Raw genomic sequence first — 144,179 nt, 5'->3', positions numbered from 1 at the left:
AAGGACCATTGGCCACAAAAGAACAGAGGTCTAAATGCATAATTACATATCATCAGCTTATCCCATATATCAGTGGGAATAACGTCACAGCCACTATAATATACAGAAGAATGAGTAAAGCCTATTCTAAGATGTACATCATCTAATGTCTCCATTACAAAAGTCAGCCTCCATCAGCAGTTAGTCTAACTACTGCTAGCCCTCAAAAAGCTGTCTCAAAATGATAGTTGCCTACTTTGAAAAAGTTTGTAAATTAATGGAATGAGACAGTGCCCAGTAAGTAGCATAATTAATAGGGGTGAGGGAAATGCTAGTTTCATGATAATAACAATTCAGAAATCATGTTTTAATTTAGGAATTTCCAAATAATTTCTACAAAACCATTTCCAAAAATAATATAACAAGAATGAATAAAATGACATGGCACAAAGCTTCTCAAAATGCTCTCATGAAACTACATACTATAATTTGTGAGCAATAACAATACAATTCCAAACCCAAGGCCGCATGACAATGCCGTCACAAAGACGAAACTAATCTGCCGTCACAAAGATGGAACTCATCGCCGTCACAAAGACAGAACTCAATAACCATCACAAAGATGGGTGCTAAGATACCAATGCCACACAAACTATAGTATCTAGTTAGGTAATCATAGGGTAATCACATGTCACGGCACATGGGTAGAACATAAGGAGCTCAAAAATTACCTTTAATTCAAAATCCATAATTCACTTCCAAGTAGTTTCATAAAATTTTTGAATGCCCAAGATATTCACAAGGTTCTCAAAGCCTTCAACTCATTTCTTGTCAAAAAGATTTTGTATTAACTTTCCAAATAACATAGGTCAAGATAGAGCATCTTTATATTTTTGCAAATAATGCAATAAATCCATAAAACGCATTCTCAAGAATTTAATCAAAGATGCTAGTCTTTTTCATGCTAACAAATCATGCAATTTCCCATATGCAATAAGAATATGCACTTTCATATATAATCATATATAGTAGGGTCACAACACAACACTTTTCAAAAAAACATAGTTCCACCATTAATTTTCCAAAATGTGTTTGACCCAAAAACAATGTTTATGCAACATGGTTATTTTCCAAAAAATATCCCATTAAAAAGGTACTTACCTCGCAACCCACAAAAGCCTAATTTTCCAACCTCCAAATGAAATTAGCTAAAACCTAAACAATACGAAGCAAACCTATCAAAATAAGCATAAAGCTTGAAATTGTATCTAGATGCCTATTAGAAATTGCTAACTAAGAAATTAATTAGGCAAGCCTAGCATTTAACCTCACAAATAATGTATTCCACTTCCAAAGTTTCTCTACAATTTCATTACAAGGCATAGACTCCAACTTATCATCATGTCATTCCAAGCTTCACCTTTACCATAAGAGATCTTAACACTTTATGAATTTCTTCCTCAATATACATGTCATTTTCAAGAGACCCACAAAACAACAACATATATAACAATACCCACCATTACAATCCCTAAATGTAAATCCTCCACTCACTCCAAATACACAATAAAAATTAGATTCATCAACTATTTCACGTTAGAAAGCCAAAACTCCCAAATCTTCACCACTTAGCTAATCAACATTGCAAAAATCATAAACCCACTAATCAAATACATCCACCAAGACCAAAACTCATACATAAGAACACATAAATATCACTTCTAATTCTCATAAATCATATGGGTATTATTGTTAAAGCTTAGATAAACATAACCTCAAGTAAAAGCATATAAACCCACCAAAAGATTGGGAGTCTTACCTTAAATCAAAAGAGATGAAGGTGCCTTAGATGTTACTCGAGAGTTTTCTAATGGTCTTGCAGGAAAAATGATGGTGGATGTGGTGGTGTGGAGTGGGTACCGTGGGAGTGTGAGGGAGTGAAGAGAGGAGTGTGTGTTTGTGAGAAAAAGAAACAAAACAAATGAGGAAGGAAGGTGGCTGGCTGAGAGAAGAGATATTTGTGTCAGTGTGTGGTGTGTGGTGGGGAAATTAGGGGTTGGTGGGTCACGTGTGGCTCCTTAAAATCTGACCCCTTTATATATATATATATATATATATATATATATATAAGTGGGTTGGGGCATTACACATGGAACTCAAGTACCTAAAAAGTGGTAAATCTCAAAATATTTCTAAAACAGTGGTAGATTGATATATATTTTGGTAAACAATGCTATTGTGCCATTTTGACCTACTTTTAACATCTTCCAAAAATTTAGCTTGTGCATGTGCATGAGCTAGTATCTATTTTTCCCTCCAAAATTCTAACAACCTAGCCCATGTGAATTATCCTACAACATTATGACATATGTGAAACGAGCCCTTAGGCTTGGCTGGCCTTGTGCCATGTCACCATGCGTTGTCAACATAGTCATTATAATGCATTAGACTCCTATATTAATTAGTTGCCTATGTTTAATTCATTTTATTTTCTAACTAGCTAAATGATTCTCAAGATTCCAATTCTTAAGAATTTGATTTATTTTAAAATTTTGTACAATAATCCTTTTTTTTTTTTTTTTTCCTGCCCTAAGTACATATCTTTCATTTCCAATTTATACAAATATGTTACATTGTTTTGATAATTGTCAATTCATTGTTAGGCCATGCCTTGTATTAGTTGTTTTTGTTTTTAGTTAGATAGATGCCCCACTATAAATGGCGCGTAACCTATAAAAGGTTGTAAAAGAGAGAGAGAGAGGGGAAAAAAAAAAAAAAGAAGCTCAAAATGGATTTTTTTTTTCTTTTCAAATTTGAATTGAATCCTAAATATACAAAATGTTAGAGCATCCACATTGGTGGAGCTATTTTTTTAGCTATTTGGCACCATAAAAAAAGTTATTTTATCTATTTTACCTACTCACTTTACAAAACATCTAGCATCAGTGGATCTATTTTAGCATTCAACACAATAAAATAATATAAATATCACGATAAAATAATATATCCGCTACAATAAACAACAATTACAACCACCACAACTACTACCACTACCGCCACCACCACCATTTGATAGCAAATAATCGTCTAGTGTAACAAGTAATTTTTTTAAACCCAAATTATACTTATACAATTTTTTTTTTTTAACTTGTTAGGACATATGTGTTTCATATGTTAAGAACATATGTCATGATTTTATGTAATTGGTTTATCCTTTGACAAAATGCACTTTACTTGTATCTGGTTAGATTTAGGATGTCTTTAAATACTTCAAGAAACCTTGTTTCAAGATCAAGTATTGAAGCCTTCAACTCTGTTCAAGAAAACAAGTTCAGAGTGCAAAATCATTAAAGCTCGACAACTAGCTCGACAGCTACATCTATCGAGTTTAAGGAAGCTGTTCTACATTCGATGTTCTCAACACCTGCTCGACACCTTCTATCTATCGAGGTTTAAGATTTTTAGAATTTCAATCTAATTTTCTTGGGATCCGTGAATGTGTCTTTGGGCTTTCTTTTCTCCTAACCCTAGACATATAAAAGGATCAGTTTAAGGGCTGTCAAAATGTTCACAAGTTGCACAAGTTTTGAGCAAACTCTGTTCAAGCAAATTATAACCGAAGACGAAGTTCTTGCCCTAGTTCATCTCTTTCTCTTGAAGAAGTTGCTGTATATGTGCACCGTAAGGTTTTGTTACCAAGCATCTTCTTGATCTTCATCGTGTGGATGAACTAAAGAACTTTGCAACCAACAACCTTCTTAGTTGGTGATTGAAGTCGCGTACTTGGATCCGCGCAATTGGTTAGTCACGTACTTGGGATTCCTGTATCAAAAGGGGAACTGTCACTACAGAATAAGTCTAATTGGGTATTGGGATAAGAGTTCAACTGTAAGTTGGTAAGGTAATTGGATTCCTTTACTTGTAACCGTTTGTTGTGATAATAGTGGAATTTCAGGAGTAGTGACCTGAAAATCACCCGGTGGGGTTTTTGCCGTTAGGTTTTCCCTATTCGTAAACAAATTTTCGTGTTATTTATTTTCTGCTGCATATTTAGTTTATTGGTGATTTGTTTGTGCTACCATGCGTTTGCATGATAAATTGATTAATTAATAACTTGGCTAATTAATTAATTAATTTCTATCACAATGGGCCATTCAGTTTGTGGCCTATCATTACTAAAACAATTTCTCAATCATCATGATAGCAAATAATCATCTAATGTAACAATAATATTTTGTTTTAACATAAAACCCAATAAAATAATATATCAAACCCAATAAAAATTAATTTCCTTATAACCCACAGCACAATGATGATCATCCACAACCCATAGCAACCATCAAAACCACCATGATCACCCACTAGTTCACATCACCCACAGCACCATCAAAACCCAGAACCACCATGATCCACCACCGACAACCAATCAAAAATAAAAAATCCACTATGATCAACCCAACCAAAGCCCACTAGATCATCCACTGTTGACAAAATCCACAGTGATCAACCCAACTAAAAACCCAGATCAGACTCAGACAACTACTACCAATCCATTATGATTAACCCAACAAAAAACCCAAACCAAACTTAGTCAAGCACCATGACCAAAAACCCAAACCATATCAACACTGCAACCCATGAACTCAAAAATCAGATTAAGGGCAAGATGGGTCTACGACGTGGGTTGGCAGAGTGGGCCAACGGCGTGGGTCGGGGGAGTGGGCTAGTGACATTAAGCTTCGGGGTAGGCCGATGGTGGTGAGACTCTCGACAGAGGCGAGAGTTGAGAGAGAGAGGTGAGAGTTGAGAGAGAGAGTTGAGAGTTGAGAGTTGAGAGTGAGTTGATAGATCTGACGGGATGAGTAAAAGAAATAGAAAAAAATAATAAAAAAATTTTAATAGGAGGTAGAATAAATTATTATTATTATTATTATTTTTTTGCTTTCAGCTATAGTGCACAACCATATATAGCTGTGAACTGTAGCAATGTAGGTAAAAAATTTACCTATACCACCACCATTGCAGCACCCTTTTTGTATATGGTGGTGCCAAAAGTAGTTTTTTAGCTTTTTAGCACCACCATTTTGGATGCTTTAATAGAACAATTTGTTGGACTTTATTGGAGGAGAAAGTACTTTTCAAATTCTACTACTTAAAAAAGTGAAAGGTATATATATTTTTGTTTTTGTTTTTTTCCTTTTATTTTGTTTTTCAGTGGAAAATGACATCAATGGGGGAAAGGTAGCTTTTGCAAGAGCGTGGCGATCTATTGTCCCCACAACTTGACTCTTCTGCTCTACCCATGCTTATTCAAGTTTAGATTTGATCCAAGGGTGAATTTGCATTTTTCATCCAAGCAAGAAATCACATCATCAAGATAGTACACCCTTGTGTCAAGTGCTAATTCAATAAGAATGCATCTCTTCATGCTGAGATTTCAACAATTTGATATTAAGTAATGCTACAAATACAAAAAATTTCATTATAATTGAGTTTTCAAATTTTTATCACTTCTTATTTAAGCCCATTACTAATATCACTTTTTAATCAATCAATAACAACTTGTGTCGCTAGTAATTATGAAATTTGTTGTAACCCTATTCTCTAGAGCTATTGTTTGATATTATATCTCAAATAACCATATTATGGATTGAACATGAGTGTTGGGCTGTAGAATTTGACTAATTGGGCTTACTAAACAGGGCCTCGTAAGGCTGGTAGTTATCCTAACTAGCACAAGTTTATACATTTATGTGTAAGGGTTTTTTTTTTTTTTTTTTTTTTTTTTCTCAACAGTTAAAATAGTAGAAAATACCATTTTGGTCCCTATAGCTTGATGTTACAGTTAATTTAGTTTTTTTATTTATTTTTAATTTGATATCTTATTCAATCATTAGAGACTTTACCAGTTGAGCTAACTAGAACTCATAATATTTTTTTTTGATATTTTAAAAATGTCATGTCAGCATCTAAATGAAAAAAAAAAAAAAAAAATAAAAAAAAAAATTAACAATTTTTATTCTAAATTAAAAAGAGTTTTTTTTTCTTTTTATTCCAAATTAAAAAGAGTTAATACTAAAGAAGTGGGTGAGTACTGTTTGGTGAGAATTGAAATAATAACGCCAAATAAAACGTATCACATTACACTAGAAAAGGAGACATCAATTATTAGAAAATTTGCAAGTGGAAAAGAATTTATATAGCATATGACTGATTTCTTTATAGCAAAAAATTAAAAAAAAAAAAAAAGAATCGACTTTCGATATAATATATATATATATATATATATATATCCTTAGTTATTTCATATAAGGAAGTCAATACCGTACCAGAGATTGTATCGGTTTGGCCAACGGCACGATGTATTTTAGGTATCGGTCAATACCGGTGTTTTGTTTCAGGTTTACCATTATTTTATATATTTAATATATACACATACACATTCACACTCACACTCATACAAAATCTCTATTTACCATAAAACATTACCTCAAAAATCCCTATTTACCATAAAAAATTACTTTAATTGTTCATTGCATACCAAAAAAAAAAAAAAAAAAAAAAATATAAAAAACAGAAAACTTAATTGTTCATTGCATACAAAGAAAACAAATAATACAAATAATTAAGTTAACACAAATTACATAGTGTCATCTATTATATTTAAAAAATAATATATATATATATATATATATGTATATTAATAAATTTAAAAGTATATATATTATTGGTATATTTATAAATTTAATTATTTGGTAAATGTTAATCTGTTAAGCAGTTAAACTATTTAAGCTTATAGGTTTATTAAAAAATATAAGACCAAAAAAAGGAAAATCAACAAAAAGGTTTAGATGAGATAATTAAAAAGATAATAATTGGGATGGATTTGGTAGAATCAAATAAAATAATTAGAAAATTTTGTTGGTGATAAAGCCAAAGAACTCAAAAGCTAACGTGAGTTTTTATACTTTTCAGTTATCACATTTTCCAAGTATCTTTTTTCAGTTTTTTACTCCATCACACACGTTAACTTCTGATCACTTCACTTCAGCTTCTTATTTCACTTCACACAATTTAAACCTCCTGGCCTCTCTCCAGTCTCACATATTTTTTCACTTTTTACTCCACCACATGTATCTCTTCCCATCAGTCAACACACATTTTCAGATTTAATCTCTCTTTCCCTCTCTTGCAGATCAAGCATTCAACTATGTTTTGCAGCCTCAATGAATGCTAGTGGTGTCGTTCACCGCCAACTAGCTTCGTTGTCACCACTGTGAGGCCAAGCTAAAGAGAATGTTGTCATTGCTAGCGAGCTTCTAGACCTCTCTCTCTAGTCTCACACACAAGAACGTTGATCGATAGCGTTTTTGAGTCACTGTGTGCGTTAAGATCAATAGCTTTTTGTTTTGGCCCGGTATCTAATTTCCGGCCGAAATTCGATACATTTCTCGGTATGGCCGAAACGGCTCCGGCATGGCCTATATTTTAACCGGCACGAAACACCCACATTTCTGCACCAATGTGTACAGTTCTCCATTGGTTTTCAATCCAAAAGGCACTAACCTGATATTATATTAATATTAACCTATGGTTATATACCAGGAGAGCATTTATTTTAATTTAATGTCATGGAAAAAAAATTTCATCACTTTTCTAAAAAATACTTTAAAATGTTATATTTAGAAAAATATTATTTTCACGTGAACTTAACTTTTATTAAAGCCTAATTCAGGGGATTTACATGTACTTCTGACTTGAAAAAAAAATTATATATAAAATGATTTTTTTACTTATTTAATTTACACTTAAAATAATTTTACACTCTAGCTTAAATCTTGCACCCCCACCACCAAATCACATACTAATCATAGATCAACCTAACTCAAAATCAAAAAACAACACTGATTGACCTATTTCAAAGACAAACAACAATACAAATCACATCTCTCTCTCTCTCTCTCTCTAACTATTTATGTATCTCTAACTCTAAGAGTAAAGTGTGAGCGTTTGTAAGTTGTGAGTGTCTCTCTCTTTATTATAAATTTATATTATATATTGTATGTGAGTGTGTGTTCGATACTAATTGTGTGTTATTTATTTATTATTTTCGTTATAATGTTATGTGTGAATGAGTGCATATATAGTATAAATATAATATGACTTTATATAATTTAATAATTAAGAAATATATAAGATTTATTATATATGTGCATATTGTTATCATGTTATAATAATTAACTTTTCGTTATAAAGTTAGTGATTCAAGAAAAGAATAGTAAAGTTGGTGATTGTTCAAACATTTTATTGATTAAGTAGACACTTAGGGTGTGTTTGTTTGGAGGTGAAATAGGGTAGATGGAAAACTTTGAAGAGAAAATAGAAAGGAAAACTTTTTTGAGTATGTTTGGTTGGCTAGGGAGGAAGGAAAATAAATGGTGGGCCCGAATGTTTTCTCCCCAGGCCCATCAAAAGTTTTCTTCACAAAATGGAGAGAAGACAAAAGGAAGAAAATAAGACTGCTTAATGAACAAAAATGCCCATGTCCAGTTCTTTTCTCTCTCTTTTTTCCCCTTTTTTTGTTTTTTCATTTTTGTTTTTTTTTTTTCATTTTTTATTTCTTGTGGGTGGGCACATTGCCTTTTTTTTTTTTTTTTTAATAACTTGACATAATTTTTTTGGGACATGATTTTATTTTTTAATAAATTGGGTGATTGTTTTTTTTTTTTTTTTTTTTTGGTTGTTTGTCACTTTTTTGTTTTAATTGGCTATCATTTTTTAACAATGGTGTATGGGTAAATTTATACAAACTCACTTTTTCCATCCCTCCACTTTTCCACTCCCAACTAAACAAAAAGGAGAGAAATTAAAATCTTTTCTATCCTTCCACTTTTCCATCCTCTTACCATTTTCTATCCTCCCACTTTTCCACCCCTCCAACCAAACAGACCCTTAATGTATTATTTATATATAAATGAGTATGGTTGGGTTGGTTAATACTGTAATTAATAAAGTGCAAGTCGTCATCATTGAAGTATCCAATAAGAGAAACAAGTGGCCATGGTGAAGTTAAGAAAGCATCTCGATCTCAGTCTTGAACTCCGGAGCACCTTATCGAGACTTAGGTTTCAAGCGGTTGATCGCCACAATCATACTCTCATTGATGAAACCTTTATACATACCCAAAACCACCTTGGCTGATATGTTGAAAAATTACCTCAAATTCCAATTGTGACTTGGAAAGTCAATTAAGTTTCCTTGTTGGGTTTCCTTGTTATAGAAGGAAAGACTATTCTTTGGTGTGGAAGGAAGTTTATTCCTTCTTAAAGAGGTAATGTATTCCTAGTTCAAAAGGGAGTAGACTTCTTGTTAAAGAAGTAATGTATTCCTAGTCCAAGAGGGAATAGCAAAAGAGTTTTATAAATAGACAATACTACAATGAATTTGATGGCTTTGATCCAAGGGTCCTTCCTATGGGGAGAGGGAAAATAGAGAGTGAAACCAAGAGAGAGAAAATGGATTTTCGCTTGAGAGGAACACAAGAAGGAGAGAGTAAGGTACTACCACCTTCAAGAAGATAGAAAGAGAGTATGTGCAAGACCAAAGAAAGAGGAAGCCACACAAAAAAGAAAAAGAAGAGAGAACAACCAAGAGGGAGCCGCTTAGAGAAAAAGAAGACAACCAAGAAAGGGTTGTGCGTGGAGTAGAAAATAAAAATGAGAGAGAAAAAGGATTGCTGCCTTTGAAAGAGATAATTAATGTGTGTGAGAGAGGAAAGAAAAATAAGAGAGATTTTTCCTTAGTCATGAGATATACACAAAAATTATTGTAATTGATTTGATAATAGTGAAATTATTAGGAGTTTGTCCCGTGATTTTTTCCCTTCAAGAAGAAAGGGTTTTCCACATAAATATTTGTATTCTTGTGTGTAATTGTTATTTTGGATTGCTAATATTGTTAATAATATTATTTGGGTCCCAACACGATAATCAGTTCTTGGTGGAAGTTATCAGTCGCTATTTTGATTTGGTCTATTGAGAACTGGCGGCATAGCTCTTCGGGTAATGATGAAGCCTTCTTCCTGGTTGACTTTCCTTTGTATGTATCATGCCAGCAGCAGCACTATGATAGTTGATAATAATAAACGTAGTGCCCGGACTTCCTTAATTTCAAGAGAACCATGCAACACACTAAAATGAGTACCACTAAGACCCCCACACCACTTCCAATTGCAATGAATACTGTTTTCTTTGTTTTGGACTCCTTGGTTGAAGAGGCAGCAGGTAGAGAGGGCAGCATTTGATTAGGTCCTGCGAGGTTACCATCTGGGTTGCTCAGTTTGAACACTTCCACTGGTAGATGAGGATACCATTTGTCATGTATTCGTAGATGAGGATCATCTCTCCGTCATCATTGCAGTATCCAATAAGAGAGACAAGGTGGCCATGGCGAAGTTGAGAAAGCATCTTGATCTCAGTCCTGAACTCCCGAGCACCTTGTCGAGGCTCAGGGTTCAAGCACTTGATTGCCACAATCATACTCTCGTCAATGAAACCCTTATATACATACCCAAAACCACCTCGGCTGATAATCAGTTCTTGGTGGAAGTTATCAGTTGCTATTTTGAATTGGTCTGTTGAGAACCGGTGGCATAGTTCTTCAGGTAATGATCAAGCCTTCTTCCTTGTTGACTTTCCTTTTTATGGATCATGCCAGCAACAACAATTCCACATTTGACTAGGTCTTGCGAGGTTACTGTCTGAGTTGCTCAGTTTGAACAATTCCACACCATTTAAAAATGCATCGTCAGAAGTAGCCCTTGTATCAGGGTGTAGATCAATGGAGAGAACATGGTTGTTGTCCTCAACTCCCTTCTTTTGGATTTTTACTACATGGTCCTTGTAAAAAGGCATAACGCATTCATCAGTCCACAATAATACATCTGCACCTTACTCGGCTAACAGATTGTCTATATATATGACGAACCGTCTTTGGCCAACGAAGTATATAAGTTTGTCTATTTCACAGAAATGGAGCCTCACCAGGTAATGAAATCCCGAATCAACTGGTAATTCCCACGTCAAATTAGACATTTTGTTCTTGTTTCTATCCAAGCCCATTGTCCTTGCAGACCGATAGACATCATCTGGTGCTGTGTAATTTGCTATTTTAGAGTAGTTGGGTATGAAAGATGCATTATGAATAGTTAAGCCTAAATTTTTGAAGTACTTTATATCAGGGGGCCATTTTCTAAATAAGCCAGTGTCTTCCGTTGGTGATATCAAGTTTGCACCCACGTTTAATCGATAAACCATCTCAAGTGCCATGTTATTGCTTATGTAGAACGTACGTAGGACTTTGGCCTACATAAAGTGGGTTTATGGCTGCACCTTTTGGACTATAATACAGGTTTTCAGGCATGGACATAATCTCAATTCCATTAATGAAAGCATAGAAATTAATCAAAGTAGTTGAAAAAGGGATGAAGGTTAGATTCAATTTTTGATTTGCTGCACGTTGATGCAGAACTCTTTTACAATCTGGTTTTGCAAAGAATCAGCAAGAATGACAGCAGTAGTGAAGTTTCTAAGTAAGGTGAACGAACCTACTTTGACAATGAAAAAGGCCTTAGACCCCTCAAAACCATAGTAAGAAACCGGTTAAACTGCAACCGAACAAATTTTGGGCCAGCGGGGAGTGGAAATACGTAGGTGAATTGAGAATAAGATATACGTGCAGTCTTGTGGGGAGCTTTTGTTGTGGTGCCTTCTTTTGGAGCTTGAGAGGTATTAGATTTGAGATTATGTTCATCTTTGGGAAAGAACTTGGACGGAAAGTCTCCACTCCAGTCTCGCCCATCCATATCCTTTGAAATGTTTAAAGTGGCTAGAGGTGTCCACGGGTCAGTTCAGATCGGATCTGTGCCTAACTCAGACCCGACCCAAATTATTCGTGTGAAGGAAAATGTGGCCTGAAACCGACCTGAAGAGGTGGTCGGATTTTTCAATTCGGGTCTCATTGGGTTTATCATTGGGGACAAAATTTGGCCGAATTCGGGTAGATCTGGTCAAAATTTGGCCGGATTTGTCGAGATCTAGATGAAATCTGGTCAAAATCTGGCCAGATCCGTTGAGATCTAGCCTAGATTTTGTTGGATAACAACGAGATCTCGCTGGATTTGGTCGGAAAATCGTAATACTTCACCGGAAAGATAAAGGATTCGGTTCGGGTCAAGTGTTACGGATTTGGAAACTAAAAACCGACAACCGACCCGCATGGGGTTGGGTTAGCTTCATTGGAACCCGCGTCCGACCGTCGGAGTCGTTGGATCGAGTGGCAGCGTGTCGGACGCAGGCAGGTTGGCGAGGTTGAGTGGGTCTCCGGGTCTATAGACAGTCCTAGAAGTGGTACTGCCACAATCGAGGGTAATATCATCAACTGGGACATAACAAGGAGTTGTGAAAGAAGCTAGTGTTATATGATAAAAAAGGAAGACAAGGCACTAAGCAGAAGATGGAAAGGATAGGTGTGAGTGTGAGCATCGAGAGGTTCCTCATGGTAGCAGGAAACAAATTGAGGTGGAAAAAGAAATGAGAGGAGGAAAATCTCCTTTTATTCCTACTCTATAAAGGTAAATTAACTCATTATTGAGCTAGGGCAATGATTAAGGGGGTGTTTGATTTAGCAATTTCCATAACTCATATCTCAGTTTCCATAACTCATAACTCAAAAATGGTAGGACCCTTAGCATAAAGGTTGTTTAGGAAGTCTATAACTTTGTTTCCATAACTCTGTTTCCATCATTCAATTCTCTGATTTTTGAGTTATGAGTTATGGAAACTGAAAACAACGTTATGAGTTATGGAAACTGAAAACACATTTTGGTTGTTTTCAGTTTCCATAACTCATAACTTAATGAAAATATTATAATTAAACACACATAGGGGACCCACAAACAGTACTCAACTGCAACTTTTGACATTTGACTTCTTCTTTTTTTCCTTTCTTCTTTGGGTTGGCTGTTCGGTTCTTTTTTTTTTTTTGTTTTTTTGTTTTTTGTTTTTTCTCCTGGGTTGGCTGTTCGGCTTGTTCCAGGTTTCTTCTTTTCTTTTATTTTTTTCATTGGTTCAGTCTGTTCTGGGTTTTTTTTTTTTTTTTTTTCACTAGGTTCGGAGAGTTTGGGTAGTAAAGGAAAAAAAAAAAAAGGCTACACAGATTATAGGTATGGGACCCACAAATAGTGTGAAAATATTGAGTGATGGGAAGTGAGTGATGGTGCCAAACAAACATTGTATTTTAGAGTGATGAGTGACGGAAATTGAGTGACAAAAAAAATAAACCAAACAAGGCCCAAGCTATCTACCCCCATTTTCTTTTCTTTTTCTTTCAGTGAGTGGCACTTAAGAAAATGATCTTAGTGGGAGACATCTTTCTTGTTTTAAGGGATTTCACCGAATAAGGATCTTTTATTAGTTGAATGCAGGCATTATTATCGATATTTTAGAGAGAATATAAAAATTTTAAAAGAGAGGCCCACCAATTATTAAGATTGTTCTTGTCGTTCAGTTGCTTTGGTTGAGTGTTGGTTGCTGTCCAAGCATTGGTGTCTGTAGACACGGTAAAATGGGTGGGGCCGGGTGGGTCAGGTCGGGTCAAACGGGTTACGAGTCAAAATGGGTCATTATAAGTGGGTTAAAAACGGGTTTAGGTTAGTTGAGTTGTGGGTGAATTTTTTTTTTTTTTTTTTAAGAAAACAACATGTATTTGTCATTTAGAAAATCATGTAACAAATTACTTGATGTAAAATGAATTACTTTGAATTCATCACTTATATCAAAAATGAATTACACTTATCAATACTTATTCAATAATTTTAAAATTATACAAATTTTAACATTGCTATCTAAAACAAAATAACACAAAGATAAGTAAAATAAATACACAAGTTTTATTTCTACACAATATCAACATCCCAAAATATAAAACAAAATTAAAAATGACTTATTGGATAATTCATTAGACAAAGAATAAAAACATATAAAAAATTTACAATTTTGAAAATTAATTTTATAATCTATTGTCAATTGTGGTTGGCACTCTATTTCAATTTGAGATATATATTAAAGTTTGATTGTTTACTTATTTATATATCATTTCTTTTATGAATATTATATCATTGTTAAGCAACATACACTCTAGGAAATATCATAATTTATTTTGAAAAGCCGTTTATTTTGGACATAAATTGTTAAAAAATAGTTCTAAGCATTCATAATTTATGTTAATTTGATACTCACCATTTTCACACTTGTGAATGTTTCTCACCAGATTATCTTGGCATGTACTTTGTTATTTGATATCTAAAAATCTTTACTCATTACAGAATGCTCAATTATTCATCTTTTAATTTATTTGCATACAATTATGTAAATGTTTAAATTGTTTCATTAAAACTCATAACAAACAAGTAAACCAATATTGTCTTTATTTTATTTTATTTTATTTTTTTACCAAAAAAAAAAAGGTTTTAAAAAATGGTTCAGGTTCGGGCTCGGGTCGCAGGTCGGGTTGACCCCAAGGAAAACACAGGTCAGGTCACGGGTCAACCCGTTTTTGCTTTGGGTCAAAAATCGAGTTTCGGGTCAGCTATTTTTCGAGTCAGGTCAAAAAATTCTGACACGTTTTGCCATGTCTAAGTGTTTGCCCATGAAATTGGTCTTTTGGCCCTCTTGTAACTGATGCAATAGTAAATTCCTCCCATACACATTAGGAAATTCTATACCTCACAATCTAGTTAGGTTAATATTTTTTTAATAACTAGGTTAATTAATATTTTATTGGTGTGAATGGAGAATATTCATCCATACCTCAATGATATACTTTTAATCAACTATAGTCAGCTTTTTAAATAATTTTATTAGCCTTCTTCTCCAAAAAAAAAAAAAAAAAAAAAAAAAAGAAGAAGAAGCTAAAAGTAGCTTAAAACGTTAAAATTATAAGCTTTTTATACAAAAACTATTGCAATTATATAGTTAGATAATTAAATATATATTTTTTAATATTTTTTGGGAAAATAAATTTTAACATAATATTAAGGCATGAAGTTTTACCATTTAAAATCTCATCTATTCTATCTACCATTTAAAATCTCATGTTTTAGTTTCTAGAAAAATTGATAATTTAACAAAAACCTTTCATATTTAACAATTTAACATCTATTTGAGGTGGTAATTTGTTATTAATTTCCCTTGAGCCCATTGTTGATAGCAATTTATTGTTTACCATATATTGAGAACTTGTCACCTTAGTAGGAAAATTATGAGAGAGTTTGCCTATGCGGTCTTATTGTTTTTTTAACCATCATGCTAAAGAATTACCTAAACTCTACCTCCAACTTGTTATTGACTCAATCAATAGCCTATAATGACTTATCTGGTTTGTGAAATTTCTTATTTAAATATTATATATTATATATTATATAATAAAAGTTGGGTCATAGAAATGGTGATTTCACGCTAAGTAAATATTCTAATTAATTGCCATGTTCTTCTACTATATATTATTATAGTCCTATAACTAAAAGACTTCTAAAAAGAAAAAATAGTACTCAATGAAAATCTTATTAATGTTAAAGTACTATTTTTTAGTAAATAATTTTGTTAATAAAAAATCATATATCATTTTAAAAAACATTTTAAATAAATCATCACAATTTATTAAATTATCAATGACGGGGTCACTAATGTCACCAAATTTCATGCAATTTCGTCATTGTCAACCTGTTGACTCCTACTTTTTGGATTTCTTGCTATTTGACTTACAATGATCTAGGAATTAGTTGTCTGTTTTACATCACATAAATATTAATAGAGCAAAAAGTAAGATTTTTTTATCATGAGTTTCAATTAGTTCAATTGATAAAATCTTTGTTCGTCTAACAAAATATCGTTTATCTAACAAAAATAAAACACAACAATATTGGCTAAGAAAACAAAGAGTAAGAATAGGACAAGAGAGGAGGAAGAGGGAAAGGTTACTAGCTAGGGTACGAAATTCATTACATAATAGTTAATACCATCGTTTTAGTTGGATGATGACCATGAATCACAAATGTTAAATACTAGCAAAGTTGTTGTCTACTCATAAGAAGTGGGGCAGGGGAGACTCGAAAAGTCTTGAGGAACAATTTTTTATAATTTTTTTCTTAATTATGACATGGTATATTATGATTTTTCTTAATCAAAGATATATTATGTTTGATGTATAATAATGAAAAAAAACACACACACACACACATAATCACCTAGCAAGCATATTTGATCTTGCACATAGGAATGGCAACATGATAGGTACACGGTTGGTTTTTTATTTTTCACTTCCACCACTTTTCCCCACATCCGTTCCCTTTCCCCCAACCCCGCTTTAGGATGGTTTTTTTCCATTTTTTTCCTCTACCATCCTAGGTGGCACTCAAGGGTAATCGTCCCACTCAATTGTTTTATTAATTTATTAATATTTGATTTAAAATATATAATACATTAAATTAAAACTCATAAATATTATATAAAATGTAAGGTTGAATTTATTCAACCATCAAATTGGCTTTATTCTGTGCCAAATTTGCTTGTATTTCAGTATTTAGTAACACTGTATTTAGGTGGGTTTGTTGTAAGGGTAGTGAGTGAGATAGAGTGAAGTTTGCTCAAGAGTGTGCAAGAGAACAGAGACTCACGGCTGGGCCTCGCGGGTGACTCGCGGCTGCAAGCCGCCAAACGCAGCACACGTGCCAAGCATGCCAGAAGGTGAACAGTCATGCTAGCTGGAGCACTACAGGACAAAACAAGACAACTAGCCATACGGTTATCTCGCGACTGGATCTCGCGACTCAGTCAAGTCGCGAGGTCAAGCCGCGAGCCACCCCTGTTTTGTAAATCCTGACGTTTCACATTCCTCTCCCACTCCAGTATAAATACCCCTATTACCCACAAAAGAAAGAGAGCTTCCAGAGAGAATTTTGAGAGAGAAACCCTAAAGAAAAACAAGATTGTTTCACCCACAATCTATACATTAGAGTCTCTTCAAATTCCTCAACTCTCTTCCTCTCCATTGTCAAATCCTTGAGAGGCATTTTACCAAACCTTGTTCTCACTATATTCATCTCTATGAAAGGGCTATTTGGATTTCTGGGAAGCAGTTAGGAAGGAACCAATCTACATTGGTTGATGCTACGGTCTAGTAGCGGAATCCGGGAAGCTAGAAAAGAAAAAGATTCGACGCGACCTTGTTGGAGCAAGAAGCTTTGAGGGCTTAGGTGCATTGGGTAGATTAGGCTTGGAGGGTCTATTGCTGTTCTTGTATCCCAATTACATTTTCTAGTGGATTGTTTACCGCTTGAAAGGTGATGGAGAGGTTTTACGCCGGGGGCTTCAGTTTCCTCTTCGATAACACATCGCATGTTGTCTTTGTGTTTGCATCTTCCTTCCCTTTTATCTTTGCCTTTTATTATCTGCTGTGGGTTGTGATTTTATTTTGGCTTAGATAGTTTATCCAATTCTATATTATAGCATTTGTTCATTTTCCGCACACTAGTTGTTTGACATAATGCTTGAATTGGTTAATTTGTAAATTGGGGGTCTAAACGTTCAAGGGTGTTTTTACACATATTTGAACTTTCAATTGGTATCAGAGCGGGTACACTTTTATTGGTTTCAATACCATTGTGTGATCCTTGACTCCCTATTGAGATGGATCGGTCTCAATCCCTAAATGCACCTCCATATTTTGATGGTAGTAATTATGCTTTTTGGAAGGTTCGCATGAGAGCATTTCTTTGCTCAATTGATGAATCTGTTTGGGATGCTGTTGAGATTGGTTGGACCAGACCTGAGGCAGCCAAATCCATATGGGATAAGGCAGCACTTGCTGCATCTAATACTAACAGTAAAGCACTCAATGCTATTTTCTGTGGTGTGTCTCTAGATGAATTTCACAGGATCTCCCACATTATCATTGCCAAAGAAGCATGGGAGATATTGGAAACCACCTACGAAGGCACGAAGAAAGTGAAAGACACTAAGTTGCAAATGCTGACCACTCGGTTTGAGGAGCTCAAAATGAGTGAGGATGAGTCCTTTGACTCTTTCTATGGGAAGCTAAATGAGGTGGTTGTCAGCAAGTTCAATTTGGGGGAGAAAACGGAGGATTCTAAGATTGTAAGGAAGATCCTCTGATCATTGCCGGAAAGTTTTCGTGCTAAAGTGACAGCGATTGAAGAGAGCAAGGACCTTGATAACATCAAAGTCCAAGAGCTGGTTAGTTCTCTTCAGACTTATGAAATGTCGCTACCAAATCAACAGAAGAGTAAATCTCTTGCTCTTAAGACCATTAATGAGAAGGTGGAAGATCAAGACTCATCGGGAGAAAATGTGGTTGACAAAGATGTTGCATACCTTGTTAAAAATTTCAGAAAGTTCTTGAAACTCAAAAATAATGGCAAGTTTGGTGATAAAAGAAAATTCCAAATCTCAGGAAGGGAGAAAATGGAATTCAAAAAGAAATATGGAAAAAAATCCCAACCTACACAAGGTGTCACTTGTTTCGAATGTAACGGGTATGGACACTTTAAGAAAGAATATCCGAATTATTTGAAATCGAAAGGCAAAGTGTATGCCACAACATTGAGTGACTCGGATTCATTCGACTCAGAATCTGAAGAAAGCTGTGATGGAGAGGGGAACTACTCAGCTTTTATGACTATTGCTCATGTTGAGTCTTCAGACGAGTTGAATTTGCTTGTACGAGACCTTGGAGAACATAGTGATGAAGAATCACTGGGAATTGTTGAAGAATCAGATGCTGAAGAAGATGTAAGCACAGCCAATCTTCAAGAGAATTATAACTCACTCCTAGAGAAGTCAGGTGAGTACACAAGGGTGGCCAAAGCTGCGGTGAGAAAAATGAAGAAGGCAGATGAGGATTACAAAAGTCTCCTAATCCGATATAGGGAGGCCAAATGTGAGATAGAAACACTGAATGGTGAACTGTCCGAAACTTACACAAAAGTGAGATTTCTTGAGCAAGAGGTTGTACAAGTAAATGCTAAAATAGAGAGGGTCACCACCAAGAAGCTAGATGATGTTATTTCATCTCAAAAGAGTTTCTCAGACAAATCCGGATTGGGATATACCGGAGGAAGTAGCTCATCTGGAACTGTCACTAAAGAAGTGAAGTTTGTAAAGGCTAAAGATCTAGTTGAAGTTGACCTTACTACTGAGAAGCTCAAGATGGAGGAGAAGAAAAATGTGGAGAACCAACAGTTGTTGAATCCCCGCAATCAGTATGTGGGCAGGTCTGAATCTCGTGCCAAGTCACGTCCACGACCACAAAGAGGTCCTAGAGCAACCTATGTGTGCCATCATTGCGGACTTCAAGGGCATACTCGACCAAATTGCCAAAAGTTAAGAGCAAAGAATAGAGCAACTCCTCAAAGGTCACGAGGACCTAGAAATGATAAAAGAAACTCGACAGGTGAACAATCTAGAGATCAAAATGGTTATCCCGGAATGATGAACGTGATGAAGATGATTGGTGCATTCACCAGCTGCTTGGAAAGCTTCTCATGAAGGTTTGAAAGCCCTAAATCCCGTACCCAATCCTATAAGGAAATCACCCCAAACGCAAGTGACATGTGGGTGAAAAAGGGTACTCATGCATAAGCATTACAACATGTCCATGCATTAATACTTCTTATGCTTTGCGACGATGTTTGTTTGTTTGCTTGTTGTTTTTGCTGATGGTGGTATGCTTGTCTACTTGTGCATACTTTTGATTTGTTTTCATTTTTTTTGTGTCAAAAATCCAAAAATCACATAAAAATTAGAAAATCAAAAAGTTTGATTGTCATTATTGAGCTTTTGTCTCAAAACTTGTTTTGTCTTATACCTTCGTACTAATGGCTTTGTGCATTTTCGAGCATTGCTTGTTTCTTTGCACTCATATCACTGTGGGAGAAATCTTGAAATCTATATGATTGTTGTAAATAGATCTTCAAACTTGTCATGAATGATTAGTGAATGGTTATGATGATCTTGAGACATGCATAGCCTTATGTCTATATATCTTCCCACTCTTTATTTTTTTGCTAAAAAGAGCTCACCAAATATAAATCTCCAAATGAAAAGAGATATTGAGTTGCAAAAGCTTGTCGCACATTCTAGTATTCGACTAGGAAAAAGGGTAAGCGACCTAAAATTAAAGTGATTGTTTATTCAAAAAACCAAATGCTAGTTCATCAAAGTGAAATATCAAATATGACTCTCATAATGAGAGGTGATTGTCTCAAAAGATCAAAATGATCAAATGTTTTGATTAAAAGTGGAGTCAAATGTAAAGCTCCAAGATATGTTATCAAGTTTTGTGGGAGGTCATATATACATATTTCTATAATTGAGATAGATCACATGATCTAGTGCTAATTGTGTATGCCTTGGTTGAATTGATCATTAAAGCTTCACATTAGACTAAGGACTATCTCATTGTCAATATCCACACACAACACACAAGTTTATGTTCAATAAATGCCATAATCATTTGTGTGATTGTACTTGATGAAATGTGTTTTCACGTGCTCAATCTTTGATAATTCAAACACAAAAAGATTTTTGAGTGGATTAAGTGTTTTTGGAAAGTATTTTGTTTAAAAATTCTGAAAATTTCAAAAATCCAATTTTGCCCTGTTTTGGCGACTCAGTCGCGGGTAAATCAAGTTGCGAGCCTCAGTCGCGTCTTCGCGGGTCATTTTTGGCTACTTGCTCACGAGTGGAAGGTCCAGTCGTGAGGGTTACTCAGAGATTTTCGTGGCTCAACTCGCGACTTCCTCGCGGGTAGACCTTTCAGTCGCGAAAAACACTTAGAAAAATTGTTCAAACTTTTTTCTTTGAGTGTTTTGGCGGCTTAAACTGGCGACTGTGTGGCGACTCACTTCAGTCGTGAAAAACGCGTGTTTGGCAAAAATTGGGGGAGTTTTTAAATCTTTTTCAATTTTTCCCTCGAACTTTTTGTGACTGTTCATTGTCTCTCTCAACTGCTCTTACCCATTCTCACCGTGCCTCCATTTTCGAACCTCTTTGTCGCTTCATTTCTGTTCAAAATCTTCAAGAAAAGGTATGGGTCTCATTTTCCTTATCTCATTTTCCCTGCTTAATGAATGTTTCTTGTCATTTGGATAGATACTTTGTTTGAAACTTTCCTCTCTTTGTGTGATGGGTATGGCTTGTTATGATTTTTGGTGTTTTCATCTGTTTTCATGTTGAGTGGTCACAATGTGCTCTTTCATTTTTCTGATATTTGCCTGTTGTTGACTCTGAAAATCGTTTGTTAAATGGGTTTGGTATTTATGTGACTTGCTTCTTTCACTTGTTTGTGTGTTGATGTTGGCTTGTGATTTTGGGCTTACTGTATTTTATGCTAACATATCGTGTGTGATGGTATTTTCAAAATATTCCTTTAAAACAACTTCGTTTTCTAAATGTTGTGTCTCACTGCCATGTGTTCTATTTTGAATGTTCTGATTCTTCAGTTTGAAATTTTTATCCATGATCATATCTTATGTGGTATGTTTTATGATATCCATTCCTAATGTTCAAATGATGTCTTTGTTTGCATGTCATGGTCATGGTAAATTGTCTCATTGACAGTTCTGTTTGAAGTTGTCTCTCTCTATGTTCTTTTGCATTATCACCATTTTGTTGCACCTGTCATATTGTGCACCTTAGTATTGTTGGAAGTTTTTTTTTTTTTTTTTTTTTGGGTCTGAACTGTCTTAAGTTTGTATTAAAATCTCTGTTTTTCACTTCTATTTGCATCGAATCATGTTGATATTTATCTTATGTGGTACTGTTGTTGGTTCTTTGTTGTGGGCCTATTTTCTTGCAGATGTCTCGTCGATCTTCCAAGGCTAAAGACATTGTTGCTGACGATCCAGCAACACCAGTTGCTAAAAGGACTTGACTCACATCACAGGCATCTCAAGACTCCAATGAGGAGAGGTTTAGAACTTCGCTTACCTCACACATCTACTCAAACATCTTTGACAAGTCAACTTCTATAGTGGAACATGTGGTGGAGTTTAACACCTTAGGGACCACTTTTATCCCTCGAATATTTGAGCCACGAGATTGGGCAAACTTGTTTGGGAACTTTGTCGATCCAATGGATGAACTGGTTAAGGAATACTTCTCCAATGCAAGTGATCTTGGAGTTGAACTTATTTTCTGGGTCAGAGGAAAGGAATTTGGCATTTCCCCAAACTCCATTGCCAAGGTTCTAGGCATCACTAGACCTCAGAATGTGGATCTAACTCCGTACGATGATCGAACTCCAGAGATTCAAGACATTCTACAAATCCTACGATCAGATCATGAAGTATCCACAGCAGGTACATCCATCAGCTTCGTAAAGTTTGCACCAGAGCTGACCACACTGAAATTGATCATGTTCACTAATCTCTACCCACTGTCCAACACTACATTTATAAATCTTAGGAGAGCTCTATTCCTTTGTGATCTTATTATAGGAGCCCCCATTGATATCTGTGCTCACATCTTTTACACCATGAGGAAGATCGCGGTTCGAACTGCAGCTCGAGGAATTATTCCATTTTGCAGTCTCATCTTGAAGCTCATTCTTCGTGAAGGCATTGTTCCTCCCACAGATGGAAAAATTTTGACCTATCAGCATCCTATTTCCATGTACACTCTTCAAGCTAGCAGAAGTCACTCATCTAAATTACCAAAGAGTGCACACATCTCTCCGATTGCTCCATCTGCCCCTGAGTCAGAGACACCTGCACATACCACATCTACTACGCATGCTATTCCTGAAGTTCCACAAGCTAGTATTCCGCAAGCACAGACTGATCCTCATACTGATAGAGTGGGCAGTGTACTTGAACATATTCAGAAACGTGTTGATGAGATTGTGACACTTCTCTACTCCACAAACAACCATGTTCAAATGCATCTCAAGACTATGGAGAATCAGCTAGACTCTATTCAATGAAAGTTGGACGACAGCCTTTAGCTATTCATGCCAAAAAGGGGGAGAGCATTCAGTAAGGGAGAGAAAGTTCAAAGGGAAGTGTGCATAGTAATAGGGGGGTACATACATACTCTTGTTTTAAGTATTAACCTTTAAATTTATAGGTTTATATTTTTTGTGTTTATATGAGTTGATACACTATGGCTTTGGTGTATTTTTGTTTCTAACTCATAACTTACAATCTTGGTTTAATATTTTATATATATTGTTGATGTTTTTCAGGATATATTGTGGTTTGTACCCATGTGCTTATGTAAGCTTTTAGGGTTAATGTTTTTATGCATATTCTGTAGGCTTTATGGTTTGTACCTTGCTTTATGCAGCCTTTTATGCTATGTTGAAATCAGTTACTCTATCTAAATGTCTTGCATTTTGATTTATGTACTGTCACTCTTGTGTCCTTGTAGGATTGTTCCTAGATGCATATACTTAGTGTATTATGCATTGGTTGAGTGTTGAGCATACAAGCATCTTGCTTTGTTCTTGTTAACTTCTATGTTCATGTGTTCATTCCAAGTGTGAATGAGCACTGTGATCACTACCTTATGGTGTTCACTTGGTTGATCAAGCCATGATTTGATTCTTCACTTCATCTTTGCTTGATCACCTTAAGCTTGTTTCATATGCATTTCATGTTTTTCTGCATACAATGATCATGGTGTATTGTTGTGTTTCAGGAGTTTCATGTTCTTATGATTCAAGTGCTTCACAGCTTCTAGAATTAGGTGTAAGTGAGTTTCGTTCAACTGTTCCCAACTCACATGTTAAATCTAGAGTCTATTTTAGGGTTTTGTCACGAAATAGCCAAAGGGGGAGATTGTAAGGTTGAATTTATTCAACCATCTAATTGGCTTTATTCCGTGCCAAATTTGCTTGTATTTCAGCATTTAGTAACCCTGTATTTAGGTGGGTTTGTTGTAAGGGTAGTGAGTGAGATAGAGTGAAGTTTGCTCAAGAGTGTGCAAGAAACCAGAGACTCGTGGCTGGGCCTTGCGGGTGACTCGTGTCTGCAAGCCGCCAAATGCAGCACACGTGCCAAGCATGCCAGAAGGTGAACAGTCATGCTAGCTGGAGCACTACAGGACAAAACAGAACAACTGGCCATACGGTTATCTCGCGACTGGATCTCGCGACTCAGTCAAGTCGCGAGCCACCCCTGTTTTGTAAATCCTGACGTTTCACATTCCTCTCCCACTCTAGTATAAATACCCCTATTACCCACAAAAGAAAGAGAGCTTCTAGAGAGAATTTTGAGAGAGAAACCTTAAAGAAAAACAAGATTGTTTCACCCACAATCTATACATTAGAGTCTCTTCAAATTCCTCAACTCTCTTCCTCTCCATTGTCAAATCCTTGAGAGGCATTTTACTAAACCTTGTTCTCACCATATTCATCTCTGTGAGAGGGCTGTTTGGATTTATGGGAAGCAGTTAGGAAGGAACCAATCTACATTGGTTGATGCTACGGTCTAGTAGCGGAATCCAGGAAGCTATAAAAGAAAAAGGTTCGGCGCAACCTTGTTGGAGCAAGAAGCTTAGAGGGCTTAGGTGCATTGGGTAGATTAGGCTTGGATGGTCTATTGCTGTCCTTGTATCCCAACTACATTTTCTAGTAGATTGTTTACCGCTTGGAGGGCGGCGGAGAGGTTTTACGCCGAGGGCTTCGGTTTCCTCTTCGATAACACATCGCATGTTGTCTTTGTGTTTGCATCTTCCTTCCCTTTTATCTTTGCCTTTTATTATCTGCTGTGGGTTGTGATTTTATTTTGGCTTAGATAGTTTATCCAATTCTATATTATAGCATATGTTCATTTTCCGCACACTAGTTGTTTGACATAATGCTTGAATTGGTTAATTTGTAAATTGGGGGTCTAAATGTTCAAGGGTGTTTTTACACATATTTGAACTTTCATTAAAAAATGTCTAACATTACAAATGTTTCTAAAAGCATAGCAATATAGCAATTCAACTATTGAAGAATTAAAAATCATAAAAACAATTAAAATAATAATAATACGACAATAAGTAGAAATTTATAAACAATTTAAATATTTATCATAAAAATATCAAATCAATAATATAGCACCAAAAGACATCGTCTATTAAAATTTGAAAGTTAAAAGAACATATATTTGCAGAAAAAAAAAACCAATAAAAAATATAATTTTAAACTTTTAAATATAAACGGGGTAGGTCCTTGATAGGCAATCCCACCCAGGTCCCTGATAGGCAATCCCACCCCAAAGCCACTTTGGGGGGAAGGATTATTTAACCCCAATCCCCCCCCCCCCCCCCAAAAAAAGAAGAAAATGTCAAAAGATCTCATAAAACACACAAAAAAAAAAATGTATAAAAATATTTTAAAAAATAATTCTTAATTTTAAATATAAACTAGGTTCCAGTATGCTCTTGTCACAAACCCAAACCCATTTAAGGGGAAGGATTTAACCCCATTTCCAATTTTATTTGCCATAAGGGACCAATAAAATCTACCCCATTCAAGGTGGGATTGGGGAGAGACATGTATTTAAAATGCTATCCCCACTTGTAGATAGAATTAAAAAGAAATTTTATGAATGCAATAGAATTTTAACATATGACATCCATTTTCTGATGATTACTCTTTATTTTAGGTTTAAACACTAGTCGTTATATGGTGTGCTAGGTTTGAATCTCCCTAGATCTCTTATTTGACGACAAAAGATTTTACCAGTTTATCTAACTGAAACTTGCTAATAAACTATTAGGCCAACATTTGAAATTAATCACACTTGAGTTCATACATGTCACACCCCAAACCCAAAAAGGTCCAAAGCATGAGAAATACATCCTAAAGATACCTGTAGATTTTTCCTTTTTGACAATTCAATCCAAACTATACGTTTTTAGACCCCTTACCAGAATATGTTTAACCTAATATTGTACTAGAATGATTAACAAGATTGTTATCAAGATTAGGTTAAACACAAATAATCATAAACAATAAAGCTATGGAAAATAAATAACACAAAGATCTGATGACCCAGGAAAACCAAACCAGTAAAAAACTTGGGGAGGATTTAACCTAGCTATCCTCAAGGTAAAACAGATTCACTGTGAAAGAATTGAAGTTTGTACTATAAGACTTAGACAACTAACATCCTATTGCTACCTCGAATAGAAAACTTACTACCACAACCACATGATAGCTCCAAGTCCACGAACTACTTCTTTCTTTGATCCACAGCAACCACAAGTTCTCCTACTTGTGATTTTGAGACTCCACTCAAAGGTTTTAGATCTTCTTTAAGTTCTTTATGCAGCAACTAAAATGATCACCAAGCTCTTGATATGAATCTTGATCTTGATAACTCTAAGTGTGTATGAAGGTAAAAACCTCTAGATCTCACAAGAGATTCAACACACAGCACATCAAAGACTTCTAGAACATAGCTAGGGTTTTTCCTTTTATACTTAGAGTAAAACATAAAACCCTACATGTCACACTGGGCTTGTACTGAGTTGGAAATTCTGCTGAAAAAATAATACACACAAGGTTCGATCGATCGAGCCTTGCAGATTTAAAATAATAAATCCTAATATCACTAAATTCCAACTTTACAAATAAACACATTTTGAGCAGCCTAAATCTAGACTCTAAGTTTTGATTATGGTTTGCCAACACATTAGAAATTGAAGTTCTAATACAATTAGTTTCTAAAATCTTAGAACCTAACACAAACAATTCATACCAAATACCAACATCAAGAATTTTCATAATAATTTCATTAAAAATACTCCCAAAGTAAGTCAATGCTCTATGCAATAATTACAAGGTTCATTGGCCACAAAAGAATGGATGTTTGAATAAATATAATTACGCATCAATATCTTGTCTCATTAGTGGAAATAAAAGTCATAACCATTATTAGATACAAAAGAATGAGTCAAGCCTACTCTAGGATGTACATCATCTAGAGATCAACATCATAAAAATCCAACCTCCATCGGTAGTTAGTCTAACTACTGCTAGCCATAAAAACCTGTCTCAAAATAATTGTTGCCTATTCTGAAAAAGTTTCTGAACGAATGAGATAAGACAGTGCCTAGTGAGTAGCCTACTCTACATTACACTTTGCACCCTAAACTTTGGATTTCCATCCAAGTTAACAGCAAACTTAACATTAGGGTGCAAAGTATAACAAGAATCATAGTTTAGAGTGCAAAACTTGCATACAAAAAGTTTATAGTACAAAGTCTAATTTAGGGTATAGTTTAAGGTAGTATAGTGTAATTTCCCCTATCATAATTAATGGGGTGGGGGGAAATACAAGTTTCATGATGATAAATAGTTTACAAAGCATGTTATAGTTTGGGAATTTTTAATTGAATACTACAAGATCATTTTCTAGAATAACATGATAAAATAATGCCACCCAAAGTTTCAAAAAAAAAAAAATGATCACCATGAAACCACATAATATATATAGTGTGAGCATAACAACATTGTTCCAAAAACCTAAAAACCCAACCCAAGCCACATGACAAGCCAACACAAAGACAAAAATGTCACAAAGACATAATACCGCCATAGAGACAAGTCAGAACTCACAAACCACTAGCATGATATCTACCTCTTTTGGCATATGTTTTATTGGCCCCATGGGTAGCAGTCTCATCCACATCCTCAAGGATTTACCTTTCCCTCCCATAGGCAGTGGGGGAGAACGCATTATATAGTATCCCTTTTGCTTGTGGTCTTTTGGCCATATGGGCAATCGCCTCACCCACACATTTAAAGATTTACTTGCGTCATGCAAAGTGAGAGGCTCTAACTTGACTCGTCGTCACAAAGATGGGGTAATCACACATCACACAGATGTTGTCACAATGACGAGGTAATCACCAATATTGTGGTACAATACAAAATCACATCAGAAGCTTACAAATTAAATGTATTCAAAATACACAGTTTACTTTCCAAGTAGTTTCATAAAATTGTCCAATAACCATGATATCCATAAAATTGTCAAGGTCCTTAAAATCATTCCTTGCAATAAGGTTTTCTATCAATTTCCCAAATAAGGTTTTCTATTAATTTCCTAAGTAATACAAGTTAAGACAAAACATCTTTAGTATTTCCAAATAATACCACAAATTTTGAAATCCATTATCAAAGGAGTTCAAAGATGCTTTTCTTTTCCATGCCAAATATTCATGTATTTCCCCATATGCAATATTATACATGATGCACTTTTCATATATAATCATATATAATAGGGTCACAACACAACACTTTTTAGAAAAAAATAATTTCCCAAATAATTTTCCAAAATGTGTTTAACCCAAAAACAACATTTCATGTCATGTGATTATTTTCCAAAAATCTCATTAAAAAGCTACTTACCTAAACTCGTAAAAGCCGAATTCTCCAAGCTCCAAAGGAAATTAACTAAAACCTAAACAATACCAAGCAAACCTATCACGATAAGCATAAAGCTTGACATTGCATCTAACTACAAATTAGAGATCACTAAATAAGATATTAATTAGGCAAACCTAAGTATTTAACCTCACAAGTAATGTATTACACTTCCAAAGCTTCTCAACAATTTTATTTACAAGGCAGACTCCAATTTATAAAATTAACCAATTCAAGATCATCTCCCTAATACTAAAATCTTAAAAATTTATTAGTAACTTGCATAAGATTTACACATCATCATCAAGAGAGACCCATGAAACAAAATCATAATATCTACCAAGACAAGAATTTTAAATCTTCAACTAGCTCCAAATAAACTCAATAGTAATGGAAAATTAGATTTACCGACTATCACATGATAGAACCCAAACCCCTAAATTTCCGCCATAAGTAAACCTTAGATAGCCACCATTTGTAAAACTATAAACCCATTTATCAAATAAGTACACCAAATCAAAACCTATATACATCATAAACACAAGATTATCACTCCAAACGCTTAGATAAAGAGAATCTCTAGCAAGAGTATAAAAACCCACACAAAAAATTAGAAGTTTTTACCTTAAATAAAAGAAAAAGATTCCTTAGAGATTCCTAAGGAGTTTTCCGGTAAACCTCGCTAGAAAAGATGGTGGAGGTGATGGTAAGGAGTGGGGACTGGTAGGAGAGTGTGAGGGAGAAAGAGAGAAGTGTGTTGTGTTTGTGTGAAATGGAAGTTGATCAGCCAAAGAGGGAGATAAAGGGGTGTAATGTATGGTGGTAGTGAATGGGGTAGGTGGGGCATGTGGGGTCTAAAAAATTTGAGCCTTTTTTTTTTTTAAGCTTGGGGTGTTACAATGCATTACAACCTCTAAAAATATGAAGGCCCTTTTGAATATACATTACTACCAATTTTTTTAAGACCTTCTTGCCTCTCTCCGTGTGTGTGTTAAAATACTTATTATTCTAAAAAACAAAAAAATTTCTGAAAACACAGAATTACAATTATGAGCTAAAAACTGGGTTGTTATTAATGTTATGTGTAGTGAATCATATGGGCTTTTTGTAGTTGTCAAGTCGCGTAAAAACAGGTCAAAAAGATAGAAGAAACTATTCTATGTGTAATTGTGTTGCTTCAAATGACAAATAGCAGTTTTTTTGGGTTACACCAGGTTTTCTTATGCATCTAACAACCCCATGTTGTGAACTTCCTACATAAACTAGTAGAAACACTTATAATTTTAATTAATTAACATTGGTTATTATTATTTTTTGCTAAATAATTAAATTGGTAATTATTATTTTTTTTGATAGAGTTTCAACCTATGGCATCGGCTTCTGATGATAGCTCTTTATCATCAGACCAAGACATTAATCATTGTTTGGTGTAGGCAGAAATTGAACTCCAGATCTCTAATTCAATCAATAGAGACTTTACCAATTGAGCTAACTATAACTCACATGAAAATTACTTTTTAGTTGTAATGCGCGAACTCATAAAGCAAGTTTGATTTATTGTAATATGTTTACTTGGTAATTGTAACATTATAGAGGAATTTTTTAAGAGAACACTCATAACTACTAAGATATTTAAAGTGATTGTGTTAAACTTAGTTTGATAATTTTTTTTTTAGTAGTCTACAACTTTGAATTAACCATTGGATTTTTTTTTATTAAAAAATAAAAAACCATATAAAGCCTTAATAAAAAAAAAAAAAATGGTTTCCATCAACAAAATAAAAAATTAAATAGATTTGACTGTAAAAAAATTTAAATAACTTTCAAATTTTTGTGTTTTTTTTTTCTCCCTTTAAAAAAATAGATGGATTTGTCCCTCATAAAAAATTGATTCTTTACTTGTAAAAAATAATAAAATAAGATGCTAACACAAGCCCATAGGTAGTTGTGCGCGCCAAAAATGAGGTTGATGGGCCGGTCCTCAGTTGGGTCACGATCTATTTGTGATGTGGGCTTTGGATTTCCTACCTTGGTTGGTTCCTAGCATAGAGACCCAACAATACAACCTTACCCCATGAATTCCTCTCCTTCCTCTCTTACTGCTCTCCTGATGTTCTCTCTCTCTCTCTCTCTCTCTCTCTCTCTCTGCTCCCCCCTTTCTTTTCCTCCTCCTCCTTCCAAAAACCCCTTATTCCTCATTCTCATTTCTTATTTATAGCTCGAGAGTAGTGGAGGGGTTATGATTACTCTAGGTTATTAGAAGGTATGGAGGTCCAATTCCATTGTTTTTAAGTGGGTGTTTAGTTGGGAGTGGGAGTAGTGGCTTTGGAACTGATTCCCAACTTAAGAGGGACATTCAGTAGCGATATTCTCCATGGCAATACTGGGCAATGAAGATATTGTATCCCCAAGCAATCACATTCCCAACTAAGAAGTGTTAGCTGGGTAGGTCTCTAGCTATGAACCATGAGGTGTACAGTTGAAGATTGCATGCCTAATGGGCCTTGGGTCATGCATAGTGGTGTGGATCCCAGGCCCATGGCCTCAGCAAGCCTAGGGCCCAACCTCGGACAAAGGGGTTGGAACCATGGGCCACGCTGTAGGGTTGAAGTTCATGGCCCAAGTGGGCTTGGGGACCCTTGTGCCATACATTAGCCCCCCCCCCCCTCCCTTGATTTGTGCCCGGCCCCTGTGAACGAAGCAAGGACATTAAGAGACCGAAACTATCTGAGAAATCTAATGGGTAGATTCTAGACAGTTGAAGACTCAATAATGCACCCTTAAAAGGTGCATTGTATCTAACTGTTTGGTTTAGCCGTCATTATTGTCTGACAATTCTTGAACCAAGGTGAAGCGCGTGGTGGTTACAATGGGGATTCGTCGAGTTTCTCGCCCCTCACTTATTAAATGTTATTTATTCCTCAATAGGCTCCTATAAATAGTTCCTTTTGAGTCTCTTCCTCACTTTTTACATTCTCCATTCCTCAAACTCCCTCTTTGTCGAGCATACTTCTTTTGTGCCCTAATCCTCCAGCCCAAAACACCATTTCTTCCTAGGGCCCATAGTAAGTTCTCTTTGCCTTTCCATTCATTCTCTCTTATTCTTTCAATTTTCCTTTAATCTTAGTTTAGGAATGGATTATTCTCACCTCCTATCTTTAGAAGCATCCCTAGCTAGCTTTAAAGCAACCTACAATGTCCTTAGAGATGTTGATATCGCCTATTGTCACGAGGGCGATATTGACCTCCATAGGTGTACCAGCTCAAACACTGTCTTTTTCCCTCTTATGGCTACTTTGAACGGTAGGGTTAGGTTCCCCATGGACCCTTTCATTATAGGCACCCTTAGATTTTATGGCTTGTATCCCGACCAACTCTCCCCTAATTTTTACTGAGTGGTGAGTTGCATAAGTAGGTTAAACCAAATATTTGGTCTACAATTAAACCATCATGATATTAACTTCATGTATAGTCTATGCGGAAACATTAGGTCCGATTATTACTTAAAAACTAGGGATATGTGTGTACGGCTGATATCATGCCTTCTTGATTCTAACAGAAATTCGATGAGAGAATTTGTCCGGGTAAGCAGCAATTGGTTTTCTGATGAACTCCATTGCCCATTTTCACCGTGTGATGATGGTCGGTATCAAGAACCTTCATTTGCTTTAAGTTTGAATCTTCTATGTAGTTGCTTACATGTAAACTAACTGGTTTTTTTGTTGATTTGTTGCAGAAGGAAGAAGGTTTCAAACCAGATCTCCGAGTTGTACACGTGAGAGAACTTAACTTCGTACTTAGGTCAAAAAGTTTTATGCACATGGACGGACAACTCCAAGCATCCCATTTGATACTTGGCGTTGACTCGGTATATTCTACCTGGCAAGCATTCAGCCAGGCGTTGTTAGTAGACAGCCCCTTCTTTTTTTATATTGACGTCCGGCATACCAATTTTCTCCCACCTTCCCTGACCATTGGTAAAGCTTGAGACCTAGGCCTCCGGTATATTACAATAGAGGACCTTGCACCGATGCGAGACGAATTGGCTAAGCGTGTATCTCAAAGCCATAAAGTCCACAAGCCCGTTGAAGTGCTTGACACCCCCACCGAAGTAGCCAAGCTAGAAGCAACTGAGGCCAACCAAGATGCAACCATGGTGAACATGTGAAAAATGACCGTTGATCGGTTCTTGCCCAGTACTCAACCCACGACCCAACCTCAAGGTAGGGACCGTACCCGCCCCTCCCGGGAGCCAGTCGTCTAAAAAGAAGCAGTGCGTTGGCGACCAACCCCCCAAAGTCCCTAGTAATGCTCCTTCAAAGACTCCTCCCTGGGGTGAGGAAATGATCCGAGAACCGATGGGTGGCCCCCGGCCACCTGCCAAGGCTGGTATGGATGTGGCGTCTTCATCTAGGCCTGAGGCTAGCTGGCAACCCACTTTCAAGTTCAGCAACAAGCCTCTACCAGCGTCTGCCAGCATTAAGGCTTGGGCCTAACGCCAAGGGGGGAGTGTGGCCCAAAACTTGGTGCACTGTCTCCTATTACCCGAGGACAAGCATTTCTTCTCAAACAGAACCAAGGAGTTGTTAGGAAGGCGATTACAATGGCATACCATAGGGGTAATTTTCTATCTTACTTTCATTTATTTGAAAGCATATGCATTTCTTTCTCTTTCATACTAACCACCATTGCAATATCAGGTCGTGCAACTAACCTACATCCTTGAAAAGAGGATGAAGGAGCTTGCTGAGGATGCCGAGTGGGAGAAGCCCTTGAAGGATGTTGCTGCCGCAGCAAAAGAGAAGGTTAAAGCTACCGAGGCTACTGAGAAGAAGGCCCAATCTTTAGAGAAGGCTCGGTTGGTGGCAAAGAGAAATTTGGCCGAGGTGAAGGATAAGTTGGGGGCTGTAAAGCTTAAATTGGCATAGGCAGCCAGCCTAAATCTAGCACAGGCTGACGAGATAGCTGAATTGAAGGCAGCCCTCGAAGCCAGTGAGACTAAGTGGTATGACGAGGGCTTCGCGGATGCCGAGAACTCCGTGGAGCCTATCGTCCATCAAGCCCGATCTCATGGGTTCGGGGATGGTTGGTTGGCAGCCCTCCAAGCTATAGGAGTGCCCGATGATTCCCCATTAAGGAATCCAGAGCAAATCCCATACTCGGCTCCTCCTCCCCCCATGCAAAGTCAGGCTAACACTGCCAATGAAGAGGATACCCTAAGTATGAGGGAGCTGGTGAGAGCGATTGACACTCATGTTGATTTGGAGGCCACTAACAACCTCAATACTACCAAAGATGTGCAAGTTCAGCAGCCACCAACCGAGAATGTCCTCGGCCAGCAAGCCGATGAAGTAGCCTGACTCCCGCCCACTGATCCTATTGTTTAATACTTATGTTTTTAACTAGTTTTTTTTTTTTTTTTTTTTTAATCCATGCTTACTTTGCTTTTATTTGTTTGGTTTTCCTAGAGTCATCGGGTTGTGGTGACGGAACAATGGTTTAATTCTTAACTTCCTAAGTTTTATTTGCCTAAAGTCACTGGGTTGTGGTGACAAAACATTGGTTTAATCTTCATTTGCTTGTTTTAATTGTGTTTACGAATGTTTGCTTCTAAGTTATTCTTTCGGTCATGTTCTTTGATTGTCTTTCTCTTTTATATATATAAATATATATATATATATATATATATATTTCAGATGACCGGATAGTTTACTCCCGAGATCGGCCTGGAAGAGATCACCTATATCCAGTGGCTCCTTGGCGATAATTACTAAATTTGACAAACGCTGACTCTTTAGGAAAATGTAGGGTAATTACCTTCCCCGAGATTTGGGTTGTATCCAAGATACTGGTTTCAACCCCCTAAATAATTTGACGTACTCCCTTTGTGCCCGGAAACTAAAATATAGCGAGGGAGCTTGTTTCTATTCTTGAAATAGCTCAATGTAAGGTTCCCGTCTGTCCGGTGATAAAGGTCTGTTCGGGATCGGTTTCTACCTTTGGATAAAATTTAAAATTAGGTTTTCACCTATTTAGTGATGAAAATTGAACCAGGAACAGGTTTTTGTCCTTAGAAAAATCCAACATAAGGTTTCCACTTGCTCGGTGATGAAAATTGAACCGAAAACATGTTTCTATCCTTAGAAAATTAGGATTAGATTTTCCTCATGTTTGTTAGCTGGGGCTAGCAAGTTAACAGTAATAAACAGTAATAAAACCATGTGTGAGCATAACAATATGAATAAACATCACCCTTATATTATTTAACATACATGTGCGCCAACAGTTCATTGTTAAAACTTCTTTAGATTATGGACGTTCCATGGCCGGGGAAGCGATCTCTCATCTAGATCCTCCAAGTAGTATGCTCCGGTGCTTGTGATGGCCGTAACTCTATAAGGCCTTTCCTAGGTCGGGGCTAACTTCCCAACATTAGTGTCTCACATATTTCCAACTGCTTTTTGCAACACTAGGTCCCCAACGCCACACTCCCTTGTCTTCACATCTCGGTTGTAACACCGGGCAAGCTTTTGTTGGTACTCGGCTAGTCGTATAGTCGCCGCTTCTCAATACTCACTACAATAAAATGTATTTTTAGTGACGAAAATTAGTGAGGAAATATTTTTCGTCGCTAAAAATACGGCTTTAGTGACGAAATATGGATTTCGTCACTAATAATGAAAAAAATTATAATATTTAGTGACGAAAAATAAATTTCGTCGCTATTGTGATTTGAAAAATAGGCGCTAGTGGAGGGAAACTTTGGCACGAGTTTAATTAATTTATAGTAACGAAATATTTGTTGCTAAAAGTTGAAATTTTTAGTGACGAAATATTTTGTCACTGTAGATATTACTATGGATGATATTAGTAACGAAAATCTTTTTGTCACTATAAGGAAGAATTAGTGACGAAAAATATTCGTTACTAAAAATAATAATAGGTTTGCACTTATATGTTTTTAGAGATGAAATTCATATTTCGTCACTAAAAGTATTTAGTGACGAAATCTTTTAGTGACGAAATATGAATTTCGTCTCTAAAAATCTTAACAAAGCCCGGTCTTTAGTGAAGAAACTGGAATTCATCACTAAAGACGCCTAATTTCAATTCGCAGCACACCCAAAAAAAGCAAAGACCCACAAAACAAACCGTCACTTTTTTGGTAAAAAAAAAAAAAAAAACTCAGTTCTTCAGCTCCTTTAGGCAACGACAACACCAACCACCTTCGCCGTTGAGTTGAGCCGTCGCCGATTAAACTCAATGGCGACGCTTCAACTCGCGACGGTTGCAAATAAACCATCGTCAGTAAACATACACCGATACCCACTCCAAATCGCACTGGTGACCCTTCGCATTCCTTCGAACTCGCGACCATTTGACTTCTGGTGACCCTTCGCATTCCGTACCGTCACCAAATCCCAGCCTCACTGTTGCAACGGTTCGCTCGCTTCAGATCGTGACACTTAAGCATCGCCATTGTCACCAATCACAACGCTTAAGAGTCACCGTTGGCGATCAACGCCGATCACAACGCTTAAGCGTTGCCATTGGCACCGATCGCAACGCTTAGTCGTCGCCATTGGTGTTGATGGCAATGCTTTAGCTTGCCAAACCTTCGTGACAGTTCCATTTCCGTGACTCTCATTGATCCCGAAGTCCTTGATTGCTCTATTTGCCTGGAGCACTTGAACGTTCCTATCTTTCAGATCTTTTCTTTACCTTTTCTTTCACTTTTTTCAACTTGTTGGAAATTTATGGGTTTGTTTCTGTTTTGGGTTCGTATGCACGTAAAGATTGAATTTTTTGTTTGAATTTCTATATGGGTTTTGAGAGTATTTTTGGTGATCACATGATGTGAGAAGTTTTAGAATTCGATTTGGTCACTTGTGTTTGAATTTTTTGCTTTGGCTGTTTTTGTACTTCTCTAGGTGTATTGTAAGAAGAGAATCATTGTCTACCCCAAGGGAATTTTAGTAGTTAGCATTATTCAGTTACTTGCAACTGATTATGATGCTCTCCTAGGACCTTTGGTGAAAAATTTAGTAATACTTATGTGTAAGAGGTTATACAGAGAGTATAAATTGACAGTAGCTACAACATAAATTGGATAAATTGTTCAAATTGTGGAGTTAGGAATTGAACTTATTGAGGATCGGGGAGTTTTTTTTGTTTCCATATTGAGTCTACCTCAATTGCTAAAGTACTTTCCTTTTGGAAATTATTATTTTTGGGTATATGAAGGCCGGTTTTGACATTGTAAGGACTTTTTAGTATGAGGTGTAAGTGTCCTCTGTCAAGTACCGAAATACTTTCTTTAGAAAGCGAGGCTAATTAGCATCCATTTATGCTGCACTTCTAATGGACCAGTGTATTGTATGATTCACTTTTGTCTCTTTTGGGATGCCTCCATTATCATATAAGCAGTCCATTGTATGTTTCACTTTTTTATTTTTTATTGAAATTCTGAGAATTGATAATTTTTTTTTTGTTGTTGTGGTTTTAGGTATCAATTTATGTAGGGGTTGGCACGTGTTATGTGAAAGTGGAGGATGATGGTAAGTGCTAAACTCCTTCAATGGGTTAAATCTGTGTAGCATGTTCAGTTTCAATATTATTTGATGTACTTGTAGGATCTGGGATTACTCGGGACGGATTGGTTTTGTTGGGAGAAAGATATGGTAACTAAGTTATTAGATATTTTCTTTTGCCTGGATTCTTTCTAGTTGATGCTTGTAATGGTTTTCAATTGCTTATGTGAGTAGTCATTTGTTTTAAATTTGATGGAATTAGGAATGTATTATTGAATCACATAGAGAAACTATGCATGGGGCCTGTATATGAAAGGGAAGTTAGCCTAGCAATACAACAATGTAGTACCTGACAGTGTTACAATAGTATGGAAGCAAATATACAATAGTTAGTTTTTGAAACAGCATTGGGTGATTACTTATGTGTTTGCTCCAAAGTAAGGGAAAGATTACTTGTTTGTTGTATTGTGTCTTGATTGATTTAATTGAAAATGTTAAACAATTGCTTGCTTTTTAGTAGAAACTTAAGGCAGTGTTTTATAGGGTTTGGATTCATTCTGGACTCTATGATATAATAATAATAATGTGTGTTACTCTTTTGCAAATTTTAGTAATATAAATGTGGGATTTTTGGTGAATGTTTTTGTATTAATGGTTGTTGAACATGGGGAAATCTCTAGTTAAACAATGTTAGTTGCACCATCTTTATGTTGGTGTTGAATTGGGTGAATCTTCACAATTAGGTGAATGGTTGGTGTTGTTTCTCTAAAGAGTTGTTTAGTTGAATGGTTGATTTTTGAATTTGATTTTTCCATTATAGTACAAGTAGTCTAGATTGTGGCTTTTGTTTGCTAGTTTTCATGTGGGGTAGTGATTTTGAAGAATTAGATATTTGTGCTGACATTTGGTTGTTTACAAGCTTTTCATTCCCCTGTAAATATCTTTCTTCATTGGCGGTTCTAATTATTGTCTTATCTGCTTGTTTAACATTTCTTTAACTTTTGTACTTATAAATTTAACTTTTCTTTTGCAGACTAAATACACATTGTTTGCAGTAACTTTGGATTTTTTCTGAAAGTTGTAAACTTAGCCTGAGCAAAGTAAGTATATTCTAGTTAAAAACTTATAAAACTCTATACTTGTGATGTTAGAAATTGGATTTATGGTGGTATGTTGTGCTGGAGCAAGCAGGTGGCTTGCATGATGTTATAAGGTGGTTTAAATTTATATTAGGAGTGTTTTTAATTTCTTGCAAATGTGAATGGACCTTGTTGATTAGATATGATGAATATTACTTTAATTGATTTCAATATTTGTAAACACTCTATATTTGTGATGTTTGTGATTGGTTTTGTGGTGGGTTATTATGTTGGAGCAAGCGGGTGGCTTGCATGGTGTTATAAGGTGGGTTGTGTTGGATTTTTGAGCTTGGTGAAAATTGTATGAACCTTTTGAGGAGGGTTAAAGTGTGATGAGTAGATTAGGTACTACTTCCATTCATTTCAATTAGTTTGTATATATATGATATGGGAAGTGGATTTTTGAGATTGGTGAAAATTGTATGAACTTTTTGAGGAGGGTTAAAGTGTGATGAGTAGATTTTCACAAATAGGGTATTGGGTTTTACTTAGACTTTGATGTTTTTGCATTTGGGTGTTTGTTTCAAAGTGTGGTTCAATATTTACTTATAATTGTTTGGTTGTTGCTTTCAAGAATTAAGGTTCAAAGATTAATTAGTTGTTTATGGGGGATTCTTTGGTTTCACATTATTTCAAGGTGATCTAATGTAAGGGCTATATACATAAAACTTGGATAGAGAAGGGTAAAATGAGTAGGTAAAGAGGCGTGTTCTTGTTAAGTAATTTTTTGTTTCTAGGAAAAGGGTCCTCTTCTTTTGTCTTTGAAATGTAAAATGTCCATTTAATGGTGTGCATGGTGTCTTGTCCTCTAAAATAAGTATTCATTCCTTGGTGTAGTAAGAATAGAATATTAAATGATGTGCCACCATGTACACCTTTACATCCGAACACTGAAATGGAAAGTATAAGGGAGTCCTATAATTTGAATGTATATGTCACCAAGAGCCTTGTACTTAGCGGCATCGGCACATTGTCCAGTTCTCTATAGAGGTAGGAGAACTTGAGTTTGAATCTCCCTCCCCCACTTAATGTTAGCAAAAAAAAAAAAAAAAAAAACTTGAACGTGTATGTCAGAAATGTTGAACAATGTTAGTTTTGAGAATCTAGTTTCATATTTGATGGTAGATGCTAAGATTTTGTTTGTGGTAATATGTAGGTTTTTGGTCCCTCAGCTCAACAAAGAGATCTTTATGATCAAGCAATGATTCCAATAGTACATGAAGTTTTAGAAGGCTCCAATTGTACCAAGAGGAGTGAGCTAGGGACCAAGAGGCACGAGCTAAGCAAGAGGCATGAGGACATCTTCCATTAGTTCTAATTATATTTTGCTATACTTTTTGTATTTTTATAAAAAATCTTGAGTTATTGTATGTGTTGCAAACAATTATTGTATACTTGTATGGAAGGAGTTTGAATTGGATACTTGTTTTATTTTTTATTTATGGAATGTATGAATCTTTTTCTATAAATGTGTTGTTGAAATAAATGTGTTATTCAAATGTGAGGTTTTAATAATGTAATGACAGGTTACAGGTTAATATCAAAGCCATGAAAAAAATAAAAACAGAAAATAAGTTTTAGTAACGAATTTTTTAGTCACAAATATAGCAACAAAAAATTGTTTTAGTGACGAAAATTTCGTCACTAAATATAGTAAATTTTTGTAAGAAATGTTTTTAGTGACAAAAATTTTCGTCACTATATGTGCCTGGATTTTCTTAAAAATAATTTTAGTGACGAATTTTTTCGTCACTATATGTATCCAAACATAGTTTTAATGATGAAATTATTCGTCACTAAATATGATTTAGTAAACTAAAGTGTTTTTAGTGACGAAATATTTTGGTTACTGAATAGTGTTTTTAGTGAGGAAAATATTTAGTGACGAAACGTTTTCGTCACTAAAAGTTTAAAAAAAAAAAAAATCAAATCGGACTTTTAGTGACGAAATTTTGTCATCACCAGGACTTTTAGTGACAAGGCTATAGTGACGAAATGAGTTTCGTCACTAAAAGTCCAATTTTGTCACTAAAGGTACGGATTTTTTCGTCACTGAAAATACATTTTGTTATAGTGACTCTTCTAGCAAATCTAAACCCTCCACCATTAATCCGTCATTTAGGGTAGGGGCGAATCCCACAACTCGGGCACTACATAGGTTTATCTTGACTGGTATGATAGATTCTGCCCCGTATGTTAGGGAGAATCGAGTTTCTCCTGTAGACCTCCTTGGTGTTGTTCGATATGCCCACAGAACGTTGGGTAGCTCCTTAGCCCACCTACCTTTTGCACCATCCATCTTTTTCTTCAATCCATTCATAATTGCCTTATTCATGGCTTCAACTTGGCCATTGTTCAAAGGATATGCCAGGGTGGAGTACCTGTTGTTGATGTCAAGATCACTGCAAAACTCACGAAAGGCTCTTCTATCGATTTGCAACCCATTATCAGATATGAGAGAGTCTGGCACCCTAAATCTCGTGACTATGTTTCTCCACACAAACTTTTTAATGTCTATGTCCCGAATATTAGCTAACGCCTACGCCTCTACCTCTACCCATTTGGTGAAGTAATCCACAGCTACCAAAACAAACCTTCGATTGCCTGTGGCACGGGGAAACGGGCCTAGAATATCCAACCCCCATTGTACAAAAGGCCAAGGGCTGTTGATCGGGTTTAGATAAGCTACTATTTGGTGGATCAAGGGGGCGTGCTTCTGGCACTATTCGTATTTCCGCATATACTTAGTGGCATCCTTCTGCATCTGTAGCCACCAAACCTCTAGGTCATCGCTCGGCGTGCCAGTGAGCATCCCCCCTACATGACTGCCGCACACCTCATCGTGTAGCTCAACCAACAGTTCATAAACCTTCTCGCGGTGAAAACATAAAAGATACCGCCCTTCAAAAGATCTTCGGTATAGCTTGCAATCCGCTAACAACCAATACCGAGTGGCTACTTGGCTTACCCTGTTAGCTTCCTCCTCATCACCTGTACTTGATCCTCGGCCAAAAATTTGATGATCAGGTCCATCCAACATAGCTCAAATGTTGAAACCACTGCAACACCTATCGCGGCATCAATACTCGGTTATGCTATGAGCTTCACTTTGATTATCCGAGGTACATCCTCTGTCATTGATGACGCTAGTGTAACTAAAGAGTTTGCATGTTTGTTCTGTCTTTGAGCCACATGGACCACCTTGGCCTTAATAAACTGACTCATAACCTGCTTTACTATGAGCAAGTATTCCTTCATTTGGGAGTCTCGAGCCTCAAAACTGCCCTGTACCTAACTAAATTTCAACTTCCCGTGCACTCATATCCAGTACGGCTCTCAATCCAGAGAGCAAGGCTTCATACTCAGCCTCGTTATTAGAGGCCCTGAAGCCCAACTTGAAAGAATGTTCCAACTGTATTCCTTCTAGAGTGATGATGACTATCCCTGCACCAACCCTCATTGCACTAGAAGCGTCGTCCATGAACACCCTCCATGGGCAACAATCCATATGATAAATTATTTCCATCTCATTTCTAGGGGAAAACTTTGCAACAAAATCAGCAAGAACTTGTCCTTTCACCGAACTTCTTGGCTTGTACCTTATATCAAAGGATCCTAGACTAGTTCCCTATTTAGCTAGTCGGCTCGTGAAGTCAAATCTCTTCAGCAATGACTATAAAGGGTATTCGGTTAAGATATAAACGGTATGAGCTTGAAAATAGTGAGGCAGCTTCCTCGTAACGTGCACTGGTTCTAACACCAATTTCTCGAGGGGCAAGTATCGTGTCTCTACGTCAACCAGGGTCTTGCTGATGTAATACACGAGTTACTGTACCTCTTGATCCCTTAAAAGCACAACACTCACATCATGAACTGACATAGAGAGATACAGGAATAAGTCCTCCTTAGGCTCTGGGGTTGTCAAGATAGCCTACATCAAATACTCCTTCAAGTCTTGGAAAGCCTTTTCATACTTTTATTCCATTGGAATCCCCTACACTTCTTCAAAAGCTAGTAGAATGGACGATAGTGATCGGCAAACCTGGAAATGAATTGGTTAAAGGTAGCTAACATGCTGATCAGTACTTGTACTTCCTTCAAATTACTCGGCGGCTTGAAGTGCTTCACGGCTTCAATTTGATCAGGGTTGACTTCTATCCCTCGTTTGGTTATCAGATATCCTAGAAACTTACTGGCCCCCACCCCGAAAGCACACTTATCCGCATTAAAGCGCAACTTATGTTGTCAAAGTACTTCAAACACCCCCTGGAGATCCTCTATATGTCGTGCCTCTCATTTCAATTTCACCACCATATCGTCAATGTACACCTCCACAGTCTGTCCGATCTTATCTTGAAACATTCTTGTCATCATCCGTTGGTAGGTGGCCCCGGCATTCTTTAACCTAAAGGGCATTACGGTATAATGGTAGTTGGCATCAAGGGAGATAAATGTTGTCTTTTCCTGATCCTCAATGGCCAGGGTAATCTGGTGATAACCTTGAAAGGCATCCAAAAAACTCATCATCGGGTGCCCATATGTGGCATCCACCAATTGATCGATCTTCGACACAGGAAACAGGTCCTTTAGGCATGCTTAGTTCAAGTCCTTGAAATCTACGCAAACTCTCCATTTTCCATTCTTCTTCTTCACCACCATGGTATTCGCCAACCATTCCGGAAAGAAGATCTCCCTTATTGCCCCAGCCTCCTTTGACTTCCTGACCTCCTGCCTAACTGCCTCAACGTGTTCTTTAGCCAACCTCCTCGGCTTCTGCTTCTTGGGGGGAAATGATGGATCTACATTAAGCTTATAAACTATGAATTCAGGATCCACCCTGGGCACCTCATACGGGCTCTAAGCAAACACATCTACATTCTGCATAAGGAATAACAATATTTCCGCCTTGTCCTCATCCCTTATACTTGCCCCTACTTGAAAATACCTATCAACATCCGGTAGCATTCTTATTTTGATAAATTTCTCGAGACAACTAGTCCTCATTCCCTTTTGGGGCTCTTATAATTGCTATAAAGGGATATTCTCGGATGTTTCCTTCTATTTGGCCTGCTTGTGCTTCCAATCAACCACGGCCACTAAACATTATCTAGCCATTTACTGGTTTCCCTTTACTACAACAATGCCCTGCTCAGTGCGGAACTTAGCCTTCACGTGCAGGGTGGATGGGACTGCCCCCATCGCATGGATCCATGGCCTTCTTAGAATCGCTATATAAGGAGAAAACAAGGCAACCACAATAAATACTACTGTTATTTCCTTTCCTTCCATGTTTAAGGGAAGGGAAATTTGCCCCTTGGGAATCACCACCTGGCCATCAAACCCAATCAGGGGCGTATCGTACTTTGAGAGGTCTTTGTTCTTCAATCCAAACCCTTTGAATAGGTCCGGATATATCACATCGACCCCACTCCCTTGGTCTACCATCACCTTCTTCCCTATGAAACCATTTATTTGGGCTGTTACCACTAACACATCATCGTGCTGCTGAATTGTTCCCTCTAAGTCATCGTCGTTGAAAGCAATAGGCTTTCGTGTGAACTTCATCTTCTTCTCGAACGTTGCTTGCTCAAGCAATCTTCTACTAGCACTACAGCCAACACCCCTTTCCTCCTAGTCATAGCAGTTCCTGTTGGGGTAGCGTGGATGACCTCGATCACTCTTAATGGAGGTAGGAAAGGATTCCCCCTTTACTGTGCACATTCCTTGGTACCTCGGTTCCCTGAATCCACCACAAACTCCTTCAAATACCACACTTTCACTAACTGCCCTAGATGATCTTTCAATACCCAACACAGCTCGGTGGTATGCCCCTTATCTCTGTGGTAAGTACAGTACAAGTTCTGGTTCCTCCTAGACGGGTCACCCCCCATCTTGTTCGGCCACCAGAAGTATGTCTCGTTCTTGATTTGGTCTACGATCCTGTGCACCAGTTGCTTGAATATTACATTTACTTCCCCCATTTGTGCTTCTAGTTCTTGAATCCTTAAGTCCCTTTGGGGCTTTGACTAAAAGCCACCCAGTCAAGGACGGCTCATTACCAGGGCTTTACCTTTGTTTTGCAGCTGGTCATCCTCTAAGCATTTGTACTTCTCCATGTGCCTCATAAGCTGCCTCATATCCTTGGGAGGCTTTCTCATCAGTGATTCATGCAGTTTGGAGTCCTCAGGTAGTCCCATTCTAAAGGTGCTTACCATAATCTTCTCGTTTCCCCCACCGATCTCATTGTAGAGTTCCCAATATCAACTGGCATAGCTGCAAAGGGTCTCCCCTACCCTCATTTTCATGGATAGTAATGTATCTACTAGTTGCGGGGCCTGGCTACAGGTTACAAACGGGACACTGAATTCTTGGATTAACTAGGCGAAACTTAGAATGGAGCCCTTCTATAATCCATTAAACCATCTCAAAGTAGTGGGTCTAAGGCTTGAGGGAAATGCCTTATACATTAGCACGTCATTGTGAGTATGCAAAGACATCATTTGGATATAATGGCTGACGTGCTCTACTAGGTTTGTTTTCCCATTGTAAGAGTTGAACGACGGGCGCATAAATTTGCTTAGCATTGGGGCCCGTTCAATGTTGTCTGAAAATGGCGACCAAGTAGCTTTGCATAATGCACGGCTTATAGCATCCATGGTGGCATTCTAGGGCTGTTGCTCTTATAGGGAATTTAAGTCTTGGTCTGTATACTTTCGTGAACGTGAATGATCCCCATGTCGATGGGAACCAGACTGATTGGACCAGACCTGTAGCGACCTCCCTCACTAGTAGACCCTTCTTCTCGGTCATCTCAATCTCTTCTCCGGCACCTACCTCTTGCTTCCAACTCCAAATCTCTCACTAGCCTGTGCAACCGCTCAAGTTCCTCATCTCTCTTGTCAAATTATCTGTGCCCTGAAGCTCCTGACATTGTTCAATTTATTTAATACGACCCTTCTCCGAGGCTGGATCATTTTTCCTCTCGTTCACGATCCCTATCTTCATGCCTTTTGTGCCTACTCTCTTGCCAGGTAGATCCCTGAGAAGACCCCCTAGAGCCACTTTCAGCATAACTCCTTGAACGTCTTTTAGACATTTCCCGAGCGAGAGCCTCGATTGAACCACAGCTTTGTAGGAGATTCCCACAGATGGGGCCAATTGTGCGCGCCAAAAATGAGGTTGATGGATCAGTCCTCACTTGGGCTCACAATTTATTTGTGATGTGGGTTTTAGATTTCCTACCTTGGATAGTTCCTAGCACAGAGACCCAACAATACAACCTTACCTTATGAATTTCTCTCCTTTCTCTCTTACTGCTCTCCTAATGTTCTCTCTCTTTCTATTTGCTCCCCCCTTTCTTTTCCTCCTCCTTCCATAGACCCCTCATTCTTCATGCTCATCTCCTATTTATTGCTCGAGATTAGTTGAGAGGTTATGATTACTCTAGGTTATTAGTGGGCATGGAGGTCCAATTCCATTACTTTTAAATGGATGTTTAGTTGGAAATGGGAATAGTGGCTTTGGAACTGGTTCCCACCTTAAGAGGGACGTTTAACAGCGATATTCTCCAGGGCAATACCAGGCAGCTAAGATATAGTATCCCCAAGCAATCATGTTCCCGACTAAGAAGTGTTGGCCGGGCAGGTCTCTGGCTATGAACCATGAGGTGTACAGTTCAAGATTGCATGCCCAATGGGCCTTGGGTCAAGGATAGTGGCATGGATCCCGAGCCCATGGCCTCAGCAAGTCTAGGGCCCAACCTTGAACAAAGGGGTTAGAACCATGGGCCACACTATAGGGTTGAAGTTCATGGCCCAAGTGGGCCTGGGGACCCTTGTGCCGTACAGTAGTCCATTAGGCCCAACCCGGTACCCCTGCCTGCTAAAGACAAAATAAGCATTTCCCACAAGCAATATCATGGGTTGGGGTTTTCTCTTTTGGCCTAGCCTGACTCAACCCTTTAACTAGCTAGTTAACAACCTGCTATGCCTAACCCGTTGTGCCCATGGGCTAAGTAAAAATGGGGGACCGGCCCATTAACAACCCTTATCCCACTCATCTACTTTTTCTACTATCAAATTCAAAATTTAAAATAATACAACTTTTGTCAAATAAACTTAAACAATTATCACTATTAAAAAAAAATCATCAATACAAATTATGAAATAAGCTTATCTTTTGGTTACATTTTTTTTTTTTTTTTTAAAAAAACATAGAAAAAAAGAAAGAGTAAGGTTTTTGTTTTTTTAGTTAACAACTTTTTAAAGTGGAGAGTTTAGTTAAAAACTTAAAAGAGCAATTTATCATTATTACACTTACCGATTTGTTTTTATTAACTTGTCAAAAAAAAAAAAAAAAATTTACACTAATTAAATTAGAATCTTTCACTATGTGATTCAAGCAATCCCATCCTATGTGATAAGCTCTTTTAAATTGCCACAGAATTTATGTCACGAGATTGCAAAGATGGTGAATTCATACTAATGGGGACAAAGTGGAATAAGCTGTGTATCTCGAAAAATAAGGGTGGATCGGGTTTACAAAGAACTTAAATCTTTTAACTTGACTATTTTGGCTAAGTAAGGTCGGATAGTGTTACCTTCTAAAAGAAAAGAGCCACCTTTTTATATTTTTTGTATTTTTTTTAAAAGCGTTGGAGAGTAAAATGTTCCTGACTTGATTTTGGAAAGAATTTGGAAGGCGAAGTATTATCGTAAATGCTCTGTTTATGCATGCTACATTGGGTCATTCTCCATCTTATACTTGGCATAGTGTTCTGGCAGGTGAGGAAGGAAGTTAATTGTTAAAGCAGAGTCTGTGCTGAAAATTTGGAAATGGAGAATATGTTCGAGACTATCAAGAATTCAAGATCCTTGGTTCCAATGTGCTTCTTATCAGTTGTCACAAGATTATTTTGCCTGTTAAATGATTAATCTAGATATGAAGGTGGCTGCGATCTAATTGATAGGGATACCCATTGGTGGAATTTGGAGCTTTTATTGCTTTTATGCCTGATTATGTTGCTAAAATATTGCAGATTCCATTATCACAGTTTGATGTTCCAGATATATATATATATATTTTCACATAACAGGGGAATTTTATTAATGAAAAGAAATGTACAGACACAGAAAAACGGCGTTCAAACAAACTAAACCAGAATAGCAAGACCTTGAAGACAACACTTGACTAAACAAAAACTATTACAACACCACCAAAACAGAACAATCTTCCACTACACCCAAAACATAAATAGCAACAAAACATTACAAAAGATCGGGAAAAACTTATTTGCAGATCACTTCACCGGATGATGCAAAACCCATGGAATCCCCGTGGAGGCATTGCCACAAAAAGGTGGAGCATGTGTCATATTTGGATTGCCACAAAAAATCGGGTGAGTATTTTGTTCAGAGTGCTTATCATTTGAACTTAAAAGACTAAGGCTCAATAGCAAATTAGGGAATGTTCCACAGATTCAGAGTTTCCTAATTCAAGGAGGAAATTAAGGACTTTGGCATTTACGATCAGCCATATTAAAAATTCAACTAGCAACTTTTTTTTTCCTTTGTTTGTCGACCTTTAGGATCCATAATCTCAGACAAAACTACCCTGGGGGACATCAATCCATTTGAATCCTTACTAGCAAAACTTCCTTGGCTTACTACGGTCACTTGACTATAGCTATTAGTACTTGATAGTTTTCCACTGCTACTAAAAATCATGTCATCACTTTCATTGACATCTGACATAGGGATCAAAGCATGGCATCATCATCATTCATGTCAATTTCTTCTGCCAAATCAAGCTTGACATCTTTTTCTGCACTCTCTTGCAACTCCAATGCCAACTCAAGCCCCCCAACCACATCATTCATTGATGGTCGTTTGGTTCCATTGTCAAGCAAACAATTCTCTACAATCTCGCCAAATTTCTTCAAACATTCTGGTTCAATTTTCCCCTTCAAAGATGGATCAACAATTTGATCAAGCTTTCCATTGCGATAGCACTGCAGGACCCATACTACTCGACCCATTGGCTCATCCTCATCGGTACGTATGATTGGTGGCATTCTACACAACAGTTCACACAACACCACACCATAGGAGTACACATCAGACTTCTCAGTAAGTCGTTGATAGCGATAATATTCCGGGTCCAAATATCCAAATGTACCCTTAACCACTGTACTAACATGAGACTTGGACAAAATGGGACCAAATTTTGACAACCCGAAATCAGAGACCTTGGCCAACCATTGCTCATCTAATAAGATATTTGCACTCTTCATATCACGATGAATGATTGTATGTGTCGCACCTGTATGAAGGTAGTTCAACCCATGTGCTGCACCAATACAGATTTGGAGTCGTTGCTTCCAAGAAAGTGGCTGACACTTGTGTGTGATACTTGTGTGTTATAGAGATGGTCACGAAGGGTCCCATAAGCCATGTAATCATACACGAGTATCATCTCGTTTCCATCCTCACAATATCCAATCAAAGAAACAAGATGGTGGTGGCGGAGTTGAGACAACATCGCAATCTCTGTTTTGAACTCCTGAGCTCCTTGTTGAGAACCGGATTTTAATCGTTTGATCGCAACTGGGGTAGCCGCACTACCATTAATGTATCCTTTGTACACGTCACCGAACCCTCCAGCACCAATAATGAGTACTTTGTCAAAATTATAGCTGCTATAATATCAGCGAGTGAGAAGTAGCGACACAAACTACAAGGTAGAGTTGACCTGCTTGCCTTTGTTGAGTTGTCGGAATCCTTGACTCTTTCGGCTAGTCGGAAAATCAAGACTACGAGAATCAGGAGTATAGTAAAGCCAGAAACTCCACCACCAACGGCAATTACTATTGTTCTATTATTCTTCTTCGACTCTATTGACTGTATCAGTTGCACAGACTTTAGAGGGGTCAATGGAACTGGTTCGGGGTTGGGTCCAGCAAGATTGCCACTGACGTCGCTTACTTTGAAGATTTCAATACCGTTCAAGATTGCATCATTGAAATAAGTGACATAGTCATTGGGGTTCGCTTGTAGGGCGATAGAAAGGTTCATTTTCTTCTGGTTTTCTTTGCCAAATATTGACACAGCGTAGTCTCTGTATATGGGAACACCTTTGCTACCTCCTGCCCATTTCCACACATTGGCTGCAGTCTCTGCAGTTTGATTTGCTATGAAAATAAGAAACACTCGGTTGTGAGTAAAAGTAATTTCTGGTTGAAACTCGCAGCAATGCAGCCTAACAAGATATTCAAACTCAGAATCTACTGGAAATTCCCAAGTGAGATTGTAAATCTTATTGATTGCTTCGTACATCCCCATAGTCCGGGCAGTCTAGTATACATTTTCTGGTGCAGTGTAGGCTGGTATTTTGGTAAATAGCAGTTCAATAGTTGTGTTAACAGGTAGAACAGAAGTTAAATCTTCTGTCAAGTACTTTTCGTCCTGACTCCAGCTCCGGAACATTCCATTGTCTTCAGTGGGTGAGATGTAGTTCCCTCCAACATATATTCTGTATACCGTCTCCAGAGCAGTTCCGTTATCAATGCCGAACATGTACTCCTCGCCGATTAAAGGGAACCTCTTATCATCAGACGGAGTGTAATAGAGATAGGAAGGCATGGACAAAATTTCAATTCCGTTGATAAAAGCAAATGAATTAGAATCCCTTGGAGTGAAGGTTATGTTCAGCCTCAAATCTTCCACGATGTCAATACAGAACTCTCTAAATATTGTATCATCTGGATCACCATCGGCATCTGCTGTAAGTGAAGCATTGAAGTCTCGAAGAAGGGTAAAAGTTCCAGCTTTGACAGAGAAGAGGGCATTAGAGCGGTCAAAATTGCTGTACGTAGCTGGGTAGAAGTATAGTCGAAACGAATTTTTGGCCGGTAGTGAGTGGGAATATGTGAGTGAATGGGGAGACAGACAAGCGGGCAGTGGTATAGGGTACTTGCGAAGCAGATGAGGATTGCTTAAGTGAGTTTGTGGCTAGAGAGGCCTGGTTTTGTGATAGTTCTTGAGGGAAGAATTTTGAATTGTCATCTCCAGTCCAGGTCCGACCATCTAATCAGGGACGGACCCAGGAAGGGGCCAAAGGGGGCCCGGGCCCCCCCTGGTCCAAAAAAAAAAAAAATTAGTAGGTAAAATTTTCAAAAAAAAGGCTTGGGCCCCTTGGTTTTTAGCTTGGGCCCCCCTTGGTTTTTAGCCCGGGCCCCCCCAGTCGGCCAGCCCAGTAGTTTTCAAAAGCCATGAAAACCTTAAAAAAATAAAATGTAAAAAAGAAAAGAAAAGAAAACCCAGCACAGCAAGACTCCAAAACCGTTGAAGCAGTTCACTTTGACCGACTAGAAAGCTTCTAGACTGAGTAATGAAGTGTTGTACAGCTGTACAGCATTTCACATATAATACTTTTGTCTTTCTTTATTTTTTTATTTATAATAAGGTATATTACTTTTGTTTCGGTGATTTAATGTTCTTTACACAGTACACTACAATTAATAATAATAATAATAATATAATATATAATATATAATAATGTGGTTTATATTAGAATATTAGATTATCTATTTATATATGATAATAGTAGGACAAATAATTGTTTAATTGTTTGATTTGATCTAATTGCACTTAAATAGTAATTTGCACTTCATTGTTCACACTTTTTTTAACAAAAATTATTGTATAAATCTTCAAAATTTCATACCTATTAATCAATTTTTTATCCTAAATGCTGAAACATTAGATGTAACTCCTTAGAAAAGCTCTAAAATGTAAAAAGGTAAGTTCAAACTTATTAACCTAAGTACAAAAAATTTAGTACAATGAAAAAAATGTAGGCACAAGTTTACTTAAAGTTAGTTTATGAAATAAAGTAATTTAATTTTGGCCACAATTTGGGCCAAATTAACTTGAGTGTTTTGCATTTTGAGCCAACATAGGCTTAACCTATTAACATAATGTAGGCATAACTAACTTGCTCCTCCTAAGAAAATTTCTTGGCTCCGCCAGTGACTATATGGATGTGCATTTGAATTTTTTTTTTTTTCGTTTATCTCCGGCCCCCCCCAGCTTGAAATCCTGGGTTCGTCCCTGCATCTAATGCAGTCGAATTGTCAGAGGAGCCACAGTTAAGGATAATATTATCGACTGGTTTGTAAGGAGACGGAGAGTTAGTGGCCAATGTGTTGGACAAGTGGAGCAGCAAGAAGATGAGGTAAAGAGTTGTGAAAGTTAAACATGGTAGGACTGTGGTGCAAAGATTCGTGGTTGATAAATGCCCCTAGGCCATTTGTGTATAAACTATTTTAGAAAAAAATTTATACCACTTTCATGGAAAATATAAAAATTATTAAAAAGAATTAGTTTTTATTTTTTATTTTTTGCTTATAAAAATTTTTTATAAATTTTTTATATGCGTAAATGCACTTTTGATCCTTACATTTTAAGCCATTTCTCGATTTGATCCTTAAACTGATTTTGCTCCTAGGTCAGTTTATGAAATCAGAAAATCAATTCTATTTTGGTCCCTGTCGTTAACCCACTAACAGAAAATATATATGTGGCAGACGGAATACACTGTTTGCTGATGTGGCTAATAAAATAATAATAAGAAAATATAATTAGCATTTTCTAAATGCCACATAACATTTAAATTAAAAAAAAAAAATGTCAGCTCAAAAAATTTAAACAAAAAATAATTAATCTAATTTAAAGTAAAATCATTTCTTAAAAAAAAATGAAAATCATTATTGTGGGGCCCAAATGATTTACGGGCCGGGCCCATCTACCTGGGGAAAATCCGAAGGCCCAAGCCGAGGAGGGCTATGGCCCAAACTCGACCAAATAGCCTATGGACATCGCCGAGGACGGCTCAGTCCTCGGCAGACCCAAAGTTCCCCCCTGAAAGGAGGGCAGAAACGGTATAGGACCGAAACCAGGACAAAAGATCTAAAATATCCCGGGAAAGCTGCTCTTACTGCCATTCAATGCTCTGAACCTGACAGAGCTGCAGTTTTTGACTTTTACAACCACCCCCAACGATTTTGAATATGGACTGATGGGACAAGTATCAATTTTGGAAAGATTGACCCTATACGTGGACGAAGGACAATGAACGCAGGCGAATATAAAAGGAAAAAGAAGTAACCTAAGGAGGGGGTTGGGAAAAATGGCCAGAAACCAGAGCCTCCCAACCCACCTCCAGAAGAAAGACTCCAGGGGTGAAGGAAAACCGAAACTTGTATGTACACCACGAAAAGCCCACCGCCTGTCAACCAAGGCCTAGCCTTCCAAACCCACGCTCTACAAATGATATTGTTAGGGGCCTTTTCTCGCGCGAACCCGACACTGTTACGGTCCGCCACGAAACGCGTCCTTACAATTGGCGCCGTCTGTGGGAAAGGCTTGTGTGTTGGTATAGGAAGTGGGTCGGTAGAGTTTCTTCGTTATATCTAACCGTTAGTTATAAAATTCTAGTATAAAGTTCCGTTAGGAACTACGTTTCTTGATTAGGGGCTTGGTTGAGAAGCTAACTCCCTTAAGGCCAAGGTCCCCCATAAAGAGCAAACTAGGCACTTTGTAATGTTAACTGTATGGATAAACTCTAGGGGCTTGGCTGAGGAGCTAACTCCCCTAAGGCCAAGATCCCGCACAAAGAGAAAACTAGGTTTTGGACAGAACCAAGGCATTGCATGGTCCTCAGACCCAAGCCTCAGGGGAAACCAACTACCTGGATGTGGAAAACTAGGTTTTGGACAGAACCAAGGCATTGTATGGTCCTCGGACCCAAGCCTCAGGGGAAACCAACTACCTGGATGTAATGAAAACTAGGTTTTGGACAGAACCAAGGCATTGCATGGTCCTCAGACCCAAGCCTCAGGGGAAACCAACTACCTGGATGTGGAAAACTAGGTTTTGGACAGAACCAAGGCATTGTATGGTCCTCGGACCCAAGCCTCAGGGGAAACCAACTACCTGGATGTGGAAAACTAGGTTTTGGACAGAACCAAGGCATTGTATGGTCCTCGGACCCAAGCCTCAGGGGAAACCAACTACCTGGATGTAATGAAAACTAGGTTTTGGACAGAACCAAGGCATTGCATGGTCCTCAGACCCAAGCCTCAGGGGAAACCAACTACCTGGATGTGGAAAACTAGGTTTTGGACAGAACCAAGGCATTGTATGGTTCTCGGACCCAAGCCTCAGGGGAAACCAACTACCTGGATGTGGAAAACTAGGTTTTGGACAGAACCAAGGCATTGTATGGTCCTCGGACCCAAGCCTCAGGGGAAACCAACTACCTGGATGTAATGAAAACTAGGTTTTGGACAGAACCAAGGCATTGTATGGTCCTCGGACCCAAGCCTCAGGGGAAACCAACTACCTGGATGTAAGGAAAACTAGGTTTTGGACAGAACCAAGGCATTGTATGGTCTTCGGACCCAAGCCTCAGGGGAAACCAACTACCTGGATGTAAGGAAAACTAGGTTTTGGACAGAACCAAGGCATTGTATGGTCCTCGGACCCAAGCCTCAGGGGAAACCAACTACTTGGATGAGGAATCAACTATTTAAAGAAAAAACTATGGCCTGTAAACCTCGAAATCCCTCCGAAGAGAACTCCGCGTTAGCAGATGGGTTAATACCTTGATTGCGCGGATTCCTCGGCCTACCCTCGGACCCCCAGTATCAAAGGGGTTGGTGCGATACGGTGCAACATATTACCCCAAAAAGCACAACCAAAGTCCCTCGCTACCTAATTACCCTTTCAGACGAATTATTTAGAGGTTATCGTTCTCGGACATTGGTCTAGCATGCATCACGTAGTACTCAGCGCTTATCCCGGTTAGTTCCAAGAGTTTAACTTATTGGAAATTACCATTGCTGTACTTGATAATATTTGTGAGTTTAAATTAGTAGGAACCTGTGTTAAAGCATTTTTTCTGCCTGGAATATCCTTAAGGGTAGGCTTGCATTTAATGTTCATGCATAAAGTAGATGTTATGGAGAAGAAAGATATGTATGGAGAAGTAGACACATATTTTATTAAGACAAAGGAACAGTACAGTGTACAATGAAAAGCTGAAACAAGCTTACACTAAAGCTGACTGCATAAGTAAAGGAAAATACAAGCGAGTGGAGAGAAGGCCGTGGGGACAGCTCAGAGGAGAGGTTGGCTACTGCGCCGAGTTATTGTCTAAAGTAACCATTCCTCCATGCCTTTGCACGCCCGTAACTCAGGCAGCAAAAGAACCTGACCTCAGGCTAACACCATCTACAGAAAAGGTGCAGGGAGCCGGAAGTTGGGAAGCCCCTGCAAAAATCTGCCTGCCACAAAGTAGACAGTGCTGATGGTGGAAATCCCTTTTTCTGACATACCAAAAATCGGGCATGACCAGAACCTGCTTCGGATTTTGACTAGAAGAGGGAAAAAGACCCTCTCCCCTATGACGAAATGGAATGCTCCCATGAACTTGCACCTCCTTGGCCCGTACCTCCCTACTCTGAGTCTCGGAGAGACATGGCGCCTTTGTGGCGGAGGGAGCTCCTTTTTCCCAAGCCCTGCCTCAAGCATGATGAACTAGGGGAGGAATCTGAAAGAGTTGTGTGTGGATAGAGCAACTTTCTCTCCTATTTATGTTAAAAGATAAGGTGGTGGCATTTAATTCGCGCAGCGTCCCAAGGAACGCTACAGACAAAACGTCTCTGGCTCAACTCCCAACGTCGTCTGCAACCCTGAGGTTAAAGGAGTCTCGAGAAGGTGCACCTCGAACACTGGGACGCCAAAAGGTACCGCATGATTAAAAGTTATGGAAACACCTCTTAATTTGTGGGCCCAGCAAATTTGCGGCCCAGGCCCGTTCGGCATATGGGCCCGAGGACAGAACAAAGGCCTTGTATGGTCCTCGGACTCAAGCCTATGGGGAAACCAAGTACGAAAAATTATAAAAAATTACAAGTTTTTGGGCAGAACCAAGGCCTTGTATGGTCCTCGGACTCAAGCCTATGGGGAAGCCAAGCACGAAAAATTACAAAAATTACAAGTTTTTGGGCAGAACCAAGGCCTTGTATGGTCCTCGGACTCAAGCCTATGGGGAAGCCAAGCACGAAAAATTACAAAAATTACAAGTTATTGGACAGAACCAAGGCCTTGCATGGTCCTCGGACTCAAGCCTATGGGAAAACCAAATACTTGGATAAGAAAAGGTTTGACTCTCATAAGAAAGGTTACTTGGTAAAAATGTCAGGTCACTTCATCCACGGCTTAAACGCCATAAAATGTTAAGGCCAATAAAGGTGTAAGGAAGGGGGTGGAACGCCCCAGCATTTAGTCGTATAAGAGGGCTATTCATTTGGCAGGGGATATGTCCTCGGACGGCTATTTCTCACACGGCATCAAGCTTCGGTTCTTTCCTCGGCTAGTTCCGGGTGAGTACTATTTTTTACGGGTCGGCCTTATTGTGCCAGGCATTCCTATTAAAGCTATGGCGACATCATTCTATTATCAAATATTTTGGTCTTAGTCGTCATTGGTTTAGATGCTATATTATTGTGCCGAGCAGTGCTTGCAAATTTATGAAAACATAGAGACATAACATGCGAAATAAGGTAGACAACAATTTTTATTAATATAAAAAAAAAAATCATTACAACATACAAAAAGGGGCTCAGACGAGCCTATACAAAATGTAAACTGCCTAAGCAACCATTACATCTGTAGTACAGAAAAGTAAACTGTCAAGCGTCTTTTAATCTCGTCTTCAAAGTTTCTCCAATCTCTGCCTCATTGATGCTCATACCGAGAGAGGGACTCACTTTAAAAAAAGAAAATGAATAAAGAAGATGGAGGACATGAGTAAAGAAGGAGGAGAAGAGGAGAGAGAAATGAAGAGACAAAGGGAGGAACAAAAGATAGAAAAGAAACAGCACCAGGGCGGAACTGGTGCTGGGAAGACTATAAGAAGAAGGCGGAGGAGGGCACCAAGGAGCAAAAGAGGGAGAAACAGAAGCACTTAGCCCCTGTCTCAGCCCTGACTCCTAACACGCCGGCGCCATATTAGGTACGCTCGTGAGGAGCCGGATGGTAACGATCTTGGGTGTTCTCGACTCAGTCACGTCGAAAGTTTGACGTGACGAGTCCCTGCTTCGGATTTTGACTGAAAGAAGGATGAGGTTGATTTTGAGTCTTCGCCATCCTTGTCCCGATCGAGTCATGATAAGTTTTATCGGAACGTGGCGTTTTTGGGAGGGGTGGGGCTTTTGCATCCCTTGTTGTTATGGTAAAGTATTTTACGATTAGGTGTATAAACCAGCGAGTAAACCGAATCCTAGGGGAGACTAAGTATTTCAGGGTCACAGGGGGATGAAAAGGGATTTTTGGTAAAAACAATAACCTCCTCCTGTCCTATTTATACAGAGGGCGGAGAGAAGGGCATTTAATAGGTTCAGATTTCCGAAGGAATCAGCGAACCCAAACACGCCGGTTCCACTTCTCCACCCCATCAAAATAAACCGTCGAATCAAAGTAATCTCGTGAATAATGATTATTAAAAGCACGTTTTGGGATACCCAAGCGGTAAGAGCGCATCAAGCGCGAAATCAAAAGGCTACCTCATAGACCGGCGCGTTTCTTGGACAGATGAGAAGCCGCCAGCATCATTAAAAGGCCAAACTGATTGGGCCGTAGGAAGAGGTTTGGCATCACCAAAACCCCCCTTTCCAACCAAGAGGTTGGACAGCCGGGTTTTGAGGGGCTATTATGGGGCCCAAATGATTTACGGGCCGGGCCCATCTACCTGGGGAAAATCCGAAGGCCCAAGCCGAGGAGGGCTATGGCCCAAACTCGACCAAATAGCCTATGGACATCGCCGAGGACGGCTCAGTCCTCGGCAGACCCAAAGTTCCCCCCTGAAAGGAGGGCAGAAACGGTATAGGACCGAAACCAGGACAAAAGATCTAAAATATCCCGGGAAAGCTGCTCTTACTGCCATTCAATGCTCTGAACCTGACAGAGCTGCAGTTTTTGACTTTTACAACCACCCTCAACGACTTTGAATATGGACTGATGGGACAAGTATCAATTTTGGAAAGATTGACCCTATACGTGGACGAAGGACAATGAACGCAGGCGAATATAAAAGGAAAAAGAAGTAACCTAAGGAGGGGGTTGGGAAAAATGGCCAGAAACCAGAGCCTCCCAACCCACCTCCAGGAGAAAGACTCCAGGGGTGAAGGAAAACCGAAACTTGTATGTACACCACGAAAAGCCCACCGCCTGTCAACCAAGGCCTAGCCTTCCAAACCCACGCTCTACAAATGATATTGTTAGGGGCCTTTTCTCGCGCGAACCCGACACTGTTACGGTCCGCCACGAAACGCGTCCTTACAATTATCTTAGTCTTTTTCTTTTTCTTCTTATTTCTTTAAACTCATTAGCATTTACTAATGTCAAATTCTCTCTTTTTAAAATTCTTTTTATTTTTCTTCTCATTTCTTTAATCTTATCTTTTTAAGTCTATTTCTTTTTCTAATCTCAAATATTCTCTCTTCACTGTCTATGGACGGAATCTCTCTCCATTGTAACTCCATGACTGGAGCTCACAAGCTTGATGTGGTCTTGGGTCTTGGTTCGGCGGAGTTTCCCTTGAGGGTTTTCACGTGGGAGGCTTGTTGGTGGTCTGATTTTCCTCTCCTTTTTTGTTGGGTAAAAGCAACTTTAGCTTAGCTAGAAAGAGAAGGAAGTACCTGGGAGTAAGATTTGGGAGTTAAGGTCGATGATTTGGTGAATGAGAGCAGAGAAATCATGAAGAATATTTGATTACTGACCAATGGCTTTGATTGAATCGTGCTCGATGACGATCCCACCATTGCGAAAGACTCGACTTTGAGGATCCATAGTGATGATCACAGCGTTGTGGAGTATAATCCATGAATTGCCCTTTGCTTCCTCCATTATCAATCTCTCCTTTTTCAATTGCAAAACTTTGTTCCTCTTGTTCTGGGTTTGTTTTTGTTTTGTTTTTTGGAGAGAATGTGGAGTTGTTTGATTTTATGGGTTTTGTGTGTGTTTGTTTCTCAAGAAAATTTACGGGTTTATGAGTTGCTAGAGATTAGGTTGGTTACTGTGTTTATGGGTTTGTTTCTCGAGTTTATTTTTGGTTTGGTTTCTTGGATTTATTTGTTATTTTTCTAGATTTGATGGAAATTGGATTTGGTTGTTGGATTTGGATTTGGATTTGGGGTTTGCTAGAGATTGGTTTGGTTGCTTCTTGGACTTGGGAAGAACATGAAGAATATTTCCTGTTAGTATTTAATTTAATTTTTTCTTCTTTTCATTTGTGTTCTTCTGATATGGGTTTGAGTTCTTGGTAGCTGGGTTTGTGTTATTGTGATTTGAGTTCTTGGTTGTTGGGTTCGTGTTCTTGTGATGGGTGAGTTCTTGGTTTGTGTTCTTGTGATTTGAGTTCTTGGTTGCTAGGTTTTTGTTCTTCCGATGGGTTTGAGTTCTTGGTTGCTAGGTTTTTGTTCTTCCGATGGGTTTGAGTTCTTGGTTGCTGGGTTTGGTTTTTGAAGAACATGAAGAACAAGTTGAAGAACATGAACAACATTATGGAAAAAAAATAAATAAATAAATTTTTTAATTAAATTAAATTTAAGGTTTTTCTTTAAATTTTTTTAAAATTTTTGAGGTGGCTTTTAAAAAAAATTAAAATGCTGATGTGGCATTTAAAAAAGGCCAAATAGAATATTTTATTATTATTTTAATAGTCACATCATCATTTAATGTGACAACAAGGCACTTCGTTTGCCACGTCAGATTTTTCTATTAGTAGGTTGACGGCAAGGACCAAAATAGAATCGATATTCTGATTTCAGGGACTGACCTAAGAGTAAAATCAATTTAGGGACCAAATCGAAAAATGACCCAAAATATAGGGATCAAAAGTGCATTTATGCTTTTTTTTTTTTTTTTTTTTTTTACATTGACCTTTAGGATATTTATTAACTTTTTCCTATATATAAATAAAAGAAAGAAAGGGGCAACCGTGGTAGAGAAAACAAAGATTAATAAAAAGAACAAGAAAAGTAAGAGAAGTGGGGCAGGGAAGACTTGCGAAGTCTTGAGGAAGAAACCAAAATGATTGGAAAAGTGATAATGCACTTCATATGTTTATGTTTTTGGTTTCTTTTATGGTCAATACAAAAAAGCTACAAAGATAAGATCTTAAACGAACAAAAGAATACGCGGACACAAGGAAGAAATGTGGTCTTCGGCAGAAAAGGCTCACTGCTTAACATGTGTTCCATACCCTCAAGGAAATTGCACTGGATAATGAAGCCCTTAGAGTTAAGCAAATTGTCTTGTGGAAGATTTTTGATATGATGGATATTTTATGCAACAATAATTCTATCTAGTCATAACAACTTTTTTATAAATTTTTCATAATTATGACATGGCATATTAAGTTTTTTTTTTTTTAATTGAAGAATGAAGATATATTATGCTTGGTGTATAATGAAAAAAAAAAAAAAATCATATACCAACAAGGACGGACCTAGGATTTTAAGCTAGCAAGAGGTAGAGTATAAATAAAAAAGAAAACTCCAAATAGATATTCATATAGTATTAAAAATTTATAAATACATAAAATTGTTATTTTTAAATACATTAAGATGCAATCATTTAAAAAAACAAAAACAAAATAATGATTTTTTAATATTAGGCTGGTTAGGATTTTTATTTTTTAAAGTTAGAGCATTCACTGTTGTGGTGCTATTTTAGTACCTCAAATAGCTACTTTATCAATTTTACCACCTCACTTTACAATACACCTAATATTAAATGTTCTATTTTATTTATGACTTCATTTAAAATAATATAAATAACACATTAAAACAATAAGGAAGAGGAAGAATTTGAGTTTTTTAATTGAATGAAGAGATATAATCTTAATAAAATATTGTGTTTTATTTTTAACAACTTGCTACAGCCAACTCTCATTTATACTAGTTTACTGTAGTTGCAAAAAATTTAGCTTTAACTTCTCCAATAACACATGATTTTTTTTGTTCTTTGGTAGTAAAATTGTTTTTTTGCTAAAATACAATTACCATTGTGAATATTTTTTTTATTATTTTTTTTTAAAATTTTTGGATTGGATAGTTGCTATTTGAGTTAGAATAGCTAGACATATTGGAGAGAAGGGAGGCTCAACTACAAAAATGAAATATAGAATAACTAAAAACAAAAAAATTGGACCTAGGGGGCCCGGGCCCCCAGCTAGGTCCCTCCTTGCATACCAACCTAGCTTGCATATTTGACCTTCCACATAGGAATGGCAATAGAATAGGTATAGACTGATTTTTTTTTTTGCTCACCCCCACCCTTTTTCCCCCACACCTATTCCCTATGCTCTCAAATTTCTACTTCTATCTACTAACTATATAAAATAACTATATAAAAAGAGCCAATGGCTCTTACTACAGTACTTTTGGTTTATTCAACTTTTGTTTTTTGTAATAAGCCAAAAAGGTGAGTTTGATGAGAAAGAAAAATGTTTTACATTAAAAAAATATTATACCCACAATATTCTCACAATAAATTTTAAGTAACAAGTTATTATTGACTCATTCTCAAAAAAAAAAAAAGGGGTTATTATTAACTATTATTGGTGGGGAAAAATAATTTTAGTGGTAGGTTCAAATTAGAATCATTAATAACTTACAGTTGAAGATTTGTTGTAAAAGTATTGTAGAAATATTGTAAACGTAACACTTAGTATTTTATACTATTACCACAACTAAAAATAAATGTATTGTGAAAAAAAGGTACTATATCCACAACATTTTTTACAATATTTTCATAACAAATCTTCAGTTGTAAATTGTTATTTTAATTTAAACTTACCAATGAAATTACTTTTTTGACCACCAATAATAACTTGTAACAACCTACTACTTATAATTTTTAACGAAAATATTGTGGACATAGCATTTCTCTTGTGAAAAATGTTAAGACATTTTGTTGTCATCACAATATTTTCACAACTGCTCAGATGTCAATTCTTTACAAGTCAAAGTAAAATATAACAAAGTTATAAAAACATTATGAAAATGTTGAGCCATTCTTTATGTTTCTAGAAATTATTTTTATTAGTCAATTTTTGTTGAGCCAAAATTGACTATTTCATTTACAGTTTCTTAGGTTGATTTTTTATATTTTTTTTTCTTTATGCACCATTTTACATAAAACCACATACACACACACACACACACACACACACACACACACACACACACACACACACACACACAAAAACATAAACTTAGGATTAAAACATTTTTCATCCTTTATGTCTTGGGTAATTCACAATTCCTCCTTAAACTTTAAAATAAAGCAATTTTCCCCTTGATATTTTGGAAAAGAGCAATATGTCATATTGTCGTTCTCTCAATTAAACCCTAATGAAAGCTTATGATTCTTAAAATATTTCATTGTGTAATGTCTAAAATACTCCCACTAAATTTTAACTTGCCTAAAATTTTATTCATGTATTTTGAGTTTTAGATGATAGTAATGCTTAGAAAGTTAGAATGATAATATAAGTGTAAGGTTGAATTTAATCAATCATTTTATTGGCTTTATTCTGTGACAAATTTTCTTGTATTTCAGCATTTAGTAACCCTGTATTTAGGTGGGTTTGATGTAAGGGTAATGAGTGAGACAGATTGTTGATTGCTCAAGAGTGTGCAAGAAAACAGAGACTCGCGGCTGGCTCTCGTGGGTAGCTCGCGGCTTCAAGCTGCCAAACGCAGCACACGTGTCAAGCGTGCCAGAAGGTGAATAGTCATGCTAGCTGGAGCATTACAAGACAAAACAGGACAACTGGGCATACGGTTATCTCGTGACTGGGTCTCGCGACTTAGTCAAGTCGCGAGGCCAAGCCGCGAGCCACTCCTGTTTTTTAAAACCTGACGTTTAACATTCCTTTCTCACTCCAGTATAAATACCCCTTAAACCCATAAATGTATGAGTGCTTCCAGAGAGAATTTTGAGAGAGAAAGCCTAAAGAAAAACAAGATTGATTCACCAACAATCTATACATTAGAGTCTCTTCAAATTCCTCAACTCTCTTCCTTTCCATTGTTAAATCCTTGAGAGGCATTTTACCAAAACCTTGTTCTCACCATATTCATCACTGTGAGAGGGTTGTTTGGTTTACTGGGAAGCAGTTAGGAAGGAAACAATCTACATTGGTTGATGCTATGGTCTAGTAGCAGAATCTGGGAAGTTAGAAAAGAAAAAGGCTCGGCGCAACCTCATTGGAGCAAGAAGCTTGGAGGGCTTAGGCACACTGGGTAGATTAGGCTTGGAGGGTCTATTGTTGTCCTTGTATCCTAACTACATTTTCTAGTGGATTGTTTACCGCTTGGAGGGCGGCGGAGAGGTTTTACACCAAGGGCTTTGGTTTCCTCTTCGATAACACATCGCGTGTTGTCTTTGTGTTTGCATCTTCCTTCCCTTTTATCTTTTCCTTTTATTATTTGTTGTGGGTTGTGATTTTAATTTGGTTTACATAGTTTATCCAATTCTATATTATAGCTTATGTTCATTTTCCGCACACTAGTTGTTTGACATAATGCTTGAATTGGTTAATTTGTAAATTGGGGGTCTAAATGTTCAAGGGTGTTTATATACATATTTGAACTTTCATTTGGTATCAGAGCGAGTACACCTATAGTGGTTTCATTACCAATTGTGTGATCCTTGACTCCCTTTTGAGATGGATCGGTCTCAATCTTTAAATGCATCTCCATATTTTGATGGTAGTAATTATGCTTTTTGGAAGGTTCGCATAAGAGATTTTCTGTGTTCTATTGATGAATTTGTTTGGGATGCTGTTAAGATAGGTTGGACCAGGCCTGAGGAAGCCAAATCCACTTGGGATAAGGCAGCATTTGCTGCATCTAATGCTAACAGTAAAGCACTCAATGCTATTTTCTGTGGTGTATCCCCAGATGAATTTCACAAGATCTCTCACATTACCATTGCTAAAGAAGCATGAGAGATATTGGAGACCACTTACAAAGGTACGAAGAATATAAAAGACACCAAGCTGTAGATGCTAACCATTCAATTTGAGGAGTTAAAAATGAGTGAGGATGAGTCATTTGACTCTTTCTATAGCAAGCTGAATGAGGTGATTGTAAGCAAGTTCAATTTGGGAGAGAAAACGGAGGACTCTAAAATTGTAAGGAAGATCCTTCGTTCATTGCCGGAAAGTTTTCGTGCTAAAGTGACAGCGATTGAAGAGAGTAAGGACCTTGATGACATCAAAGTCCAGGAGCTAATTGGTTCTCTTCAGACCTATGAGATGTCGTTGCCTAATCAACGGAAGAGTAAATCTCTTGCTCTTAAAAGCATTAGTGAGAAGGTGGAGGATCATGACTCATCAGGAGAAGATGTGGTTGATAAAGATGTTACTTACCTTGTAAAAAATTTCAGAAAATTCTTGAAATTAAAAAATAATGGCAAATTTGGTGATAAAGGAAAATTCCAAAGTTCAAAAAGGGAGAAAAGGGAAATTCAAAAAGAAAGATGGAAAAGAATCCCAACCTACATAAGGTGTCACTTGTTTCGAATGTAATGGGCATGGACACTTTAAGAAAGAATGTCTGAATTATTTGAAATCAAAAGGCAAAGTGTATGCCACGACATTGAGTGACTCGGATTCATCCGACTCAAAATCTAAAGAAAGCTGTGATGGAGAGGGGAAGTACTCAACTTTTATGACTATTGCTCATGTTGAGTCTTCAGACGAGTTGAATCTGCTTGTACGAGACCTTGGAGAACATAGTGATGAAGAATCAATGGAATTGTTGAAGAATCAGATGCTGAAGAAGATGAAAGCACAACCAACCTTCAAGAGAATTATAACTCACTCCTGGAGAAGTCGGGTAAGTACACAAGGGTGGCCAAGGCAGCTGTGAGAAAAATGAAGAAGGCAGAGGAGGATTATAAAAGTCTCCTAATCCGATATAGAAAGGCCAAATGTGAGATAGAAACACTCAATGGTAAGCTGTCAGAAGCTTACACAAAAATGAGATTTCTTGAGCAAGAGGTTGTGCAAGCAAATGCCAAAATTGAGAGGGTTACCACCAAGAAACTAGATGATGTTGTTTCATCGCAAAAGTACTTTTTAGACAAATCCGGGTTGGGATATACTGGAGGAAGTAACTCATCTGGAAAGGTCACTAAAGAAGTGAAGTTTATAAAGGCCAAAGAATTAGCTGATGTTGGTCCTACTGCTGAGAAGCCCAAGAGAAATGTGGGGAATGAATGGTTGTTGAATTCCTGTAATCAATCTGTGGGCAGGTTTGAATCTCGTGCCAAGTCTCATCCACGACCACAAAGAGGTCCTAGATCAACTTATATGTGTCATCATTGCGGACTTCAAGGGCATACTCGACCAAATTGTCAAAAGCTGAGAGCAAAGAATAGTGAAACTCCTCAAAGGTCATGAGGACCTAGAAATGTTAGAAGAAATTAGGTAGGTGAACAATCGAGAGATCAAAATGGTGATCCCAGAATGATGAACGTGATGAAGATGATTGGTGCATTCACCAACTGCTTGGAAAGCTTCTCACAAAGGTTTGAAAGCCCTAACTCCCGTACCTAATCCTATAAGGAAATCACCCCAAACGCAAGTGACGTGTTGGTGAAAAAGGGTACTCATGCATAAGCATTACAACATGTCCATGCATTAATACTTCCTATGCTTTGTGACCATGTTTGATTGATTGCTTGTTGCTTATGTTGATGGTTGTGTGTTTGTCTATTTGTGCATATTTTTGGTTTTTGTTTTTGTTTTTGATCAATCCTTTTCTTCTTGTGTCAAAAATCCAAAAATTACATAAAAATCAGAAAATCAAAAAGTTTGATTAACATTGTTGAGTTTTTGTCTTAAAACTTGTTTTGTCTTGTACCTTTGTGCTAATGGCTTTATGTATTTTCGAGCATAGCTTGTTTCATTGCACTCATATCACTGTGGGAGAAATCTTGAAATCTATGTGATTGTTGTAAATAGATCTTCAAACTTGTCATGAATGATTAGTGAATGGTTTTGTTGATCTTGAGACATGCATAAACTTGTATCTATATATCTTTCCACTCTTTATTTTTTGCTAAAAAGAGCTCACCAAATGTAAATCTCCAAATGAAAAGAGATATTAAGTTGCAAAAGTCTGTCGCACATTCTAGTATTTGACTAGGAAAAAGGGTAAGCGACCTAAAATTCAAGTGATTGTTTATTCAAAAAGCCAAAGGCTATCTCATCAAGGTGAAATATCTAATATCACTCTCACAATGAGAGGTGATTGTACCAAAAAGGATCTAAAAGATCAAATGTTATGATTGAAAGTGGAGTCAAATGTAAAGCTTCAAAATATGTTATCAAGTTTTGTGGGAGGTCATATATACATATTTCTATAATTGAGATAGTTCACACGATCTAGTGCTAATTGTGTATGCCTTGGTTGAATTGATTATTGAAGCTTCACATTAGACTAAGGACTATCTCATTGTTGATATCCACACACAACACACAAGTTTATGTATGATAAATGCCATAATCATTTGTGTGATTGTACTTGATGAAATGTGTTTTTACATGCTCAATCTTTGTTAATTCAAGCACAAAAAGATTTTTCAGAGTTTTAGGTGTTTTTGGAAAGTATTTTGTTCTCAAAATTTGAAAATTTCAAAAATTCAGTTTTGCCCTGTTTTGGTGACTCAATCGCGGGTTAGTCAAGTCGCGTGCTTGCATGTCATTTTTGGCGACTTGTTCGCGAGTGGAAGGTCTAGTCGCAAGGGTTACTCAGAGATTTTCGCAGCTCAACTCGCGACTCTCTCGCGGGTAGACCTTCCAGTCGCGAAAAACACTTAGAAAAATTTTTCAAATTTTTGTCTTTGAGTGTTTTGGTGGCTTGAACTGGCGACTAGGTGGCGACTCACTTAAGTCGCGAAAAATGCGTGTTTGGCAAAAATAGGGGCAGTTTTTAAATCTTTTTTAGTTTTCCCTCAAACTTTTGTGACTGTTCATCTTCTTCCTCAACTGTCTCTTTCTCAAACACTCCGTGCACCCACTTTCAAACTCCATTGCTGCTTCATCTCAGCTTAAAATCTTCAAGTAATGGGTATGGGTTTTCTTCCTTGAACTCTATTTTACTTGATTTTGTGGTTTTCCCTCTAGATTGTTCGCATTTGTTTATGATTTTGAGATGGGTTTGTGTTTCGTTAGTTACTCTTTGTCCATGCTTAGTTTGTGAAAACTATTGATTTAGTTTGAGCTTAATTTTGGTGTTGGTTTTGTTCTTCATCATGTGCTACACTAGGGTTTGTTTATTGGTAACTCATTTAGTCTGATCTTATGTTGTTATATTGTTTCATAATGCTCCTTTTTTGAATGTGTGGTTCACTGTGCTGAATGTGCCAGTTCTATTATGTGCATTTATTGGGAGCATCTATGAGTTTTACTATGCTGTTTATGAGTCATGTCATTCTCATCACATTCTTCGTCTCATTGACATATATCTGTCTTTAGGATATTCCCTATCTCTGCTACTTTAATTCTCCTCTGCATTCTCCCTGTTGTTCTTGTGTTTCCTCTTTTAGGCTTGTTCATCCATGTGGTTGATCTAAGTAGCATAATATTTAAGTGTTCAAGTTCATCTGTGTGGCTGCAATTTCTTTGATAATTACATGGTACTGATTAGTTCTACACATATATTGTTCTATGTTGTTGTGGCCTTTTCTGATTGCTCACAGATGGCACCTTCATCCCCAAAGAAGAAAACACCTACAAAGAAGGCAGATAAGAGAATGAAAATGGATCCTAACTTGTTCAGGTATGTTTCTCACTTTAAGAGATACAAGGACTTCTTCTTGAAAGCAGGAATTATTCAAGAAAGATTTGTAGATTTGGAGGATTTAAGGAACACCTTTATCCCCAGCTGTTTTGAAGGGAGAGGATGGGAAAAGCTTTTGAGTGATCTCCCTGTAGTGTGTGAACCCCTGATTAGGGAGTTTTATTCAAATGCTGTGATAAGGGAGGATGATTTAAGCTGCTGGGTTAGAGGTAAAGAATCCACTTTGGATGCACATGACATTGATGATGTGCTAGGGCTTGAAGGATTAGAAGATCAGGAGTTTGTCAATTACAAAGATAGGATTATGTCTATTGAAACTGTTCAACAAAGGATAGGTGGACAGAGAGAAGGGAAATGTCTGAATACCACAGCTTTTCCAGTGGACATGAGGTGTCTAACAATAATCATGATGTTTAACCAATATCCCATAAAGAAGTTGACTACAATAAACTGTGCAAGAGCAATCTTTCTGATGGATCTCAAAGAAAAGACATTCATTGACATCAGTTCCCACATATATGACACTATTGTGGATGAGACTAGAACAACTTCTAGGCCAAAACTAATCTTTCCTAGTTTGTTGATGAGGATCTTTAGAAAGAAGGGTGTTCCAATCCCTCAAGACATCAGTCTCATGTCAACACCCTCTGCAATTAACAGGCTTACCTGCAAAAGGATAAGTGTTCGGCTTCCAGGTGAAGAAGATGAAGGTGATAAAGGAGAGGGTGTCCCTATGGAGACTGAGGTAGAGGCAGCAAGGCATGCATCAACCTCAACACCCAGGAGGAGCGGCAAAAGGACTAGAGCATCCACTTCTTCAGATACACCTCTAGATGCTTTTCAAGTCATTCTGGAATGACTTAATAGGATCAGAGGAGTCTAGACTGAGCACTCTGAGAGGATGAGAGCCATGCAGAACCAGATTGATATTTTGCCTGCAAAACTTGACAGCTTCACCACCCAGCATGGACAGTGACCCTTTGGCCATTCCGATCAAAAAGGGGGAGATGTTCTTTCTATTGTTGATGAGTTTATTGATGAGAAGCAGAAAAGCAGCTCTTAAGGGGGAGTAATGTGTTGAGGGGGAGTTGTCAAAATCAGAGACATTGTTTATATATGCTTATGTTTTGGTTTTTAATGTTTATATGGGTTTGATACTATTTATATGGGTTTGATACACTGTGGTTTTTGGTGTATTCTTATTTCTAACTCATATCTTATAATCTTGGTTTAATCTTCTATATTTATATTGTTGATGTTATTCAATTTATGGATATATTGTGTTTGTACCCATGTGCTCATGTAAGCTTTTAGGGTTAATGTTTTTATGCATAATTTGTAGGTTTTATGGTTTGTACCTTGCTTATTATAGCCTTTTATGCTATGTTGAAATTAGTACTTTAATCTAAATGTCTTGCATTTTGTTTTAAGTACTGTCACTCTTGTGCCCTTATAGGATCGTTCCTAGAAGCATATACTTAGTGTATTATGCATTGGTTGAGTGTTGAGCATACAAGTATCTTGCTTTGTTCTTGTTAACTTGTATGTTCAAGTGTTCATTCCAAGTGTGAATGAGCACTGTGAACTCTACCTTATGGTGTTCACTTGGTTGATCAATCCATGATTTGATTCTTCACTTCACCTTTGCTTGATCACCTTTAGCTTGTTTCATATGCATTTCATGCCTTTTTGCATACAATGATCATGGTATATTGTTGTGTTTTAGGAGTTTCACGATCTTATGATTCAAGTGCTTCACAACTTCTAGAGTTAGGTGTGAGTGAGTTTTATTCAACTGTTCCCAACTCACATATTAAGTCTAGAGTCTGTTTTAGGGTTTTGTCACGGAATAGCCAAAGGGGGAGATTGTAAGGTTGAATTTAATCAACAATTTTATCGGCTTTATTTCATGACAAATTTTCTTGTATTTCAGCATTTAGTAACCCTGTATTTAAGTGGGTTTGATGTAAGGGTAGTGAGTGAGATAGAGTGTTGATTGCTCAAGAGTGTGCAAGAAAACAGAGACTCGCGGCTGGCTCTTGTGGGTAGCTCGCGGCTTCAAGCTGCCAAACGCAACACACGTGCCAAGCGTGCCAGAAGGTGAACAGTCATGCTAGCTGGAGCACTACAGGACAAAACAGGACAACTGGGCATATGGTTATCTCGCGACTAGGTCTCGCGACTTAGTCAAGTCGCGAGGCCAAGCCGTGAGCCACCCTTGTTTTGTAAAACTTGACGTTTCACATTCCTCTCTCACTCCAGTATAAATACCCCTTATACCCACAAATGTATGAGTACTTCCAGAGAGAATTTTGAGAGAGAAAGCCTAAAGAAAAACAAGATTGATTCACCAACAATCTATACATTATAGTCTCTTCAAATTCCTCAACTCTCTTCCTCTCCATTGTCAAATCCTTGAGAGACATTTTACCAAAACCTTGTTCTCACCATATTCATCACTGTGAGAAGGTTGTTTGGTTTGCTGGAAAGCAGTTAGGAAGAAACCAATTTACATTGGTTGATGCTATGGTCTAGTAGCAAAATCCGGGAAGGTAGAAAATAAAAAGGTTTGGCGCAACCTTGTTGGAGCAAGAAACTTGGAGGGCATAGGTGCACTGGGTAGATTAGGCTTAAAGGGTCTATTGCTATCCTTGTATCCCAACTACATTTTCTAATGGATTGTTTACCGCTTGGAGGGCGGCGGAGAGGTTTTACGCCGAGGGCTTCGGTTTCCTCTTCGATAACACATCGCGTGTTGTCTTTGTGTTTGCATCTTCCTTCCCTTTTATCTTTGCCTTTTATTATCTGCTGTGGGTTGTGATTTTAATTTGACTTAGATAGTTTATCCAATTCTATATTATAGCATATGTTCATTTTCCGCACACTAGTTGTTTGACATAATGCTTGAATTGGTTAATTTGTAAATTGGGGGTCTAAACGTTCAAGGGTGTTTATACACATATTTGAACTTTCAATAAGATATTTTATTTCCTTGCCTTTTGTTATCATTTTTTCTTCTTCTTTTCTTGGGTGTTCATTAAAAACTAATTAAGCTAAAGATTGCACCTAGACTCATGTAGAATGATAAAGAAGAAAGTGTGAATGACAATTTTCATTGTGTATGGTTGAAGATATTTGATGAAGAGTTTCAATTGTAGCATATGATATCTTTCATAGCAAAAATTTAAATATTGTGACATGGTTTTAGTAAAACTCAATTGCTTATTGTTGGAAGATGATGATATTCGTTATCATTCTTAGAAGTTTTTAATGAGTAGATATTGCCTTTAGCAAATAGGTATCAAAATTCTTATATGAATTAGATTAACTTTATATGACATACATTTTTTATGTATATAGTTTCATACTTTTTTAAATAAAAATTCTATCTTAATTTTTTCACTCAAGAGGTAGCATGTGCCACCCACACTAGTTTTTTTTTTTTTTTTTTTTTCATAAACATAAAAATAAAAATAAAAACAATTTAGTCCTAATATCATAAAAATTTCTAAAACATAGCAATACAATAATTCAAGTATTAAAAATCATAAATAATTAAAAATAACAACACAATGATAAAAAATTTAAATCTTTATCATAAAAATATTAATTTAATAATATAACTCCACAAGACAACAATATTTTAAGTTTGAAAGTTAAAAAGTATATTTGTAGTATAAATAAAAACCTATAAAATTATTTTAGAAATAATTTTTTAATTTTTATATATAAACAGAGCAAGGTCTTCCAATACCCACTCCTACCCCTAAATCCATTTCAAGAGAAGGATTTAACCCCATCCTTGGCCCTATTTGCCATGCAAAATGGGTAACACCAAAAAACATCAATTTTTTAAAGTTTGAAAGTTAAAAAGTATATTTGCCGTATAAATAAAAACCTATAATATTATTTAAATAATAAGTTTTTAATTTTTATATATAAACAGAGCAAGGTCTTCCAATACCCACTCCTACCCCGGAACCCATTTCGAGGGAAGAATTTAACCCTCATCCTTGGCCCTAATTGCCATGCAAAATGGGTAACACTAAAAGACATCAATATTTAAAGTTTGAAAGTTAAAAAGTATATTTGCAGTATAAATAAAAACCTATAAAATAATTTTTAAATTTTTTATATATAAATAGAGCAAGGTCTTCAAATACCCACTCCTACGCTCGAACCCATTTCGAGGGAAGGCCCCATCCTTGCCCCTATTTGCCATGCAAAATGGGTAACACCAAAAGACACCATAAATTTAAAGTTTGTAAGTAAAAGAGTAATGTACATTCCCAACATTTTTGAAAAAATCCCTACATAGAAAGTTGTAACTCGTGAGTAAAAAAATGATGTTAATTAGTGGTAAGTTCAAATTATAACCAGTAGTAACTTGCCTTATAGGATTTGTTGTGAAATTGTTATAAAGATATTGTGGACGCAACATTACTTTAGGGACATTTGATTCGCTGTAATGTGATGCACATTTTAGTCATATTACTGTAATGTTTCCATATAGTGTATGGTTTGTTTGTTTTTACCTAACATTATCGTAATCTAAAATTACCAAAAAATTCACATTACCATAACTTATGGAAAAATTATCCCTACCCATAGATTTTTAATTACAAAATTGTCCTTGGATATAATTTAAATTTTCAAGAGCAAAATTGAAATCCCTACATAGCAACCTCTCTCTCTCTCTCTCTCTCTCTCTCTCTCTCTCTGAAGAAATTCTATTCTATGACTGTGTGTGTAAGTTATGTATTCTAGGATTTCGAGCTCGATGTTATTCTTTTAAGGAGGCAAATTAAGTGGGTTTTCATCATTTATTTGGTTCTTGAGTTAATTTTTTAGGACCATCAAGTGTGATTGTCAACACAACACAAAGATAACTTTGCTTTGATTTGTTGCGATTTTGCTCTAGAGGCAAATTCAATACCATCATCTAAGAGAATGAAAGCAAAGTAAGCTACTAGAGCTCCAATCTCTAACAATCGAATAATTAAGGAATACTCATTACTTATTTAATAAGAGATATTTTTCCTTTTTTGTCAAGGAGAATCCTTTTTTTCCATACCAAGTAAATTCATTTTCATCTACACTAAGGAAAATCCTTCCTTTTTACACCAAGGAAAAACCTTCCCTACTGCATCAAGGAAACCCAAACCTAAACTAATTAGGAATTTAAGACAATATTCAACAAATCTCCACATTGACTCAAATTAAATCAAGCAATCTTCATTCTTTATCTAAAGAACTCTGCCTTAATCCAATCAAGCTTTCCTTGAACAAAGTGATCATTGATTCCACATCTAAGTCAAAACTTGTGCACACATTACCTTGAACCAACGTCAAAGATGCTCTAGACATAATTTTCTCTTTAACTACACTAAGATCCAACCTTGAGTTTTGATACCAATTGTTATGCAACAACGAAAGCTGTAACATCAATTATTGTGATTTGAGTCTCACACAAGTGCATTCACATAAACAAGAAAATAAAACATCCACAAGAGACAACAATATTTAATGTGATTCATCCAACTCCATGCCCATATCCATGGGCAAGGCTAACCAAAATATCCACTATCAATGGTATAGATTACAATGATATTAACCAACACTCACAAACCCAAAGCCCCAATACACCCAATAACTCTCTTACACTCACAAAACAAACAAACTCTCTACAAACAAAAATGAGTAATCTTAATTTCAAGCCCCCAAAAATCTACCTAATTACTCTTTGACAAACCCACATATTCTTCTAGCAATTTTTTTCCTCTGCCTATAAGGGACAAACATTGGCATAAGCCACCAAACCCTTTGCAATAGTGCCTATTTATAAGGTTTCAAACTCATTCTTTATGTATAAGAAATACTCATTACTTCTTCAATAATGAATATTTTTCTTTCTAATGCCAAGGAGAATCATTGTCTTCCACACCAAATAAATTCTTCGTTTTCTACACTAAGGAAAAACCTTCCCTTCTACGTCAATGAAATCCAAACCAAACTAATTAGGAATTTTAGGCAATATTGAACAATTATTAATATTTTTTTTGATAAATAATTAAATTGGTTATTATTTGTTTGTTGCAAAGCATGAATTTATGAAGCAAGTTTGTTTTATTGTAATGTCTTTTTTTGTAACTTTACTGACTGTGCCCCTCTTGATTCCAAGTTTAAAGGGAAATCAAATAGGAGTCTCATTGCTCATTTCTATGAATGAAGTTAACAACATTTGAAATAAGGTTCCATGTGGACTATAATGCAGAGCAATGCAGACATAATATTTGGTGGCATTACAGTTATTTGTGGACTACTGAGAACGATAGTTGGAGGCTTTGTTCTTGATTTTATGACCAACACCATTCCAAATGATTTTTTTTAAGGTAGGTGCTTTCAAGTTTAGAGAAGGATCCAGAATTACCTCCTTTGATACTTTTCTTAACCATTCATGTATTATTTCCTTCTTCTGGGGCTATATGGCATAGAAGAGTCAAGAGTGAGATAATCAAATTTGTTATAAGGCAAGTTTACTTACATTGTACAGAAGCTTTGAACAGTTGAGCATGTTGTGAATTTCATTGGCTTGTGTTGAAATAACTTTAATGTTACTTTTTTTTTTTGGTTATATTTTCCAGTTTGATCCAGTGAAGTCTAACTAGATATAATACTGTGTCACGATACAAATAAAGCTTTACGGAATTAAGAAAACCTCTAGGGAGGCCTTATACAATTCAAATATTCATTTTGTACAATCACCATGACAAAAACTTTTCACCTTACCTTCGCCACTAAACTTTGTGATCTTATGTGATGCTTCATATGCGTTTTGTTAATTGGTGTTGGGTTAAGAAAGCTTGACCCCAATTATTAATTCAATTACCCAAGTTGATTAATTAGGTTAAATTGCATGCTAATCGCAAAAGCACCAACAAATCACCAATTAAACTAAATGTAATGGAAATTAAATTGACATAGTGATTTGTTGACAAATGGGAAAAACCTCTCACAAGGCAAAAACCCCACTGGGTGGTTTTAAGGTCACCGCTCCTAAAAATTCACTAATTAACAACCAAGTGGTTACAAGTATAAGGAATCTTACCACTACCCTAGCCTATCCCAAAATACTAGCCTAAAGTTGAATCTTTGCTTCAATACCAAATTGAACTTGATCTTGTATTAGCCTTCTTTCCCTTGATGCACTAATCTCCAATTTGTGACTAACTCTCTTGCATGGATCTCAGTACGTGACTAACTCTAGTAACTTAAATGAATGTTGTTGGTTGCAAATTTCTTCAATTCATCAACAATGAAGATCAGGAAACACTTGATTACAAAACACTATGGTGTACAAACGCAATAGCTTCTCATAGAGAAAATAAAACTCTTAGTCTCTGTATCCATGTGTGATGGCTCCTAAAATAAGCCTTATATATGTCTAGGATTGTAAGGAAAAAAAAAAAAAAAAAAACATAAGCTTGGGCCAAATTTCAGATCTAAAAAAACTGAAAATCGTAATTCTTAATAGATCGAGCTTCTATCAAGCCATCTGTCAAGCTTCTCATCTAGTCTTGTTACCAATATCTATCAAGCTATTTGTCAAGACTTAACGAAAATGCTTTTCTTCACTTGTTTCTTGGATCAATCTTTATGTCCTTAATATGAACACTCAATATGCTTGAACAACATATTTCTTGATGTATTAAACCCAACTTAGATCTACCCAATTACAAATAAAGTGAATTTTGTCAAAGAATTAGCCAATTACATAAAATTATGACCCTAAAAATCTCCCCCTTTGGCAATCTATAACAAAACCACAAACAAACTTATGAGAGAAGTACAAAACAACAATCTCCATAACTATTACACAAAAGTACAAAAGTCTAACTATTACTATGAACTCTTGAAAAACTTTGCAAGAAAAGAGATCATGGCATGAAAGACTTGCAACCTATCTTATCTGAAACACTTAAACAAGATCTATCAAGGCATCAAGTGTGAAATGTAGAAAAGTTATATAAAAGAAGAAACATGTGCTTAAAGAGAGAAAAGAAACAACACATGTGAGATAAAGGTGAAGAAACATACATCATATATATATATATATATATATAGAAATATACATATCAAGAAGTACAACAATGTATGTAAAAGTGATCACAAGTGATCTCAAGACCATGGTACATGTAAGTCAGAAATATACAACAAAACCTCATTACATCACTTAATAAACTTTCCCCCTAACTAGTCTATCCCTATGCTAGTTCTCCCTCTAACAACATAACTACTCTCATATACAAAACTACTTCCCCTTTTTGTAACAAGTGACAAAGGGTGAATCACTGAGAGGCAGCCATCGCATCATCAATCTCGGAGCCAAAAGCATCATCATCATCACCATCCCCACCATCCGAAGAAGACTCCTCAAGATTCTCAGGTATGGGAGAAGGAGTAAAACCACCTAGGGCGTGATTGGTAGCGAGCGATGTGACCAATATTGGTGTTCATCTGACACATCTTATCAAAAATATGGTTAAGATGACTACCAAAATTAGCATGCATAAGTTGAAGCTGATCCATGATGGCAGCGAAAGAGACCTCTACTCCATAAGAAGAAAAAGAAGGAGGAGCAAATGAGGAAGAGGGTTGAGAAACAGGGGTAACATCCATTGAAGTAAACTCTATACAAGGCTACTTGGTAGCCAGTTGTGCATCACTCCTCCAAATAGATTCCTTGCTGATGACACCCATGGCATAGAAATGAGTAAAGGGAGGAAATGTGACGTGCACGTTTGAGAGGATGCATGTGATAGCTAAAGGAAAAATGAGCTTATCACGTGTAGCAGTGTCTAGATAGATATCTATCATAGATTCTATCATGTGTGAAGAAAAATCTATAGAAAGATCCTCCATGAGATAAAGAAGAAAATGAGTACGAGGCTCAGTGATAGTGTTATATTGTGACCATGGTGTAAGAACAAAGGTCATCACCATATTAGGGATCCTTGGACCCTTAGCAAACTTGGTTGTGGACAAATTTAGATTTTCTCCCCACACCATGGCTTTCTCACAAAATAGTGAGGTCATCTTGTCTCGAGTGATAAAACAAAGATGAATGTGTCTAGGGTAGTCTGGACGATCTACCCTAGGGACTCATAGTACCTCAGAAATGAACTCCGGGGTGACTGCAATACGTGTACCTCGGAATACCGTAGTGAACCTAGGCATAAAGGTATCAATGTCGTGCATGTTACAGTAGAACTCTTGAATGAACACACTAGGACACCTCTTGGGTATCTCACAAAGAGTAGCCCAACCCCAAGAGTTAAATGCACTGGGAAGAGGAGTCTCTAGAAAATTAGACAAAATGACCTGGGGTTCTGAATGAATCGCCCGGTCAGAGAAGTTATCATAGAAGTCCTGTTTGGCCTTCTCATCACAGAATCTCATAGAATCAAGAATAGAGGGAGAATAAGATGAAGAAAAACAACAACATGATATCATGTTCTTTGAAGGAATAGATTTCTTGGGTGCCATAGATAGGAAACTAGACAAAGAAAGAAAAGAAAAGAACACAATAGAAGACAAGGCTCAGGAAAGAAGGAAAGAAAGAAATGCAATGCATGATAATGCATGAGCATGTTATGTGCAAAAATAATTGCATCATGGGCAAAAACCCAATCCAAACTACAATATTCACATTGTTTAATCAAGCACACAACCTAGAATGCATGAAAATATTATTATAATGCTAGAGAATGCAATGCATATGCATGTGAGAACAAACCAACAACACCTAACCCAAAGATTTAACAAAAACTCAAAAACCCAAAAATTTTCCCAAAAGCTTGAAAACCTAGGTCTAAATGCATGAAATGGATCAGGAATAAGAAAAAGAAGAGATTTAGACCACTTACCAGAGGATTGAATCTTGATAGAGGCCAAAAATATGATGGGAAGAAGGATTTTGGTGAAAAAGGGTGGTTTGGATCGAGAGAGAAGAGAGAGATATCAAGATATTTAAGTTCAAAATGATTCGGGTCAAACCTCAAATATATATAGAAAAACGTAGCTTGATAGATCGAGAAAGTATTGAGCGTCTATTGAGCAGACAGAGACTCCTAGGAATTGGCTCAATGGATTAAGCTATCTATCGAGAGGTATTGAGAACAAACCCAGAAATTTCAATAGAAGAGACATGTATCAAGGTGCTATTGAGCATCTATCAAGAAGCCTGAAACAAGGTTTTTCAAGGGGGAAAAATAGCACAAGATGAAAGCAATCAATATAGACACCAAAACAAGCAACCAAGAAGCATGTTAAGCACTCAAACACATCATTAACTCTAAATGCAAAGCATTCCTAGATTAAAACATACTAAGCAAGTCTAGCCAATTTTATTTTCAAAAACAAGTTTAAACAGTTTAGAGAGCATATACTACCACATGTATTCCTTGTGATGGCCAAATCATATTGTACCTATACAAATAGTATCAAGAGTAGGAAAGAGTACACGTGTTGTGTGTGAAACTTTTGCAAGAGAGAATAAGTACTCCATTTTATGAAGAGTAATAATATAAGAGGATCAAATACATCCACACGCAATCATAATTGTTTGATGGGGACCATCACCTTTAAGGTATATCCTATAACTCCCACATCTCCTAGAAATATGCTTGCAACCATATTTAAAAGCATTTTGATTCTTTTTGTTTTTCATGTTCTTTGCATAATTTTTTTCATTTAAGCCTATCATGCATGGGCATATAAGAGAGAGAAAGAGAGACAGAAAAGAAATACACAATTATGTAAGCCAAACATCATGTTTTTGCTATGTAAGTGCTACACCTTGTTAAGCACGACTTTCATGAATTGCACATAGATGTTGTATGATTGATGAGTTTTAGTGGTGAGATGGATATTTATGCCTTTCTCTTAAGATTTTTTAGTCCTTCCTGTCAAAAAGAGTGACTAAGATATGGATGATAAAAGATCAACGAAATCATAAAAATCACATAAATGAACCACAAAACTCACATTGCTTAGTTGTGCATGAAGTACTCATCTAAGCTACAAGTGATAGAAAGTTGAGAAACTTTGTTTCAAAGGCCATCCAAGGTACACAAGTACCAATACACATAAACACACTTTTTTTGTATTTTTCTATTTTTTTTTTATTTAAAAGAAACATAAAAAACAAAGATTTAAAACAAACAAACAAAACATCAAAAACTAGACTAACTCAAACCACAACAACCAACCATGCATAAGATCAATAAAGTGAAAGAATCACTTGGAATCTTTTTCCTTCCAAATGGGAGACTTGGATGGTGAACCTTTTTTTTTTTGCATAAACCTTTGTTTAGATGGATAAGAATGAGAGTTGAATCCATTGAAGTTGGAGAGTAACATGACAGCCTTAAGAAGTTCTCCAAGAGGGGCTAAAGAGAGTTGAAGTTGATTTTGGCTCCCAAAAGATGACACACTATTACTTGGTTAAGTGGCTAACCACTTATAGTAATTTGGATGAGTGTGTCCAGATGCTCCACAGTAATGGCAAAAACATGGCTTCTTTGGTTGAGACTTCTTATTAGTAAAGTGATGATTATTCTATTTAGTCTCTTTCTTATCATCCTTAAAGGGTGCTCCCAGAATGGATTTTCCTTTATCATCTTTATCCTTACTCACATTTTTAGTTTTAGGTTCAGTTACCTCACAATTATCATTATTAGCAGGAAGGGAAAAAATGACTCTATTTAAAGCTAAAAGCTTGGATTTGTGCTAAAACACAGGAGCTTGTTCAGACCTTCAATTAAAAATTACAGCTAGATTGCTTTTACTCTAACTTAAACAAAGTGCGGAATAAGAGTAAATATGCGCAATGAACTGATAACACTACTCTAAGCCATATTCATCCACAATCAATAATAAAATGAAAGCTTAAAGAGTAAGGAAGAGAGATGCAAACACAAAATAACACCAGGACATGTTATCTAAGAGGAATCTGAAGAACTTAGTGAAAAACCTCTCTGCAACCCTCCAAGTCAAAATCGCTTCCCAACAGCATGAAAATCTCACTTAACACTCAAAAATGCTGTGGTAAGCTTTTGGCTAACAACCTCTCAAGAATCTAGAGATGGAGAGGTAGGAGTTAAGGAAAACCACAAGAAAATGTGTAGATGATTGTGGGTATGACAATCTCTGACTTTCATTTGTATTTGCTAGGGTTTTCTCTCTGAAAACATTCCTTATAATTTGTGAATAATGAGGGTATTTATAGTGTGGGTAAAGAAACTTCACTTTTTGCCAAACATATTGTTTCGAAGGTATTTCGTGGGATGGCCCTTCTCATGAAACACTCACGAACTTGATAGCTTGGCATGACTCTTTAGCTTTTAGTCATGTGCTTCACATGTAGACTTTTCGTGGGTTACTTCTTGCGAGCTACTCGCAAACTAGTCACGAATTGCACTAGTTCATCTTTTGAAGATTGATTCTTCACTGATCTCTCACACTCGTCGTTTACAAATAAACCCACATACATATAGGAAAAAAGATTGAAGAAATTACAATCAAATTTGGTACGGAATTAAAGCCAACACAAGCTAGTTGGAAATCACAAATTTACAAAACTATTAGAAGATGTACTACAAGAAGAGAGAAATGATCATACCTGAGACCTATTTTTTCAAATGCAGACTTCTAGAAGTTAAGCATTTCATCCAGCTTGGTACTTAAGGTTCTTTCCAATTGTGCTCTCACTTGAAACAATTTTGCGTCCAATTTCTTAGTCTTTTCAGCAATAAAGTTGTTTTCAAATCTCAGGGCTCCAATGGTTTGATTGGCTTGGTGGAGAGTTCATCTCATTCCAACTCCACTTCAGTTAACTTCCTTGTAGCTAACCTGTAAAGCTTTTCATGCTTCTTGGAGACTTTGTACAACTTAGAGTAGGCAATGTGGATGTCATCTTGTTCATCCATCTTCTCAAACTTGGATTCCATCAAGTCTTCTTCCTCATCAACCAATTCTACTGCTTCCTCAAGAGACTCAATGGTAACTATAAAAGCACTCACTATTCCCTCTTGTTCACTATTATCAAAATCTACCTTTAGTTCTATATCACTCAAGGTGGCAGCTAGGGCTTTGCTCTTGCCAATGAATTTGAGATATGTGGGACATTCTTGCTTCATGTGTCCATGTCCTTGACATCCATAACACTTTGGCCCAGTAGGAACATTATTGCTTTAACCAGCATCTTTGAATTCTCTCTTGCCTTTGTCTTGGAACTTGAATTGAGAGAATCCAGATTGTTTGTGATCCTTGTTACTTGTCTTGAAATTTGCATTCTTGATGAACTTCTTGAATTGTCTTGTGATATATGATTTCAACTTAGTGTCCTCATCTTTAGTCAATTCATCGTTATCGTCATTCTTGACCGTCAAAGCCATGTTCTTGCTTTTGCTACCCTTGCCAGCCCTTAATAAACCTAGTTTATAAGTTTGCAAAGTCCCAATCAGTTCTATCAAAGGAATAGAGTCAAGATCCTTTGATTCTTCGATGGTAGTGATCTTGGTATGAAATCTCTTTGAAAGAGATCTGAGAATTTTTCTGACAATTTTGGACTTTGGAATCTATTCTCCAAGATTAAAAGCTAAATTCACTATGTCCTTGAACATGGCATAGAATTCATCAAATGACTCATCATCATCCATCTTTATTTCCACAAAGCAGGTAGTGAGCCTTTGGTGTTTGGAGTTTTTAATAGCTTTTATGCCCTTATAGGTATTCTAAAGCATAGTTCATACTTCCTTTACATTGTTAGTGGAGGAGATCTTCTTGAATTCCTCATTGGTCACAACGCTAAACAAAACATTTAATGCTCTACTGTTAAAATGTGCAGCCTTGATCTTAGTATCATCCCATGATGCTAGTGGATCATTAGATTTAGTCCAACCTACTTCAACTACAAGCTAGACTTTCTCATTTAAAGACTAAGAAAAGGCTCTCATGTGTACTTTCTAGTATGCATAGTCAATACCAGCAAATAAAGGAGGAATAATTAGGGATTTCCCACAATCCATTAAAATAACGGTTAATGAATCAAACAGCAAAGATTAAAATCTAATCAGAGTGTGCCCACATTGATACCACTTGTTGGGTTAAGAAAGCTTGACCCTAGTTAATTAATTCAATTACCCAAGTTTATTAATTAGGTTAAATTGCATACAAATCAAAGGTACCAACAAATCACTAATTAAACTAAATGCAGTGGAAATTAAATTAACACAGTGATTTGTTGACAAATGAGGAAAACCTCTCACAAGGCAAAAACCCCACTGGATGATTTTAAGTCACCACTCCCAAGAATCTTCTAATCAACAATTAAGCGGTTACAAGTATAAGGAATCTTATCACTACCCTGGAATATCCTAAAATACCAACCTACAGTTGAACCTTTGCTTCAATACATAATTAAACTTGATCTTGTAGTAGCTTTCTTTCCCTTGATGCACAAATCTCCAATTTGTGACTAACAATCTTGCATGAATCCCAGTACATGACTAACTCTAGCAACTTGAATGAATGTTGTTAGCTGTAAAGTTCTTTACTTCATCAACAATGAAGATCAGAAAGCACTTGATTACAAAACACTATGGCATACAAATGCAATAGCTTCTCACAGTGAAAATAAAGCTCTTGGTCTCTATATCCCTATGTGACGGCTCTTAAAATAAGCCTTATATATGTCTAGGTTTGTGAGAAAAGAAACCCTAAACAAATACATAAGCTTGGGACAAATTTTAGATCTGGAAAATTGAAAATCGTAACTCTCGATTGATTGAGCTTCTATTAAGCCATCTATCGAGCTTCTCATCCAGTCTCAATAGCAGTATCTATTAAGCTATCTTTCGAGACTTAATGAAATAGCTTTTCTTCACTTGGTTCTTGGATCAATCTTCATGTCTTTAATACGAGCACTAAGGACAAAATGGGCTTTTGTCCTTTTTGGGCAAAGTAATTAGCCTTTTGCCCTTCTTCCTAAACTAAATAGGGAAATGCCCCTTTTTTGAAAATCGAGTTTCTCAAAATCGATTTAAGCCCAATAGTGACGTTTTCAAGGACCTATAGTGACGTTTATAAAGACTTATAGTGGCGTTTTGTAACTTGATATCCATGAAATCGAGTTATAGGCAATTAAATTGCCTATAGCTCGATTTCATGGATATCAAGTTATAAAACGTCACTATAGGTTCTTAAAACGTCACTATAGGTCCTTAAAAACATCACTATAGGACTCCAAAATTATTTTTTTTAACTCGATTTTGAGAAACTTGATTTTCAAAAGAGGGGCATTTCCCTATTTAGTTTAGGAAGAAGGGCAAAAGGCTAATTACTTTGCCCAAAAAGGGCAGAAGCCCATTTTGTCGCGAATACTTGATATGCTTGGACAACATATTTCTTGATGTATTAAACCTAACTTAGATCTACCCAATTACAAGTAAAGTACATTTTGTCAAAGGATTAGCCAGTTACATAAAATTATATCCCTAACAATTGGAAATGTAGATAATTGAACTTTTTATGTGAAATTGTTCAATGTTGTTACAAATTATCTTGCAAAAAGATATTGTAATGATGGGTGTATCACGGTTCTTTTGTACATGTTAATTTGATTTAATCATCTTCAATGCTCAACATTGCCAACAAATGTTTTCTAAATTGCTGCTTAAATTGTTTGCCCTTTTTTTAAATATGCTATAAGAGTGATATTGAACATCCACATGGTGCTATAACATTTTTCAAAGGGTCTTATGTATAGTATATCTTTATGCATAAGATTTCATCTTGGAGGTTTGGGCATGATCTTAATATGCTCATCTTTTTTTATAAGTCCTGAAATGAAATTGATATGACATGTAGACAATTGTTGAGGACGTTTTGCAACAAGGGCCAAAAATGCAAGAACAGCCTAAATCTCCCCTTGGATTCTTTAGGAGTGATTATTTGTGGAGAGTATTAAGATAAAAATTCCAATATTTAGTGAGTAGAGGTTAATATTGCTTTAACAAGAGAGAAATCAAAACAAGTTGAAATACAAGAAAATGTAGAAAAAGTACATAGATTTGATATTTTGACCCAGAGTCAACCAGAAAAGAAAATTGAGAGAGGTTGTGAGGAAGAGTGGGAAGGTTCTCCTATACCCATATTTCCACCTTCAAGTTTCGGAATTGTGAGAATGCATCCTGGTTGAATGAGTTTTTACTTTAAAGTTTAATTAAAAAAAGTGTAAAAAAATACATAAAAACAATAGGTTTGAAACTTCGATCCACATTCAGCAAAAAGAGTAAATTGAGAGAAGTTGTGAGGAAGAAAGGGAAAGTTTTCTTGTACCCATATTTCACCCCAAGCTTCAGAATTGTGAGAATGTTAGCTAGCTAAATGAGATTTTGCTTTAAAGTTTCAACTCCAAGGGTAAAAAGTGGTTGGCCTGCTTTGAATCTAATTAGGGCCTTTTATATTGAGTTTTAGTTGCTCTTAGTGACTAGTTTTGGGCAAGGAGAGAGGCTTTGAACCTCCTAAATGCTAAATTGATATTTTGTTTAGATTTGCTTTAATTGGGTTTAAGAATTAGCTTGCTTTATGCATAATTAAGGAAAAATTTGACTAAACCCCCCATCAACTCCTCATTTTCAGTTGTTTCAGACTCTTGGGAGGCTCACCTAAGTAAGGGCTACCAACTAGAGTTGGCCAATGAGAGACAACTATGTTTTAAAGGCAAAAATGGGTTAGGGCAGAAACTTTGGACCATAGTCAGTCAGAGTATAAAAGCTCTTGTGGGGTGGAAATTTAGGGTACAAGACCTCCTCCATGACCTTGATGTGCTACCAATGTCCCTGCCCACTTGGTAGCACGCTTGAGTTGGGCTTATACAAAAAGTCTGAAGGAAATTGACCCATATCCTCCAAACTACACTTCCTCAATTTCTCCAATAAGTTGCATTGGCTTGCCATGCTTAAAAGAATAAAATATAAATATAATACATGAACTGAGCTTGTGGAAAAAATGTGTCGCTAAAATGGGTATTAACAACAGTCTTACAGTATAGTTTGCTTAGCCTTTTGCTTGAATTTTTTTCATACCTAGAGACCATGATTTGGTCAGATATACATACCACACATCGCAAATATCCATCCTGCTTAACCCTTTTCCATTGAACTCCAAGTTTATCTGTGCAATTTCAAATTTAATAAGAAATTTTTCTTGTTTACCTTGATTAATTGCAATAACTTTCTTTTTAAATATCGAATTGTCCATTGCTCAAATATCCATCCACTTTCAGGGCTATTGCCTAGATTTTCTTGGCTAGGTTTGCACTTCTTAGTACTAGCTTGGCTTTTGCTTTTTTATGAACTACCGAAAATGTTGTGTTTATTGAATAAGTACATGGTAAAATTGATTAGAGAATGAGAGAGAGACCTAATGCTTCTGCACTAAGGCTGAAACTGTTTGTCAAAACGCATTGTAGTATAGTACTAAAAACTAGCTTCAAATTAAATTGTCCATATATGTATATTTATAAATAATATATGCAAGTTGTACAGAGAACTCATAGTTCATGATTATACTTTAGTCGTTGAGATTGTCTGCTTGTGATTTTGATATGAAGTTTACATTTGAATATACTAGTTTGCTCACAAGTATTTTTAGATGCACTTCAAAGGTTATAAAATAATTTTGCATAACCTCCATATGGTAATATCGTTGCCTAGTATATTTAAAATTTGGCGAAAATACACTATTGGTCCCTACATTTTGGACTGATTCTCATTTTGGTCCCTATTTTGATTTTGCTACTATTATAGTCCCTAAAAACAAAAAATTAATTCTATTTTGGTCCTGGCCGTCAATCCACTAATAGAAAATTCTTAGGTGGTAGGCGGAGCGCCCTGCTTGTTGACGTGACCATTAAAATATTATTAAAAAAATTATTTGGCATTTTTAAATGCCATGTCAGATTTAAATTATTAAAAAATTAATTTTTTTAAAAAAAAGCCAAGTCAAAAAATTTAAAAAAATTAAAAATAAACATTAATCTAATTAATTTTTTTTTTTACTTTTCATTCTAATTAAATTAGTTTTCTTGATGTAGTAAGAGTTTCTTTTATTAAATTTTTAAAACATTTTTTTCATTAGAGAATTTTCGGAATATCAAGTTCTTCCTCAAACATGTTCTTCTTCTTCCTCTCCCTTCACACAAACTCTCTGCCTTCCTTCCATCCAGAGCCCTCCATGAACAACCACTTTAAGCTATAGGTATTTGCTGATTCTCACTCTCCCTCTCTTTGTGTTAGGAAATTTAGACCTCGGTTGATAGAATTAACAAGTTTTAAACCCAAGTTGTTAATTAGATTTATTATGAATAAAACTTGTTAAAACAAACAAACATCAAAATCATGTCAAAATCATGCAGCAGAAAAATAAAGAAGATAAGATATGATGACCCAGGAAAACCAATGAAACAAACTAGTTTCACAATAAAAAACTTGGGGGGAAACCTTCCCGAAAAGCAATCCACTATAGCAAAGAGAAGTTTCAGATCTAGTACAAAACCTTTGTCCCTAGACTCTACAATCCCCGTAGATGAACTCACAGTAGAAACTTTCTACTGCCTTAGAACCTTTGAACTCTTCAATATATGAACGCCACCCTTTGATGCACGAATCCCCGTACGTGACTAACTAATTGCGCGGATCCCAGCACGCGACTTAATCACCAACTAGAAGAAGATTATTGGTTCCAAAATTCTTCACTTCATCAACAATGAAGATCAAGAAGCACTTAGTTACAAAACCCTAATGCACAAAGGCGCAGTAGCTTCTTTCAGAGAGAATAAGGCATCAGTCACCTTTTGCATATGTTCTCCTTGTATTCTCTTATGTCACGGCCTCTAAAATAAGCCTTATATAGGTCTAGGTTTGTGAGAAAAGAAACCCTACACAAATACAAAAGCTTGGGCCGAAAATCTTATCTGAAAATCTGAATTCCTGTAACCTCGATCAATCGGGAGGTGTCGAGAAGGTGTCAAGCTTTAAACTTCGACAAATATAGCTATTGAGAAGCTATCGAGGAGCTGTCGAGGAGATAGAAGCTTTCTCGATCGATCCACCAGCTATCGAGAGGTGTTGAGATTGCGATAACAATCAACTGAAGAGCTCGATAGATAGCCTAGCTATCGAAAGGTGTCGAGTAGCTGTCGAGCTATCTGTCTAACTTCAGTGAACAGCATTTCTTCACTTGTTTCTTGATCCAATCTTCATGGCTTTAATACTAGACTTAAAAAACATGTTTTTTGAAGTATTAATCACATCCTAGATCTATCCAAATACAAGTAAAATGCGTTTTGTCAAAGGATTAGTCAATTACATAAAATAGTGACATATGTTCCTAAAAGGTGAATCACATATGTTCTAACAATCTCCCCCTTTGGCGATCCGTGACAAAACCACAACAAACAAATGAACATAAAAGAGAAGTCATAAATCACTCAACTCATATTCACTTGTTGAATACAATAAAATCTATCCAAGCATAAACTCTTGAAAAACTTTACAAGAAAAGATTTTATGGCAAGGAAGACTTTGACAACTTGTATTTCTAAAACACTTTAAACAAAACTCATCAAGGTATCTTAGTGTGAGATAGAAATAATAGATTGCATACACGTAGAAAGATGTGTATAAAGATAGAAAAGAACAACACATGTAGAGGTAGGTGAAGAAAAGATACATCATCATATATATATCAAAGATATGCACAATGTATGTAAACATGGTCACAAGACCGGTGTACAAGAAGAAGGAAGTAAGCACTCTCCTTAATAAGATGAGACACATCTCCCCCTTATGGAGGCATGTATTTCTCCCCCTAACATGTAGAATCTTAAAAAAAGAAACCATAGATTCTCCACAATTTCTCCCCCTTTTTGTCATGATTGACAAAAGGTACAAGAAGCTAGAACGCTTCACCTGAGAGACATAAAGATGATCAAGGATGATCAAGGGGGCACAAGAAATCCATATAAATGCATGAATGTAATGAAACAAGATGCTATGGATGACAAGATAATGGAAGGATGCAAAACACACACACACACTAAACAAGTCTAACCAATTTTATATTTCAAAAACAAGTCAAAACAGTTTAGTGAGCATACATTAACACATGTAAAATCTTGTGATGGCCAAATCACATTGTACCTGACATATATCAAGAGTAGCAAAGAATATTGCATGTTGTGTGTGAAAAACATCGCAAGATTGTATAAGTGTATACATGTTATGACGATTTGAGATATGAGAAAATCACTTTAACTCACACACAATCATAACTGCTTGATGGGGACTATCACATTCGAGGTACATCCTATAACTCCCACATCTCCTAGAATATACGCTTGCAATCATATTTAAAGCATTTTGATCTTTTAGCTTTTTATTTTCTTTGCATATTTTTCTTTTAAGCAAATCATGCATGGGTATATAAGAGAGAGAAAAGAAATACCCAATAATGGTAAATATTTGACATTCCAATTTTGCTATGCCAAAGCACACAAATGTCATTGGCACTACACTTTTGCTATGCCGAAGCATACAGGTTTCATATTATGATTGGTGAGCAACAGTGGTGAAATGGTTATTTATGCTTTTCTCTTAGGATTTTTTAGTTCTACCTGTCAAAAAGAGTGATACGAGTGTTAAGTATAAGAGATAACTTATTCTTACTCATCACAAACAAGAGCCATAAAGCTCACTTGCTTAGTTATGCATAGAGATGCTTATCTAAGCTATTGGAGATACAAAGTTTAGAAAATTTTGTTTTAATGGTTATCCGAGGTACACAAGTACCAATGTACACAAACACACAATGTTTTTGTATTTTTCTAATTTTTCCTTTTTCCTTTTATTTTGAAAACAAAACAAAATAAAAACTAAACAACCAAACAAAAAAAGACAAACAACATGAAAGCATGAAAGAAATATGCATATGCATGAAGGCGTGATAGAAAGGTGCAGATGCATAAAAGCATGATTCCAAAAGAGAAAAGAAAACAAGCAAAGAGAATCCTACTTTAGATAGAAAGAATTAAAGCAAAGGACAAATAGAAAAGACAATTAAGTCTTAGGCTTCTTTCTCACCCACACAGCACGAGTCTTTGGCTGTGAAGATGAAAAGGCACGTGTCCTAATATGTCTACTAAAGGACATAGAAGAATTAAAATTCTCCTGAAATTGAGTTAAAAAGCTGAAGGCTTTTAATAACTCTCCAAACAAAGGTGTACGTCCATGAGAGGAAACTTGTGACCGTTTGGACAATTGCTTATGAGGAAACAGCTTAAAGCAATTAGGATGAATGTATCCATAAATGACTGCTGTGGATGGTCCGATACTGAATAACCGAGTATCTCCTCTAGATGGAAGAAGATTTTCTTTGAAAAGTAATTTTGTCCCATCTGCTAGAGCTTGAAGAACTCCTAAGGGACCAGAATATTCGGGTCCAATACGTTGTTGTAGCCCTGCGGATATTTCTCTTTCTAACCATACAATTACTAGTACGCCTATTGTGATTCCTAATACAAGAGTCAAAATAGGGACAACCACCCATATAATTCCATAGACCCCTTTTAAAGATTCCACTCTGTAAAAAGAATTGATATCTTGTACTTCCCTTATATCAATTATCATTTCAACGATCAACTTCTCCCATAATGATATCTATGCTACCTAGTATTGTCATAATATCAGCCAATTTCATTCTTTTAACTTTAGCATTAACATCAGAATTTTTACCTTTGTCTATCCTAGCAATATTAGCCTTCAACTCTTCATTATTCCTTTTAAATGGAGGAATATAAAAAAATTTTGAGTTGGGCTCAACAACAAGTTTGGCACTACTTAAATTTTCAATTTCAGTTTTAGATTCAACTAGTTGCTCTTCCAAACTCTTAATTTTGTCTTCTTAAGATGAAATTTGATTTTTAAATTTCTCATTCAAATTATTGGCTTCATCCAATTTTGCAATCAAATCATCCTTTTCAAGCTTGACCTTTTTAAATTTAGCTTTTAATTTTGTAAACATTCAAGAGATTTCATACAAAAAATATAAAGCTTGCAATAGGCATCTTGAACATCATCATCATCATTCAACACAAGATCATGCAAATCAAAGCAATCAAGAGTTTCCATGACAACGGAGGTCAAGGATCACACTCAGAAAATTAATCCAATCAGAGTGTACCCACTCTGATACCACTTGTTGGGAAATTTAGATCCTAGTTGATAGAATTAACAAGTTTTAAACCCAAGTTGTTAATTAGATTTATTATGAATAAAACTTGTTAAAACAAACAAACATCAATATCATGTCAAAATCATGCAGCAAAAAAATAAATAAGACAAGATATGATGACCCAAGAAAACCTAATGAAACAAACTAGTTTCACAATAAAAAACCTGGGGGGAAACCTTCCCGAAAAGCAATCCACTATAGTAAAGAGAAGTTTAAGATCTTGTACAAAATCTTTGTCCCTCCCTGTAGATGAACTCACAGTAGAAACCTTTTACCGCTTCAGAACCTCAAAACTCTTCAAGATATGAACGCCATCATTTGATGCATGAATCCCAGTACGTGACTAACCAATTGTGCGGATCCCAGTACACGACTTAATCACCAACTAGAAGAAGATTGGTGGCTGCAAAGTTCTTTACTTCATCAACAATGAAAATCAAGAAGCACTTGGTTACAAAACCCTAAGGCGCAAAGACGCAGTAACTTCTTTCAGAGAGAATAAGGCATCGGTCACCTTTTGCATATGTTCTCCTTGTATTCTCTTATGTGATGGCCTTTAAAATAAGCCTTATATAGGTCTAGGATTTTGAGAAAAGAAACCCTATACAAATAAAAAAACTTGAGCCGAAAATCAGATCTGGAAATCTGAATTCCCGTAACCTTAATCGAGTAGGAGGTGTCGAGAAGGTGTAGAGCTTTAAACTTCGACAGATACAGCTATCGAGGAGACAGGAGCTTTCTCGATCGATCCACCAGTTATCAAGAGGTGTCCAGATTGCAATAACAATCAACTAAAGAGCTCGATAGATAACATAGCTGTCAAGAGGTGTCAAGTAGCTGTCGAGCTATTTGTCCAGCTTTAGTGAACAACTTTTCTTCACTTTTTTCTTGGTCCAATCTTCATGACTTTAACACTAAACTTAAACAACATGTTTCTTGAAGTATTAAATACATCATAGATCTATCCAAATACAAGTAAAGTGCGTTTTGTCAAAGGATTAGCCAATTACATAAAATAGTGACATATGTTCCTAACAGGTGAATCACATATATCCTAACACTTTGATCTTTCTCTCTCCCAGCCGATTGAGTGCTTTGGAATAGGGCTTGGTCTAGATTAGGTTCTTAAGCTTGACCATAGAGCTTTTATGGTTAGGTGAAGGCAGCGAGATCAGTTTGGACGATGGGTAGATTGGATTCGTGGGTTTTGTATCGATTGTTGGTAGGCGTTGTGTGTTGTGTGTTGTTGTGAAACCCCAGATCGGTGGTGGTTGTGGATTGGTTTGGATTCACGGGTTGTGATCGGTTGTTGGAGGGTGTTGTGAAACATAGATCCGTTGTTGGTAGGTGTTGTAAAACAAATATAGATGGTTGGTAGCTGGATGAGTCACAGAAGTGAGAGAATTAGAGAGGGAGGTGTTGGTAAACGGCAGCTTGTATTGATTTAGTTGTTATCATGGCATGGCTAGCGGCAACTAGGTTCTGGGTTTCAAAGTGAGTTTGGTGATTGAAGAATTGTGGGTTGTTGTATGTGGGTTTGGTGATGTATAACTTGTTAAAGGACCCAGCTTTGTGTTCATTATCTAGGTTTTTGTTATGTGTTCACCTTTTAGGTTTATGTTAATAAAGAGATGGAGAGTTTTAATAACATTGTGATTTCGGTTGCAAAGTTTGTTATCGATTTTTTTTTCTACTCAATATGGGTTTTTGCTATCATCTCAGGCTCAGATTTTAATATTGGTGTGTGTGTGTTTAAGTTTGACACTGCAGCTGTCTATGTGTGTTTGAATCTATGAATGTTTTACTAATAGTGCTTTTGATTTTGTTTTCTCTTCTTACTTGTGTGTTCTTCATTTAGATTAAGAAATAATTAATTAAGATCAAAGGATTCCAAAGTCCAACCAGATGTGAATTTTTCTGGTTTTGAAATTTTTAGGGCTTGTGAATGTATGTTCTTACCGAAAAAATGAAAAAAAAAATTAGATTAATGTTTTTTTTTTTTTACCTAGCTTTTTAAAAATTAATTTTTTATTAATTTAAATTTGACAAGAAATTTTAAAAATGCCAAATATTTTTTAATAATATTTTAATGGCCATATCAACACCATGTCTGCAAACAGTGCACTCCGTCTACCACATAGGAGTTTTTCCATTAGTGGGTTGACAGTAGGGACCAAAATAGAATCGATTTTCTTATTTTAGGGACTATATTAGTAGCAAAATCAATTTAGAGACTAAAATGGGAATTGACCCAAAATGTAGGGACCAAAAGTGTATTTTTACCTTAAAATTTTAATGTTTCATACTCTCTCTCTCTCCCTCTGTGGCATGTGTGTGTGCTAGGCGGCTATTATTTGGTTAACTCGTGTTAACCATGCACTATGGTTTTTTTTTTTTAGATTATCTTTGGTTAGAAGCTAGCGTAAAAGTGAGGTTTTACGCCACCAATGAATAAACGCCACATCATCACTTTGCTGAAAAATCAATACACATTAGCACTCACAATCATAACTCAATTAAACCTTACAATCCTTAAACATGAATACACAATAGACTTGAAGAGCTAAATGCCTAAACCCCAAATCTCATTTCCTCCTCCCTGCACCGAAGCTCCACCCCACCACATACAACGCCGCACTGAACCTCAAGGTGTGCTCTTTTATGATTTGTTATTTCCCCAAATTTTGAATTCTGAAATTTTAATGGGTTTGGGTTATTTTTTGGATATCAATCACTTGATTTGGTATGGGTTTTGTTGATTTGGTATGGATTTGCAAGATTTTGGTATTTTCATAAGTTTTGATTGGATTCTTAAATGATAGGTTCAAACCCTAAAAAAAATTTGATTTTTTTTTTTTTTTGTAGCCTAGGTTTTAATTTTTATTTTTGCTGTGCTTCATTTTTAAGTTATGAAATTTTTTTGAGGTTTTCTATGTATTGTGGATCCCCTGTATTGCTTTGCCCATTGTTCTTTTGAAAGGATTCATTTAGTTAGTAGAATTGTTCTTTATGATGTATTAGTTAGCCATATAGGTTGATTAAGTCAATCAGGGCGTGTAACCATTTAAAGATAAGAGTAAAAGGTATTGAGGTCAAAATTCAAAACCTGCAAAACATGGGTTTTTGCACAATATTTATGGACTAGTAGAACCTATAGTTTTATGTCACTTTTAGTCCACCGAATCACAACCCCAACAATTAGCAAAAGCCAAACCATCAACAAGACTGTATTGAAGAGTACACATTATTGTAACTGAGAGGGCTATAAGTATTTTATTTAAGTAGAATAATTAAAATATAGGAAAGATTCTGTCTATATTCTTAGTTCATTAGTCCTATCATATCAGGACAACCAGTTGGGTTTATCACAAGTGGTCTCACATGTTAGCTTGCTGGGAGTCTTTCAATAAACTCAGTCTTGCTTCTAAAATTTGTTACAATGGCATCTGCATTGGCAAATCTATGTTAGGGCTAGGGGGCAAAATTCTAATAAAATCTTGTGTGTGCATGTGTGTATTAAGTATGTATAATTTTTTTTTTCAAATTTTTGATGAACAAATACTTTTAACAACTACAAAAAATTTATCATATCCAAATTGATGTATTTGCTCTGTTTAAATTTCTTTTCATTTGTATGTTTTTAGACCCCTTAAAACACAAGATGTTTAACCTAGTTATTTAGCCAAGTGATTACTTAGATAAATTATTCAGATCTAGGTTAATACATTCAAATCACATCATGTAAGTAATGCAAAATATAAAGAACACACGATAAGATAACCCAAGAAAACCAAACCGGTAAAAAACCTAAGGAGGATTTAACCTAGCTATCCTCAAGCTAAAACAGATCCACTATAAAAGAATTGAAATTTGTACAATAACACTTAGACCACTAACATCCTATTGCTACCTCATGGAGAAAACTTACTACCACAACCACGTGACAACTTCGAGTCCACGGACTACTTCTTTCCTTGATCAATTGCAAACACAATTACTCCCACTTGTGACTTTGAGACTCCACTCAAAGGTTTCAGGTCTTCTTTAAATTATTTATGTAGCAATTGAAGCGATTACCATGTTCTTAACATGAATCTTGATTTTGATAACCCTAAGTGTGTATAAAGGTAAATACCTCTAGATCTCACAAGAGATTCAACACACAGAACATCAAAAGACTTCTAAAACGTAGCTAGGTTTTTCTTTTTATACTTGGAGTAAAACATAAAACCATACACATCAAACAGGCTTGGGCTAAGTTGGAAATTCTATAGAAAAAATAATATGCATGAGGTTCAATCAATCGAGTCTAATTTTCGATCGATCGAGCCTTACAAATTTAGTCTAGTAAATTTTGCAATCACTCGATTCCAACTTTACACATAAGCACACTTTGAGCGAGCCTAACCTAGACTCTATAATTTGATCATGGTTTGCCAACATAATACATAATAAAGTTCTAATACATTTAGTTCCTAAAGTCTTAGAATGTAACATCGTTTAAATTTTCTAAAGTTTGCATACTATATCCTCAGTATCCTATATTATCCTGGATTAACCATTGGTTGATTTCATATGTATGTCACTTTAATGAAGAAAAAGTGGTTCTAGCTCAGTCAATTTGAATTTGAGTTTTAATTCAATCTAATTTTGATGTTTGTAATTAGATGTAAGTCCATTTCTAGACCCACTTTTGTTTATTAACTTGAGTTATTTCTTTATGCTGGTTTGCAATAGGGAAGACTAAAGTTGGAGTAGTTATTGGTGTTGCTGGAAAGGACTGTTGATAGGACACATAGAAAGCATTGTCATTGATTATTAACAATATACTTCTTCCCTTGTAATCAAATCTATTAGGATGGACCATGGTAAATTTACTGTGATATAGTTTGTATTTTTCTTCTGTTTGTTGTCAAATGCATGCTAATTATGTAATCATATGAAAGAGTTGTATAATACTATAATCTATCCTAGACAAATATTTCCTACCCTTTACCACATTGAAGTTATACATGGTTGTAATTAGAAGAATAGAGTGTATTGTAATGTAAAATTAAATTGAAAATTTCAAAATCTCACTTGATCAAGATTTAAATTTTCTCTAGCAAAATTTAGTTTTGCTCAAGCGATTTAAGTTCCACTCCAGCAAAGGACAAGCAAACTTTTTGTAAAGACCTTGCTTGAGTGAGGGATAAGTGAGACTTTTTTTTTTCCTATTATTGAAGAATTTACTCAAGCAAGAAGGGTCGTGGTAGAATCCTCAGTGATTCAACTCTCTAATTCTCTTACTCACTCAATATGGTAGTTCTTTAAGGGAACAAGTCCTCCAATGATTCTTCGTGGGAATCAACCTCCAAGCTAGTCTCAATGAGAACTAAACAAATGCATTCTTATTCAGTTCTTCTTGTTACAATCATCTCAGTCTTATACTAGTTACTGTGGTACTGTTAGTAGTAACTAAGTAACTAACTGCAAAGTACACATATTACAACTCAACATTGCAACTAACAATGTATAATACTTTGATGCTTGTTCTAACTAACTCTGTACAAGTACCTACTGCACACAATTATCATAGTTGTGATGTCTTGTACTGAAGTCCTAACTAGTCGTTCGCTCAAGAAACAATTGCAAAAGAAAAAGTGTTTAGTAGAAAACTTTGTAGAAAAAGAAGAGAGCCTTGGCAACATTTTAGAGTGTTTGTTTCAACATAAGTGACCTTTAAAATGTGTATTTTCTTTGGCAATGAAGGTATAAGTCACTTTTCAAATGTGTTTATTATTATTATTATTATTATTATTATTATTATTATTATTATTATTACAACTCTTCATTGCTTATAAATAAACAACCATATTTAGGTGGGGTCAAATTTTGCTCTCCATATAATGAAATTTACAAAATTGGAGAATACTCCAATTTTGTTATTTGTAGAATCTTGATTAGCTATATTTAGGAGATGGTTTGCTTGCAAACCCATTAGCAAACTTATTTGATTGGGGACAATTATGAACATGCACATAATCCGAATATCATACAATATACCCTATACAAAGTTTAAATTCTATTACACACATTCAGAGAGGTGAGGGAAAAAATATAGCAAAAAATTTTATAATATAAAGATCAAACCCTCCATTTACTTTTACTTTCGTAAATAGATGAGAAGGCAATCTAAAACGTTGCATTCTTTCAAAGATTCACATGATCCAAACATATCACAGTTGTATAGGATACAACCAGACCTCAACTTCTGTCTCAACCTGATACAAAGTTTTACATTATTCGACCAGAAAGTTATGAACTTTCAATCAAGAAAATCTCAATCAATCCCTTTTGTTTTTTTACAAATTCTTGATTTGTTAGGCATCATGTTGAATCCCCTACATGAATGGACAAAGAGATAAACTTAACATTAAAAAAGACATTGGCTAGGCTCTAAGATTTTTTTTAGCTCAAGTGATTGAGAGAGGACCCCTCCAATATTGTTAAAATTAGAAAACAGTTGTAGAGAAAGAAAACTCCCAACCTATCACAAGCTGACACGTCATACTACCAAGTCCATAATGTACGATCAATTACAAAGCACCACGTATTGCTATTAGGTTCTGCTATCACTATTCGAAAACCAACAAAGATTTACCAAGTGTCATTGAAATAAAAGCATAAAAAGCATGCAAAAAACCAATCACACATCGGTGCGTGTAAGCAATGACATAAGTAGTCCAATCGGGTGCTGACATGTGTCACCTTGAAAATTAAGACATTTCAGCCAATCAAACGATGCTATATGTCTTGGTGGAAAAGTTTAAATCTCCTCCAATCAGGCTGTGACATGTGTCACCATTCAGATTCTGACACGTGTCGCTCACCCACCTCCAAACTACTATAAATTGAAGCCTTCCTAAGGCATTTGGACATACACCAAGACATCTAGAGCACAAGCAGCATCAAAGAAGATTAAGAAGCACTCAAAAGTACTGAAACTCTATAGGAATCAAGCCTCAAAGCCTTCAAGAACTTCAACCTCAAAATCGAAGAACATTCAAAGCAAAACCATCCAAACTATCTGCCTAGATCTTAAAGTTTGCTGGAATCAAGCTCAAAAGCCTCCTAAAACTTCAACAAACCACAAATCAAAGAAGCTCTATGGAATTAAGCCCTAAAAACTCCAAAGAACTTCCACCATAAACCTTCGAAGATGAAGAACATGCGAAGAACACGAAGAATGAAGAATTTCTAATAAGCTTATAGCTAGAGATTCATTGTAATTCTGTTTCAAGAGTCTTTGATCTATTCTTTAGCCAAATTAAAGGATATTTGGTGTTTGAGTCAGGATCACATTACCACAATTCCAATCAACAAGTCTTTCAAGGGGATCAAATTAAAGGATCACTCTTTCATAATTTTAGTGAATTGTACCACATATTCATCAATACAAATTCACATTTGTGAAACTATTTTACTTTTTTGATTTATTTCAAACTTGAAATTTAATCTTCCAGAACAACTACTCCTCTCATTGAAGTTTTAATGTTTAGATCAATATGACATTCATTTGAAGCTACAAAAGTGCAAGCCCCATGATCATGACAACACAACTGTTCTTTGAACTACAGAGAGAGAAAAAAAAAATCACTTGTAGACAATGAATGATATAGATTGAAATCATTATATGCAGACATTTAACAAAAACCAAGTGTTGCACACCCCAAATCAAATCCATTTCATCCAGAGAACAAAATAATAAAATCAGAATGACCTGTACACAATCAGAACAATGATAAGACAAGTTCATGAATAACATATGGTTGCTTCTATTCATAGCATCCCTTTTCCAATTTCTTTTAAAAACAATACATCTAACACAACATTTTGTAAAGGTCTTCTGATCGGTGTAGTCATTTGCATTTCCCCCAAGGCAACTCGGCTAGTAAGATCATATGTTTCCAGGTCAAGTAAATCAATCCTATTTGCTCCCTTGATACCAGCAATTCCTATGACCTATTAATGTAGAGGAGAAGATGTGAGCAAAAGAATTTCACAACACCCTTAAATTAACACATAGAAAATAAATGCTATTGCTATTAGTATTAGGCAAAAAATAGGACAATGAACCATTTACAAGTTTGAGAAAATCAAGGAATTACAAACACAACTCACAAAAACCTAGGAGATTTGAACTCATGATTTCACCTTCTAAACCTTATATATGGGGTGAGAGAAGGTGCTATCTAATCACAACACAATGAGCATATTGTGAGATGCCAATGACAATGATAATGTTCTACAATGAATTAGACATGCCAAAGAAATGTAATATCTGAAACAATAAATAAATTATAGGTATCTGCCAAAAAAAAGTTCTATTAAATTGAGCCAAGAGCCTTGTAACTCAATTAGTGACTCCTAGTATTTCTAAAGGTGATGTCCAAAGTTCAAATCTCCCTCCCCCAACTATTGAATTATCAAAAAAAAAAAAAAAAAAAAAAGGTAACAAGGAATAATTACAGTGATAAACTGACATCTTCTGAATTCAAGAGGCAATTACAGTGGAAGACAACAATGTAGCTATTCAACATGTGAAAAGAAAAACCATTTGTACACTAATCAGTTCCGCAGTTTCTCACCCATATTTTTCTGTTTTTGATTCAACACCCAAAGCCTATTAAGAAATTACAGGGAAGCATGAGTTCAAATATCATTCATATGGGTGTAAAAGGTTTCATTTGAAAAGTTCAGATGGATAGATAAGTTGTCAACAACAAAATTAATAATAGTGATAGATTAAAGATTGAACCACAAGCTAAAGTTGGCATCATTTACTAAAAGATTTAGAAAATGAAGTAATAGAACATATATTCTCCATTTGATGTTGTCAACTTGTCATATTTTTCAACTCCACTTAAAGAACAATTCAACTAACTAAATGAATTCTTTCAAAAGAACAACAGGCAGAGCAATTCTGGGGATCCAAATACATAAAAAGCCTAAAAAAATTCATAACTCAAAAAGAAGCACATAAGAATCATGATTTTGAGCCGAAATAAAAATCATAAGAACCTAGGCTAGCTAAAAAATAAAACTCAATCAGGGTTTTTTTTTTTTTTTTTTTTTTTTTTTTAAGGGTTTGAACCTACCATTGAAAGAATCCAATTAAAACCCATGAAAATACTAAAAAAACAGCAAAATCCATACCAAATCAACAAAACCCATTCCAATATGAATAGATTGATTTCCAAAAAATTATCTCAAACCCATCAAAATTTCAAAATCCAAAATTTGGGGAAATAGCAAATCATAAAAGAACAAACCTTGAGGTTCAGTGAGGCTGCGCCAATTCCAGAGTTGTCGTGTGAGATGGGGGCAGTGGCAGGTGGAGCTCTAGTGCTAAAATGAGAGGAGGAATCTGATTTGGGGTTTAGGCGTAAATACTCTAGGTCCGAGAGTATTGTGTAGGCGTTAGTTCTCCAAGTCTGAGTTGTGATTGTGTGTGCTAGGGTATTGGGTTTTCATTAAAGAACTGACGTGGTGCGTTATCATTGGTGGCATAAAAGACCTGCGTAAAAGAGCTATTTTACGCCAGCTCCGGACAGAAATTATGCTCTCTTTTTTTTACCTCCATTCTGTATTGAGAGATTCCATATACAAGACTTTTGAGGTGGGAGTTGTCCAATGGGTTCAATTACATACATTCATCTCTTTGCAATGTAATTAAAAGATGTTTTGGCATTTAAAATGCTCGATTTTCATTTTTTTTAAATGATAGCTCATTATAGATCATGTCAACAAGTGAATGTAATGAGAAATTGTTGCACACTTCATAACTTCAAGGAATCTGGGCAAATGTCCTTTTCGCGCAAATTATATAGTCTTCTGCCTCCTTTTTCAAACTAATTAGGGAAATGCCCCTCTTCTGTAACTCGATTTTCTCAAAATCAAGTTTCAATGTAAAACTTGATTTGTAGAAAATCAAGTGTGGATGATCAAACAAAAAAAAAGAAAAAAAAAAAGCCACTATAGGCCTCCAAGAACTTGAGTTTCATAAAAAAGCCAATATAGGCCTCCATGAAACGCCGTTATAGGTAAAACTTAAAAAAATAAAATAAAATAAAAAAAGCAAAAACATAAAAATTGCATGGAACTTGAGTTCATGGAACTCAAGTTCCATAAAAAACGCCACTATAGGGCTTTAAAATGCCACTATAGGGTCCCTATGGAGCGATCAGGCTTAAAAAAATAAATAAATAAATAAATAAAAACTTGCATGTTTTAAAACTCCACTATAGGGCTTTAAAAAAATTGCATGGAACTCAAGTTCATGGAGCTCGAGTTCCAGCAATTTTTTTTTTTTTTTTTTTGGGGATAATTTTCAGTTTGTTATAACTCTATTGTCCAAAAATCAAGTTTTAAGTTGAAATTCGATTTTTAGAAAATTGAGTTACAAAAGAGTGACATTTTCCTAATTAGTTTGAGAAAGAGAGCAAAAGGCTATATAATTTGCGTGAAAAGGGAATTTGCACATTTTGCCCTCATAACTTCGTTCAAATGGCAACAAAAAACAATCACTAGCTTGTTTACAAAATTCAAGGCATAGGGGCTCTATTTTATTTAATAAAATTTTATTATTCATCAAAAAAAAGAGGTTGAGGGCCCTATTATTGACATCGAATATAGGAATAACATAAGTGAGTCATAACACAGTTATGTTATGACCTGGGATGCACGGACGCGGCATCCAGCCCAGCGTACCCGCGTCCGACGCGGCAGGACGCGGCGACGCGGGAGGGACGCCGTAGACCGCGCATCCGTGCCGCGTCGTGCCACGTCCCGCCACGTGGCAGCTCCCGAATCGGGCCGACGCGGCTGAAATCGGCGCCGACGCAGCCCAAATCGGGCCAACTCGGTCCGTATCAGCCATATCGGCCATATCGATCAATATCGGCCGGCGACCGATACGGCCGAAACAGGCCGAAATCGGCCGTGAAAATCGCTGGAGAGGCCAAAATTCTGACCTCAAATGCGTTTCTTGCCTTATTCTTTCTTTGTTTTGTGAATCAAGTATATTAATGTGTTTTTTAAGAATATTTTAATAGTAAAAATATATAGAAAATATAAATAAAAATATTTTTAATAATTTTTTAATCGCCGAGTCCCGCTGCACCTGCACCCTAGTTTTTCAAAAATTGCCGAGTCCCGCACCCGCACCCGCACCGACACCCGAGTCCCGAAACGCACCCGTGCTTCATAGGTTATGACTCACTTACGTTGCCCTCTGGTTTGACGAGAGTCATTGCTCCAGTTTTGCCCGTATAGACAAGCTCCATGAGATAAGTTTCATACATTACTAATTGGTTGAGAATGTGTGCTTAAGATAGGAGTCTAGTAAAAAAAAAAAAAAATTAAACGTATCTTGGAAATTATGATAGTGCGTATAATATTTATTTGAGACTAACACGTTAAATTTAAATTGTTACTATGCCAACAACAACCCAACTCTTTGTTTTATTATTTGCATTATTGCTTTAGGGTTTGAAGTTCAACTCCATCTTTGTGGCAATAATAAAGAACTTCTTTCACGTGCTGGTTAGTTTTCCACACTCTTTTGTAACTTTAGTGAGCTTTTGACTAATAATTAAAAATACTATGCATGGTGTGCTTTTTGACGTATACTTTTACTAATCAACTGAGAAGTCCCACCTTTTGGCTCTCTTAGAGGACCAAGAGTCACTACTCTCCGATTTCCAAAGAATAATTGTAGCCATCTCTATATCCAAAAAGAAACCACACGGTTCTCTTGACCATCTACGCGGGCTTCCCCGCGCACTGCTATGTACACTTCCACTCCGATGTACATGTTTTATATCGTTCGCAGTCGCAGCTTTGCATAAACTTCTAAGTTTTGTCACAGTCTACCATGCAAAACTCTAGTAGATTTTTCGTTTACCTATTCTCAGTGTCCTTCTTCTTCAATTACCTAACAATTACTGTCACTGCTAAGCCCTCCTCCATCAATGATATCATGCTTAACTGTGGCTCCTCCGGCATCTCAACTGACCCAGATGGCCGAGAGTGGACTGGAGATGTAGGTATTCACTCAAAATTTGTTTCCTTAGAACAATCTAATAACACCTTTATACTCTTCAATCCCCATGGCTCATCCATTGACCATGATCCTTACAAAACCGCTCGAATCTTTCATTCTCAATTCACCTACACAATTCGTGTTAGTCCTGGCCAAAAATTCATAAGATTATACTTTAACCCTTCTACATACCATGATAATTTCGATATGTCTAAGGCCTTTTTCACTGTTACTACTGGTCCCTTCACTCTACTTAGCAACTTCAGTATAGGATCAAAATCCCTTGTCAAAGAATTTTGCGTGAATGTGCTGCAGAATCAGACACTGAACATAACCTTCACTCCATCTACAAATACTTCATATGCATTTATAAATGGGATTGAAATTGTCTCGATGCCCACCAGCCTTTACTACAGTCAATTTGGGGATAAAGGTGCACGCCTTGTCGGCCATAACTCTCAGTTCCATATCCAAAACAACAGTGCTCTTGAGATGATTTACCGACTAAACGTAGGTGGGCACTCCATTTCACCAATAAATGACTCAGGCAATCTTTTTCGGAAATGGCTTAATCACACCAACTTCTTTCTTGCTTCAAATGTAAACTCTATTAGTAATGGGGCAATTCAGATCAACTCCACAAGCATACCTCCTTACACAGCACCAAAGGAAGTCTATCAGACCGCCCGAACTACAAGAACATCCGAAGACAACAAACGTTACAATCTTACTTGGAGATTGCCAGTGGACTCGGGGTTCAAATACCTCGTGAGACTCCACTTCTGCAAAATCCAACCGGAGGTAAAGTAGAGAAGTAACTGTTAGAGATATATATTAGACATATTAGCCCAATGTAATAAGCCCAAACCCATTCCTGCTTGTACTAGTAGTCTTAGGTTTAGTTGCCTGTATATACTCATGTTAGGGTTCATTGTAACACAGGTTATTGTACTACACTCTCATATAATAAAAATGTAGCCCTTAAGGGATTCCTCAGTAAATGTAAGCCGTTAAGGCTGAAACACGTAACCCTCGTGTTCTCAGTGTTCCTCTTCTATGTTTCTCCTTCCGCATCCATTCTAACATACACAATATGGTATAACACATTACGTTGCTAATATTCATAATAATAATAATATATTTAACATGGTATCAGAGCCAAACTTCGTTCTTAGCATCAAACAAAACATCTCTAGCAAGCAAAGAAGAATATCACATGCACACCACCATCAAAAGTCACGCATGCTTCTCCGCTGGATCTAGATTCCAAGGCATCTCGCAGCCACCGTGGCGCAGTGCTGTGTCCAAGATCCACAAACTCAACCAAAGTGATGATTTAACTTTTCAGATCTGTACAAATCAACGCTTCACCTAATGAAACCAACCATAGATATGTGATCCACAGCCTCTTGCGATCCAAACCTAGGAAGCTGGTCTCCGTGAAGCCTTTCCACGAGCCTCCACGCACCGCAGAAGCCTCTGGAAAATCTCCCATGTGCCGCCATAGATTCCTGACTTCTAGATTGTATTCTGGGCACACGCGCCGCCCTTTCGGCCTCCTCGTCTGCTGATCTATGAAACTTGCGATTCCAGCCCGCATTCGAGATTACATGCACTCTCACGTGCTTCCAGGATTTTCGGCATATACTTCATGTGCCGATAACGCCGTCATGAGCCGAAAAACTACTATTGATGACATATGACATTATCGGATGACGTCATCACTCCACGTCAGCAGCCATGCAAGCACCTCCACATTAGCCCTAGTCCACGTCATCGACATGTCATCAGCCACGTCAGTAGTGTCGTCTTGCTAGCACCACGTCACATAGCTGACCGTTGATCCGGACTGACCCGACCCGGACCACTCGGATCTGACCCGTGAGCACTTTGACTGTTGACTTTGACTCTAGACCAGTTGACTTTGATTTTTTGCGTTGACCTTTGACCAAAAGTCAAAATTTCTGAAAGGGCCTATCTTGCTCAGTTTTTCACATAGATTCCAATTTCGGACTCCGTTTCTTCATTTGAAGCTCCAAAATTGGTCAATTGGCACATTCTTCATTGTGGTTTCTTTAAAGGCATTCTTCAAGGCATCTCCAAGTGATCTTCTCATATTTATCCAACCTCAAGCCTTCATCGAGTTTCCGCCTTGAGTTTGAGGGAGGGTGTTAGAGATATATATTAGACATATTAGCTCAATGTAATAGGCCCAAGCCCATTCTTGCTTGTACTAGTAGTCTGGGGTTTAGTCACCTATATATACTCATGTTAGGCTTCATTGTAACATAGGAGGTTATTGTACTATACTCTAATACAATAAAGGCGTAGCCCTTAGGGATTCCTCCGTGGATGTAGGCCGTCAAGGCTGAACCACGTAACCCTTGTGTTTTCGGTATTCCTATTCTATGCTTCCTCTTCCGCATCCACTCTAGCATACACAACATGGTATAACACACTACACGTTGCTAATAATACTAACTATTATTTAACAGTAACAATGGGTTCCGAATTTCCATAAGAAATAAGATACTGGAGATTTCTGCTGATATTATCACTTGGAGCGGTGGGCAAGGCATTCCGGTATATAGGGACTATGTTGTGATGATACCAAATAAAACAAGTAATGGAAAGAGCCCTCTCTTTATAGAGCTTCGTTGTAATGCTAATTCAAGCTCTAGTTATTCTGATGCTATCCTCAATGGTCTCGAGTTGTTCAAATTGAATAACTCTGATGCCAATCTCGCGGCTCCCAATCTTGAAGTTCCACACCCTCCTTCCCCTTTTCCATCTCTACTCAAATCACGTGCCCCACAACCACTACCTTACAAGAATTCCAAGAGCGGCACAAAATCAGTAATCTTCATCGAAGCCACTGTAGGTGTTATATCTGTCATATTTCTCTTGGGCTTAACAATTATCTGGTGAAGGATGAGAACAAAGTCCATCAAAAGTGAAACACCGCCAATTCTACAAGCTGTCGGCCATCGGTTCACTTTCCAAGAAATCAAGACTGCCACAAACAACTTTGACCGAGACCTTATCATTGGTGTTAAATATTAGCATTGCGATGTGTTATACCATGTTGTATATGCTAGAGTGGATGCAGAAGAGGAAGTATAAAATAGGAACACTGAGAACACGAGGGTTACGTGGTTCAGCCTTGACGGCCTACATCCACGGAGGAATCCCTTAAGGGCGACACCTTTATTATGTATAAGAGTGTAGTACAATAACCTCCTATGTTACAATGAGCCATAACATAAGTATATATAGGCGACTAAACCCTAGACTACTAGTACAAGCAGGACTGGGCTTGGGCCTATTACATTGGGCTAATATGTCTAATATATATCTCTAACACCCTCCCTCAAACTCAAGGTGGAAGCTCAATGAAGGCTTGAGGTTGGATAAACATTAGAAGATCACTTGGAGATGCCTTGAAGAATGCCTTTGAAGAAATCATAATGAAGAATGTGCCAATTGACCAATTTCGGAGTCTCAAATGCAGAAACGGAGCCCAACATCGGAATCTACGTGAAAAACTGAGCAAGATAGGCCTTTTTGGAAATTTTGACTTTTGGTTCAAAGTCAACGTAAAAAGTCAAAGTCAACTGGTCCAGAGTCAAAGTCAACAATCAAAGTGCTCACGAGTCAGATCCGGGTGGTTTGGGTTGGGTTGGTCCTGGTCAACGGTCAGTTAGGTGAAGTGGTGCTGACGAGACGACACTGCTGACGTGGCTGATGATGTGTCACTGACGTGAACTAGGGCTGATGTGGAGGTGCTTGCATGGCTACTGACGTGGAGTGATGACCTCATCCAGTGACGTCAGATGACATCAGCAGTAGTTTTTCGGCGCTGGTAGGAGTGTGCGATGTTCACCGGCGCGTGGAGGAGAAGCCAGAAATCCAGGTAGCGCATGGAGGCACGTGCAACATCGGTCGAAAGCCATATTTCTTCCGTAGGCAGATTGGTGGTCAACATGGCCGATAGGACGGCACGTGTGGCCAACGAATGAGCTACACAATCAAAAATCATGGCGGTGCGTGGGAAAGATCCGGAAACGCAGGCAACGTGTGTTGGCGCCTGCTACCTCGTATGATTATCAAATTCTCAAGCCAAGTGGATCGGTGGACAACAAGGCCGTCTTGGCGGCGTGTGTGATTGAGATCCAAGCTGGGAGTCGAGAATCTTTGACGACGCGTGTGAGAGTTCCAGGAGCCATTGGTCGCATGTGGTGGTGCGTGCAGCTGCCGTTAGAGGTGGAATTCTTGGGTTTTGTTCACAATATGCTGTGGAGCACTTATGTCTTGTTGGTTTCATCAGGCGAAGGATAGATGTGCACAGATCTGACAGGGAGAGGCACTGATTGCTTGGGCTTGAAGATCTGGACACAACAGTGAGCCATGGCGGCTGCGAGATGCCGTGGAGTCTAGATCCAGCTGGCAAGCATGTGTGACTTCTGATGGTGGTGTGCACGTGATATTCTTCTTTGCTAGAGATGTTTGTTTGATGCCAAGAGCGGAACCTGGCTTTGATACCGTGTTAAATATTAGCATTGCGATGTGTTATACCATATTGTATATGCTAGAGTGGATGCGGAAGAGGAAGCATAAAATAGGAACACTGAGAACACGAGGGTTACGTGGTTTAGCCTTAACAGCCTACATCCATAGAGGAATCCCTTAAGGGCTACATCTTTATTATGTATAAGAGTGTAGTACAATAACCTCCTATGTTACAATGAGTCGTAACATGAGTATATATAGGCGGCTAAACCCTAGACTACTAGTACAAGCAGGACTGGGCTTGGGCCTATTACGTTGGGTTAATATGTCTAATATATATCTCTAACAATTGGAAAAGGCAGTTGTGGTTATGTATTGAGAGGCTACCTCGATCATGAACACACCCCAGTCGCGATTAAGGTTTTCAGGCTAAATTCAAGTCAAGGGTTTCGCGAATTTCAGACAGAGGTCGAAATGCTTTCAAGGCTTCGCCACCCCCACTTGGTATCCTTGATAGGTTACTGCAACGATGAACGGGTCATGATCATTGTATATGAGTTAATGGCTCACGGAGCACTGCATGATCATCTTTACAACAGAGATAATCCTCCATTGTCATGGAAGCAGAGGTTGGAGATTTGCATTGGTGTTGCTCGGGGAATATTGTACCTTCATAAAGGTGAGGAGCACTCAATCATACACCACGATGTCAAGACTAGCAACATTCTTTTGGACCAAAATCGGGAACCCAAAGTTTCAGACTTTGGGATTTCAAGATTGGGCCCTTCAAGACTGTCAATGACCCATGTCACTACTGATGTGAAGGGAACGTTTGGGTATATGGACCCTGAGTATTTTTGGACCAGCCATTTAACTGTAAAGTCTGATGTTTATGGGTTTGGGGTGGTGTTTTTTGAGGTGCTGTGTGCTAGACAAGCCGTGGATATGGGCCTAAATGATGGGCAACAAAGTTTGGCATATTGGGCTCATTCGAGCTTTGAAGAAGGTACACTTGACAAGATCATTGATCCTCATCTGATTGATCAAATATCACCAGAGTCTTTGAAGATGTATGCAAATATCGCATATAAATGTGTGTGTGAAGTTAGAGATCAAAGATCCAAAATGGTTGAAGTGTTGAGGGCTCTTGAGTTTGCAAAGGAGTTGCAAGAAATTGCTGATGATGGAGGCCACGGGGTCATGATTAATGAGGAAGAAAGGTGAGATGGGGCAATCGTGTCCAACATTTTGGAACAGAAGTACATCACATAAAGAGCTTCTTAGATTTTTAAGTGAGAAGGTGGGGCTGAAGTGGGTCAAATCACCAAAGCTAGGTTGTTTTTTTGCAGCCTCTGAGTACAATGCCTTGCCACGTATTGAAGTGCAATTGCCGGATCTAAGTAGGTGCGGACCATATACCACACCGGAGAAATTTGTAATTGAAATCCCTAAAGTTGAAGAACCATAATGCTACAAATGCTTTCACTTTCACTTTTCCTTTTTCTTTTCTTTTTTTTTTGCCAGATAGTGGTTCAATTTAAAAAAGAAAAAAGAACAATAGGATCAATAATGCAAGCACTCTGGTTGCTTTTTGGTTGACAAGGCAGCTTGAAGAAGTGGACATATTCTTGTACCTTTTGCTCAAAGAAAGAACTATATTAAACGAACCACAAACCAAAACTAATATCTCAAGGCTGATTTTTATTCAAAAAAAAAAAAAACACTCTACGGCAGGAAATTTACCTAACATTTAAAAAAAAAAAAACCATTAAAATTATATGTTTGGGTATGCAAGGGGAAATTTACCGTTTAACATGATTTTAGCAATTATTTCGTTAGTTGTTGGCAAGTTTTTAAAACATTTTAGTAAATTAGCATCTCAAGCCTTAGAGGCTAGAGTTTAGTGAAGAAACTCAAGTCTGGGAGACTCAAGTTCCATAAAGCATACAGAGAAAGAAGAAAAAAGTAGACTGAGGAGATCTAGACCCACCTATGCACGCATAAGAAGAACCCACACTTGGAACTCGAGGCTTAGAGATTCGAGTTTCTTCATTGACAACTAAATAGTTTTTCAAACTAGACAACTAAATTGTTCCAAAAATAATGTTAAATGGCAAATTTCCTCCATGTGTAAGTCTATTCTTTTTTTTTTTTTAAAGAAAAATGTGTAAGTTGACTCTAAACCTAGGGAGAGTTAGGGAGCACACTAAAAAGTTTTATGGGCCAAAGCCAATAAATTTAGGCATTACACAGCATGAGGGTGGGAAATTGTTAGACACTCAGGATCAATTTGAAAATTAGTTTTCATTATTGCCATTCTCAAGTCTTCTCTCAAAAAAATTTTATTAAAAAAAGAAAAGAAAAAGTCTCGAGTCTATTTAAGGCATTTTGTCTTGGAATTGATAAAGGGGGAAATTTCAATGCTTTTCAATTTCATCTAAATTATAATTTCCCAGAGTCATCGAGGTTCAGGTTCAAAAGAAAGAATTCAAGTGCTACTATAGAGATCTCAGTTGAGTGAGATTCAGTGTGTCAAGTGAAATTATAAGCAGGATCATCAGAATTTGAATTTTGGTTATACATAAGAGCATCAACAACAAAATGGCTAAATGCCAAATTTAAGCTTATAGAAACCATTCAGCCCAAAATGCCCCCTCCATTAGATGTTGTAAAATGTAACTACTTTAAAAAAATAAAAAAATAAAATAAAAAACAATTGTGCTACAGTGCGGTTCTAAATGTAGAACCACATTGTAGCTCAATGGTAAAAGGTATATTAATATTTTATGCGTAAACCTTTCTCTCTCCACGGTCTCTCATCTCTCTCTATCTCTCATTCTGACTCTCAGTTCCTCTCTCTGTTTCTCACAATAGCTCCTCCCTCCTCACTCCCTCTTTCACATCTCTCTTGTTCAAAACTTTCACCGATGTTGGGTTTTGGATTTTGGAGGTTGGATCGACGTGGATCAGCCGGCTAGGTTTGGATCGGTGGGCTGGGATCGGTTGACCATCTTGTAGCTGATGTGACAATGAAATTCTCCCATACATGTCAACAACAAAATTCTATAATTCACAACTTAGTTAGGTTAATATTTTATTAGTATCTAGGTTAATTAATATTTTATTGGTGTGGATGAAGAATATTCATCCATACCTCAATGATATATTTTTAATCCACTGTAGCCAGTTTTTCTTAATAATTTTATTAGCCTTCTTCTAAATAAAATAAAATAAAATAAAATGAAAAAGCTAAAAGTAGTTTAAAACTTTATTCTTAAAGAAAAGTAGTTTAAAACGTTAAAATTATAAACTTTTTATACAAAAACTATTAGAATTATATGATTAAATAATTAAACATATTATTTTTCAATATTTTAATTTTTTTAGGGATAATATATTTTAACATAATATTAAAGTACGAAGTTTTACCATTTAAAATCTCACCTATCTATCTCCTATTTAAAATCTCAAGTTTTAGTTTATGGAAGAATTAATAATTTATCAAAAACCTTTCATATATTGTTAGGTTTTGAGTTTGTAATGTTGGCAAACGATGACAAAACATGACAAAAACTAAGTCTCATTAGTTTAGAATTGTCTACATTGAAGGCCAAGACAAAAAACTCAAGTTCGGGATAAAAACAAATGAGTAACAAGCTGTTTGGTTCAATTGATACTCAATTGATGCTAGTGATTTTCGATCGATTGAAAATCGCATATCAGCAAAATCAACAAACGTAAAAAAGCCATAACTTATCCGTTTGAAGCCCAAATCGCAAGTCATTTTTTCCAGTATTTAAATAACATTATAAGCTAAACCTAGGAGGAGTTTTGAGAGTTTTTTAGAGAAATTAGAGTGCATCTTGTGCCTCTTTCGTAGATCTAGGGTTTTGTATCCTAAAGCTCTCTTATGTCTTCTACCGGTGTTATTACTTGAAGAATCTCAAGATCCGGTGTTGTAGAAGTTGCTACCTTCTCTAGTCATCAAAGTTGCTGAAGATCTAAACCTTTTAGGGTGGTCTTGGAGTCACAAACAGGAGAGTTTGTGTTGCTAAAATTTTGAGTGGGATCTCAAAGTCACAAACATGGGTGTTTGTGTTGCAAATGCCAAAGAAAGAAAGAGTCTGTGGTCTCAGAGTTTGCACGTGGTTGTGTCAGTAAGTTTCTATTGGTTGGTAGTAATAAGATGTTAGTGGTCGAAGTTACTATTGTAAAACTTCGATTCTTTCTAGTGGATTTGCTTTTTACCTTGAGGATAGTTAGGTTAAATCTTCCCCAGGTTTTTTACCGGTTTGGTTTTCCTAGGTTATCATATCGTTGTGTTTTTTATTTTCCGTTGCTATACATTGTGAAATTTCAAATATGTGTATAAACACCCTTGAACGTTTAGACCCCCAATTTACAAATGAACCAATTCAAGCATTATGTCAAACAACTAGTGTGTAGAAAATGAACATAAGCTATAATATAGAATTGGATAAACTATCTAAGCCAAATTAAAATCACAATCACAGCAGAAAATAAAAGGCAAAAATAAAGGGAAGAGAGATGCAAACACAAGGACAACACACAATGTGTTATCGAAGAGGAAACCGAAGCCCTCGGCGTAAAACCTCTCCGCCGCCCTCCAAGCGGTCAATAATCTATTAGAAAATGTAGTTAGGATACATGAACAGCAATAGACCCTCCAAGCCTAATCTACCCGATGTACCTAAGCCCTCCAAACTTCTTGCTCCAATGAGGTTGCGCCGAACCTTTTTATTTTCTAGCTTACCAGATTCCGCTATAATCTATAGCATCCGCCATCCTCGACATCTTCCAATGCTTCCCAAAGCTCCAAAAACACTCAACACTCTAAATGGGTGTAGGTAGTGTTTGGATAGAAATCTTCTCTCAATAGATATGACAATGAGAGAGGGAATGAGAAGAGACTACAAAGTGAGAATGAAATGCAAAGAGTCAATTTTTCCAAAACAGGGCTGGCTGGCGACTTAACCTCACGACTTGATTGAGTCGCGAGTTCAAACCGCGAGCTAGTTGAATGGCCAGTCTGAATTTTTGTCCTGTAGTGCTCCAGCTGGCATGACTATTCAGCTCCCTTGCATGCTCTGCGTGTGTGTAACTTTTGGCAGCTTGCAAGCCGTGAGCCTCCCGCGAGATCAAGCCGCGAGTCTCTGCTTCACTGCACAGTCTTGAGCATTTCTTCATACTCTCTCATACACTACCCTTACATGATTCCCACCTAAATACAAGGTTTCTACGTACTATATTACAAGCAAATTTGTCATGGAATAAAGCCAACACATGGTTGATTAAATTCAACCTTACAATCTCCCCCTTTGGCTATTCCATGACAAAACACCCTAAAACAGACTCTAGACTTAAACGTGAGTTTGGGAATAGTGGCAAAACTCACTCACACATAAATTTAGAAGTTGTGCAGCTCTTGAATCATATGAACATGAATATCCTGAAACACAACAATACACCCTGATCATTGTATGCAGAAATGCATATGAAGCAAGCAATATGTGATCAAGCAAAGATGGAGTTAAGAAACAAACCACTGCTTGATCAAACAAGCAATCACTACAAGGTAGTGATCACAATGCTTATTCACACTTGGAATGAACACTTGAACATACAAGCTAACAAGAACAATGCAAGTTACTTGTATGCCCAACACTCAACCAATGCATAATACACTAAGTATATGCATCTAGGAATAATCCTACAAGGGCACAAGAGTGACAGTACTTAACAAGAAAATGCATGACATTTAGTTAAAAGTACTGATTTAAACAAAACATAAAAGGTTGCATAAAGCATGGTACAAACCATAAAGCCTACAAATATGCATAAGACATAACCCTAAAAGCTTATATAAGCAACATGGGTACAAAGCACAAAATACTGAATATAAACTAAGAGTGCTTAAATTTTCTCCCCTTCAAAGTGATGAGAAGCTGTGATGCACTTAGAAAATATATACTTGTAACCTGAAACACTTGCACAAAACACATTAGACCCTCAAGGTAAAGCAAGTAATAAAAGGACAAGTATAATGTAACAAGTAAATTGCGATCAAGTAAACATGATGTGAAACATGTGAGCAACTTGATTATACACCGAAAAAGTCATATAGAAATGACTACAATGATCACATAGCAAAGCAAATGATCATCCGAACATGCAATCAATGGAGCACAATAGCATAGGGATATATGCATGTTCAAAGCACAAACATGATGCAATGAGAACAACAAAGCATAACTCAAAGCACCATAAAGCCAACAAGAAAACAAACAGAACAAAGTTTTCTAGTTAATATAATGTCTTCTCCCCCTTGGTATATGCATCTCCACTATGGAAAATCTCTCCCCCTACAAATGTACACGAGAAATAGAATTTCTCCCCTTAAGGATGTCCATAAGAGTCATATAGAAATGACAAAATACTCTGGTATACTCTTTAAAGTATACTCTCCCCCTTTTTGTCAGGAATAGACAAAGGGTCAAGGAGAAAAGAGGGCAAGAGATGAATGAACGAACAATGAAAAAGAAGCATAGGGGTGCAAGATGAATGAGAAAATGAAGCTCAAACCTAAGACAAAGTAAAATGCTACAAAGTATAAGGTAAACATGACATGCTAGGATGAAGAAATAAGATAAAGACCAATGCATGACAAGGGTAGCAAAGGTGTGTGCAAGAGGTGGCTAAGTGCAATGCATGACCAATGCATGAAAAATGCACATGTGGGGCAAAGTATGCAAAATACACAACTAATGAACCAAACATGTTCCTAATGAGGAAACATGAGAAACCCCAAAGTTTGGTACTCATTGGAGTCCAAACAAGCGAGAAAATGTCTAAGAGGCATTTTATCAAACACCTAGCATGCACACTATGAACAATAATGTGAAACAATGCATGAACATCATGAAATTCACCTTTAATACATGTTCTTTCTGCCACAAGGGGCCAACATCCAATGTAAATCAACAAAAGAAACCAATCACATTAAGAAATTTGACAAAAATTAAGTTTTCCCAACCCCTATGATAAAAATCCCAACAAAGAGCACAAAACTCTCCAAAACATAATCCAAGGATCAAAAATAATGAAAAGAATTTATAATTACCTTAGAAATATTAATGAAATGAAAAACCATTCAAATTAGTTAGGTTTTGATGTAAAAATACTGAAAAAGGAGTTTTAGAGAGGATGGGAGAGGTTTAAAACAAGTTTCCCACAAAAAAGCCCTTTAAAAAGCTATTTTTAGGCGTTTCGTGACTGGGCGAGTCGCGAGGTTCAGTCGCAAAAATTTTCGCGAGTCGCGAGTGAGTCACCAAAAGCTTCTGGATGAACTCGCGACTGGGTTTCGCAACTAGCAAGTCACCAGATGAGCCGCGAAAAACTCTGACACCTATTTTTCAATACAGAACATGTTTTAAACAATGAAAAACAAAGTAAACACTAAACATGAACACAAAGAGTGATAAAAATCACTTCCAAAAACATATAAAATGATCAAAAATATTTTTAGATTGAACCATATATGATTGAGCAAACACACATCACATTTAGACAAGTACAATCTAACAAATGAATAAGACATTCATTAAACATTAGGCATGTGTGTAGTGTGTGTGTATCAAATGTGGAATAGTCCTTAGTCTAGAGTGAAGCTTTAATAATCAATTCAATCAAATCATACACAACTAGTACTAAGTCAAGTGGTCTATCTCAATTATAGAAATGAACATATATGACCTCCCACAAGAAAATGATTACATAAGATTGAAGCTTTTCGTTTGGCTTCTTACAATTCATATCATTTGATCATTTTGAATCAATATAACTCATTTTGAGCAATACATCTCATTTTTTAGATCGATGCATAAAATTTATGATATTTCAATTTGACGAACAAGTCTTTGACTTTTTAGGCATCATATATTTTCATATAAGTCGCTTTCTCTTTTTTCTAGTCGAATACTAGTATGTGCGATGGCTTTTCAGCTCATTATCTCTTATCATTTTGAGATTTACATTTATTGAGCTCTTTAAGCAATAAAAATAAAAGAGTGGGAAGAGATATAAACACAAGTCTATGCATGTATCAAAACCAACATGACTATTGACAAATCATTCATGACAAGCTTGAAGATCGATTTACAACAATCACATAAAGATGTTAAGATTTTTCCCACAAAGATATAAGTGCAAAAATAACAAGCTAAGCTCGTAAATGCACAAAACCATTTGTACAAAGGTACAAGGCCAAACTCACATGTGATATATGCTCAAACATATACGATCAAACTTTTTAAATTTTTCACTTTTTATGTGGTTTTGGATTTTTTTTTTTTTTTGCTCACACAAAACTAAAATATAAAAGTAAGATCAAAAACAAAACAATGCATATAAATAAATGCAAGATGCACAAAATGCATGAAGATATGACATTTAATGCAAGAAGGGTCCTACAAAGATCGAAAGAATTAGATCAAGGACCAGAAGAGCAAAAGCTCAACCATAGGAACCCTTCCTCATCCAAATGGAACGATTGTTTGGAATGAGTGTCTCATGGAAAGTGAGACGAGGGTTGGAAGAATGAAAACCGGAGATGCACATAGACAAGGAGGTAAGAGCATTAACCACTTTCTTCAACAACTTACCATTTTCCATCCAATCCGGTTTAGCTTTCAAAGCACAACTTCCAAAAATCTCAAGTTTCTCTTTTCTTTTGATTCTCTTAGCTTGAAACTTAGAGCAATGAGGTCTTAGATGACCAAAGGCACCACAATGGTGATAAATAATGTATTTAGGTCCACTAGGCTTTTTGGAAAGGGATCTAACAAGAAAGGTTTGTTCACTTTTTAACTTGGGGCATTGGGGTCTTATGTGACCGATCACACTGCAATGGTGGCAAGTATGAACAAACTTAGATCCACTCAATTCCCTAGATTGGGACCTAAACAGAGGCTTAGGCTTAAGAGCCTTTCTCTCCACTTTTTGATTTCTTTTGTGTGGAGGAATGTACACCGATTTATCATTTAAGGTAGAACACATAATAGGCAAAAAATCGGGTACCACAACATGAATGCAACATATATTTTCTTCCATTTTAGCAACAGGTTCAGCAATCAAACATTTGGCATGCATTTTAAGAGATTCATTTTCAGATTTAAGATCATCAACAAGTTCGTTAGACGAAACAAGTTTAGCATCCAAGTCCTTATTTAAACATTCAAACTCTTTCAGCTTTTCAAGAGAAATTTTAGCAAGATTCTTATATTTCTCAACCAATTTGTTGGATTCATTGAGTTTAGAAATCAAATCATCCTTTCCACAAACTAACTTGCTCAAATTCTTTTGAAACTTCTTAGCTCCTTTCTTCAAGAGTTTGTCAACAACACCCATAGATTCAAGTAACATGTCATCACAATTATGACGATTAACACTCATAGAGGCATTTTCACAAACACATGGCATGTTACAATCAACAATATCCATAGAAGCATACAAAGCATTATCCATGGCCAAACACACAAGGGGTCAAGGATCACACTTAGGTAATTAAACCACAACAAGTATACCCGCTCTGATACCAATTGAAAGTTCAAATATGTGTATAAACACCCTTGAACATTTAGACCCCTAATTTACAAATTAACCAATTCAAGCATTATGTCAAACAACTAGTGTGCGGAAAATGAACATAAGCTATAATATAGAATTGGATAAACTATCTAAGCCAAATTAAAATCACAATCACAGCAGAAAATAAAAGGCAAAGATAAAGGGAAGAGAGATGCAAACACAAGGACAACACACGATGTGTTATTGAAGAGGAAACCGAAGCCCTCGGCATAAAACCTCTCCGCTGCCCTCCAAGCGGTCAATAATCCACTAGAAAATGTAGTTGGGATACATGAACAGCAATAGACCCTCCAAGCCTAATCTACGCGATGTACCTAAGCCCTCCAAGCTTTTTGCTCCAACGAGGTTGCGCCGAACCTTTTTCTTTTCCAACTTACCGGATTCCGCTATAATCCATAGAGACTACAAAGAATTTTTTTTTTTTTTTTTTTTAAGAATGAGTAACTCTCTCTAATTGGGTGGGTGTTTTGAAAAAACCTCTCTTAGGGTTTTTCTTTCTGAATGACTACGCATATTTTATGGGAATGAGGGGTATTTATACTAGTGTGAGAATGAAATGCAAAGAGTCAATTTTTCCAAAACAAGGCTGGCTGGCAACTTAACCTCGCGACTTGACTGAGTCGCGAGTTCAAGCCGCGAGCTAGCTGAATGGCCAGTCTGGATTTTTGTCCTGTAGTGCTCCAGCTGGCATGACTGTTCAGTTCCCTTGCATGCTCTGCGCGTGTGTAACTTTTGGCAGCTTGCAGGCCGTGAGCCTCCCGTGAGATCAAGCCGCGAGTCTCTGCTTCACTGCACAGTCTTGAGCATTTCTTCACACTCTCTCACACACTACCCTTACATGATTCTCACCTAAATACAAGGTTTCTAAGTGTTATATTACAAGCAAATTTATCATGGAATAAAGCCAACACATGGTTGATTAAACTCAACCTTACACATTGATATGATATATTTGTGTTAACCTAGATTTGTTAATTTGACTAAGTAATCACTTGGCTAATTACCTAGGTTAATCTGATTGTGGTTTTAGGGGGTCTAAAAACTATCAAGTGCTATTAAAGCAGGTAGCTTTTTTGTTTTAGATCTTTTGATCTAAGAGCTGATCCTTGACCCCTGTTGTCATGGATAATTTGAAGTGTCTTTTTTATCATGTTTCTGTTGATCTTATTGATGCCTATGAAACACTCCGTAAGGAATTATTGAAATCTATGAAAATTGCTAAGAAATTCAAGAAAGAGTTAAAAATGGCTAATCTTGAAAAAGAGAAATTGGTTGTTAGATTAGATGAATCTAATAAAAAGAATGAATTTTTGAGAAATCAAATTTCCTCTCAAGATGAGAAGTTGAAAAGCTTGGAACAAGAGTTAGTTGAATATAAAGATAAAATTGAAAATTTGACTAGTACCAAATTTGTTGTTGATAATAGAAGTATTTCTATTTCTCTTAAGCCTAAAACTGAAAAAGTTTATATCCCTCCTTTCAAGAGGAATAATAAAGAAAAGGCTTGTTTTTCTAGGTTAGACAAAGGTTAAAGTTTTGATGTAGATGCTGAAGTTTCTAAACCTATGTCTAAACCTACTGTTAGAGAGTATAATAAATCTGTTTTTGTGCCTACTTGTCACCTTTGTGGTGTTGTTGGTCATATTAGACCAAATTGTTCTTTGTTGAGGCAAAAACCAAAATTGGAAATTAGATTTGTTGTTAGGAATACTGATGTTCCTAAATTTGTTCATGTTTGTCTTTTTTGTGGTGTCTTCGATCACATTCATCCTAATTGTCATAAACTGAAATTTAAGCATTTTGTGTTTCAGTCTAGGATTTGTGATGATATTTATCCTGCCATAAGTCCATATAAATTGTTTCATATTTTTTTGAAAAATTTGAGCTTGTTAGCTTATGAAAGGAATTTGCAGGATTTTAATCTTTCTCAGAGGATTGGTATAATCTCTTAAATACACTCTGCTTCTCATGGATTTTCACTTACAAAGCTGAAGACTCATGCTATATGGGTGAGAAAAGATTCTCCAAGGTGAGTGTTGCTGACTTGTCCCTGATATAACTCTTTCAATTGTTTGTGGACATTTTTTTTTTTTGGTTGTTTTGTTTTTAGGTTGTTTTTTTTAAAAAAAATCCAAAAACATTGAAAATTTCAAAAATACAAAAATATTTTATTTTGTGTTTAGTTTTATTTTTCTTGAGGATTACACAAATTATGATATCTCTCTCTTGATTTAGAACATGCTTGACATTGTGAAGAAACTTGAATAGTATGTGTTATAAGTGCTAAGCTATTTTTGATTTTGTATGAGTTTGTACTAGTTTGTACATTTACTCAAGGGTTAATTAAGAAATTGATATTTCTTGTTTGTGTACCCTCTATAGCTTAGTTAAGCACTGTCATGCATTGCATTTGGATTGTTCATTTAGCATAATGTGTGCTTTTTGTTTTCAGTCATAATTTTTTTTTTTTACCAAAAAGTTTTTGTGTTTTGTATTTCACATCTTGGATTTATAATCAAGGATTGGCCATATTATCTTTACATAACATGTTTATGTACCTTGTTTAGCTTGGATGAACTTCTTTTATCGCACTTTACTAGTTTGAGCTTTGTAGTGCAAGTTGTGTGGGAGATGTTTATAGTTTTTGATCACTTTGTCTTGATCTTGAAGTCACATGTCTTTTACTATTAGACTTGAACCTTTTGAGAAGGGCATAAATAACCATCTCAACACTGTTTACTAGCCAATCATGAACACCTTAATGCATATCATAAGATTTTGTACTCGAGAAAGTGTAGCACATGCACAAAAAGAACATAAGATGTAGCCTCGGTTTAAATGTTAAAATTGGTGTGTACATTATTGGACTTAATGTTAAATCAAACAAATAAAATTGGTGTGTACATTATCCCCATTATTTTAATAAGTTTTTGATCAAATAAAAATTGGTGTGTACAATATGAGGCAAATCAAGAAACTTACATTATTGCAAGCTTGTTTTTTAGGATATGTGGAAGTTATATGATGTAACTATTTAGGTGATAGTCTCTTTCAAATTTTATGTGATGAATTTTGTAGATTTTGTGATTGATTTCTATTTACATATCACCTCACATGTATCTCAAGTTTTTGCTAGTTGCACACACTACACAAATTACTCTTTGATAAACTTGGTATATTATATTGTGTGTGATCTTGTTGTGGCCATCCAAGATTAAAGTTCCTTGATTTTGATGCAAAATGTGTTTAAAGTTTGAGATTTAAGGATAAATTGATTGAAAATCTTGTTTTTGGAAGTTCTGGGTTAAATTCAAGGGTTTTTGGAAAACTTTTCATCTCATACTCATGCATTTTATTCGTAAAACATTATGCTTTAAGGAGTTTCTGCATTAAAATGCTCTGTTTTTTAAAAAATTGATTTTTCCAAATTTTTGATCGATTGAATCTATTGCTCGACTGATCGAAATTGTGATAAAAATTTTGGTTTGAATCTGCCTAGCTCGATTGATGCTCGACCGATCGAAACAGAAAAATTTTCAGTTTTTAAGTATTTGACCAATTTTTTTTTCATGCATCATTTACGTTTAGGATTCACATGCATTGCATTGTTTTCTATATCTATCTTACAGTTTTGCAGTCATATCTCTCATTGTTTCACACAAAACATGCATACACTTTTCTAAATTGGTTACTCAACTTGATTTAAAAATTGATTGATTAATTTTTGAGTTATGTACCTTTTAGTATATGCTATTTTTATTTGTGTACTGCAAAAAAATTTTTCTTAAGAGATATGATGGATAATCAATGTGCAAATATTTTCTCTACTCATGCAACTGTTTATGGGTCACATAATATCAAGTTTGCATTTATTGAAAGAGAGAATATTTTTCTTCATGTGTATCTTCAATTTAGTTTTTAAGTTTGGTTTGTGTTTTTTTATTTTTCCCCATCTCCTAAATTTTCCCTAAAATTGTTTTTCCCAAAACATGTTTTGTTTTTCCTATTTTTATAGGTAGAGAAAAGTTTTTTTCCAAAACCTTTGTTGTTCTTAGGGGGAGTTGTTGCTCTTCATAGGAGGAGTTGTCTCTATTTTCTATAGAGTTGAACTATTTTTTGTTTCCTTGGTTCTCTTTTTTCTCTCATGTTTATTGGCACTTTACTCTTTGTTTGAGTTGTCTTTGTCAATACGTGACAAAAAGAGGGAGAAATAAATGAAATGTGGGAATCCTGTTTGTTTTGTTTAGGGGGAGTTGAATTTGTTTTTGAAAGGGGGAGAATATAAAAACTTTTTAATATATCTAACTTAGGGGGAGCGTTAGAATTTACTTTTGTTTTTATATTCTGTTTCATATTATTGTTTATATGTCTTTCTTTCCACACATGCAGTGATGTGTTTGTTGAGTGTTTCAGGAAGACAAGTACATTCTAATCAAGACCTTCTACCTCTTCTTGCAACTTCTAGGTTAGGAATCATAGATTGGGATTGGTGATGTATTTGGGCATTTTATTGTATATGGCCATTATGTTGTATGTGTGTTTTGTCACAAATGGCCAACGGGGGAGATTGTTAGGTTTTGAGTTTGTAATGTTGGCAAACCATGACAACAACTAAGTCTCGTTAGTTTAGAATGGTCTACATTGAAGCCCAAGACAAAAAACTCAAGTTAGGGATAAAAACAAATGAGTTACAAGTTGTTTGGTTCGATTGATACTTGATTGATGCTAGTGATTTTCGATCGATCGAAAATCGCATATCGGCAAAATTAGCAAACGTAAAAAGGTCATAACTTATCCGTTTAAAGCCCAAATCGCGAGCCGTTTTTTCCAATATTTAAAGGACATTATAAGCTAACCCTAGGTGGGGTTTTGAGAGTTTTTTTTAGAGAAATTAGAGTGCATCTTCTGCCTCTTTTGTAGATCTAGGGTTCTATACCCAAAAGCTCTCTTATGTCTTCTACCGATGTAATTACTTGAAGAATCTCAAGATCCAGTGTTGTAGAAGTTGCTGCCTTCTCTAGTCATCAAAAGTACTGATGATCTAAACCTTCAAGGGTGGTCTTGGAGTCACAAATAGGAGAGTTTGTGTTGCTAAACCTTTGAGTGGGATCTCAAAGTCACAAATGTGGGTGTTTGTGTTGCAATGGCCAAAGAAAGAAGGAGTCCGTGGTCTCGGAGCTTACACATGGTCATGTCAGTAAGTTTCTATTGGTGGGTAGCAATATGATGTTAGTGGTCTAAGTCGCTATTGTAAAACTTCGATTCCTTCTAGTGGATTTGCTTTTTACCTTGAGGATAGCTAGGTTAATTCATCCCCAGATTTTTTACCGATTTGGTTTTCCTGGGTTATCATATTGCTGTGTTTTTATTTTCTGCTACTATACATTGATATGATATATTTGTGTTAGCCTAAATTTGTTAATTTGACTAAATAATCACTTGGCTAATTACCTAGGTTAATCTGATTGTGGTTTTAAGGGGTCTAAAAACTATCATATATAACAATTTAACATCTGTTTGAGGTGGTAATTTGTTATTAATTTCCCTTAAGCCCATTGTTGATAGCAATTTATTGTTTAACGTATATTGAGAATTTGTCACCTTAGCAGTAATGCAAAAAATTATGAGAGAGTTTGCGTATGTGGACTTATTGTTTTTTTAACCATCACGCTAAAGAACTACCTAGACTCAATACCTTTAACTAGTTATTGACTCAATCAACAGTCTATAATGACTTATTTAGATATGAGAGAGTTTGTGAAATTTCTTATTTAAATATTATATATTATATAATAAAAGTTGGGTCTTCGAAATGGTGATTTCACGCTAAGTAAATATTTTAATTAATTGCCATGTTCTTCTGCTATATATTATTAGAGTCCTATAACTAAAAGACTTCTAAAAAGAAAAATAGTACTCAATGAAAATCTTATTAATGTTAAAGTACTATTTTTTAGTAAATAATTTTGTTAATAAAAAATCATATATCATTTTAAAAAACATTTTAATTAAATTATCAATGATAAGGTCACTAATGTCACCAAATTTCATGCAATTTCATCATTGTCAACCTGTTGACTCCTACTTTTTGGATTTCTTGCTGTTTGACTTGCAGCACTTACTATGATCTAGGAATTAGATGTCTGTTTTACATCACATAAATATTAATAGACCAAAAGGTAAGATATTTTATCATGAGTTTCAATTAGTTTAATTGATAAAGTCTTTTGTTGGCTAACAAAATATTGCCTATTTGATGAAAATAAAACACAACTGTAACAACCCAAGAAAAAGCGCTAGCCACATCTACGCTATACCTCAAAAGGACTAGTCACAATTAAGGCTCCTTGTAGTTGTTAACAGTTCAACCCAGTAAAATACCCGATGTGGGACTCATCACCCACCCACACACATCACACAACCATATGTAACGACCCAACGAAAAGCGCTAACCACATCTGCGCTATATATCAAAAGGACTAGTCACAATTAAGGCTCCTTGTAGTTGTTAATAAAGCCAAGTTCAACCCAATAAATACCCGATGTGGGACTCATCACACACCCACACACATCATACAATCAATCAAATTGGGGCATCACAATCTCCCCCACTTAAATCCCTAACGTCCTCGTTAGGGCCCACTTTGTGGGGTAGTGTCTCTAAGCTCACATGGGATTACCGGGCTGGCTCTGATACTATATGTAACGACCCAAGGAAAAACGCTAGCCACATATACGCTATACCTCAAAAGGACTAGTCACAATTAAGGCTCGTTGCAGTTGTTAATAAAGCCCAGTTCAATCCAGTAAATATCCGATGTGGGACTCATCACACACCCACACACATCACACAATCAATCAAATTGGGACATCACAATCTCCCCCACTTAAATCCCTAACGTCCTCATTAAGGCCCACTTTGTGGAGTAGTGTCTCTGAGCCCACACAGGATTACCAACCTGGCTCTGATACCATATGTAACGACCCAAGGAGAAGTGCTAGCCACATCTGTGCTATACCTCAAAAGGACTAGTCACAATTGCGCCTCCTTGTAATTGTTAATAAAGCCCAGTTCAACCTAGTAAATACCCGATGTGAGACTCATTACATACCCACACACATCACACAATCAATCAAATTGGGGCATCACAACAACAATATTGGCTAAGAAAACAAAGATTAATAAGAAGAACAAGAAAATGAAGAAGAAAAAGAGGACTAGAGAGGAGGAAGAGGGAGAGGTTACTAGGGTACGAAATTCATTACTTAATAGTTAATTCCATCGTTTTAGTTGGATGATGACCACGAATCACGAAAGGTCAATACAAGAAAAGTTGCTGTCTACTCATGAGAAGTGGGGTAAGGGAGACTTGAAAAGTCTTGAGGAAGAAACTACAAAATGATTGGAAGAAACAATTTAAATATTTATCATAAAAATATCAAATCAATAATACAACACCAAAAGACATCATATATTAAAATTTGAAAGTTAAAGAACATATATTTGTAGTAAAAAAATAAAAAATAAAAAAATATAATTTTAAAATTTTAAATATAAACAGGGTAGGTCCCTGATAGGCAATCCCACCCTAAAGCCATTTTAGGCGCAAGGATTATTTAACCCCAATCCCCAGCCCATTTGTCAAAAGATCTCATAAAACACACACACACACACACACAAAAACCTATAAAAAATATTTTAAAAAATAATTCTTAATTTTTAAATATAAACTAGGTTCCAATATGCCCTGTTCACAAACCCAAACCCATTTAGGGGGAAGGACTTAACCCCATTCCCAACCTTATTTGCCATAAGGGACCAATAAAATCTACCCCATCCAAGGTGGAGACTGAGGCACCACAAAAAACTGGGCCTATAGTGGTGTTTGTAAAACGCTGCTATTGGTATTAAAAATACCACTATAGGCCCATTAGGGCTATAGCAGCGTTTGCTATAGTGGCAATTTATGAAAAACACCACTATAGACTTTTTTTTTTTAATAATTTTAAAAAATGCTATAGTAGCGTTTTAGAATGCCATTATAGGTCTATAGTGATAGTACAATAGTGGTGTTCTACAAACGCCACTATAGCCGAAAACCACCTAAAAAAAATTCAAATGTTTTTGGTTATCAAATGTTTTTTTTAATTGAATTAAAATTGTAATTAAATTAAAAGATACAAAAAAAAAAAAAAAAAAAAAGAACATAAATAAAACAAAATATGTTCAGCAAAATATAAATCGAAAAAAATACAAATTCAAAAAAAATACAAAATACAAACACTATAGCCCAGAAAATTCAAAATAAAACACAAACCCACCAAAAAAAATTCAAAATCAAACACAATATACTCACATGAAAAAAAAAAAAAAATATATATATATATATAGCAATTCCACCCCAACACATTCAGCCGCCATAAACCAACCTGCAATAAGAAATCATCAAATAGATTTCGAATTTTTCACTACTTTTTGAGTTCTATTAACAAAGATATTATCACACTTGAGATCTCTATACCTATCAATAATAAAAAGCCAAAGAATTCACAAAAAAAAATCAAGGAAAAGACCAAAACAATGATTAAAATTATTAAAAAAAAAAAAAAAAAAACTTACTTGCAACTATACAACCAATGGCATCAAACACAATAGCACTCTTTCTTCAATCATAAATCCCATAACAGTAGCACCATTTACAAATTTAAACAAAATTAACAAGTTGCAACACCATCTTCAAATCGTAAACCCACTAACATTAACACCACCACAAATAAAATAGGGGAAATAAAATCAAAATGGAGAGGAAGAGAAAAGAATAAATCCAGGTTTGTAGTGAAATAAGAGTGAAAGAAGGAAAAAAAAGAGAGAAAAAAAGAGTGGAGAAGCTAGCTAGATGTGGAGAAAATGGATTGATAAGGTGAGTGGGGTTAGGTGGGTTTTGAGTTTTAAATTTTGTAATGTATTTAACACTTTTTTTACATATATATAAATATATATATATATATATGTATATATAAATTTAAATAGATGAATGATATATTCACAATATTTTTACAATAAATCTTAAGTGGCAGGTTGTTACTGGTTGTTATTGTTAGGACAAAAAAGTAATCTTAGTGTTAAATTCAAATTTGAACTAATAACAACTAACCACTTATGATTTTTTGTGAAAATATTGTGGACGTTTGTTTACACTAAAACTCAATAGCCATTCAGTTTTAGTCTTTTTTTTTTTTTTTTAAAGGAATATTGTAGAGTATAAACTTTTTGGACCTACCAAATGCCACTATAGGTTCCATATTCTATTTTTATTTTTATTTTTTTGTGCCGAATTCTTTTTCTTAACTTTTTTTTTTTTTTTTTTTTTGGTGCTGGGCTATAATGGCATGTAAAGTTGTGATTTACAAATATATATTTTGTTGGCTTTTATTCCGTGTCAAATTTAATTGTAAATTTATTCAATCTTTTGTACCTTGTATTTATTGTGGGATTTGATTGTAAGGGTTGTGTGATAGAGAGAGAGTGTGTGAAGACTCAAGCAATTGAAGCCAGAAGATTTCTCGCGGGTAGCTCGCGACTAAGCATCTTGCGAAGTGAAGCATGTGCCTTGCACATGACTGAAATGCGAAGAGTCAGTACAAATGGAGACAGCTGTGTTTCGCGAGTAGCTCGTAGGTAAGGCCATCCCGCGAGGCACCTGTGAAACATTCTATTCTGCCAGACTATACTATCTGATACACACTTTTTGTACCCACACTATTTACACCCTCATTACCCACAAATGTTAAGGAGTACTTCCGAGAGAAAACCCTAGCCAAACACCTTGAGAGTTAGAGATTATCATACCCATATATCTCTACACAAAAGCTTGTGGATTTCCTCAACTTCTACCTTTCTATTTCCATACCATTGGGAGGTTATTGGCCCAAACACTTACCACATCCTTTCAGATTGTCAAGTGAGGTTTTAGTGCTGCTGGGAAGTATTGGAAGAAGCCAAGGATGGCATATGCAACATGGAGCTTGTTGTGGGATCCGGAGAGCTAGACAAGAGACGGTTCCAAGAAGCCTTGTTGAAGTAGGAGCTTGGAGGGCTTAGATACGGCTGGTAGATTAGGCTTGGAGGGTCTCTTAGTAACCCATGTATCCTAACTGATTGTCTAGTAGATCGATTACCGCTTGGAGGGCGGCAGAGAGGTTTTTCGCAGAGTTCTTTGGTTTCCTCTTCGATAACACATCGGCGTGTTATCTGTATTTGCATTTTTCTTCCTTACTCTTTTACATTTCATTTTACTGCTGTGATTATATGAATATGTGTTAGAGTAGCTTGTTTTTTTATCTGCTCGCATTTACACTATTCCGCACTTAGTAATAATTTAGTGTAAAATCAATCGAGCCGTAAGTTTAATTTGAGGGTCTAAACAGTTCTTGTGTTTTCAACACATTTTCGAGCTTTCTATTGGTATCAGAGCGGGTACACTTGTATTGGTCTCATTACCTAAGTGTGATCCTTGACCCTCTGTGTTATTTTCCATGGATAGTGCTTTATATGCCTCTATGAATGTTTTGGATGTTGATGAATATAACATGCCACGTGTTTGTGAAAATGTTTCTATGAGTGATGATCCTCATGATTGTGATGCTATGTTACATGAATCTTTGGGTGTTGTTGATATTCCTAACGTCAAACTCTTTAAGAAAAAGGTTTAGAAGTTTCATAAAGATTTGAGTAAGTTATTTTATGAAAATGATGATTTGATTGCTAAGCTCAATGAATCCAACAAATTGCTTGAGAAATATAAAAAACTTGTTGAAATTTTTCTTGAAAAACTGAAAGAGTTTGCATGTTTGAATATGGACTTGGATGCTAAACTTGTTTTGTCTAACAAACTTCTTGATGATCTTAAATCTGAAAATGAATCTCTTAAGATGCATGCCAAGTGTTTGATTGCTAAACCAATTGCTAAAACAGAAGAAAATATATGTTACAATCGTGTTGTGGTACCCGATTGTGTGCCTATTGTGTGTTCTACCTCAAAGGACAAATCGGTGTACATTCCTCCATACAAAAGAAATCAAAAAGTGGAGAGAAAGGCTCTAAAGCCTAAGCCTCTGTTTAGGTCCCATCCTAGAGAATTGAGTGGATCTAAGTTTGTTCATACTTGCCACCATTGTGGTGTGATAGGTCACATAAGACCCCAATGCCCCAAGTTAAAGAGAGAACAAACTCATGTTGCTAGATCCCTTCTCAAAAGGCCTAGTGGACCTAAACACATTATTTGTCACCATTGTGGTGCCTTTGGTCATCTAAGACCTTATTGCTCTAAGTTTCAAGCTCTTAAAAGAATTAAAAGAAAAGAGAAACTTGAGCTTCTTAGAAGTTGTGCTAAAAAGGATAAACCAGATTCGAGTGATAATAGCATATTGTTAAAGAAAGTGTTTAATGCTCTTAACTCATTGTCTATGTGCATCTCTAGTTCTCATTCTCCCAACCCTCATCTCACTTCTCACGAGACACTCATTCCGAACAATCATTGTGTTTGGATGAGGAAGGGTTCCTATGATTGAGCTTTTGCTCTTTTGGTCCTTGATCTAATTCTTTCGATCTTTGTAGGACCCTTCATGCATTAAATGTCATATCTTCTTGCATTTTGTGCATCTTGTATTTATTTGTATGCATTGCTTTTGTTTTAATCTTACTTTTATGTTTTAGTTTTATGTGAGTGAAAATCAAAAACCTCATAAAAAGTGAAAAATTCAAAAAGTTTGATCGTATATGTTTGAGCACATATCTCATGTAAGTTTGGCCTAGTACCTTCGTACTAATGGCGTAGTGCATTTACAAGCTTAGCTTGTTATGTATGCACATATATCTTTGTGGGAGAAATTTTGAAATCTATGTGTGATTATTATAAATAGGTCTTCAAGCTTATCATGAATGATTGGTCAATAGTCTTGTTTGTCTTAATACTTGCATAGACTTGTGTCTATATATCTTCCCACTTTTACTTTTATGTTTTGGCAAATAGAGCTCACCATATATAAATCTCAAAAATGAAAAAGAGATTATGAGTTGCAAAGGCCTGTTGTACATACCAGTATTTGACTAGAAAAAAGGGAAAGCAACCTTTTAAATTGAAATATATGGTGCTCAAAAAGCCAAAGGCTAAATCACAATGCTGAAATATCAAAAATTTTAAGCACCGATCTCAAAAAGAAATGTATTATCCAAAAAGGATCAAATGTCATGAATTATGCAGAAGACAAATGAAAAGCTTCTAAATTTTGTAATCATTCTCTTGTGGGAGGTCATATATGCTTATTTCTATAATTGAGATAGACTACTTGATTTCGTATCAGTTGTGTATGACTTGATTGACTTGATCATTGAAATTTCATTCTAGTCTAAGGACTATTCCACACTTGAGCCACACACACAACACACGAGTTTAATGTTCAATGAATGCCTATTTCATCTGTGCGGTTGTACATGTTCAAATGTGATATGCATGTGCTCAACCATAGGTGGATCAAACCAAAAAGATTTTTGTTCTTTTTGTTTGCTTTTGGAAGTGATTTGTATCACCCATGTTTTTCAAATTGTTTTTGTGTGAAAAACATGTTTTCTATGTGTTTTCGTGACCATTTCATGTGTAAGCTCAGTTGGGAGTTAAATGGTCCAATTCTCAAGTTTTCCAACTTTACACAGAGAGTTTTGCGGCTGTTTCATTACTATTTTGCGAGTAAATCTAACCAGCGAGATACTAGCAAAATTTTGCGGGTATGTAACCAGCGAAACTTCCCACGAAAATTTCTAGATCAGCTTTTAAAAAGCATTTCGTGGGACGTTTGTTCTAAACGTCTCCCATCTTCTCCCAAACCCCTGTTTTCAAGTTTCTACATCGAAACCCAAATAAATTCAAGTGTTTTACATTCCATAAACATCTCTAAGGTAATCTTTAACTCTTTTCATCAATTTGGATCCTTAGATTATGTTTTTGGGGGATTTTATGTTTATAGTTGGGATTTTTTTAAATGGGAGTTGAAAAACTTATTTTTTGTCAATCTTTTTGATTGGGCTCAGTTTTATATGATGATTTTCTTTGGTTGTTGGCTCCTTGTGGCAAAAATAACATGTATTTAGGCAAGATTTTCATATATTCATGCATTGTTTAACATACATGTGTAGTGTGTGCACTCTACGTGTTTGATAAAATGCAAAAATGGCATTTTGTTGTTGTTTTGGACTCCGATGAGTACCAAACTTTGGGGATAACCATAATTTTTCATGTTTATCATGTTTTAATCATTGGTTGTATGTTTTATATAGTTTGCCTCGTGAGTGCTTATTTATGCATTGGTCATGCATCTCACATGCACACTAGATGCACCTTGCTGCACACACTCCAACACTTGACATATTTTGCATTCACTCATGCTAGTTATGTCTTTTTAGACCTTTTAGCTCTTATAACATGTTCTCGTGTCTATGTCATGCCTAGGTTTACATCATGTTCCATCATCCTTAGAATGTCATGCATACTTTATGCTTTGTTGCATGTTTTAAGTTGTCTTTGTTTTTCATTTGAGCTTCATTTTCTCATTGATTTTTGCACCCCTCATGCATCATACCTTTGCTCATATATTCTTTTCTTTTCCTCCTTCCTCTTGATTGTTTTGTCTATTCATGACAAAAAGGGGGAGAGTATACCAGAGAGTATACAGGTTTGTATCATCATTTCTATATGACTTATGTACACACTCTTAGGGGGAGTAATTCTACTTGTGCACATTCGTAGGGGAAGAAAGTCATAGGGGAGATGCATATACAAAGGGGGAGAAGACATTCTTTTATGAGAAAACCTTGTACTTTATGCTTGTTTTCTCTTTGCTTTATGGTGCTTTGAGTTATGTTTAGTATCATCTATGCTTTGTTGCTCTCATCACATCATGCACTTGTGCCCTAGTAGGATCTTGTTCCTAGATGCATATACTTCTCATATTTTGCTTGGTCGTGTGTTGGGCATACAAGTGATCATAAGTGATTACTTTTTGTTTGCATGTCCTGATGAACACTTACTTGCTAAATGTTCGTTGTAGTCATTCTTTAATGACTGAACTTGTTTGATCAAGTCTTTGTTTACATGATATCTGATGTTTTCATACTTGATCACACTATGCTTGCTCATGTTCATTCCTTGTATTCAACTTGTCATAAGCTTAATGAAATTTTTTTTTTTTTTGTGCAAGTGTTTCAAGTTATAGGTATAAACGTGCAAGTGCTTCACAGTTTCTAAATTAGGTGTGAGTGAATATTGCCATTGTTCCCAAACTCATGTTTAAGTCTAGAACCTGTTTTAGGGCTTTTGTCACGAAATAGCCAAAGGGGGAGATTGTAAAGTTATGATTTACAAATATGTATTTTGTTGGCTTTTATCCTGTGCTAAATTTGATTGTAAGTTTATTTAATCTTTTGCACCCTGTATTTATTGCGGGAGTTGATTGTAAGGGTTGTGTGATAGAGAGAGAGAAAGTATGAAAACTCAAGTAATTAAAGCCAGAATATTTCTTGCGGGTAGCTTACGACTAAGCATCTCGAAAAATGAAGCATGTGTCTTGTACATGACTGGAATGCAAAGAGTCAATATAGATGGAGACAGCTGTGTTTCACGAGTAGCTTGCGGGTAAGGCCTTCCCACGAGACACCCACAAAACATTCTGTTTTGCCAGATTGTACTATCTGACACACACTTTCTGTACCCACACTATTTATACTCTCATTACCTACAAATGTTAAGGAGTGCTTCCGAGAGAAAACCCTAGCCAAACACCTTGAGAGTTAGAGATTATGATACCCATATATCTCTACACAAAACCTTGTGGATTTCCTCAACTCCTACCTCTCTATTTCCATACCATTGAGAGGTTATTGGCCCAAACACTTACCACACTCTTTCAGAGTGTCAAGTGAGGTTTTGGTGCTGCTGGGAAGCATTGGAAGAAGCCAAGGATGGCAGAGGCGACATGGATCTTGTTGTGAGATCCGGAGAGCTAGACAAGATACGGTTCTGAGAAGCCTTATTGGAGTAAGAGCTTGGAGGGCTTAGGTATAGCGCGTAAATTAGGCTTGGAGGGTCTCTTGCTAACTCATGTATCCCAACTAATTGTTTAGTGGATCGATTACCACTTAGAAGGTAGCGGAGAGGTTTTTCGTCGAGTTCTTCGGTTTCCTCTTTGATAACACATCGGCGTGTTATCTATGTTTGCATTCTTCTTCCCTACTCTTTTACATTTTATTTTACAACTGTGATTATATGAATATGTGTTAGAGTAGCTTGTTTGTTTATCCGCTCGCATTTACAATATTCCGCACTTAGTAACAAGTTAGTGTAAAATCAATCGAGCCTTAACTTTAATTTGAGGGCTAAACAGCTCTCGTGCTTTCAACACATTTTTGAGCTTTCACAGCATTTGCGAAACGCCACTATAGGCCCTTGTAAGACCGAGACCTATAGTGGCGTTTTGACAAACACCACTATAGGTCTTCTTCTTCTGTAGCTCTTATTAAAAAAAACCAAACCAAAAAAAAAAAAAAAAAAAGTGTCTGTTGTGGTGTTTGACAAACGCCACTATAGGCACTACCCAACTGCAGAAAAAAAAAAGTCTATAGTGGCATTTGTCAAATGCCACTATAACAAATGCCACTATAAGTCCTACTGTTACAAATGCCTATAGTGGCGTTTGACAAACGCCACTATAGGTCCTACTCTTACAAGGGCCTATAGTGGCATTTGTCAAATGCCACTATAGGTCTTGGTCTTACAAATGCTGTTATAGACCCTTTTTTAAAATTCACTACAGGACTTTCCAAACGCAACTATAGATTTGCCTATAGTAGCGTTTATTGAAAACGCCACTATAGGTCCAATTTTTTGTAATGGGGAGAGACATGTATTTAAAATGCTATCCCCACTTATAGATAGAATTAAAAAGACTTTTTTATGGATACAATAGAATTTCAACATATAACATCCATTTTATGATGATTACTCTTTATTTTAGGTTTAGACACTTGTCGTTTTATGGTGTGCTAGGTTCAAATCCCCAAATCTCTTATTTGACGACAATAGATTTTACCAGTTTAGTTAATTGAAACTTGTTAATAAACTATTAGGCTAACATGTGAAATTAATCACACTTGAGTCCATGCATGTCACGCCCGAAACCCAAAAAGGTCCAAAGCATGAGAAAATACATCCTAAAGATACCTGTATATTTTTCCTTTTTGACAATTCAATCCAAACAATTCATACCAAGTACCAACATCAAGAATTTTAATAATAATTTCATTAAAGTTACTCTCAAAGTAAGTCAGGGTTCTATGCAATAATTACAAGGACCATTAGCCACAAAAGAATGGATGTTTGAATAAATATAATTACACATCAATAATTTGTCTCATCAATGGAAATAAAAGTCATAACCACTATTAGATACAAAAGAATGACTTAAGCCTACTCTAGGATGTACATCATCTAAAGGTCACCATCACAAAAATCGAACCTCCATCAATAGTAAGTCTAACTATTGCTAGCCACAAAAACCTGTCTCATAATAATCGTTGCCTACTCTGAAAAAGTTTGTGAAAGAATGGGATGAGACAGAGCCCAGTAAGTAGCATAATTGGGGGAATTACACTTTACCATCCTAGACTATACTCTAGATTACACTTTACACCCTAAACTTTGGATTTCCATCCAAATTAACGGAAAACTTAATGTTAGAGTGCAAAGTATAACAAGAGTCATAGTTTAGGGAGCAAAACTTGCATTCAAAAAGTTTATGGTACAAAATGTAATCTAGGATATAGTTTAAGGTGGTAAAGTGTAATTCCCCTAGAATAATTAATGGGGTGAGGGGAAATACAAGTTTCATGATGATAAATAGTTTACAAAGCATGTTATATTTTAGGAATTTCTAATTGAATACTACAAGATCATTATAATAACATGATGAGAATGATTATATAATGCCACCCAAAGTTAAAAAAAAAAAAAAAGGATCATCATGAAACCACATAATATATTTAGTGTGTGCATAACCACATTGTTCCAAAAACCTAAAAAGCCAACCCAAGCCATATGAAAAGCCACCATAAAGACAGAAATGTCACAAAGACATTATACCACCATAGAGACAAGTCAGAACTCACAAACCACTAGCACGATATATACCTCTTTTGGCATGTGGTCTATTGGCCCCATGGGTAGCAACCTCATCCACACCCTCAAGGATTTACCTCTTCCCCCCATTGCCAGCAGGGGAGAACTTGCCATATAGTACCTCTTTCGCATGTGGTCTATCAACCCTGCCTAGCCTCATCCACACCCTCAAGGATTTACCTCTCCCTCTCATGGGGAACAGGGGAGAACGCACTATACAATACCCCTTTTGCATGTGATCTTTTGGCCATATGGGCAACAACCTCACCCACACATTCAAGGATTTACTTGGGTCATGCAAAGTGAGAGACACTAACCTGACTCATCGTCACAAAGACAAGGTAGTCACATGTCACACAAACATTGTCACAAAGACGTAATCACCAATATCATGGTACAATGTAAAATCACATCAGAAGTTTACAAATTAAATATATTCAAAATACACAGTTTACTTTACAAGTAGTTTCATAAAATTGTCCAATAACCAAGATATCCATAAAATTCTCAAGGTCCTTAAAATCATTCCTTGCAATAAGGTTTTCTATCAATTTCCCAAATAATACAAGTTAAGACAAAACATCTTTAGTATTTTCAAATAATACCACAAATTATGAAATCCGTTATCAAAGGTGTTCAAAGATGCTTTTCTTTTCCATGCCCAATATTCATGCATTTCCCCATATGCAATATTAAACATGATACACTTTTCATATATAACCATATATAATGGGGTCACAATACAACACTTTTTAGAAAAACATAATTTCACAAATAATTTTCCAAAATGTGTTTAACCCAAAAACAACGTTTCATGTCATGTGATTATTTTTCAAAAATCTCATTAAAAGGCTACTTACCTTAACCCACAAAAGCCTAATACTCCAAGCTCCAAAGGAGATTAGCTAGAATCTAAACAATACCAAGCAAGCCTATAACGATAAGCATAAAGCTTGACATTGCATCTAACTACGAATTAGAGATCACTAAATAAGATATTAATTAGGCAAACCTAAGTATTTAACCTCACAAGTAATGGTTTACACTTCCAAAGTTTCTCAACAATTTTTTTTACAAGGCATATACCCCAATTTATAAAATTAAATGATTCAAGATCATCTCCCTAATATTAAAATCTTAACAATTTATTAGTAACTTCCATAAGATTTAGACATCATCATCAAGAGAGACCCATGAAACAAAATCATAATATCTACCAAGACAAGAATTTTAAATCTTCATCTAGCTCCAAATAAACTCAATAGTAATGGAAAATTAGATTTACAGACTATCACATGATAAAACCCAAACCCCTAAATTTCCACCATAAGTAAACCTTAGATAGCCACCATTTGTAAAACCATAAACCCATTTATCAAATAAGTCCACCAAATCAAAACCTATATACATAAACACAAGATTATCAATCCAAAAGCTTAGATAAAGAGAATCTCTTGCAAAAGTATAAAAACCCACCAAAAAGATTAGGAGCTTTTACCTTAAATAAAAGAAAAAGATGCCTTAGAGATTCCTAAGGAGTTTTCCGGTAAGCCTCGTTAGAAAAGATGGTAGAGGTGGTGTTGAGGAGTAGATGGGAGAGTGTGAGGGAGAAAGAAAGAAGTGTGTTGTGTTTGTGTGAAATGGAAGTTGACTGGCCAAAGAGGGAGATAAAGGAGTGTAATGTGTGGTAGTAGTGAATGGGGTAGGCGCGGCATGTGGGATCCAAAAAATCTGATCCTATTTTTTTTTAAGCTTGGGGCATTACAATGCATTACAACCTCTGAAAACACAGAGGCTCTTTTAAATATACACTACTATCAGTTTTTTAAGACCTTCTCGTCTCTTTCCGTGTGTGTGTTAAAATACTTAGTATTCTCAATAATGAAAACACAAGATTACAATTATGAGCTAAAAACTAGGCTTTTATTAATGATATGTGTAGTGAATCATATGGGCATTTTGTAGTTTTCAAGTCCTGTTTCAAAAAGATAGAAGAAATTGTTCTATGTGTGATTGTGTTGCTCCAAATGACAAATAGCGGTTTTTTTTGGGTTACCCTAGGTTTTGTTATGCATCTAGCAACCCCATGTTGTGAACTTCCTACATAAACTAGTAGAAATACTTATAATTTTAATTAATTAACATTGGTTGTTTTTTTTTTGTTAAATAATTAAATTGGTAATTACTTGTTTTTTTTTAGAAAGTTTCAATCTATGGCGCCAATCATTGTTTGGTGTAGGCAGGAATTGAACCCCAGATATCTTATTCAACCATTAGAGACTTTACCAGTTGACCTAATTGAAACTCACATGGTAATTACTTGTTAGTTGTAATGTGCAAACTCATAAAGAAAGTTTGATTTATTGTAATATGTTTTACATGGTAATTGTAACATTATAGAGGAATTTTTTAAGAGAACACTCATAACCACTAAGATACTTAAAGTGATTTTGTTAAACTTAGTTTAATAAATATATATATTTTATAGTAGTCTAGCAACTTTGAATTAGCCAATGGATTTTTTTTATTAAAAAAAAATTTAAAAACCATATAAAGCCTTAAAAAAAATAATTAAAAAAAAAGGTTTCCATCAACAAAATAAAAAATTAAATATATTTGACTGTAAAAAAAAATTAAATTAGTTTCAAATTCTTTGATTTTTTTCCTTATAAAAACTAGATTGATTCGTCCCTTATAAAAAATTGATTCTTTACTTATAAAAAATAATAAAATAAGATGCTAATACAAGCCTATGGGCATCCCATTAGGCCCAACCCGATACCCCTGCCTACTAAAGACAAAATAAGCATTGCCTACGAGCAGGATCATGGGTTTGGATTTTCTTTTTTGGCCTAGCCTGACTCGACCCTTTAACTGTCTAGTTAACGACCTGCTATGCCTAACCCGTTGTGCCCATGGGCCAAGTAAAAATGGGAGGCCGGCCCATTAACAATCCTTATCCCACTCATCTACTTTTTCTACTATCAAATTCAAAATTTAAAATAATACAACTTCTTTCAAATAAACTTAAACAATTATCACTATTAAAAAAAATTCATCAATACAAATTATGAAATAGGCTTATCTTTTGGTTACATTTATTTTCTATTAAAAAAAAAAAAAAGATAGAGAGAGAGAGAGAGTAAGGTTTTTGTTTTTTTAGTTAACAACTTTTTTTAAGAGGAAATTTTAGTTATAAACTTAAAAGAGCAATTTAGCATTATTACACTTATCGATTTCTTTTTATGAACTTGTCAAAAAATTTTACACTAATTAAATTAGAATCCTTCACTATGTGATTCAAGCAATCCCATCCTATGTGATAGGCTATTTTAAATTGCCACATAACTTATGTCATGAGATTGCAAAGATGGTGAATTCATACTAATGGGGACAAAGTGGAGTAAGCTGTGTATCTTGGGTTCACAAAGAACTTGAATCTTTTAACTTGACTATGTTGGCTAAGAGCATCTCTAGAAGAATCTCTAAAATTTTGTACTATTTGGAGAATGAACAGTGACTTTTACCTTTTAGCTACTCACTTTTTCAAATACACTTCCAACAGATTCTCTATCTCATTTAAATATTATTTCTTCATTCATTATTTATTCTTTTTTTAACAATTACACATCTTCCAATATTTTTTTATTCAACACCTAATTATGATAATAAGAAAAAAAACATTTGAAAAGTGAACAGTAGCTCATCAGACTTGATGAGCTACTGTTCATGAGCCAAAAAAAAAAAAAATCTAGGAATAGAGTCCATTGGAGAGCTTTTTTGGGTTTCAGTCTCTATTACAGAGAGAATTTTGAGTTTACATAGACCATTGGAGATGTTCTAAGTAAGGTTAGAGGGTGTTACCTTCTAAAAGAAAAAAGCCCCCTTTTTTTTAATTTCTAATTTTTAATTTTTTTTTGAAGTGTTGGAGAGTATTAAATGTTCCCAACTTGATTTTGGAAAGAATTTAGAAGGCCAAGTGTTATCGTAAATGCTCTGTTTATGCATGCTACGTTGGGTCATTCTCCATCTTACACTCGGCACAGTGTTCTAGCAGGTGAGGAGAGAACTTAATTGTTAAAACAGAGTCTGCGCTGAAAAATTGGAAATGGAGAATCTGTTTGAGATTATCAAGAATTCAAGATCCTTGGCTCCATTTTGCTCCTTATCAGTTGTCACAAGATTGTTTTGCCTGTTAAGTAATTAATCCAGATATGAAGGTGGCTACGATCTAATTGATAGGGATACCCATTGGTGGAATTTGGAGCTTTTATATCATACTTTTATGCCTGATTATGTTGCTAAAATATTGCAGATCCCACTGTCACAATTTGATGTTCCAGATATATATTTTCTTTCACATAACAGCAGAATTTTATTAATGAACGGAAACGTACAGACACAGAAAAACAGAGTTCAAACAAACTAAACCAGAGTCGCAAGACCCTGAAGACAACACTGGACTAAACAGAAACTATTACAAAATGCAAAAACAGAACAAGTCTTCCACTACATCCAAAACATAAACAGCAACTAAACATTACAAAAGACCGGGAAAAGCTTATTTGCAGATCACCTCACCGGACGATGCAAAAACCCATGGAATCCCCGTAGAGGCATTGCCACAAAAAGGTGGGGCATGTGTCATATTTGGATTGCCACAAAAATTCGGGTGAGTATTTTGTTCAGAGTGCTTATCATTTGAACTTAAAAGACTAAGGATCAATAGCAAATTAGGGAATGTTCGACAGATTCGAAGTTTCATAATTCAAGGAGGAAATTAAGTAAGGACTTTGGCAGTTACAATCAGCCATATTGAAAATTCAACTAGCAACTTTTTTTCCCCACCTTTGTTTATGGAGCTTTAGGATCCATAATCTCAGACAACATTACCTTGGAGGATATCAATCCATCAGAATCCTTTCTAGCAAAACTTCCTCGGCATACTACGGTCACTTGACAATTGCTATTAGTACTTGAGAGTTTTCCACTACTACTAAAAATCATGTCATCACTTTCATTGACATCTGACATAGGGATCAAAGCAAGCTCATCATCATCATTCATGTCAATTTCTTCTGCCAAATCAAGCTTGACATCTTTTTCTGCACTCTCTTGCAACTCCAATACTAACTCAAGCCCCCCAACCACATCATTCATTGATGGTCGTTTGGTTCCATTGTCAAGCAAACAATTCTCTACAATCTCACCAAATTTCTTCAAACATTCAGGTTCAATTTCCCCCTTCAAAGATGGATCAACAATTTGATCAAGCTTTCCATTGCGATAGCACTGTAGGAACAATGCTGCTAGACCCATTGGATTCTCCTCATCCGTACGTATGATTGGTGGCTTTCCACACAACACTTCACACAATACTACACCATAGGAGTACACATCAGACTTCTCAGTAAGTTGTTGAAAGCGATAATATTCCGGATCCAAATATCCAAATGTACCCTTAACCACTGTGCTAACATGGGACTTGGACATAATGGGACCAAATTTTGACAACCCGAAATCAGACACCTTGGCCAACCATTGCTCATCTAATAAGATATTTGTACTCTTCATATCACGATGAATGATTGTATGTGTCGCACCTGTATGAAGGTAGTTCAACCCATGTGCTGCACCAATACAGATTTGGAGTCGTTGCTTCCAAGAAAGTGGCTGACACTTGGTGTTATAGAGATGGTCACGAAGGGTCCCATGAGCCATGTAATCATACACGAGTACCATCTCGTTTCCATCCTCACAGTATCCAATCAAAGAAACAAGATGGCGGTGGCGGAGTTGAGACAACATCGCAATCTCTGTTTTGAACTCCTGAGCTCCTTGTTGAGAACCGGATTTTAATCGTTTGATCGCAACTGGGGTAGCCGCACTACCATTAATGTATCCTTTGTACACGTCACCGAACCCTCCAGCACCAATAATGAGTACTTTGTCAAAATTGTTGGTAGCTGCTATAATCTCAGCGAGTGAGAAGTAGCGACACAAACTACAAGGTAGAGTTGACCCGCTTGCCTTTGTTGAGTTGTCGGAATCCTTGACTCTTTCGGCTAGTCGGAAAATCAAGACTACGAGAATCAGGAGTATAGTAAAGCCAGAAACTCCACCACCAACGGCAATTATTATTGTTCTATTATTCTTCTTCGACTCTGTTGATTGTATCAGTTGCACAGACTTTAGAGGGGTCAATGGAACTGGTTCGGGGTTGGGTCCGGCAAGATTGCCACTGACGTCGCTTACTTTGAAGATTTCGATACCGTTCAAGATTGCATCATTGAAATAAGTGACATAGTCATTGGGGTTCGCTTGTAGGGCGATAGAAAGGTTCATTTTCTTCTGGTTTTCTTCGCCAAATATTGACACAGCGTAGTCTCTGTATATGGGAACACCTTTGCTACCTCCTGCCCATTTCCACACATTGGCTGCAGTCTCCGCAGTTTGATTTGCTATGAAAATAAGAAACACTCGGTTGTGAGAAAAAGTAATTTCTGGTTGAAACTCGCAGAAATGCAGCCTAATAAGATATTCAAACCCAGAATCTACTGGAAATTCCCAAGTGAAATTGTAAATCTTATTGATTGCTTCGTACATCCCCATAGTCCGGGCAGTCCAGTATACATTTTCTGGTGCAGTGTAGGCTGGTATTTTGGTAAATAGCAGTTCAATAGTTGTGTTAACAGGTAGAACAGAACTTAAATCCTCTGTCAAGTACTTTTCGTCCTGACCCCAGCTCCGGAACATTCCAGTGTCTTCAGTGGGTGAGATGTAGTTCCCTCCAACATTTATTCTGTATACCGTCTCCAGAGCAGTTCCGTTATCAATGCTGAACATGTACTCCTCGCCGATTAAAGGGAATCTCTTATCATCAGACGGAGTGTAATAGAGATAAGAAGGCATGGACAAAATTTCAATTCCGTTGATAAAAGCAAATGAATTGGAATCCCTTGGAATGAAGGTTATGTTCAGCCTCAAATCTTCCACGATGTCAATACAGAACTCTCTAAATATTGTATCATCCGGATCACCATCGGCATCTGCTGTAAGTGAAGCATTGAAGTCTCGAAGAAGGGTAAAAGTTCCAGCTTTGACAGAGAAGAGGGCATTAGAGCGGTCGAAATTGCTGTACGTAGCTGGGTAGAAGTATAGTCGAACGAATTTTTGGCCGGTAGTGAGTGGGTATATGTAAGTGAATGGGGAGACAGACAAGCGGGCAGTGGTATAGGGTACTTGCGAAGCAGATGAGGATTGCTTAAGTGAGTTTGTGGCTAGAGAGGCCTGGTTTTGTGATAGTTCTTGAGGGAAGAATTTTGAATTGTCATCTCCAGTCCAGGTCCGACCATCTAATGCAGTCGAATTGTCAGAGGAGCCACAGTTAAGGATAATATTATCGACTGGTTTGTAAGGAGACGGAGAGTTAATGGCTAATGTGTTGGACAGGTGGAGCAGCAAGAAGGCGAGGTAAAGAGTAGTGAAAGTTAAACATGGTAGGACTGTGGTGCAAAGATTCGTATTGCCCATTGTAGCAGAGAGGGAGAACCAGCGTGAGTGATTTTCAAAAGAAAATAATTAAAAAGTTATTACAAAAGAAGGTGATAATTGATATAATTGGTTCAAGTGGACAAGTTGATTTATTTATAATATGATGTCGAGACTATTCTTTCCGCGTGAGTAACGATGTGATAACTGATAACTGAGAGTCTGGTAGGCGGAAAATTATTTTGTAGTCCTCACTTGTTCCTTTCTTAATATTTACCAAGTATTCAATAATGTTGATTCTCACAAAAAAAAAAAAAAAAAAAATTCAATAATGTTCTGATTACAAAGAAAATTACCCATAGGAATTACCACAATTTTATTTTTTTTATAAATATTTATAATACAATATATTCAAATATGTGACAATTTTATCAATTTTATATTATATAAATTAAAATTTTAATAATAAATTATTTCATACAATATCAAATACAACAAAAAAGAATGAGAGAAGAGAAATTAAGAAAACAATAGAAAAAAGGGGGACTACTCATTTCCTTAAATATAAAAAATAAAACTCATCTTTTATGATGAAAATTTTAAGTTTGGCTTCGTTTGTACACACAAGCTAAGTTACAAACGCCCAAAAAAAAAAAAAAAAAAAACCTTAGAAAAATTGAGTAGGTAAGGTTTTATTAGTTCTTATTTAGACTTATTACTAATATTACTTTTTTATCTACCATCGATAATCTATCAATTTTTTTCCTATAAATTCCTCTCTGTCACATATAGAGAATGAACAAGATCATATCTGTCGTTACATGTGAAATTCCAATACAAGTTGAAATTGACCAAAACACACCAAAATAAATTGGGATTAAGAGGATTCGTGGTTAATAGATGCTCTTAGGTCATTTGTGAATAAACTATTTTAGAAAATATTTTATACCACTTTCATAGAAAATATAAAAAATTATTAAAAATAATTATCTATTATTATTATTATTATTATTATTATTATTATTATTATTATTGTTATTGCTTATAAATTTTTTAAAAAGAATAAAAGAAAGAAACGGACAACTGTGGCAGAGAAAACAAAGATTAAAAAAAGGAATAAGAAAAATAAGAGAAGTGGGGCAGGGAAGAGTGAAGACTTGAGAAGTCTTGAGGAAGAAGCCAAAATGATTGGAAAAGTGATAATGCACTCCAAATGTTTATGTTTTTGGTTTCTTTTATTGTCAGTACAAAAAAAGCTACAAAGATAAGATCATAAACGAAGAAAAGAATACCCGGACACAAAGAAGAAATTTGGTCTTCGGCAGAAAAGGCTCACTACTTAAACATGTGTTCCACACCCTCAAGGAAATTTTACTGGATAATGAAGTCGTTAAAGTCAAGCAAATTGTCTTGTGGAAGATTTTTGATATGACGGATATTTTATGCAATAATAATTCTATCTAGTCACAACAATTTTTTATAAATTTTTTCACAATTATGCTTGATGTATAATGAAAAAAAAAAATCACTATAATGAAAAAAAAAAAAAAAAAAATCACGTACCAATAAGAACGAACTAAGGATTTCAACCTAGTAGGGGCCAGAGTATAAAGAAAAAAGAAAACTCCAAATAAACATTCATATAGTATTAAAATTTTATAAATACACAAAATCGTTGTTTCTAAATACATTAAGATGCAATCATGTACAAAAAAAAAAAACAAAAACAAAAACAAAATAACTTTGTTTAATATTAAGTTGACTAGGATTTTTATTTTTTGAAGTTAGAGCATTCACAGTAGTAGCGTTAAAAATTTAACCTTTGAGTACCTCAAATAGCTATTTTATCTATTTTACCACCTCACTTTACAATACACCTAATATCAAATGTTTTTTTTTTCTTTTTTTGACTTCATTTAAAATAATATAAAGGGATAATTACAGATTATCCACCTGTGGTTTAGCCTGAATTTAACTTACCCACCTGTGGTTTCATTTTTGACATTTTACCCACCTGAGGTTACTTCCGTTTAGTCTCTGTTACCCACCTCTGTTAAAAATAAGGGCAAATATGTAGTTTTGTTCTCTTTTTATGTCTCTCTCCTCCCAGAACAAAAATTTTTATTAAAAAACAAGAGAAACAAGATCTAAAAGTTAGGGTTTTCACTCTCCTGAAGAAGATTAAAAGAAGATCAAAAGGCAACTATGCTTGGTGGCGAGCTCGTTTAACCCAGGTTTTGTTCTTTAAATAGATTTTGATCCTACCCTCAATGTGCCTTGGTCTTGATGCCATGTATCTTTCACTGATTTTTGTGAATAAGCCAAAGGTTATTTTTCTTTGCTTCCGTGACAGATGGTAAAATACTTTACAACTTACCAGATTGATCACATATTGGGTTTCTTTCGATGGGAGCTTCCGTAGCATGCTATGACAAGTCTAACTGGAAAATTTTGACCACTGATCTCTCTAAGTCAGGTAAAGTTATGCTTGCCTAATCAAAAACAGCTTTTTTACTTGGAGAATAAATAAATGTAGAGCATGGTCTGTGTTAAGGGAAGCAATAGTTTTTAATGTTATTTTGTGTGAATTTACACATTTAGATGCTTCTTACGTAGGAAGAACTTGAAAGAGAAGGAATATGGGACGTGTTTGATCTGATTTCTTATTCGATTTTTTGATGAAACTTGTTAGAGTAACAAAAAAAATTAGAGGTGGGTTACGGAGCATAAACAGAATGAACCACGGGTGCGTAAAGTGTCAAAAACGAAATCACGGGTGGGTAAGTTAAATTCGAGCTAAACCATAGGTGGGTAATCTGCAATTATCCCTAATATAAACAACTCATTAAAATAATAAGGAAGAGAGAGAATTTGAGTTTTTAATTAAAGAAAGAGATATAATCTTAATAAAAAATTGTATTTTGTTTTTAATAACTTGTTACAGCCAACTGGTATTTATACCAGTTTGCTATAGTTGCAAAAAAAATTAACTTTAGTTTCTCTACCCTAGGGATGTGTAGTACCTCCAAAATAAACTCCGAGGTGACCACAATACGTATACCTCATAATACCATAGTAAACCTAGGCACAGAGGTATCGATGGCATGCATGTTAGAATAGAACTCCTAAATGAACATACCAGGACACCTCTTGGGCATCCCATAAAGAGAAGCTCAACCCCGAGAGCAAAACACACCAGGAAGAGGAGTGTCTCAAAAATCAAATAGAATGACCTGGCGTTCTAAATGAATTGCTCAGTCAGAGAAGTTCTCATAAAAGTCCTATTTGGCCTTCTCATTATAGAACCTCACAAAATCAGGAATAGAGGGAGAAGAAGATGAAGAAGAACCATGACGTGAGATCTGGTTCATTGAAGGAATAGATTTGTCGGGTGCCATAGACAGGAAACTAGACAGAGAAAGAAAAAGAAGAACACAGCAAAAGACAAGGCTAAAGAAAGAAGGAAAGAAAGAAGTACAGTGCATGATAATGCCTAAGCATGTTATGTGCAAAAAAATTCCATCATGGGCAAAAACCCAATCCAAACTATAGCATTCACATTGTTTAATCAAGCACACAACCTAGAATGCATGAAAACATGATTATTATGCTAGAGAATGCAATGCATAAGCATGTGAGAACAAACCAACAACACCCAACCCAAAGATTTCACAAAAAACTCAAAAACCCAAAAATTTCCCAAAATCTTGAAAACCTAGGTCTAAATGCATGAAATGGATGAGGAATGAGAAAAAA

At 36.2% G+C, this 144,179-nt stretch overlaps 1 protein-coding gene, 1 long non-coding RNA gene and 2 pseudogenes across 2 annotated transcripts in view; 1 reads left to right on the top strand and 3 right to left on the bottom strand.

Moving 5' to 3' along the window:
- LOC115972843 overlaps nt 1–1,947 on the bottom strand; it is a 2,026-nt gene extending 79 nt beyond the window's left edge. The window contains exons 1-2 of the long non-coding RNA XR_004087548.1: nt 1,799–1,947; nt 1–1,194 (exon numbers count right to left, since the gene is read on the bottom strand). The exon at nt 1–1,194 is cut by the window's left edge and continues 79 nt beyond it. This is a non-coding gene — a long non-coding RNA (uncharacterized LOC115972843). The remainder of the gene's footprint in view (nt 1,195–1,798) is intronic.
- Nucleotides 1,948–47,770: 45,823 nt separating this feature from the next.
- Nucleotides 47,771–80,290, bottom strand: LOC115972823 (annotated as a pseudogene).
- Nucleotides 80,291–101,320: 21,030 nt separating this feature from the next.
- On the top strand, nt 101,321–107,532 carry LOC115972822 (annotated as a pseudogene).
- A 30,254-nt stretch (nt 107,533–137,786) lies between these two features.
- Nucleotides 137,787–140,468, bottom strand: LOC115972821 (receptor-like protein kinase FERONIA). The gene has a single exon (XM_031093066.1). The coding sequence runs from the start codon at nt 140,463–140,465 to the stop codon at nt 137,787–137,789; it is 2,679 nt and encodes an 892-aa protein (XP_030948926.1). The 5' UTR covers nt 140,466–140,468.
- Between the last annotated feature and the right edge of the window lie 3,711 nt (nt 140,469–144,179).

This window comes from Quercus lobata, unplaced genomic scaffold (genome assembly GCF_001633185.2).
Source record: "Quercus lobata isolate SW786 unplaced genomic scaffold, ValleyOak3.0 Primary Assembly Scq3eQI_53, whole genome shotgun sequence".
NCBI classification, from domain to species: Eukaryota; Viridiplantae; Streptophyta; class Magnoliopsida; order Fagales; family Fagaceae; genus Quercus; species Quercus lobata.
This window is presented reverse-complemented; position numbering and strand designations above follow the sequence as displayed.

What these genes read in the sequence shown, in the direction of transcription:
- LOC115972821 (XM_031093066.1), bottom strand. Translation starts at nt 140,465, where the DNA reads ATGGGCAATACGAATCTTTGCACCACAGTCCTACCATGTTTAACTTTC.